The sequence below is a fragment of the Chelmon rostratus genome, chromosome 6, assembly GCF_017976325.1.
Source record: "Chelmon rostratus isolate fCheRos1 chromosome 6, fCheRos1.pri, whole genome shotgun sequence".
Classification (NCBI taxonomy): Eukaryota; Metazoa; Chordata; class Actinopteri; order Chaetodontiformes; family Chaetodontidae; genus Chelmon; species Chelmon rostratus.
This window is the reverse complement of record NC_055663.1, coordinates 17,391,282-17,492,417: the sequence shown is the minus strand read 5'-3', so window position 1 is coordinate 17,492,417 and position 101,136 is coordinate 17,391,282. Positions and strand designations below refer to the sequence as shown.

Sequence of the window (101,136 nt, the reverse complement as noted above, 5' to 3'; positions counted from 1 at the left end):
TTTTGCACAATTCATCTTCCCAGAGGTATTGGTTAAAAAAATATATAAAAAACTACATCCAGCTTTCTAATTAGCAGGCAAAAGGGGGGCACTTCATGTCACTTTGCTGGCACTTTGAAAGACCAAGCCTGTTGTAATATAACAGAAAATGTCAATATAGCAGCAGCGTATGTATATGCATATAGTGTGTGTGTGTGTGTGTGTGCGTGCGTGTGTGAACAAATGTTCGCCATAGACATCATACCTGGAGTCTAACCTAAGAGGATTATGTACTACAGGTGGTGCAGAATTATTAGGCAAGTTGTATTTTTGAAGATTGATTTTATTATTGAACAACAATTATGTTCTCAATCAACCCAAAAGACGCATAATATCAAAGCTGAATATTTCTGGAAGTTGGAGTGGGGCTTTTTTAGTTTGGGCTATCTTAGGAGGCTTAGTGTGTGTGCAGATAACTTTTACTGTGCAGAATTAATAGGCAACTTAATAAAAACCAAATATATACCCATCTCACTTATTTATTTTCACCAGGTAAACCAATATAACAACTGAGAATATACAAATAAACATTTCTGACATTCAAAAAACAAAACAAAATCAATTCAGTGACCAATATAGCCACCTTTCTTTACGAGGACACTGAAAAGCCTTCCATCCATAGATTCTGTCAATTTCTTGATCTGTTCATGATCAACATTGCACGCTGCTGCAACCACAGCCTCCCAGACACTGCTCAGAGAGGTGTACTGTTTTCCTTCCCTGTAAATCTCACGTTTTATGAGGGACCACAGGTTCTCTATGGGGTTCAGATCAGGTGAACAAGGGGGCCATATCATTAATTTTTCTTCTTTTAGACCTTTACTGGCCAGCCACACTGTGGTGTATTTGGATGCGTGTGATGGAGCATTGTCCTGCATGAAAATCATGGTCTTCTTGAAAGATGCCGACTTCTTCCTGTACCACTGCTTGAAGAAGGTGTCTTCCAGAAACTGGCAGTAGGACTGGGAGTTGAGTTTCACTCCATCGTCAACCCGAAAAGGTCCCACAAGCTCATCTTTAATGATACCAGCCCATACCAGTACCCCACCTCCACCTTGCTGGCGTCTGAGTCATAGTGGAGTTCTCTGCCCTTTACTGATCCAGCCACGGGCCCATTCATCTGGCCCATCAAGACTCACTCTCATTTCATCAGACCATAAAACCTTAGAAAAATCAGTCTTAAGATATTTCTTGGCCCAGTCTTGACGTTTTATCTTGTGTTTCTTGTTCAATGGTGGTCATTTTTCAGCAGTCCTTACCTTGGCCATGTCCCTGAGTATTGCACACCTTGTGCTTTTTGACACTCCAGTAACGTTGCAGCTCTGAAATATGGCAAAACTGGTGGCAAATGGCATCTTTGCAGCTTCACACTTGATTTTCCTCAATTCACGGGCAGTTATTTTGCGCCTTTTTCGTTCAACGCGCTTCTTGCGACCCTGTTGGCTATTTGCCATGAAACGCTTGATTGTTCTGTGATCGCGCCTCAAAAGCTTGCTAATTTCAAGACTGCTGCATCCCTCTGCAAGACATCTCACAATTTTAGACTTTTCAGAGTCCGTCAAATCTCTCTTCTGACCCATTTTGCCAAAGGAAAGGAAGTTTCCTAATAATTATACACACCTGATATAGGGTGTTGATGCCATTAGACCACACCCCTTCTCATCACACAGCTGCACATCACCTGATATACTTAGTTGGTAGTAGGCTTTCAACCCTATACAGCTTGGAGTAGGACAGCATGCATAAAAAGGATGGTGCTCAAAATACTCATCTGCCTAATAATTCTGCACACTGTGTATATGCAGTGTCTGTAATGTTCATTTTACAGCAACATGCTTACAACAGGCGACTCTTTCTTGATAGTTTCTCTGCAAAACGTCCACGACATTATTCAGATCCAGGGCTACATGTCACAAGCTAATTTTTTTCCACAAATTACTTTCACATGTTGAACTCTGTTTTCTTCTACTCCCGCCTAAGCACGGCAAAATATGCTCTGGAATAACTAAAGTCAGGATTAATACTTCCTAAATTAAAGCTTTAGCCTAAAATGTATGATGAACATAAAGCAATCAAATTAATGTTTAGATTGTTAGTTGTTAGATAGTTAATTTCCTGTTAATTTCTGTGCAATCCCCCCAGCAAGATCAGGTAGGAACTATGAATTCGTAAATACACTGTTGTCACCCGGACGGAAGTAATCGTGCACATTAGAACACAAACAGTGGATGGCGAGCGAAACGTTGAATGGCACGTATATATTTAGTGTTTAATTGATGAATTGCTCACTTTATATTTTAACCTTTTGGTAGCTACATTCTCACATTTGTTAAATAGTAACCAGAATGTTTCTTCTGTTGGGTCGTTTAACGTTACACTGCAGAATGCTAGCGTTAGTTAGCCGAACAACTAGCTAACACTCCTCTGCTGTGACATGTTCTGTCTTTCTTAGCTTTTAATAGTCATTGTTTGATCTACACTAAACGCACCGTGTTAATCTTAAAGGCAGTATCGCTGACATAAACAGTTATTGCATAATAAGCCATATGATTAATGAATGATCTTGTTAATGTGCCCTCCAGAGACAGGAAGAGACGCTAGTTAACGCTAAGTTAGCTAACTTCTTAGTTTTGCGCTGTTGTCTTCACACATACCCTCTTTTTTCTTTCTTTTTCCCTCAGTAGGAGCACATTGGAGGGTACTGTAAGTCCATTGTATTCCTCGGGAATCTACATTAGCAGTAAGCCATGCCTACCGTGGTCTTAATGGACGTGTCCCTGTCCATGACACGACCAGTGTCGCTGGATGGCAGCGAGGAGTTTCAGAGGAAGAATCTGGCCGTCCACGGACTAAATATGTTGTTTGAACACATGGCCTCAAACTACCGCCTGGAGTTCACTACACTAATGGCATTTTCTTCTCTCTGGGAGCTTTTGGTGCCTTTCACCAGGGATTACAATGCATTGCAGGTAAAGTGTGCATGATATGAGAAGCAAGTCTAAGCAATCAGAGCAAGTTTTCCTAACTACTTCAGTTTGACCTCAGAGAAAACGAGTATGACTTTAGAGAAGAGTTTGGGGTTGTCTAATTAATGTCTTTTTCTAAGCAGGAAGCTCTGAGCAACCTGGAAGACTATGACAAGACCTGTGTTGAATCAGCTCTTCAAGGAGTTAGTAATGTGGTACAGCAGGAGTGGGGCAGTGCCTGTCCCTGTCAGGTATGTTGAGTGCTTTATACAATATCATCACACCTCTGCATTTTTTATTAATCAGATAAAGCTGATGTGCAGTCAGATAATTTTTCTATTGTTATTTTAGCTATCTGTGCCCATTTGTGGTTGAGTAGGTTTATGTTTATGTACCTCCTTCCTTTGTCCTATAGGTGGTGCTGGTTACTGATGGATCTCTTGGTATTGGAAAGGGTTCCTTAAGGCACTCCTTGCAAACACTGAAGCAGCGTAGCGATGACAAGAAGTTCCCACTTCCTTTCCCTTTCCCAACCAAACTGTTCATCATGTGTGTAGCCAATGCAGAGGAGGTACTGAGTCACCCTTTTTTTGCTGACTGCTCAACAATTAATTTTCATTTACTTACTGCAAAATCATGGAGAGAACCTGATCAGATACCATGCGACCAGAAATAGCTGGGCATAAACAAGATCTAAGGTGCTGGCCTTTGCTGGGCCTGTATATCTTAGATATATGTTAAAGAAATCTTAAAATTATATTTTTTGAATTGCAATTTGATCGTTATTAGTACGTGCATTTCTCAGCCTAGAAATGCATAGGGATGAATATTCATAGCTTTGGCAATGAAATGTAAGTGACTGTGATAAAACACTGACTCCTAGAGACTTTTGTGTTTCCAGACCAACTGTTTTACTGTCGATTGTTTGTCAGCCAGGTCCTGCTGAGCAGTGGTGTGATGATGATGTAGGAAGAACTCCGCTGATACAAGCTTGAGTTAAAGAGAACTTTATTAACAACCAGTAACAGATCCGATGCTGGCCATCTGAGAAAGCTTCAGGGTCAGATCAGAAAACTGGCATGGTGTTTTGTCCTACTCCACCCATATCTTTCCTAACTCAAAAACCAGATCATGTTCTGGGAATTGTGCCACTGAGGAATGGTTTCCTTTGCAACAACCTATATCCACCTCCATAGGGGATTTACGTCCTAATAGCCCCTATATAAATAATATAAACATTACCACATCTCTCATCTCTTACTGATCCGATCCTGCGTGACCCTACATGACCGCACATACCACAACTAAGGATGGTCTACATTTTAGACGTCAGTTTATCTCTGATCATGCTTAATCTGTCATATATTTGATATTTGATTCATCTGAGCAAATACCTCACTGTTTTAACTTTACCTTGGGAGAAAATGTGCACGTTATTTTATCATCAGTTAGATCATGAACAGTTTTTTCTAGTGTGCCCAGGAAGTTATTTTGCATCTGTGTAAAACTTAAGCATATGGCAAGTTCGTGCTTGCAATAGATTTGGTAGCTGCAACAAATGCATCCTCCCTCCCTGTCATGTGTAACTGCAGTTGCAGATGACTGATGCCATGGACAACTTGGAGGAGCTGCTTCGTCTCAGTGGCGGTGATGGACAGATCTTCACTATGGAGGGGCCACTTTGCATGAAGAGTGTGCAGGCCATGTTTGGGTATGACTCTTGCTCCAGAGAGAAAAGTACTTTTCCATGTGTTATGTATTTACCAAGGAGCCATGGCTATTGTATGTCTTAAGGAAGCTGATTGATCACGCGTACTCGCCCTTCCATGCTGTCCTGCACTGTGGGAACCTGTCCTCAGACGTTCAGGTGTTCCCTCGACCTGAGCCTGTTGTGATGGATGAAGAAGTGGAGCCCATGCCCCGAGCAGTCAGTACAGGTACCCAGCTGGCTTCAAATTTCATGACTTAAGTAAAGTTTAAACTATTTTTTCCCTTAAGACATCTTCATTCTGTTATACATGTTTCAGATTTGGAAATTGTGGGCTTCATTGAAATTGCTGACATTTCCAGCCCTCCTGTTTTATCCAGACACTTAGTACTGCCTATTGCTGTAAATAAAGGTAAGTATTGAACATTTTCTTGTTGTGTTTTAAAGAAAAACTAAACATTCATAGACAAATAAGCTGCACAGCATGTTTAGGGCTCATAGAAAATATACAGATGTTCTTAAAAGGAGTGCATCGTTTTAAACTGATATTCACCTGCACTGTACTGCATGTCCCCAAACTTAAAAAGTTCACTTCAGTTTCAGGCACGTCATTTCGCAACAAGGACAGCTCAGATTGTGTTTCCAAGAATACAAATTAAAGAGAAAAATGAGAAGAAAATGCAAACAAACTGCAAATAATTGACCAATGCAATTAGAATAAATTGAAAACAATAAATAGGAAAAATAGAACGTTTTGACACCCAGCAACATCCCGAACACAGAAAAGTAAGAAAATATAGGCAGAGGGCAGGGTCACTGCAGATACACTGCCACCCACTTCTAGTAGGTGATAAGTGATGACTGAGGGTGATTATATTTGTATGAGTCTTGTGTTTTGTTTTATATTTATTTAGGAAAATCCCACTCAATCTGCCTTTAAAATACAAAAACCTAAATCAATGAGCACTCAGTATGCCACCTGTCAGATTATGGTATAATCCAATCTGTTTTATTTGTACTTGTTTTTAGAGGTGGATGAAGTTGGCACAGGAGCCACAGATGAGCTCGAGGAGGAGCCCTCTGCCAGTCAAATGGCAGGCAAAAGCCCCAATTTTTGTGTACTTTTACATGGCAGTCTTAAAGTTGAGGGCATGGTGGCACTGGTCCAGCTGGGGTGAGATTTATATTCAACATTTCTGAATTCTGTTATTAACAAAGTTGTGTGCATTTAGATATTAAGACACCTGCAGAGTACAATGAGTCAATGCACTTGCTGAAGAAATCACCTAAATCAAGCTTGCTTTTTCCCAGACCAGAGTGGTATGGCATGTTGTACTCCCAAGCAGACAGCAAGAAGAAATCAAACTTAATGATGTCTCTATTTGAGCCTGGTCCAGAGCCTCTGCCTTGGCTGGGCAAGATCTCACATTTGGGACCAATATCAGGTAGCCCCTCACCCCTTCACTGTGTCTGGTGTCTCTTGTCAAATAAGCACACAGCAAGTTTCCTCCATTTTTCCAACACACATCTATAGGATCTCTTTAGCACACTGTTCATTCAAGTCTTTGCTAGTTCCTTATTCCAGAGGGCATCATTTTATGAGTATGACATTTTTATGATGATATAAATCTGTTTTGCACTTTAATGTAACTTCTGACACACTAACCCATGTACAGGTAAACAAATCCCTGAAGAGCAAAGGCCTCTCTGTATGTGTACATAATCAAGCAGTTAATGATCAACAGTTTTTATTACAAAGTGAGACTGCTTTGACTTACTTGTGTTTCATGACCTTGCTGGTATTTCAGAGGCTGCTGAAAATCCCTATGGAGAGGATGACAGTAAGAGTCCTTTCCCTGTGCAGCCCCAGGTCAAACGAAGCTATGCCCAGAATGTCACTGTGTGGATTAAGGCCAGTGGACTGCAGGTACAGTAAAACGCCCTGCATAAAAGCACTGTTGTTTGTTGAAGAAATGGAGAAGTCATTTTTACAAGGTGCCTTCAGACTGTTTTCCCAAAGTGGGCATGCCATGATATGGCAAACTGAGGAGACTTTTTCCCCTTAATGCAATGCAGTATAGGGCCTTTCAAAATTAATAGGAATCAAAATTTCAATTCACATATTTCAAGTCACATATTTGCTCCCCCCTTCAAATCCAGTGAAGGGGGGACAAATAGTGGCTCTTTGCTGCAGGCTTTGTGAAGGTGAAGTGTGTGATTGGTCTCACTACTTGGTAAAACACAATCACACTCACTTAAGTGACTTCGCTCACCTTTACGAAGCCTGAAACCTGCTTGTTGCTCCTTGTGGCCTTATGATCTGCCTCTGCCAGTTGAGCGTGAAATGATTTGAACACAGAATTGCCACTTACTGTATTTATTATCATCATTATCAGTTACACTGACACTTTAAGAAATGAATACAAAAACATAGCTTTTTGTTGAACAAATTTGTTATTATAATTTCACAAAATGTTATTTCCTGACAGACATGAAGCTTGATATAAACTTAATTTTTGTCTTTTTAATAACACTAATATGGTTGAATTCAATACTGTAGATGAACAAATGTACATACTATAATAACCACCAATTGCACCCAACTCTACATCCTGATGATGTGAACCCTCACAAGTTTTAAACATGGAAATCTTTCTCATCTCATCCATCCATCCAATGTGACATGACTGCAGCATGAGCCTGACTGAGATATACAGTTAGAGCCTTTACCATGTGTTTATTTTAAAGAAGTTCTTCAATGATGATTATTCTTGAGTTTTAACACTGTGAGCTTCGACTCAAAATATTTGAGGGTTGTTTCTGGTCACCATTGACTTATTATTTATGTTGTTCTACAGACTGATGTGCAGAAGATCCTGAGGAATGCAAGGAAACTGCCAGATAAAACTCAAACTTTCTATAAGGTAAATTTATCTGAAAATGGCTCTGGGCTATAAATAATTATATTTTTTAAAATTCAAATTGCTATTTTGTATTTGAATCTGTCAGGAACTGAACCGTCTTAGGAAGGCTGCCTTGGCTTTCGGTTTCTGGGAGCTCCTGAAGGGAGTGGCCGATCTGCTGGAGAGAGAGTGCACCCTGCTGCCAGACTCGGCCCACCCGGATGCTGCTTTCCAGCTCTCCCACGCTGCAAAGCAACTTAAACTGGCGAGCACTGGTGACTCCCAGTATGCTGCTTTTGAGCACAACATCATTCCCATGCAGACTGACTTCTCAAGCTGAGCTATGTCTGAATGAGTAAAAATGGACTGAAATATAGCAGCCTCAGCCTGTGTGGACCAAGGTGGAGACAGGACCTGTGTGTTCCTAACGTTCTTTAAGGAACTTGTGAAAGGGGCTGCTTCAAGAACCAGTATGTGGAACCCAAATCAAGCAAATTGATAACTTACACTCCTTCTCTGACACTGCCTAAACATGGCAAAACGTACATGAGGTGTTTGTAAGGTGTTCATGTGTACATATTTTTTTACATGCTCCTTTGTAGAATCTTTTTCACAAATTGACCAGATTTAAGTTTTCTTTTTATTCATTGTCAAAAAACCCTTACATTTACAGGAGACCTAGGAAATTACTCTTATTGTTGGCATTTAAAATTCGGGTGACTGTCAAAATCATGAAATAGCATAACGAGGGATATAAATAAAAATTCTTCATAGCTGGTTACTGTGTTATTGAGCATAAGGGACACAAAATGCTCTGTGTTTTATCAGTTGCCAGCATAATTTTCCCTGAGGTTGGTGGGACAGTTTAGAAATCTGGAATGATAACAGATACAGTACTTGTTGAGAATGTTGCCGCTTTCTTCACTCATACACAAATTAGCAACCAAGATTTAAAGGAAAAAGAAACACATGATCAAACACATCAAGCTTTGTACAGAGTACAGCTTGTTCTACAATCTAATCTACAAAAAAAAAAAGACTGACGTCTGACGGGAAATTATTTTAGTGAGAGAAAAGGGCTGTGGGGGGAAAACCTTCATAACAAAAAGTAGAACTGATTACTGGCGTATTGTTTATAAGGATCATTTCAAAAGAAGAAATAAGGAGGCAGCAAAGGTGTTTGAGGAGTGCTGTTGGTGCAAGATCTCAATTTGCTTTCCTCTTCTTGGTACGGAAACGCCTCTTCCTCTGCTTGTAAAGATGACGGAAGTTGATAAAAAGTCCTGAAGGGGGGGCGGTGACCAAAGGTTAATGCTGGCATTAGGACATAACATTTGTTCAAAGATAAACTGTATTTGTTTAATATATTACCTGGACACTTACCCAGAAACATGAGAATGAGATAGACATGCAGGAAGTAAGAGAAGCTGATAGAGGTACCGACGGCTTTTGGCAAAGGAATGCTCAAGAGTTTGGTCTCGTCAAAGATGGGAATGGATTGAATCACAGCAACAGCTACATGGGGTTCGGGAGATGACATCCATTTTAATACTTGTGTATGAAGAATGGTTATTACTTGTGAGAGAAGTAAACAAGCTCACCCTCAGCAATAACACCTAATGGGTACAGTGGTATCCAGACGGTATATCGCAGCCATGTGAGAGCCTTCCACTCTGTGTTGAAACAGCCCAGCATGTAAAATGGATACCTGAAATTGGAGCATCACGTTAGTTTTAGGGAGGAAACAAAAGGCGTGTTGCTATTAATCAACTGACACAAGGTTTCATTGATAAAAGCCCATCCTCAGAACAATGAAGCCTAAATGACCTGCTGTTATGCTGCTTCTTGTAACACCGACTGCTGCACCAGTGTGCTAGTTGTGTCAACGCCTGATGCCACAGATGCCATACAGCCACAGTTATACCATCTGCTGATGATTCTCTGCATTGATTGTTTGGTCTATGAAGCATCATACAACAGTGTAAAGGAACTTGCCTTTACACTGTTGTATGATGCTTGATGTTATCAATTGGCTGACCGACTGTCTAAAAGCCAAATATTAATTCTATCATAACATATGGCCAAGAAGAGCAAGGAAAACTGGCTGAACTTGGGACCAATTAACTTTCAAAATACTAAATTTTCTGATCGAATTTCTAATTGTTGCTTTACTTAAAGACAAATGTGTTAATGAACAGAATCAATCAAAATCAAGAATCAGAACTGCATGTTTTTGGTGTGATTTGAAAAATACTGGCTGTATACACTGACTCTGACTTGAAAATTCCATTTACGTGACTGTTCTCCATTAACATGACAAAGCAGACGCATACTTACCTAAAAATCTCAATGGCACTCCACAGATAGAAAACAAAGAACACAACTGGCTTGTTGTGCATTTCCTCCAAACTACCAAAAATGATGAAGAGGATAAAATTCCTTCCAACCACCTTGCAGAAGAACAAAACCCACAAAAGCAATTTAATATTAAATTAGTCCGTAACATTTGAAATGTAAAGGCATCCCATCTGTTACACATAGTTTTTAAATTGTGGAAAGCAGGTGTTGGTGCACATCATGAAATTCAAACTCATATACTACCTGTATAAGAGTTGGAGCAACACCTGTCCGGACTACACCAAAAGCCGCGTTCAGGACCTCTACTGCTGCCAAGATCTGGCAGAAGAACATCACGTCCGAGATGGCGTGAAACGTGTCGTAAAGGGAATCTGAAGGGAGAGTCATGTTACAAGGTTTTACCAGGTTTTTGTGGAGAAACTGATCAATGAAGGAAAAATAAGAACTTTTCTCACCTTTGCCGAACATAAAGAGACGTACAGTCATGTTGAAAAAGATCCATGAAAAACCAAGAAACTGCACCAGGTTATATACAAACAAAAATCCAGTTTTCAGGCTGACAAACCCTGAAACATTTTATAGAAAAAGAAATCAATGAGGCAACTTATACAAACAACTTGCTTGAACAAAGAGACAAAACTCTACTGTGAAAAAAACCCTTTACAGTTTAAAGAAACAGGCATGCATCCAGATAGATTTGTACTCACCTTGCTCTTTATGCCTTGAAGCCTTTAGCCTGTTCCTTTTCTCCTCCTTTCCAAAGTAAAAAAAAAGCTATATAATATATGTTTGCTCGGTGCCTTTAGTATCCATAATACAATCTTAGTTCTGATGTTTGGATAATGGCATTATGCAGTATTAAGAGAGAGTATGCTGTTTAATACAGATGTTAAATACACAGGGCTGCACATGAAAACGCTCCACTGATAAAAAAACAAACAAAAAAAACCTTATCTCTCACCTTTTCCCGGATCTCCATCTCAGCGTCTGACTCGTCCAGCCAGCGGTCAAAGTCAGGTGCCAGGAAGACTGGTTTGCGCTCCTGCACCAGTCTTTCCCACCAGCCTCGCTGCTCCTTCCGCACTGTAATATTCACCTGCCGCTGTGTGGACTTGTGGCTCACCTGGACACACAGGTAAACTGAATGAGCACATCAGCAAAGCTAGTAGGTAAAAGTAGGAGAGAAAGAGTAGATATCTCGGACTGGATTTTAAACTAGATACACACCTCTGCCTTTACTGGCAAAATAAACTCCAAGCTGAACTCGTATTCATTTTGTCCTTTTGCACCATGGCCCTGGGCTACACACAAAATACCATCGATTATGTTACAAATCATGAACTTTTCCAAACTTTTTCATAGTCAAATGAACGTGAAATGGAGGTCACCTCTAAACCGAAGCACTTTTTCATGCACATGGACGTCAATATTCTGCAAAAAGAGAGAGAGAGGCATACATAGTGAGAATTCATGCATGATATTACTACCTGTGCACAACACCGCTGAACAAAGTGGCATCCGTGAGTGAGGCAACACGTGTATCTCAGCCCTCCTAACCTCACCTGTGGGGCTCCGCGCCAACGATTCAGGTAGGACCTGGGGTTGTAAACCCATGTGACTGACCGTACCACACACATCTTCTCAAAATTATGATACTTATCAGCGCATCATGAACGGGTTTGGTGGGATCAAACCTGAAATATAATGACGGACCTTAATAGAAGGGCTTTTTGATCACCAACTACCGCCTAAAATAATCTCTGTTTACCCCCAATATGCAAAGTGTACAGTTAGCTTTACCCAGCGGTGTGGCAGTTACAGGAACATCCACCCTTCATTTGCATTGTAGAAGATTTACCCTTAGATGCATAAAATAGTGCACCAGTCGGTCAAGTGCTACCATGAAGCAATTTCCTGATGTGAAGTGAGGCGTTTTGCGTTACCCCAGAGCGTCCCGTCCAGTTCTGTCCCATTGGCTCACCTGAGCGTCTGTCAGCTCCACTCGTAGGTAAATTTCTTCATGGCGTTGAGCCCAGTAAACCAGCGGCGTGAGTACCATCGTTCCGTTTCTTCTAGAGCTTTGTTTCAAGCAAATATCAGGAAGGGCGGACAATGAATGAAGCCACCTCGCTTCATGCTAGCTGTCCTGGAAGGCTAGAAAGAAATCCCCAGAATATTCTGCGAAAGCGCGCGCGCGCTCGCCATCTGTCAGCGTATCGACGTGCTCGTGCAGGAGACACAGCGTTGGTTGTGCTCTTCTCTGATTGGCTCGCGATGAATATTTACGGAAGTAGTTAGCTGAGTGGAAGCGGTGCGGTCACAGGACCGCCCCAGCTCCGTGCCGACCTCTTCTTGGTGATATACTAATATGCAGACAGATAGTGACGTTGCTTGTCTAAAGAATGATTTGTTGAAATCTTACGGGACATTTCGTGTTCTTGTTGGCGTGACGGGAAGTGTTGCAGCCTTGAAACTGCCTCTTTTGGTATCCGAGCTTCTTCAGCTCCCTGGGGTGAGCTGCTTCGTGACTATGAACTTTTATTTTATCTCAGCCTGCCTATAATCGCCCTTTCTTCTGCCCGCCTCTGTTAGTTACACGTTAAGTATATGACTATGCACCTCCACACACTGTTGCTTCTCTACCTGGCAGTGCGCACATGAACGCGTCGTAACCGCAAGGTGGAGATGTAGCTGTTAGCAGCTGTTAGGCAGCTGTATACAAAACAGCAACGCAACGGTATAATCTTGTTGTTATGGTCCTTTTATTCAGGTACGGTACTCTTATTTTACTTTCAGATACAGTCGTTTTCTTTTAAAGCCTCACAAAGTACAGGGGGATTAAACTAGCAAAACAGTGGTTCCAGTCTGCTCATCAGCAATGGCGAAAGCTGCATATTAATGAAAACCATAAACCGAATGTAAACGGGGAAGCTAAAAAGAGAAGTGAAACTTGTGTGAAATGTTCAGCGATGCATAAATTAAAGACGATGGCAAGACTGTATCTAACACGATTGAGAGAATTTTGCACTGTAACTGTCCTTAATATTAGGAAGGAACATTCAAAAGAGAGACAAGCTCAACCTGTGGTAATTACACAAAGCAACGAATGTATCTGACCATGATAAAGCAGTATCATGAAGTGAAGATTAAAATGTTAATAAACAAAAATACCAAACACTACTGGATACAGGAGATATGCTCCAGAGAAATGCAGAGGTCCTGACGAATCCAGTCAAACTTTCATGCCCAGTGTTGTCGTGCACATCTGAGGACACAGTTCTTTGAAAACTAAACTAACTAACTAACTAAAGCAGAGCTGCAATGATTAGTCCATTCATTGATTAAACGATCAAAAGAAAATTTTCATCTATTCTGATAATCAATTAATACTTTCAAGTTATTTTTTGAACAAAAATTTCAATCATTTGCTAGCTACACCTTCTCAGGTGTAAGGATTTGCTGCTTTTCTTTGTCATTTATGATAATGTAAAGTAGATTAAGAGGACTGTTGGTTGGCAATTTGACAATGTCACTTTGGGCTCTTGGAAATTGTGATGATCATTTTTTTACATTTTTTTTTTTTACATTTTACAAACTTAACAATCAGTTAATTGTGAAAATAATCATCAGATTAATTGATAATGAACATAATCGTTAGTTGCAGCCCTATACTAAAGTGTAAGACCTATAAAATGGTCTCTAGGATAAAGATAAATACTTGACGTTTGAGGTGTCTCTTCTTAGTCTTCCAGCTCTTCAGCACTATAGCAATACTAAAAAGTGATTTAAAAAATCCCTGTGGCTGTCACTGTCTTGTTTTCTCCTTTAGGTTGATGTAAGAGTGGTCACCACAGAGCATGGCAAGCATTTCTACAATCCTGCAGAGGTTTCAGTAAAAATCTACAGTGACAAGGATGAGTGGGAGGTAACAATGAACAAGTCAAATGTCCTAATATATTAACATTATTTACAGACGATCTGTAGCAGAGTTTCTCAAACTTGGTGCCCCTGATAAGATGACTGCATTGTGGAAGATTTCTAAAATTCATTTTTTGAATAATTGGTGTATTTGTGATAATAAGTGATGTGGGTATGCAATATATCATAGTTTTCCTACAGCTAATTTGAAGGTGCCTTTGTGCTCTTGAAATTAAGATAGAAAAGAATACAAAATCACATGAGCGAATTAATATGTGGCTTGAGTTGGCAAGTAGTTGCTTGGCAGCTTTCCAGTTGCTGAGGTTGTCAGAATTTTGAGACATAAAAACATGGTTATGAGCCAGAAAAGATTGAGAAACCCTGGTCAAAAGTATTACCCAGAAAGGAAGTGAGGACTTTATTACGTCTTACTAGTTTTGTGCATAACATCATGTCTCTGATCTAGCTGTGGACTCAGAGATCTGACCCTGTGCTACACATTGAGCTAAGGCGCTGGGCAGATCTCCTTGTTATTGCCCCTCTTGATGCCAACACTCTTGGAAAGATTGCTAATGGCATTTGTGACAATCTGCTGGTGAGAACATGACATTTTTATTGGTTTACTGCAAAATGTTAAGGCAAATAATGATTAATTACAAAATTTCTCTGACATAATTTCCAAGTTGATTAGTCTTTGTCATCGGCAGACATGTGTGGTAAGAGCATGGGACACCAGTCGCCCTCTCCTCTTCTGCCCTGCAATGAATACAGCTATGTGGCAGCATCCCATTACAGCCCAGCAGGTATCCAGGCTGACTGACTTCGGATATGTGGAAATTCCCTGCATTGCTAAGAAGCTCGTGTGTGGAGATGAAGGTGGGTTTTAATACCAGAACAAACAACAAGATATTAAGTATCTACCAATATTTATGTTATGTATATATGTATGTAATATTATGAAATCTCAGAATGCAGGGTGAAGTTGGTTTGACCAAAACAATGACAATTCAGTCGAAATATGTAAAGTAAAAATTGACCTGACCAATTGTAACATGAGGCACTACCATTCTATAGATTCTGACTGCATGATGGTCTTTTCAGCATTATTAAGTTTGCAGTTCAACTAATTATTTCCTTAAATACATATATATTGTCCTCAAGGATAGGAATTGTAAAAAAATGAGCTAAATACAAGACAGCAGATGCAGTAACATCCATAATACACTAGGTGAAATTCCTCCTCTTCCAGTCCTGCAGGGTGTCCTGCAGGGTGTGTCGTGTGTTGGGTGTGGTTACAGATATGATGGAATCCACACACGAGGCCACACACGTCTGACTACACCTGCAGTGATGCTGGGTGTTGTCAGCGGTAAACAGACTTCATACTTTCAACCAGAGAGGGTTAGTGAGAAATGGCTTTTCAGTCTGTTTTTAAGTTACTCCAATATAAAGAGAAATGCTAAAAGACAACTTGTGAATGCTCACCCTTCTTATTTAGAAACTTTTCAAGCCACCTTTCAAGGTGAGCCACCTACAGATGTGTGTATCACAAGATATATACTACCCTATTTCCATTACCCAGGATTAGTACAAGGCCTCTGCCTTCGCCTACCACTCAGCTGGCGGTGTACCAAATCCCCTCTTGTGGCTGGTGGGGCCACACAGTAGTGATCTCCACATTGTGATAGCCTTGGGCTGTCCCAGGTGCTACCTGCAAGCTCTCCTCCCAGGCCTGGCTACAGAAGCCAGATTTTTCTACCCTTGACAAAATCCTGATGTTGGGACAATATAAAGCGTCTTCCATTGCTCTCAGTATGGTCCCATGCTTGGAACCAATTCGCCTCAGGAGATACTGCCAGGCTCTATTGCCCTTCACAAAACAATGGTCACAGGGACACACAAGCCTAGCCAGATGGCTATTCAAGGAGGAAGAAGTAGAAAAGAACTTGGATTAGACCCTGTGGTCCTTTGCATTGAATGTTGCCAGTTGAGGTGGTTTTAGCCTACCAGACACATTCAACTATGAGGAGAACTTGGGTCAGACCCAGAACAGATTGGCAGGATTATATATCCCCTCTGATTTGGGTTAGGGTCAGGCTGAAGGATAACTGGGCTCCCTTTCTAGGCCTGCTGCCACCTAGGCATGGATGAGTAGCTGAAAATGGGTGTTATCATTTTTTAGAGACTAGACAGTGTAGAACAGCTGACCCCAGTGGGCTATACTTCAGAGAACTAAAGAAAAGGCTGAAACCTTATGGTAATCAGTTTGTGAGAAACCTGAGAGGAAACTTAAAGAATATAATTAGCAGAGCACCTTCCTTTATCCTGTTTTTGGTAAGGCTAAGGATGATTTGTATGTTTTCTCCTGGTATTAATTGTAAGGAGAGAGGTGGACAATTGAGATAGTGACTGTCGGATTCTTTGCAAGTTATAGTGTTGCTGAAGCAGCTAAACAACAAAATAGCTGGTGTCATTAAATGCCCCTGACTTTAATAGATTTGCCTTTGAGTTAGAACTTTGGTTGGAATGCAAAAAACAATTGGTTGTGAAGTTAAAGCTGTCTGCTTCTCAGCGTGCTGGCCAGTCTACGCTCTTATTGACCTTTGAGACTGGTTCCAGTATGGGTTCTGGGATGAAGAGATGTTGATAGAATGGCTCAATGTATTTCTGATCAGCCATTGGCTCCAAGATAGTCGGACTGGCAGATCATTTGTGCACTGTGGCCTCCTTACAAAGATGTGGCAAGTTGTCGTGGAAAGGTCTGTAATAAAGAGACTTTTAAAAATGCGGTTGTCTTTCTGATTTTCATTACAGCTGTTTGTATTCATGCAGGGCCAAAGCATTCAGAGCACTAAAGGGCAAATAATAAAGTTGCACTCTAACTTTTGTAGATAGAACCGACTTTCATCCCCTTCCAGGCAGGGACAAAACAAAGTGAAAGCAGTTATAACAGAGATCCTTTTAATTTTGTCTGCCTAACCATAACGAGCTCTCATAACAGGTCTTATCTGTCTAATTTACGTGTGTGAGAGCAAAGAGATAAGGCTTTCTCATAGAGAGGAGGATGCTTTTGAGTTTAAGGGTCTCTGCACACTGAAGGTCAAACTGACCTGCGAGCTGACTTGCACACAGAACAGGAGATGAGACACGGATCACACTTCAACATTGTATGTGTAGTTAATATATAAGAAGTAAACGTAATATATAAGCCCTAAATATGGACAGTCACCACACAAACACGTACCGTGTACGTGTGGTATGTGGTTGGTATTGTTCCTGAAGCATTGGGGGTGTTACCGTTTCATCCTCTTCACAACTTCCATTCATTCCACTAATTTACCCTGGTGAATGTTAAATTAAGAGCTGCATTATGTTCTGTGTTGCTATTTGGCATATGGCTTTGTCATACCTTTTAGCTTATTTGAATCCGTAGATGCCCTGATAGCAATGATATATCTGCCCAACCTTCTTAGCGAGCAAACTACTTAAATTTTAGTTTCTCAGTTATGGTGTGCATTTGATTAGAACATGCTGAAAACTCGAGACTAACTTTTGATTGTGTGTTTATACATACAATCCAGTAGTATCAGTAGGGGAGTATCAGCACTAAGAATTAGTTTTAACAGTTATCCCAGCTACTACTGCCATTTACTTAGATTTGTGTCTAACAAATTTAAATGAAGTTAGCCCAACGGGTAGTTTGGGGAATTTTTTTTCCTGACGACATCCATAAGAAGCAAAGGATTATTTTCATCAAAAACCCAGTGATTTACTGTAAATGCACACTTAAAATGATGCTGTAAAATACTGTAAATGTAACTTTTTCTCCACTTTTCTCTGTTAATCTGTCACAAACCTGAAACACTGTACCTAAGTACAAATTCAGGGTGCTTTATAATGCAACTCCACAATATCAGAGGCAAATATGGCACTTTTTACTCCACTACATTTGTCTGACAGCTTACATTTTCACATTCCAGTTTTTCATACTGGTGATTCTGGTATCTCTTTTACAGATACATGGTTTTCACATGACAGCGATGCCACAAACATATGATGACCTAGAATATGATGCATTGCTGTAGACTGAGCTACCCAATAGTATTTATCAGTTTTAAGGGCACCACTTTGTTATACTTCTCCACTGGAAGGGCACACTAGAGGGAACTTCACCTCTTTTTATTGCACATTTGGCCACCACAGAGGTGCACTTTATCATTACGTCTTATCTAACATGATGGATTGATAATGACAGGATTTTTTGAACATGGAGGCCATCAGTGGATGTAGATATGCAAACCTTGGAAGCGTACAAGAGAATATGTTTTTTAAAATGTGTTTGGAGTGTGTGCAAATGGGCAGAAGTGCGTATGTGTAACTCTGCGGTTCTTTACTTTGTTGCAGGTAAAGGGGCCATGGCAGAGGTATCGACTATTGTCAGTGTTGTTAAACAGTATCTTCAGGAACCAGATGAGTGCACATCACATCATATCGTAGACACCTCTGACACCAGAGACAAATAGAAAATAAACAGATGACTTGTCTTGAGTCCAAACCCTCAAGGCCCTTCACAGTCAAGATAAACACAGCTGCTTTCACCTGTTTTGTTTTAGAAGTCTTCTTGTTGGGATTGCATGGGTGTGAACACACCGTGAGTGAATGGCATCTCCCCGACTCCTCTGTTAGTTTTGTTGCACCTGTTAGGGCAGGGCAACCTGCACCTTTACCCTTCTTTTAGTACATGGACTTTGGTGGCCTCATGCATTTCCAAAGATAGCTCCACATGATAAAGTATGCAAGGTATTAATGTGTTTCATCGAAGTGCTTTATAAAGTAAGTTAACATAGCAAATGAATTGAAATATTCTATCTGCTTAAACAAAGGTGGAGGTTATTCCTGGGCTGTTAGCACTGACACACTTGCAAATTGCTGTTTTGTGGTTTACTACAGAATTGGACAAATACTGTTTACATCAAAGGTAAATGTGACTGGATTATAAACAGTTTGTAAATTAAAGTTTAGACCATGTTTGTGAATGTTTAATTGTCTTGATTTTCATTTTTCTTAATAGCAAAATGCCATGCAAATTATGAGACTAGGTTTTATCAGCAATAGTTGCACAGTTTTGGGAATTTCAAACACTCTGTTGTTTGTAGAGAAAACAAATACTCACTGTGCTTAAAGCAACAAAGGTGTTCTTCAGCAAACCGGTCATTACGCTATAAAAAGTCATCAACAACGTTCTTCCTGTTTGAGTCTGAAGAAGCTGTCATGGTTCCTGGAGGGGTTAATTATGTGATACAAAGCAGTGGAAACTCTTTTCCAAGAAGGTACTGTGACAGACTGGCCTTACTGCAGGACACATAACATAAACCTGTCAGCTGAAGTATGGATGCCCCAGACTCAGTAGTGTCTTATTTTAGTACATATGTACATATCACTGCAAAAATTGAGCCATCAAAAACAAGAAAAAACAGGGGAAATGATGCTTTAAAAAAGCTACATTATCTGCTAACAGAGCAGAAACTTGAAGATTTTTAAAACAAGTAAAAATATCTAGTCCCTTTAAAAGTAGTGCAGCCAGACTAAAAACAAGTCCGTTTGTCTGGATAAAAACAAATTCTGACTTCAATAAAGTGGTTTTGTGCTTGTCAGTGTCGATCAAAGTATAATTTTGGAACTTCTAGTTTCAAGCATTAAGTTACTTAAAACCAGTAATAAATCAAATTAAGAAGTTATAAGTTCTTATTAAGATACTTAAGGACATAAAAGCATGAAATGCTCTACCATAAAGACTGTCTGGAAAGAAGATCTATCTCATCAGACAAAGCATATTATTACCATAACTAAAGATATTTTATCTTACTTAGTTTAATATTTAGGAAAAATGTACTTCTAATATTATAGCTTAAATGGGTTAAAAAATATACTGAGGAGATGTGGATGTATTTTACAAAGAGCTTTTTGCTGTGACTCTTCTGTGAAGGTCAAAAGTGATGAAACCCATGGTCCACGTGGTGTTCGACATGTTTATCTTTGTGAAAACCCTCTGTCTCCTAACAAAGTGAAATGTACCAGCCTGGGTTGTGTCGAGAGGAGACTGGTGAGAGAATGTAAAACCAGACAATGGTTTGTTTATATTAGTGAGTGGAAACAGACTGTAACAACTGTATGACTTACTTAATTAAACTGAGAGGAACTGAACCATGTAGGTAGCAATCATGCAGGTATGTCCCCTCTGCAGTATTATCGTGTTGGACGAGAAGTACTACGCAGCTATTCGGGCAACCTGCTTGATAAGAAGCCAGGATATAAATACTCATACATGTCATCCAGAGACAAGAAACACTTGAAACACTTTAGGTGCAAAACAGGTTCACATTTACAAACACAATGTAAAGCAGCACAGTTTGTATAAAGTTGATTATTAAAATTCTACCTTCTTACAGTTAAACACCTTTTATTGTTTTAGAACACTCTTGAAAAAACAGAAGCCTTCCTGATGGCACGCATCACTGGTGAATCATTAATTGTATTTCTTGCCATCAAACTGTAAACATGCACTTATTTCCAAAGCAATGAAATTTCTCTTCCCTGAGGGAGCTAGCTCTTCTTTTACAACCAACATGTAGACATTTATGCTGCTTATGTTTGCTTTTTTTTCTACGCTCTCCAGATAATTATGTTTTATCTCAGTTTATCTCTGTTCCCAACACATCCAAGGGAGTCGGGAATATTTGGTTTGCAAATTAGTCAGGGGCATTAATACTGTTGAGCTGTCGAGGTTGCAGCACATGGAGCCATGTGAATGGCTCTCCAAATAAAATGCATCCTTCCCTGAGCCATAACCTGTCCTGCTGCTATTGGCTGCTGTGTGATTCTGTTAATGATGCCAGAGGAACATTACATCAGCCACTGGCGAGGGGAGTGTCACTGAGGCCTTGGCAGCTCTGTGGAGGAGTGTGCAGCAGGTGTGCCTAAAGGAAGTTACACCATGTTCTAACTATGGATCATCAAAACTTGAGATTGGCAGTAGTCAGATGCGAAGTGAAACAATCAGCGTTAAGCTTTCAAGACGAAACATGCTTGTCTGTACTGCCACTGTTATCCAAAGATGTTTACTTTCAGAAGTTACTCCACAGTCTCCCGAAAATATTATTGCACTCTCACCGCTATCAAACCTCTGTGTTTTGTGATGTGCAAAAACATGCAGGCCAAAAATGTGAAACCCACAAATTCTCATAGAGATACTGTTGAAAATGAAGGCTATTGTAAGTTAACATAAAAAAATTATAAAGCACCAACAAAAACAGACCAATCCAACACCAAACCACACTCAGTCACCATACTGCTGACTGACACTCATGACAAAAATGTAAAGTAATTAAAATAATTACCATAATTACTTATCTGGAACTAATTATTATTATCACGATTGAAATCTCAAATCCCAGGAATTGTTCAACTTTTTTAACTACTCACAAGTGAAACAAGCCCACAACCACTATATAAGAACAACACATCTTAGTGACAAAATAGTTAATAAAATGTATAACATGCAGCAAAGAACAGTAGCTAATTAAGGGAGGGGGATACAAAAAAGACTTCAGACTGTCCGCTATCCACATTGCATAATACATACTTTTCATAGGGTGTATAACCTTCAGGGCATTCAATCCTTCGCAACTGGACTTTGTCAGTTTGTCTTGGAAGATGTTTAGCCTCTCATCCGAGCAGGCTTCATCAGTTCATGCACACCAGACTAGATAGGACAGCTCTAGTCTAATGAAATGGTGTTAGGTTCAAGTATTTATCCTCTGAGTGAGGCCAACCCCCAAAACCAAGGATGGTATCACTCTATTGTGAGGCAAACATTCCCCCATTAAGGCGGGGGTAGGGTGCAACCCTTGGGTGTCAACGACAGTCGTCTGCCTCGTTAGTGTCCCATTCTTGTTATTGGGAGGCTCCTTGAGCCATGTGTGAGTGGCTTTGTTGTTTTATTTTCAGAGGCTAAATCTTTGAATCTCTTTGGTAGAGATGAAAGGACAGCATTGTATGTGGAAGATAGGTGGTGTCTCAGACCCCCCCTCTGTTCAGAGATGGTTTTTCAACCTTGACATAGATGGCTTCTCTTACTCTTCTTTCAAACCATCTGTCTTCTCTGTCCAGAATATGCACATTTTTATCCTCAAAGGAGTGTGCTTCCTCCTTGAGGTGCAGGAAAATAGCTGAATCTAGACCTGAAGAGTTAGCCCTTCTGTGTTGTGCCATGTGTCTGCTCAGTGGCTGTTTGGTTTCCCCAATAAACAAGTCTGTGCATTCCTCACTGCACTGGACTGCATACACCAGATTGTTCTGAGTGTGAGGTGTCTGGTCTTTGGGGTGCACCAGCCTTTGTCTGAGAGTGTTCCCCGGTTTGAAATGTACCAGGATGTTGTGTTTATTAAAGATTCGCCTGAGTTTCTCCGATACACCAGACACATTTGGAATGACGCCGTCTGTCTCTCTTTTCGTCCTCTGTCACCCTGTTCTTTCTGGAAGCAGCTGAACCTTTTACAAAAGACCAGCTGGGATAACCACAGGTTTTGAGGGCATCTGATAACACCTACTTTGTGTTCCAGTGGGAGATGTGAGTCAAAAAGGAGGTACTGGTCTGTGTGAGTAGGTTTTCTGTAAACCCCAATATGGAGGCGCCTGTTCTCTCCAATGTGGACATCACAGTTAAAAAAAGGCAAACTTATGTCCTTGACATCCTCTCGAGTGAATTTGATGTTCTTGTCCACTGAGTTAATGTGCTCGGTGAAGGCTTGCAATTCTTGGCTTTGGATTTTTACCCATATATCATCCACATATCTGTACCAATGACTTGGTGTTGTTCCTTTGAAAGAGTTCAGAGCCGTTCTTTCCATGTTCTCCATGTACAGATTAGCCACAATGGGGGATACTGGTGAGCCCATGCACACCCATGCGACCAGTACCTCCTTTTTGACTCACATCACCCACTGGAACACAAACTAGGTGTTATCAGAACTCTCCAACACAGAGCTGATAATGTTCCAACCAGCCAACAGGCCAGAGACAAGGAACACAAACACCTGAGGGATGCCCTCAAAACCTGTGGTTACCCCAGCTGGTCTTTTGTGAAAAGTTCAGCCGCTTCCAGAAAGAACAGGGTGACAGAGGACGAAAAGAGAGACATCACAAGAAAAGAGAGATTTCACAAATGAAATCTCAAATCCAAGGAATTGTTCAACGTTTTTAACTACTCACTGAGAACAAGTCAAACAAGCCCACAACCACTATATAAGAACAACACATCTTAGTGACAAAAAGTTAATCAAATATACAATATGCAGCAAAAAACAGTAGCTAATTAAGGGAGGGGGTTACAAAAAAGACTTAAGACTGTCCGCCTTCCACATCGTACAATATATACTTTTCATAGGGTGCAATCTGTACTGTATAGACATGGGGCAACAAATGTACAATATGTGTCCAATACACCAGTATGATATGTTGCCCTCTGTGTCAATATGTGCACATGGGTCTTGTGTGTCTGTTGCAACTGCAGTCTCTAGGCTCAGCATGTAGCTTCTGTCCTCTGGGACTGTTCAACAGGGTTTCATCAGAAACTACATCCTGAGAGATGACTCACTCTGGCCCCTGTGTCACCACAGCTCACCTTACTGACGTTTAAAAGTCGTAAACACCTTGTGGATTCACTCAGGAGCGTGTGGCATATTGTACTTCATGTATTTAGTTCATTATGTACATACTTCACTGTGTCTTACAATCAAAAGCAAGTTTTTGCCATTAAAAACGATTGATGGTAAACTACCTCATGAAAGTCCTGTGAAAGGATGATATTTCAGTGTAACTGCTGCCAGGTTCAGTCTAAGATCCACGTGGAACAAAAACAATGAGCTGGCAAATAATTTTACTTTTAATTTGTGCAGGTGCTCCTTCCTCAATTATCATACACCAAGGCTATGAGGCGTATGATCAGGTCAATCAAATATATGTCAGATTGGGCATGATCAGGGGTAAAATGATGTTTGGAATGTAGACCACTCTTAGTTGTGGTATGTGAGGCCATGCAGGGCCACGCAGGGTCAGATCAGGACATGATAAAGCAGAAGGGGTACTGTCTGAAGGGCTATCAGGACGTGAATCTCCTGTAGAGGTAGATACAGATTGTCGCAAAGGAGAACATTCCTCAGTGGGACAATGCCCAGAGCATGATCTGGTCTTTGAGATAAGAAAGAGTTAGACAAAACGGCATGCTCTATATTGTGTTGTCAGTATGTTAAGGGCAGAGTTTTCTGATCTGACCCTGTAGCTCTCTCGGATGGCCGGCATCTGATCTGATACTGCTTGTTAATAAAGGTCTCTTTAACTCAAGCTTGTATCAGCAGAGCTCTTCCTTCACCATCATCACACCACTGCTCAGCAGGACCTGGCTGATAAACATCAGCTATTAATCTGTTTGCATGTGTTACCATAAGATTGTAACTCTCTTCTATTCTACATATGAACCCTGTGACCAGTAAAATGGAAGGGATGTTGATAACCCTGAGGAAAGACAAGCTCATCTGCTAAATGTTTGCTGTGGATTATTACATGACTATGGTGTCGCACAGGAAAAAAATACAGTACTGCAAAGTATCCTGCCAGTAACCATTTGGCAAAGCGTCAGAAAACACCAGGCAGTAGGTCTCTGTTTACAAAAAAGAAAATCAGATAGTCTCTTCATTCTGTATAATCATTTACTGACTTTGCTTTCAGCAACAGGTCCACTGGGAGGACTGGAAGGTTTTTGAGACTTTCTGATCCTTTTCCAACAACCCTTTGTCCCTGGCTACAGCTCTCTATCTTACCCGCAAAGCCTATATAAGTCTATTCGCCTTGCCAATGTAAAAGCAGGTTACAATATGCATGCATATGTATGTACGGTATATGTGTATGTGCTTAATGCATCATTTTCCCCCTGTAAATTTGTTGCTGTGCCCATATGGCGCACTGTAAGCCCCTTGATGCTTTATGTTGGTTAGCCTTAAGCTGTAATGCCATGGTAACTGGAAGTGGGGGAGATGTGAAAGCGCCCTGTGGGGAAAAGTCCCCGCCTTCTCTCCTCAGTCAAACCCCCTGACGGGTGTCTCTTTACCTGCGAGGCCACACAGGGACTGATGGAAGCCACCAACTTGTCTAGACCAAACTGTGAAAGTCCCATGGGACACACAAATTAGACTCTGGCTTGCATGATGCAAGTGCAGCAAGAAATGAACTCATCCAGAGGGCAAAACGAGCAAGTGGAAGAATTTATGTTTACAATGATGTCGGATTGCCTGTATCTCACCATAATCATCTTTTTTAAAGCACCAGGCATGATGGTAAAATCACACATTACTATTACTTTACAACTACTATTAGAAAAGAGGGAAAACACAGTGTGGCTGAGGTAATGACTGACCTGATTTTAACTTTGGTCGACTAAAGTCAACCATTAACTACATTAAGATCAGGTCAAAACGGGGTGATTCTAGAGCCTTCCGTACAACTGTGCTTTGTCTTTACAAGCTATAAGTTATATTGTGCTTCTATTCATTTTTATTAAATGAAGCACCTCGTCCTTAGCTCTTTTGCTCTGTGGTTTATTAGAGGTTTTACTTCTCTGAGGAGGCTGCATGCACCCACGACAGTCTGGATATGACCCGCAAGGGACTTTTGGCAGCCCTCACCATGGTTTTTTTCAGAGGAAACATTTGAATATTATGCTACCGCTACCTTATACTGTTGGTATAAGACGACTCTGTGGTGTATAAATTGTCTGATTCACTCGGTTGTACAAGTGCAGAGGGATAACTTATTTAGGTCAGGGCTCCCTAGACTGTTTTTTTAAAAATAGATAATAATAAGAAACAAATTAAAACAAAAACCTGATATATTAAACTCCATGGAGCGAAATAATAACTATGACAGGTTCTTTTGTTTTTGGTGACCCCCTGCAGTATTCTGAAGGGGAGTGACAAGTTAGGGCAAAGAAATGGATGTTTATCAGCCAGGTCCTGCTGAGCAGTGATGTGATGATGGACTCCGCTGATACAAGCTTGTGTTGACCAGAACTTTATTAACAAGCAGCATCAGATCAGATGCAGGCCATCCGAGAGAGCTTCAGGGTCAGACACAATATACAGCACGTTTTGTCTTACTCCATTATATCTTTCCTAACTCACAAACAAGATGATATTCTGCGAATTGTCTTACTGAGGAATGCTTTCCTCTGCTGTTACCAATTATACCTGTCAACATATATCCACCTCTATAGGCGATTTACATCCGAATAAGCCCCTATGTGCACATGACCACATCTGGTTTCCCTCTTGCTGATCTGCCCTGCGTGACCTCACATACCACAGCTGAGAGTGGCCTACATTTTAAAACATCAGGTTACCCCTTGTCATGCTTAATCTGACACACGTTTGACATTTGATTCACCTGATCATACACCTCAAAATCAAGCAACACACACACACACACGCACGCAGACACTCACACACACTTGTGTCATCCGTCAACGCATGAATAAAAACACGACTAAGTTCACTGTAGGTGGCACCAGTTGCCAGCTGGCAGCCGCTCATTAGGACACAGCCAATAAAAGTGACACAGCGGTCAGCGGGAAAACGCACATGCGGAGAGAACAAGCGGCGGATAGACGGAGGGTGTGACTCCGCCTATTGATCAAAGACCATCCTCCTCCCTTTTGTCTTTTCTGCAGTTAGTTAACTTCTCCAACAGCCGCGTGGAAGTCAGCCGAGCCGCTCCAGCCCTTCATTTCATGCGGTGGGATTTTGGCGCATCCGGGCCAACAAGCAGAGAAGACACGCTTCTGCCCCGTTTCTCTTTCTTAGAAACTGCGTTTCATGGAGTCTTCGTGGAAATTATTTACTGTCACCGCAGCGGCGAGGTAAGGAAACATTTTTACTGCTCAGCCCTCCAAATGTCCAGATTAACGGCAGATTCGGATACAGATTGCGAGGCAAACACACGGGTGGATCCTTACGAAAGCGTGACAGATTACGAAACTCTTTCACGTAACCAAATCAACTCACCTAAAGTGTACTGTGAGTTTTTTTTTTTTTTTTTCATTTCAGCCCACAGTGTGGTTTTACTTTTACCGTGGTTTATGTCGCTTTCGCAGCCTGTATGGAAATGTCTTGCACTCTGATCGAGCTCTGGCGCGTCCACGATTTACATCATATTTGCGTCCTATTATTTTCAGCAGGCTGTTGATGCGAGCAGGACAAAAAAGCTCATGTGTGCGCATGTAAGCCCTGATAAGCAAATTGAAGCTCCCCTGGCTACAGCTTAGCCTGCCTGTCAAAACAAACCCCAGAGACACCTTTCTCGCAGATTTGAAGTTCCGTTTTCGTGTGTGTGTGTGTGTGTGTGTGTGTGTGTGTACCTGAGTTGTTTTTATTGGTTCCTTTGAGCGATCTTCCGGAAACATAACTGCTCTTTTGCTTTGCGCCCCCCCTCCATGTCAAGTGAACTTCTCTTGACCCGACAGACTCATTAGATGTCAGATAGCATAAAAGATTCACAACCTTTAGACGGACTGGGCAGAGGCGAGTTTCTTGCCCACGTGGTTCGAGGCTCAGCCTGTCAGTTTGGACGGTTTTCTTTCGGAAGTCGCTCTCCATCACCCGTGCCCCACAGACCCGCGAGTGCGTCTTTCAGTCCGCTGAAAGCAGCTCTGCAGTTTCCTCTGTGCGCACAAACCACACGGGTCCTCGCCGCACGCAGACGCCTTCTTCGCTGTGACTCTACTGAAAGGTGTCAACAGGATGCGCAGATAACATCTGCTCGGGTCTGCGCGCCGTATGCGCCCGGATCCGATCCGAACGTGGCCCGCGTGTGGTTACAGTGAAGCCTCCACTTTCACCTCCGCCTGCAGATGCATCACAAATGATGTCGTTTCATTTCATTCACTTCCAGATGTGTAAGATGCGCGCGCTCGTTTGATCTGATACTCATGTTCCAACATTTATTGGCCGATGTTAAGCTCTAAATTTGGCTGCCAGGGATGTTTGTGCGCTGCGATCTGTTATTTTTGGAGAGAGAAGTGAAAGAAGTGGGGAAAGGTTTCAGTTCAAAGTGGAAAAAAAAACAAAACAAAAAACAAATAAAGAAACCACCTGATAGCGGCCTTGTCGGCTCGCGCAGATGCGTGTGTGGCAGGGTCATGACTTCATCACGTGACGAGGTCATCAGTCTTTCTCCTCCTGTGCCAGCCTGACAGCGGCAGGCGGGTCGCGCTGTGCACAATCGCTGCTGCCTTCAAGTTCCCGTTGGAAAAGCCAGGAGCAGGAGTGGAGCTGGCATGGGTATTACGATCAGGGCTAAACGCGTTTGAGAGATCCTGAGTCTCACTGATGAGCTGCCAGAAGAGTTGCATGGACATTGTAAATGTTTGTGAATGTATAAAATTACATCTGAAATAATCTGTTGATCAATAGAAAATGAATCTGCAACTGTTTTGTTAAATGATGGATAATTTAGATAATTTTTTGAGCTGCAATACCAAACATTCATTGGTTCCAGCTCTCAATCAAAATTTTGACGGGCGTTGTTCACTGTTCTCTGACATTTATAAAAACAGCCATGTTTGACGCAATGTTAATGTCAAGTACATATTATTTATCGTGCATATTCCCGTAGTTCTTGATACACTTGACATATTGTGTCCATGTTATGAGAAAAAGAGCAGTGGATGGTGTATTTGTAGATTGAAGGCACTGAGTTTGACATGTGCTCCCTCTTCTACAAGTGCTTTAATAGACTATCATGATGCCAGTAAACGCTGTCACAAGTAACAAACCTGTTTATTGACCATAAGCTCTCAGAGCCGGGGAGGAAACTTCAGGCATTTCAGTAACATTTGAGCATTCGCTGGTTCCAGATGCTCAAAGGCGAGGATTTACAGATGCCTTTGTCATATTTTGGCCTTTGACAAAGTAATGAATTGCCAATAGTAAGCAGATTAATTGAAAAGGAAAAAATAAGTCACTCGCAGCCCAACATTAGAGAAGTGAATGAAAAAGGAACTGTGGTGTGACTGAGGGTTTGTGGCAATAAAATGCAGAATAGGAACATATGGTGTCGGCTCTCAGGCCATGAACACAGGATGAAAAGGGCATGGCAGATCAGATGACACATTCTGCTTTGATAAAAGTCAGGCTGAGGCTCTTTGATGGAACCCTGGTGACACCTTCTGACACCTGAAATGAGCCGTCGTAAGACCAATACACATTGAATATGACTCAAATGCAGCTTTCCAGTAGCTCAGGTCCGGTGTGATTCTCATATTTGCAGACATGCCCTTGAAGTCAAACTGCTTTCAATCACACATTTGTATTCTATCACCACCATAACCGATAGTGCTGAAGGCTGCACCATGAGAGCTGCTTTGTTTGCTGCAACATGAGACAGCTATCACATTGTCCGTCTGGAGGAAATTCTTCTTCTTTCTCATTCCCAGTCTTTGTCATTCACTAATATCCCTTGCGTAAGTGTTAAGGGATGACTCATCCTCACAAAGATTGTAAAGTCTTTGGCACTTGCTGCATTTCGCTTCTACCGATGTGCATCTGCTGCTGAGCCTGTATGTGACATGTGATGAACCACAAGATCGTCAGGTTGAGGAGATGCCTCAAGCCAGCTGTTCTCTAACATTGACCCCATTATAGTCAAAATGTTTTATTTTTCTGTATCCTGCTGTCCAATTTGATCTGAGGTGGGAGTTTAAGATAATTAAAAACATGGATCCCTTGAACTAAACTTGTATAGGTACTAAATAATGAATGCCAGTGTCTAATTGTTTTTATTTTCTCAGGGCTGGAGCCAAACCATTGCGGCATCACAACAAAGTTACTACATGATGAGCAGCCAGTCGATGCAGACCCTCATTGGCCCTGTGTTTCGACGCAAGATGCCATTACTGGACGGGACCATAGCATCCACAGGAATGTCAAAATCACAAAACATGTCTGACTTCCTGGGTAAGCAGATGCTGCAGTACAGCGGGGCCTACTTTACTTATGACCCCAGAGGAAAAGACGGAGCACGCTTCACTCCTCCTTGGAGCAACTCAAAGGCCTCTCTGCTGGATGGCAGAAGTCCTGTGAGTCACCTCTCTGGCATGGAGGGACAAAACCACGTTATTTACAGGCAAGAGAGCAGTTCTTTAGAGGAAGGCCATTCTCATTCTTCCTCTCTGCCTCACACCCCAGTAAAACAGGGCTTCACATTATACACTAAAAGTCCTGGGGTCAGCAGTCCTGCAGCTGCTACATCCGTGACTGTCAGAAAACAAAAAACCAGAGGCGACAATTCATCTTCCCCATCTGAACACTCAGTTTACTTAGCCATTCCTAAGCCAGTTTACGGACATAACCCCTGTTGTAATGAACTGGGCTGTGTGATAGGACAACGATACGGTGTGGAACACGGCTCTCCGAGGATACCAAACCCTGTGTACAAGCATGATTGGATGCAAACTGACTCTGACTACACTGAAAGACTGCCCCTCCAGAGGAAAGCACAAGACGCACTGCTGCAACAGAGAGGTTTACAGTTTGAGCCCAGTGCAGAACCACTGAAGAGGATACCTGTGGAGACATACAGCCCAGGTAGAGCAAGGGCTTTGCCTGCTATGATTGAGCCAAACTACAGCAGTTACCCCTGCACCCTGACTCACACAATGTTTGGTTCTTTAAGTGAGCAGAGCCAGCGTTTACAGACTTCCCCCAGAGGCTACCCAGGCTTATACCCCTCCCACCCTTCATATGAGCACGTGACCTCAGAGGTTTATCAGGAACATTCTCCCATGTCCAAATATGGCCAGCTAGCACAGCACCCGATGTTTTACTACCCCCAGGAAAATGTGGAGGTACAAAACAGGACACAGTGTAATGATATTGGTAGTAAACAGAGAGAAGACGTTATTCTCAAACACACGGTCTCAAACCCTCGGCAGCATTACATCGTGCCTCAGTCACTTCATGGTGAAATTCCTTTGCCGAGCACTGAAACGTTGCCAAATCATTCCTTAGTGCGGGGATTTGACTACCCATGTTATGCAGTTCCTAGGTTCAATTTAAATGCAAGCCAAATCAGAGCCCCCCTAAAAAGGCAACATGCATCACCTAACTTGCACTCTAATCGCATTAACATTTCCCCGTCCAGCCAATACATGGATCACCCCATGGCCTCTGCAGCCAACCTACACCAATCCAATGCCAGACTGCATGTCGACCAATCACACACCAATTCACCATTTCTTCATTTGGACCAAACCAGTCCTACCAGGCGTACAAGCCAACCTGGCATCTCTCCATCTAGCACACAGATGAACAGATTTTTTCCCCCACTCACCAGCTTGCACATAGACCGACCTGTTCTTCCACCAACTGGCTTGAACATGGATAGACTCTTGGACTACTCCTCCAATGAAACCCAAGTTCGGTGCCCGAAACAGCCGAAAGGCCTTCCTGTCTCCCCAGCAGCATGGCGGCCCCGGTCACCCGACCGAGTTCACACAGCTGTACCTAACACTGCAAATGTCCGAAAAATTATTTGTTCCCCTGCTGTTGCACCAGGAAATAAACACAATAGCCCTGTGTCCAATTCAGGCAACAGTGTTCTTAAAGGGAGCCTGAAGAGAAGTATTTCTCACTCATCCTCACCCATCAAAATAAAAGAAGAAGACAGGGATTTATGTGAAATGGAACTCATTAAGAAACGACAAAAGGTGCAAATGGAGAATGTACAAGTAGGAAATAAAACTGACTCTCCTCCCATGCCAGTTATTGACAACGTCTTCAGTCTGGCACCTTACCAAGCATACCTGCAGGCCTCTGGAGTGTTATTTCCAGGCAGAGTACCTCAGAGACCCATCCAGTCATCTGAGCACCATGAAGTCAAAGCCAAGCCAGACATCAAAGAGAAAAGGCAAGATCAAGATAGACAACTGCCCATTGTCTGCCTAGTTTCCAAGGAAAGCTCTGCAAATACTCCAACAGAGAAGCCTGTTGTAGAAATCTTTGAACCCAAAAATATTAAAGTGGAAAAAGAAGACCCACCAGACATCGATAACTCTGTAGAGACCCCTGTTAGCCACCAGGACTGCAGCAAAGTAGCAATCAAAAAAGAGCCTGAAGAGAGTGCCTCATCCAACAGTGGGTACATGTTGGTGATAAAGAAATTTGAACCTGATGAACTTGAAAGTAAACCGTCATTAGCAGGTGAAAATGAGCCTTCAGATGAGACCAAACCTGGTGAAGCGACTGCACAGATGAGCTCATCTCCTCAGGGTGATGCATGCACACTGCACGAACAGGCAGTCGACGTTCAACCCAGATCCACTAGTCCAGCTCAGCCGCCCGAGCACAAACTAAATTTCAAAAACATTCCTCCCCAGTGTCTGAAACTTTCCACCTACAAAATCATTCTCCATGACACAAAGCTTTCTAGTCCTGTTCCACCCCAAGAGAAGCCACCAGTACCACTGATGACTGAAGTCCTACCAAAGGTAGAGCTCCAAATGCCAGTTCGCAAGCACTTCTTTGAGTTGCACCAGTCCCTCCACAAGTTAGTATCCAAGTCTGTGTTGGCCTCTTCAGAGCAGGAGCTCAGAGCCTGGCTGACTCAGTTGGACCTTACTGAACCGGCCTCTCCTTCAACCAAAGTCCAGAAGGTGTCCTGTCTGCTGGGGGTAAAAGCCAGAGAGTTGTGTCTCAATGATGAGGTAAAGTCAGCACTCCATAAGCTGCTCGAGAGGCTGAGAGAGTACACTGCCCAGGAGCGTTGTCCTTTTCCACACGTCATGCGGACAGGGGCAGCGTTCCTGCCCATGCTGGTGGTGAAGGAGCTGCTGTTTCCGACGGTCCAGGGCGGCTTCATCGACCAGGTCCTGCAGGAGCACAAGGTGGAGCTGCGGCCCACCACGCTGTCCGAAGAAAAAATCCTCATCCAGCTACATAAACGAGCGTGTTCCTCCAGGCTCCGGAGGCTGATGTCCCTCAAACACCTGCCCGACATCTACGCTGACGTGGTCAACCTTCTGTATTACACCTGTGTCTGCAAACACCTAGGTAAATGCACGTTCACCTCAGAGCTACTGAGGAAATTTGATATATACAAATCAAGTACAGTAAATGTTTTTTAGTAAAGAAAGGAAGGAAATGTGTATTGCAGTAATGTTGGTTACTAACATCTTATTTTAGTCCTTTAAAGCATTTCCGTCTGCTTTTTAAATGAGTGATGCTCTGGGATGGTATTATGGTATTTTGTCCCTTTTGGTATCACCAAACCAGACAAATTAGAGGTGCTGCAGAGAGCAGGGGGGAAACGCTGGACACAGCTGCTGATTTGACCAAATGCTGACGTGAACAAAAGTTCATGAAGGAGACAGAAAGTGAATGAATAATGGACATTTATATTAGGGTTCTGCATACATAACTGGATGCCTTTTTAAAAATATTTCACTGGGGATTGTTTCCAATAACAGCGGCAGTTCTTCAGCACAAAGACTGCAATTGCTGTTGTCAGTGAGCAGAGTTTATTGGTCAGACAACTATAAAGAATTCAACTTTTCACCTCAGTCATGAGTGAAAAGTATGAGCCAGCTTGTAAAAAGCAATGTTGTGTCATTTGTTCTTACTGTAATCAATGATAGATCAGGCAACTCACTGAAACATTTTTCAACTGTCAAACAAATCCATTTATTTTTTACAGAATCAACCTCACCTGATGTCCAAAAGAGAGTCCAGGTATATTTATTTTTCATGTTGTACCTCAATCTCACTACTCTTTGCTTTTTCTGGTTAAAATCAGGAAACTTCTACTAACTTTCAGTGACTAATCACAAGAAGTTGCATGATTGCACTATACTTATGCACTTATTATGGGTGGGTGCTGAGCTGGGCTATTTGTGGAAAAATGAAACTCTCCTTCATGATTCTGTTTGATAGCATTAGAGGACCTTAAGGGTTGTGAGGCAGGCCGATGTATCACATTGCCAGAGGAAGGAAGTGACGACCTGCTGCACACGGGGGGATTAACTGTGGCACAGTTTGAGCCCTTCGAGTTGGAGAGGAGTTCATGCTTTCAGAAGAAGGTCTAAATGTTTGGTGTTGTTAACACTTTGTTGTTTATGTGGGTTTAAAGAATGAGGCTGGCGATATCTCACATTTTTGTTGTCAACAAATCGAATGAAAATACCAAAACCAACAATGTGTCTCTCAATACTTTCCAACGTCCCCAGGCTGCTCCTGTGCGGTGTACGTGGGGTGCCCATGTTTGCCAGAATGAAGCTGCATGTCACCCAGCGCACTGGTGTTGCTCGTTTGTGTGTTTTAAATAGTTTCAATGATGGAGGTCTGTGGCAGAGAGCACGGCTGGCGATACTCGTCATAAGGATCACTTCGCTGTTGGTTTTGGTCTGTTTCATGAGATTTCTTGACAATAACAAAAATGTAAAATATCACCAGACTTGTCCTTTAAATCAGCATCTTACTTTGTGTCCTTCCTCAATTATTTTATTTGGCACATGAATTTACTAACTGAATTGGGCTTAATTGAATTTCTGTTCACTGCGGACATCATTAACAGTTCACATGGTTTGAGAGCACTTGACTTCCGTATCTGAACATTTCCCTTGTCTCACTCACTCTTGCCCAACTGCTGTTTCATCCCTGACTGATAGCCTGATCCCCTGCGGCAGCTGACTTTTTTCCCAGCCTCCGTGTTTACTCCCACAGCCTTCTATTCTTTCTCTGCTGAATGGGTGTTTCATGGTGAAGGATCATGCTGTCCGATCACCATGTCTGCTGATATTAATAGAATAGTTTCTCATCGTTCCTTTTTTCCCTAATAAGCACAGAGGGAGCACTGATTTGTCAGCGTGTTTGGAGCAACTTTGTGGTTGCTAGTTTGCATTTAATAATAATGTATTTTATTTATGTGCATGAGTCAGAAATCCCAATCGTCCACTTGTATCTAATGTCATCACTAAATAAATTCTATAAACTCTTGCCTTCCAATTTTGTCAGCAACGTCATTTTTTTGTATTCATGTCGACCTCTCCTCATTGCTATATTCCCTGTGTTGCAGGATTAGATATGGATGATCCTGCTACCAGAGAAAAAGGTGAAGCTTGTGAGGGGACTCTCAGCTGCAGGACTCCTGTGTTTTACGACATCACTTTGTCACCAGCCTCACCTGCAGAAGCACAACCACCGAGACATCCGACGGGCCAGGAAACAAAATCGAGTTTGAGCAGGAGCAGGACAAAAAGCAGGGTGAAGAGCAGTTCAAGGCGTATGTTTCTAGACAACAGTTTGTCAGACGAGGAAAAGATAAATGACACAGCAAATGGAGGAGCGCTGAATGCATTTAGCAGTAAAAAGTGGAGTGAACGTCACTCTGAAGGGACTGAGAATGGAGGAAATGACCGTATGGATGCAGAGCAGGATTCTTCACTCATTCCACTGAGCAGGACTTCTGAGAATTCGTGGATGCGTCCTTTAACCTCGCACGACCTTCCTCCGTCTCCCACTGACCCAGAAATGGAGGAATCCTCCAGTCAGCGTCCTGTTAGTCGTTCCTCTGGACCAGCCAAATCTCCAGTTGGAGCTAACAATTGTTCAGGTGTGATTCTCAAACTGAGGAGGATGTTTAGTGAAGGCCTGAACAGAAAAAAGGCGCGCTACCAAGCAATCTCGCACTCAGGGACGTTTGCCGATCCTTCCCTTTCACAAACTGACAATGGGGAGGGAGCGGTGAGCAGCAAGATGGACCTCCACAGGAGGACGCCCAAAGTAACCTGCAGGCAGAGAGCAGGAAGCTTCTCTCATGCCTTAAGACCCCTCAGCAGCTCTTCTAAAAGAAAACACAGATCACTCTTGAAGATCAAATACTGTCCCTACTTGTCCGCCTGCCACAGCGCTGAGCACAGGAGACGCTGGGTCCTGCGTTCGGCCGTCCGGAGGGCTCAGAGAGCCATGAGGTTTTACTACCCAGACCTGGTGGGAAAGAGGATTCGCCATCTGTATGAAGAAGATGACAAATCAGAAGTGTGGTACAGAGGAGAGGTGCTGTGTATCCACGAGGCCCACGCCAACCCTCTAAAGACTATATTTGAGGTGAGGTATGACAGCGAGCCAGAGTGGAAGTACTACCTGGAGCTGCTGATTGACTATAAAAAAGGCTGGCTCAAGATCGAAGACTAGTTTCCCCACACAAATGTCTGTGTGCCAGTTGTCTTTTTGGTCACATCACTGAGTGCAATGACCATTTTTAATCACTGTCTTTCAATCACTTTTTGTTTATGTGCTGAGGTCAGGTAAACATTCTGTCACTTGAGAGCTACAGGGTGCATCTTTTTTAGAGACTATAGTTGATGTGCAGCAACCTGTAGAACATCTTTTAATATCTTTTTAAGCTCTTATCTTTCACACATCTATAAATGGCTTTTCTGGTTTATTTCCCAATGAGATTGTGGTTATTTAAAAGAAATGCCACAACCTTGCTTAAGTTAAGAAAACAAACCATATAAAGACCTCCTTAACGGTAATCTTAAGCAACTATGAAGTTCAGCATGTGATTTTTACATTATTATAGTAATAAAAATGCTATTTTGAGTAAAGTAAGTGACAGGTAGATACTCGTATTTTTTTTTCTAGCAAGAAATAAGAAAACCGACAAATGATACGAAGACGATTTAAAAAAGGGTTTTGGTGCCAGTGCTACAGGGTTTTAGTACTGTGCCATCCACATGTATATAAGTTTACAGTAACAGTGCCAGTCATGTATGTCATTGTAGTGTGATTTTTTTTTCTCTCACCCTGATGATTGTGGTTGGTGTTTCATTGTGTATGACTGAAGGACAGGCATTAATGTAGTTCTGTACAGACTTCACCTCAAATCGTATTTTATTTGAATTTTGTACAACTTCCTTAACTTCTACTGATGGAATTGTTAAAACATTATTTCCACTGTTGTCTTTAATAAATGCTTATAATGATTCCAAGTTTTTCTCCCAAAAATACATGATTTTTTACTTTGGAACTACATTATGTAGGTTTTTATTTTTTTAATCCTATCCAGATTTCATGAGATTTCTTGAATTATCAAAGCTAAATTTTACATATTGCTGATCGATGATCAGCCACACCTTCGCAATTCACCATGGAGAGGACTAAATTAAATTTTAAAACAAGTTAACCATGCAGTCTCTACAGTCTAAACTTTGGAAGATAACAGCGCTTAAAATATGAAACTTCAAATTGGAGAAACACTTTGTCCCCATCCTGTGGCAGAATGTGTAGTTGCAAGTTCCCCTATAAAGTGTTAAGTTGGAAACGGTTTCTCAAGTGATGGGTTTAGCTTGTACAAGTTTTAGAGCACGGTTTAAAAACACATCAGCTATTAATTGTGGGGAAAAGTTTCCTGAATGAAAAAGGCTGCTGCCACAACACCATCCATCCATTATCAAACAACCACCCATGCCAAAACGATGTTTGCAACATTTTGCACTTTAATATTTTCTCCAAAACAGACAACTAATTTTTCCCACATTTTTACACTAATAGGAAATAAAACACCTTTGATAGCATAAAGAAAAGATATGTAGAAAAGTATTAAAAGTTTTTGGATGTCTCAATTTAATGTAAGTAGCTGCTTCAGTTACTTCAAACGTTATGTTGAAATGTTCATGAACTACTAGCAGACACAATGAGAACAGAGTGAGCCCTGGAGAGCATATTAGCCTAATGATCACAGCTACAGCTGGTGTGTTACCTGCAAGACAACTTAGAGAAAATAGCCCATCTTTTGTAATTCATTCAACCTGTGTCATTGGTTTATGACTTGAGACAAAATTAATTCAAAAGTGACATCATACAAACAACCACCTGATCTTTATCATACAATCTGCAAGTAAAGTGGTGCATAAAAGCTAACATTTTGCCTAAAGTCAAAATAATTCAATGAAAGTTACCAAATTATTTCCACGCAATTCTGGAAGACACAACTCTGCAAAGGTCTGTAGTACACTACTTCGCAAAATACATAGCGCAGAAATGCATCATGGATGTTTGGGTAATTCATATGATTGAGACCAAACCTACTCTAATGACTCACACAGTACTCCCAAAAATGAGATTTCTCATGACATTTATTCAAATAAACAATACAGTTTATAATTTGCTAGGATAAAATAATAAGTTTGAACACATAAGAAGCATGTGGGAGAGTTCCCCAAAGATCTGAAACTGGATTAAAGGATGTGTTTTAACGAAAGCTGACACTTTGGTGTCATCTTCTGACTTGCATCAGTGCCTGTATATTCATGTCCCCCTCCAGTCAATCTTGTGAAGACTGCCATACTGCAGAGACATGAACGAGCATTTACAAGCAGAGAGCTTGACAACCAGAGCAACCACCACATTGAACAATGCAAAACCTGGAGGGGCACTGACATTTCAATGTCGAATCCTCAACCCATGTGCGAAAAATACAGTCTTTAATGCAAAAGCATAACAGCGTTATAAAACAGCCCTACAACCTTTAGAAGTTTGCCCTATGTTCATCATCTGCCTAAGGATCACGCCATCTGTGTAGCTTGGTTCAAAGCAATGTTCAGTTTCACTGCAAGGTAAGAGATCTCTTCAAAGAGGCACAGCCACTATCAGCTCCATGCCATCCAAGTATTCCCTCCTAGAGTGATGCAAATGCCTGACCCTGTTTGACTGTGATCCAGCCCAATTAGCAGCACTACAAAGCTGTGCTGTCAGTACATTCTATTACCCTCATTCAATCCCCAAGGTGCAAGCTTTAAGAGGGCTACCTCAAGCCACGTCGGGAAAGAGAGAGAAAAAGAAAAAAAAAAAACAAGAGTGAATGTCACTCAGTTTGGCTCTTGCAAATAATTAGTAAATGTTTTTAAATGTTTAACACCTCTAAAATTAAAAAAAAAAACTAAGAGGGTACGGCATAAGGTTAGAATAGAGGGACACGGGGCCGGAGCATTCTACCTTACCTTTAAACTGTAAAACTTTTTCTGTTCTTGGTTTTCTAACTCGGCTGTGCACTTTCACTGAGTCCTTTATCTGATCAGTTGGTAACTAGGAGAAATTCTTTCTATCAAACCCCATTTAGAGTTACTGATAAAGTGTAACTTGTGCACTGCTCTGAAGAGACTGGGGATGATAGGGCGAATGCTTTATTGCCAAAGACCTCCAAGCTCCCACACACTTCAGAGGGAGTGAACAGACTCAAACTACTTTGCAAAAGTACACCCTTTTTCAATATTGGTAAAGAATAAATATTTCAAAAAATTCAAAATTATGCAAACACGTGCCACTCTTGCTCTTTAACTTCCATGCATATGGACTATTTACAAATTGAAAAATACAGACTTGCTAATTTGTTCTTTTGAAGTTTTTTTTCTTCTTTTCCCCCCTGAAATGTCTTTGCCCCGTTGCAATCAGCCTATGAACATTCAGCCACCCAGACAAGGATCTCACCACATATTGCAGACATGGTCAGGACAATTAAAGCTGTGTTGAAAACATTTTCACACTAATGGGAAAACAAAAGTCAAAATCAAAACAGAAAAGATTCACAAGCAAAAAACATAGGAAAATAAGATAGTTCAGGGGAGGTGTTACAATACGAGCCAAAAGGATGTATTTGTTTAAGATGGAATTTCTGCGTTCTCAAGACTCCACTCTGTTGCTAACAATACTGTAGTACACTTTCTTTTTATTACTCTACCTTTTATTTAAATATAATTTACTTTGAAGATTTTGTTAAACAAATCCAGGAAAAATGATGCAAAAGTGGTTGGTTTGCCAAAGGAAAGGCGGCAGAAGGCCCGTGCTGCCCTGTTAAATTGCATCAGCGCTCTAGTTTGTCAAGATACTCAAGAGTCCGTTGCATTGGGACGTGTCCTCAATCCTCAATGTACTCCCACAGGTCCTTCTCATAGCCTTCATGCACGTGCTGTAGCAGCACTCTTCGCCTGCTCTCACAGTATCTGTATAGACACAAAACATTTTTTAGAGTCCAAGAAAACACAAACGCAAAAGTGGCAGGCAGTGATAATGATTCAGCCTTCACTGACCTGTACTTATCTTGTACTTTCTGCTTGATGTCCTGCAAGGAATCCTGGGAGATATCCCGCTCTAGGTAGCCAGAGAGCACCTCAGTGGCATTTTCCAGGTCTGCCTGGTTGTTCTGATAAATCAAAGCCAAATGATATTTATGCCACAGAAGTAACAGATTAATAGACAGAAATGTCAGTAAGCCAGCTCAGGCAACAGGAAGTTTGGGCTGATTTCCTCCCATTTGCCCCTCCCAACAATGCGAAAAAACCGAACTGTGCAGACAAGGAGAAGCATTGGGCGTAAGTCATGTCAGTCAAGAGAGTGTGTGTGAATGAGAGAAAGCTAAAGGTGGTGCATAGCTCCCTCTGGCAAAAGCATCTAATATTATGTACTAAGATAATTTCTATTACTAATCTCATGTTTGAAAAAAATGTCTTTTAGTGTAATCAGATGTGGTTTCACGATTGGTAAGAACTTTTAAAAACGCCTCTAATCTCAGTCTTGCTTAAGGATTTACTACTAACACAATTCCAGTACAATGGTAAATTCCTAATTTAATGTTTCTGTTTTACGTAAGGTATTTATAAAAATTACATCAATACTAAAATAGCTCTAGTTATTTAAGTCAAAAAACAGCTTCTCACACTTTGACATTTGAGCCAACACCTTCCCTTTTACCATACCTCAAAAATAATGGACTGGTTGTTCTTCTTGAGGTAGAAGGCAAAGACGTATGTGAACATAAGTGTGGAGCGGCACTGGCACAGCACATCCACGGCCTTCTTCAGAAACTGCACCTCAATCCAGGACATGTTGTGCTGCTGCATCTCCTCCATCTTCTGCTTGACCTGAGCATAGAGCTTGTGCTCAAAGCGCAGGCTCTGCATGTGGTTCATGTAGCGGTTGCAGTAGAACAGGTACCTCTGCAAGGCGGCCCTGGAACGCTGCACACACACAACATGGAACAGGCTTGAGCTCAAGCAAGCGCAAGTTGACTTCAAAATACCCTGTGTACCGGATCATCAGCAAAACAATGAAATGTTGAAATATATCCTACAGGCATTTCAGGAAAGACAACATTCTTCAGTATGCAACCATCAATCATGTTTGTCAGAGGTGTGGTGGATATATACTATCAGGCCAATGCAGCAGCCATTCCATGTACTGCTTCCACCCCACTGAATCCACTGTTTTGGATAAACTTCTTAACAGTGTACAGGTGGGTAACATGAGGAACTGTCACTTGTTTGATTAGTTGGAGTGGATCATATTCTCGTGAAATTCTGTTGATAATGTTGTTGCAGGCTTTAAAATTGTTGCTGTATGTATCAAATTATATACATTTTTTCAAGATTTCTTATCTAAATGTTGTGTGTCATCCAGTGCCGTGGGTTGGAAGCAATACTTGGCATGCTTCTGCCCCAGATGGTATTACACTTGTTGCACCTGTGGCAAATACAGCTGAATGTTGCACACTGAAGAAGGGCATCTTATATGCAAAACATTCAAATATAGCAGCATGCAAAGGTTTTGAAATGGATTAGTGGGATATAATTCATTACCTCTTGGGCATCTCTGGCTGCCTTGGCATCATCTTCATTGTAGCGATTGCAGTTGTACCTAAAAGGTCACAGACTGGTCAGAACCATCAACAATGTCTCCTAAATACCATAACACACATTACACGTTTACATTGCAGATGATGGATGTGTATTTAGACATAAAGTGGCATGAGAATTGCACGTCATATTTGAATTGATAAATTTAGATTTTCACATTTTAAACGAAGTTTTTACTTGAAATGAAAACAAAACTGTCAAAAACCTATATGGCACTAGAAGTGACACCATCATAAATTACTTTATAATCCATTAGTTCTTACCAGGCTGAGCCATGGGGTTCCCATGGGCCCAGGCAGACCCAGCAGAACTCAGCTTTGCAATTCTGATTCCGACAAACCATGTGGTTGCAGCCACCATCTTTCTCAATGGTCACATGGCATTTTGGACACTCCTGTAAGAAGAGTAATGATTTCTGTAAGTCTTCAAGTTTGTAGATGTTTAGATTTAAGAAGCAATTTTTAAAAGTGACAGCAAATCTAGACTTTCATAATTCTGGAGTTCTGGAGTGTGAAACAGAAAAGAAGGACTGGTGACTGATCAGTTGTCACAACTGTAAGATGTGCACACTTACCACAACTTGTCAGCATACAAACATGTTAACAAAATTAGGTAAACTGTTTTTTTTAATGAAACATCTAACTGTGTGTGTATATATATATATATATATATATATATATATGTCTGTGTGTGTATATAACTGTACAGTATGATCAGTATTTCTACAGCTGAAATGTCTGAGGTCATGAACCAGACAAGAGGGTAAAACTAAGACCACTTTGATTCCATACCTTGGTATTTGCTGCAATCCAGTTTGAAGTTTCACTGTCATCATCACATTTCTTAATCCATTTTCTCAGCCACTACAAAAAAAATCAATATGAGTACAAAAAAATCATGTTGAAAATGAATGCCAACATCAACAGAATTTCACTCAAGATATTGGGGAACAGTTTAATATTTCTGCATGGTAATAAAATATTCCTGATTGGCTTACCTTACACTTGACGGGGTCATGCCAATTCTCTCCACAGTTGAAGCTGCACCAACAGGATGCATTACAGGTCAAAATTACATGAATGATTACTATTAAACTATTAAACTGAGAGTAAACTTTAAAGTAATGTCACAGTCAAATCAAAATGGTCTAACACACGTTAGAGCATTGTCATCAAGCTCTTACCAGAACTGACGGCCACACTTGCACCTCACCGGCTTGGCATCTGGATACTGGACTTTGACGACATGATGGCAGTCTGGTGCAGGGCACCACTTTAACAGTCGATTGCACTTAAAGGAGTAGTGAGAGTTAGAGTTTCAACTCATAGTTTTATGGATGCTTCAGTACAAAGAAGGTCCCTGCTTTTCTAAGTAGTGCGTACAGGATCACCTAACCACTCAACATCAAAAACCAAGGCTTTATATTCCATTTCAACAAACTGTTAAGAAGAAGAAAATCTCAGCTTACCTCTACAAAACTATTTGTAATTAAATGCTGGTACTTCAACTTCACTTTTGAATCTGTTATGAGGCGCCTATAGGAGAAGTCAGATCATTTATTAGCTTTCATGACATAAAAATGGGTGACTTTGGTATAAACTTCCATCCTTCGTATTCAGTGCATACCTTCCAATCAAGAATGCAGAAAACAAATGTTTTTGTTTGAATGTTTTCACACAATTTCACACATTTTCCTGACCAACTGGAAGTTGACATGACAGTGAGAATATGAATTTGTCTGCTGACATGAACTATTTACCAAAAACAAATAATAACAAAACAAAGAGTTTAAGTCTCATGAAATTAAATACAGACATGGGGAGCATGTTTCTGCTGTGTGTTGCACCCTAAACTGTTCAGGGCTAGGTCCCTTGCTAGCCAGTCAGATCAGAATGTAGGTTAAGACAATTACTGTCAGCTTAACACCTGGTAAAACAGATTAGTGTTCATGCTTACAAATGGAGGTATATTTCATTACACAACAGTCTGAACATCAACATTGTAAAGTAGAAAAGTAGTGTAAATAGATGGACATGGACTAAGAGCTTTGTTTGAGAAGACAAAGTTTCTATTCCTGTTAAATGTGATAAAAAGCTATGATATAAATTAAGCAAGCATGTCTTATTTTAGAGTAAAGATATTCGTTATATTAAAATACTTAGTTCTGTGTTCCTTATTATTTGATTGAACTGTATGAGCAAATTGCGTAGTGTATGGGTTTTATTATGTTTTTAATTTTTCAAGGCGTGTTGGAAAGAATTGCCATATGGAGCAGATTTCAGCACTGCAGATCTAACTAAGTTGAGAGAGAAATGTACTTCTCAAGTAGTTTGTTAGTGAAGCTTGTACACTCTTCATGTCTTAAAAAAGACAAATAATTTTTGTTTCCTGCTTTTTTCATTACCAGGATGGGTCATTCTATGTATTCTGATCACTGCTGGGAAACGTGTAACGACACATCGAAAGAAATAGAAGCACAAACAGATACTCACATGACTGTGTTGTCATCAACCAAAATGTCACAACTATGAGCAGGACAAGAAATGGTCTGGGGAGACAACACAGGAGGCAAATCATTAGTTACATGGCTATTAATAGGAAACAGTGTACAGCGACTTGTATCCTAAAGCAAATCTTAGTGGATACCTGTCCCATTCCTTCCTCTATGATTTTGGTGGTCAGGTAATCTCCCCAGCATTGCATGCAGAACTTGTGTCCACACTCCAGGCCTGTAAAATACTGTAAGACAGGGAAGCATCTAGTAAATTTGACGTTTATGATCACAAGATTCTAAGCATGCATGTGCTTGGGAAAATAGGGTCCATAAACAGGTCAAATTTGAATGGAAAGGCTGCAGTAGCCAGAGGAAGATACCAGTTTCAATAATCACTGGATGATTCTTCCACTACCATAGGAAGCATTGCCTTGTTAAAATAACCAATGTCCGTCATTACATGATAGCCATGAATAGATCACCTGGTCTACTACAATGTTAGGGTAAGTTCTGGTATCACGGCATCAGCCTGTAGGTTTTAATGGCAATGGGGATGTCTGGCAGAATGGCTCACAGTTACACTTCCTCCACCACTTCATACATACATGCAACACTGTATGTAACCGTGCATGATTAGGTCGCATCCACACTAAACAGAGTCAATGAGAGTGAAATATATAGCAATATCTACCAAGTGGCACTTGCTAGACTTGCTGGGTCAAGAAGGGATACAAATTCTACCATCTTTAGGGCACGCATTCTGTATTTTCTATCAAAATGGTACAGCATTGCTAGGAGAGTAAATAAGAAGAGTATAGAAGCATTCAGCTTTCTATTTGAGTTATATAACACTTTCAAGACAGTTTTCCCCTCCGTCCTTTGCATTAATAAACATTACTTAATAGGAACAATTTACTAAGTAAAGTATTTTTATTCCCTGCATGCCCTGACATTCTCTTACCCGACCCCAAATTGCAAAGCCAGCAACTAATAGAAAGCTTTCTGATTCCTAGGGTCAGGGGATATGACAGTGTTCACCATGCGCCAGTAGAAATGTGTCCACCAGTGCAGATTTAGCAATACCGTTTTCACCATGGGAGCAGCCCCTTAGTGTAGCAAATCAGGGCTGGATTCTCGCATGATCTTGCAAATCCAGCTGGCTCGCAAGGTAACGTGATTTGGGCAGCAGGACTGCTTCCCACATTCTCGTGTGATGTGAGAGGCAACCTGACCAACCCAAGGTTGAGTCAGGTTGAGGGTTGTTTCTGAAAGTGGTGCAGCTTCTATCACATAACATGGACATGGTTTGGAGTCAGAAAAGGGCATGGTTATTTTAAACCTGTAACTGAATTTACAGAACAATAATGTATTGTAATATATACCGTTACCATGAGATAAGATAGAACACTTGGGCCTTGTTGCCTGCCCCTATTACAGTGTGCAAAGTCTCAGCTAATAACTGGCGTTAATATCATGACTGGTGGGTAACTCACACAACTTTTAGCCTGCAAAGCAAAACTTTTCTCTTAATCTTTAAAAGTTACATTCACAGAATTATATTGATTGCTAGAGATGGTATGAGAGAATATTTATCTTAATACCAGATAAGGAAATTAAAAACAGATAATGCGATCATATTTTATGATGTCAAGTCAGACAGAGTGGAATATTTGTAAAAGGACTGGCTGTACCGCTGCCTCAGTTAAGGGTCCCCATATGCAAGTTAAAATGAGTCTTAAATCTCCATTGTGGTATTAAGGCAAGGCACAGCTTTAGTGTCCAACCACAACTTAGATCTGAACACACAATCAGCTAGTGTAACACAATGCCAGTGTCATTATGGGACTCACAGAATTGGGGAAGTTCAGATAGCAGATCTGACAAGGCATGTCCTGTGCCGATGATCTAGTGTTGATTGGAGGACGGATCCGAGGCTTCTTGCTGGGATTAATGACATGACACTCGGAGAAAAGCTTGTCAAGGTTACCATCAAAATACCTGCAGAAATAAAGACCAAAAAAATGTTAAAAAATACATAAACACATGAGATCTCCCAGTCAAGTTTCAGCTAACACAAATATAAAGTGGCAAATAAAGAATATACTTCAGAGATTCTTACCTTTCCATAAGCTTTTCTTTATCCCAGTTGAAGTGGCTGAGAAGGATGCGTGTTATTGTTGCAGGATTCTAGAGGAACGAGAAATTGTTGGTCAGAAATAAACTTTAAGTTTAAATTTAACTACTACCAGCTTACAACAACTCACAACAACTCACAATTAGGGAAGATCTGACATGGAAAACCCATTTATTGGTATTTCCACAATTCTACTCCTATTATTATACAGCTCAATAAAATACAACCACAAACTACAGCCATAGAAGTCAACTCCTCTCTGCCATGATCTAAAGAAATTTGTTGAAAAAAGATTCACAAAGAGAAAATTCACAGCAGGGCTTTTCCACTGGATTGCATTTATTGACAAGGGGTTTCAATTTTTCCTATCCACAGTAGTTTAGACTTCAGTTTAGACTTTAGATTAAGCAACTAAGGCCGGCAGTATACTTCAAATGAAATACTAGAACCGTTGTATTCGGTTGTGTCTGTAGACATTTGATAGGCAAAATGGCTGCTGTTTATCACACAATAAACCAGAACTCTAAATACATGTTAAAAAAAAAAAAAAAAAAAAAAAAACAACACACACACATACACACACACCAGTGTTCCATTGCCTGTGACTGCAAGTATAACTGGTCAGCCCGCACATACTGCAGCTATTTAAACCAAATGTGACGCTTCACTTTCATGACAAAAACCTGCCATTTAGCTGATACAAAACACATTAAATTCCATTTTGTTTGGCATGTACTGTCAGCCTAACTGATTAAGGTCTGATGATCCTGACATGTGACATCCTGCAACAAAACCAAATAGAAACCTCTCCACAAAAAAATTTAATGGAAAAGTTCCACCAAATACATTCACTTCATTCCCTTACTCCAATTGGCATTTTTATTTGAAACATGTAAGCAACAATGTTAATATAACAGGACAGCTCCATAGAAGTGCACCATCCTGTGCGGCACTGCAATACCAGTGAGGATATGTCAAACACAAAGGTGTAACAAACACAACTGTTTCTTCTGCGTGTCATTTCTACACGTTATTATGCACACTCTTCTTGATATCCTTTCTGACTTTCTTGAGCAGAAACGACCAAATAACATTCTGTAAAATATTTTTTAGCATTTTATCATTGCCTAGTCAACATTGGGTACATTTATCCATTCAGAGCAAAGTGCACCCAATGAAGGTGGAATGCAGTTGAATTTGAGATGCACTAAAACCGATACTAGTATCAGATATCATTCCATTACTGACTGATAGCTGGATCGGGTATCAGGGACCATGGGCCAATCTGGGATCGGATAGAATTTTGTTAAAAAATAACAATCCAGTACACTTATATCTATGTATTTATTTGTTAGATTTTGTTTAATAAAGTTAGGAAAGCAGTGTTTAAGTCTTTTAAGTTCAAGCCTGATGAACCAAGCCTCTTCCACACTGTAAGGCAAACAACTTATTAATTAAATGCTGGTATTGGAGCTGCACCCAGTATGGGCCAATACTCAAAGCCTAGGTATTGGAACTGAAAAAGTTGGATTGGTGCATCCCTAATTTGAAACAATGAAGTTATTACCTGCAGCTGAAGTTGGCTTAAGTCACTTACTAATATCATCAAGCCAGTGCCACATTTGAAAGTGAACTTTGTTGATAAGTAAAGTGCTGGGCCACCAAGAGTCACCAGAATAGTTTCAATGCACCGTGGCATAAATTCTAGTCGATAAGTCCATATAGTAATGTAGAGAGATATCAGTCAAATTTGTTTTATAATCCTCATTTTGTATTGAAACGTGGACCGCAGAAGAGAGTCAGGAAAGGCAGGGGAGACAAGGTCCAAGCTTGAGTTCACGATTTGCCATATTTGATGACGCTCTACAGTAAAGTTATAAGATAGGCAACAAATTTTAGAGGTGGCATTAAAAGTCAATGGAAAGACGGAAAGAAATGCGTATTAGTCAAAGGTGGTGTCCGCACAAGTTGAAAATGTTTCATCACAAGCAAAACTACTGCAGTTAACCCAACCTGAAATATAAGACAGTCTGACTCTACTTTGTCATATACACAACATATGTACAAGCCCCTCACACATGTCTGTCTATAATTACAGAACCACTCATATCATATCAGGGGAAACATCCATTGGTCGTTTCTAGCCAACAGGCTCACTGCATTCGAGCAGTGAAATTTCCGGCATGGGACAAAAAAATTGTTTTGCATTGTATTTGAACGTTTTTTGCTTGTGAGAGCAGTATGGTGGAATAAGAACAATGACGCTCGAACTCTTGAAAAGCTGTTCCAGCAGAAATAACATAAATCTACTCCCCTATCCACTCTACATTGTTAACGGACTAATCCTTGTAATAGAACACCGTAAGTTGATGATGGGATATCATATGTATAACAAACTAATTTTCACCTTTTACTGTACAAACAGAAAATTGTGATAAAAATAAATTAAGTCTAGCAACTGAGGTCACAACATTGATGTGAACCGTGTCACTATGGTTACAGGCATTCGGGGGTCTCCCTGGAATACCTAGGTATGATGATGCAGTATAGTAAAAACATATTTTGTATACTGCATGCAAGAACTCCTTCGCATCCAACGCCAACATTATCGTACAGTGATACAGTATGGTACAGTGTGGTTCCACTGTTTAAGCAAATCACTGGAGATTGCTCTCAGCAATTACAAGATTGGATAAGCAAATTGTGTCGCTGTACTTCTTTGTACACACATTTACTTCACTCCATCTTGGTGTGATGAGGGGTGGGAATCACAGGGAAATTGACACAATATGGTGTTGAATGATACGTATGAAGTGTGTGTGACCTAGGAGCAGGTAGAGAAACAGTTTTTTTTCTCTGCGTACTTTACTTAACCTGGAAACTGGACTAAAATGGTGAAACTGAAGGAATATCTGTACAGTACCGGACTAGACAAACAATGGAAATAACTGTCAAAAGAAGCATTAATTACAAAACACTAGAGGGTGGCGATATGCCTTTGTAGCAGGCAGAAGAGTCTGCCTAATCCAACTTCAGGGCATTTCACTCCTTTTATCTGTCGGTCTCCAAGCAACACAGTGTTTTCCGCCAGAAACACTGTCCGCATGGGGCTCCATGTCATCCATCTCTGCGGTGGTGAGGAGATGATGAGCTGCTGGACTATATGGTCAACTGACTTACAAACAGGCACGTACAAGTTAGCTGCATTGGCTAGCTAACAAGTCGCATGTAAAAGAGTTTTTTCTGCATGCTTCTATGACGTGGTATGTTAGACAACCAATCACCAGCAATATTTAGCTTTGGTAAAAGCATGCTATAAAACTGACTCTGATGAGAGTTACTCCTTAGGTATCTAAATTTGGTACCGAATGACAGGGCATTTTTCCATACTAGATAGTATCATGGTGATTCGATCAAAGTTCAGTACCCAGTCCTAGTCATCACTTATATACCACTTATTCAACGCATTATGTATGGCTTTCATTTATGCAATCATTTGTGAGAGATTCCTACAGCCACATGTACGTACATGCTGTCATCCAAATGTCAAACAGACAAACTGGCCAAAAAGGATGAACTGCCAGAAAGCATAATGGTTCCTGGATAACAACCATCTGCAATTAAAGCTGGATGTACATCAAGAGAACAAATCATGACATTGATACCAATGTTTCAATAGTGCATGACAAGTTAAATGGCAGCATACTCAGCTGCACGTTTCTTAGGTCCACCCAGCTAAAACTAATGCAGCCTAATATAACAGCAGTGCAATAACTCCTACCACAATATGAAAGCTAAAATGCTAAGTCTTTGTTGATGTTGATAGAGAAGTGTAGATGTGATTTTTTTTAAACCAATTTAAGAGGCTGTAGTTTGTGATGCTCTTCAACTGACTTGAGCTACTGAGAGGTGTTCCTGGGAAAGGCAAATTATTAAAAAATATTTCTTAGTATAGCCATGGACAATGTTCATGCTAGTTTTGTCAGTTACAGTACATCCTTCTGCAATTATTTACTTGCAAAATGTGAAAATTAAACATAGTAGAGCTGAATACTATTTTTAGAAGAATCACCATGTCAGTTGTGTATGCTGAGGAAACAACTGCTATGCCGCTGTACTGTATCCACAGTACTGATATCTTACCAATTTTAGTTTTAGGGCTCGTTAATAGTGAAACGATAACACTCAGAAACACTTTCTTGTTTAAAATGCAACGCTATTTCTTAGAAGCTTAAATGGTGACATCGACACCAAGACCACTTTCTACTTTATGCTGTACCTAACTGTAGTTAAGTGAAAGGAAATGGAGGCCCAAGTTGACGATAAGCCGAAGGGCTCCACCGAGTTTCCCTTGATTTAATCTAAACCATAGCTCTTGCCAAATTATAACGTTCGTTCGTATGATCCATGTGGACAGTTTTTGAAAGTCATGATAATTTAGCTTGTTAAACGTAGCGTAAGTGACCTAGCATGTAATTTGCTAACGTTAACCAACTCGATGACCAAGCCTTTCATCCAACATTAAAATAACGCCAACGCTAATGTTATTTTACACATTTTGTAACATTAAGATTCGATTGCTTGGTTAATGCACTCGGACTATAGACAAGTAGGAATTAGCAGTTCTCTAATTCTATAACTAAAGACGTTAGGCTTTTCCGGTGAGGTGTTAGGTTAACGGTTACAGTTGGCTAGTTAGCAAGCTAGCTAACTTGCAAGCTAACATCATCTTAGCAAACGTTGCTGCCAACTTCTCAATAGGGATTAGACTACTTCCTGGACAAAATTCGTATGGAAATTGAAACTTAACTGTACACATTTTACGCGTACTGTATCTGAATTTTAAATGCTACACGTACAAAAGAAAGCGTAATTGAGGGGGGAAAGGAGTGTACATTTATCACTGTTGTGAAAGTGCCAACTTCCAGCAAGTAAACTACTCCTACAAGGCTAACGGCTAAGCTAACGTCCAAGGCCTGTTTACGCTTCACCCAAGCCTGGACCCCGGTCTTTCCTGACGCTGACATACCAAAATACCTACCTGGATGACCTCGTTGACCTCCCTGATACACTCCACCATATGCTGGAGGATCTGCTCGGCAGTCAAAACCTCGAAGCGGTAGTCCTCCTCCTCTTCCTCACCGGGACCGTGGCCACCTCCACCAGTGTCGCCGCACTCATCTCGCTCTCCGGCGGCCACCACGGGATCGACCAACTCCACCTCTCCGAGCTCCAGGGTGTCGTCCTCGGGCTCCTCTTCGGCGCTGTCCTCGCTACATTCCTCCTCTTCGTCGTCGTATTCATAGTTATAACCCTCGTCTGAGTCCATTCCTAGGGTGGTTATCAACTTGTGACAAGCACACCTAAACGTCTACGGTATGCGAAATGTTGATTGCGGAACAATACGAAAACCAAAATTATCCGAGCCTGTTTTTCAGCTGCAGCGAAAATAACAACAAAACGTCGCCGCTGCTAAGCCAACAAAGAGACACAGCGTCACCAACTGACGCCGGCCTTACGTCAGATGGGCTGTACAAGAAAATCTAAAAAAAAAAAACTGTATTTATTTTAAACTTATTTAGAATATCTATGTGTCTCTCATCGCATTAATTTAATTTGTTTTCATCCCTTATTTTTTAACATTTATAAATGATTTTTTTGTTGGCACCTCTTCTGCATTGTGCTGTGCACTTGTTCGCGCCTGACCAAATATATATTGAAACAAATTGAATAATAGCCTAACAGTAATTGTACTTTTAATGCACGTTGTTTTGACATTAATGTTTCAAAGCGATTGAAAAAAATACACATAACTAATTCTTGAACGTCCAAATTAAACACTTGCAGCTAAAGTTACGATTGTGACATTGCATCCAGGTGTTTGACTACGTAAAACAGCTATCAGCCAATACATGCATACGAGCCTAGTACCGTACTTCATGGTAACCTATTTTTTTTGTCCCCCACAGTTTCGATTTAAATTGCCTCAGTTGCTACAACACTCATATTTCAATTGTGAGTTATTTAGCAGAAAAGCTATGAACGATACAAAAATATATCATAAACCCACATGATACGTCTCCTAAATGTGTACATGCAAAATGTACAAACGGTTTGAAGCAATAACGCCTTTCGATTTGAAAAAAAAAGTAAGAAATTAAAAAAACCGACCCACCTTCGTGGCCCCAGTCATGTGACTGAATGCTTTGAGGCACCTGACACAGTTTGACAGTACAGTGGCATCGGGCAGAGGAAAATGGACTTCATGTATATGGTCAGTTCTGGACGAAACAGTCGTCCAAATGTGCATTTGCTGTTATTAATTATCCTTCACTCTGGCCTACAAACAGTGGCGGGAGTGTGGCCATTGCCGCAGGTTTTCACCTCCTCGGCGGAGCGATACCCTTTGAACTCGCAGGCTTTTTACTTTGGTTACGGAAGACAATCAGCCGCACAGCAGGGCTGTTCTGTTCTGGACGCTGCATTCAAGAGATATTTTTCTCTTATTTTTCCAGACTATACATCTGGTAGGTGATACAGTGAGGTTGAATCAAGACTATGGTGAAACGAAAGTAAGATTTTAAGCCTTAAAAGGTCCAGTAACAAAAATGGTAACTCACAAAGGCGCTTCATGTTTCTGTGATAATTTTCATTTTATTACACAGGACCAGAATTAGCTATTTGTATGCCACCACTATAAAATGTATAAACTATATATAACATATATGTGAAATCACTGTGAGCATTGAGGGTAGACGATCTGGTGATCTGTACGTGTAAGACTGCATTATTATGGACAAAATATAGAGCAAAGGGCTCACTGTTTTGAATGTGCTGTTTGTTATGTTGGCTTTTAAAGTAGATCAATGGGCTTTGTAGAGACAGCAGTTCATCAGTCAGGTTGGCCTACCTACTCTAAACACCCACAGTGACAATAGAGCGGAGTACAGCCTCATGTTTGTGTTTCAGAAAATAACACAGGATGTAGAATAACGGCGGTGTGACTGTGACATTGTCAACATGTCAGTGTATGCACTTCAACAAAGCTTTCACCCAGCAACCAGTGACTGTGATAATTTCACTTTTATGACCTGCAGCAAATGGTGTTCTGCAATTCAGTGAGAATAAGCCATTTACTGCTGAGCTCAGTGTTGACCGCGATGATTGTGAGGGTTACCCAAACGAGGACTCTTCCGAGAGATGTAAGTATCAACACATTTACCTGAGCCCCAGACCACCACACATAACGCTCACGGCTGCAACAGCTGTCCCAACTGATGGGATTCGATGCGTTACATAACTTGCTCCTATCTGTGTTCCAGACAACCTGAGTGTCTCTGTGGGGCGAGCATCTCTGAATGCAGAAACCGTGTGGGGTGCTCTTAGAGGTGATTGTAGCCTCTACATTTTAGAAGAACACGCATAAAGAAAATGGGTACATGTGTGAACAATACAGTAGAATGCAGCAATACAGTTAGCAAAGGAAAGGCCAGGCTCCATGAAAGCCTCTTTAGCACGCTGCACAGGATTTCTAAGGCTGCCCAACATTTAATAACTGACTCATTTTAATCTATGTAGATTAAAATGATTGCTGATCATTTATTATATATCCTCTGATTAAGCACAGCTCTGGAGACCTTCAGTCAGCTGGTGTATCAAGATGATTTTGGCTCAGTAAGTCAGAGTTTTTCAAACTCCAAGGTCATAAGGCCTCTGAAGCCATTTGCCTCTTGCATGCACAATCTCAACTGGTTATTGAGCTTATTTGATGTTTGGGATTCATCAATTTAATCAAATGTTTTATGGTTTTCTTCATTTAGTATTTTGTGAACAAGACTGAGATAGAAGACTTCCCCCGGTTTCAGTTCAGGGGGATTTTGTTGGACACTTCACGTCACTATTTACCCGTGCAGACCATTTTAAAAACTCTGGTAATAATCAGATAACATAATATAAACTTCAGCCCTCTGTGGCATTGATCACATTTGTTATCAGTGGTATTAACTTACATCTTTCTTGGTAGGATGCAATGGCCTACAGTAAGTTCAATGTGTTTCACTGGCACATTGTTGATGACCCCTCCTTCCCGTACCAGAGCAGCACTTTTCCAGACCTTTCCAGTAAGGTATGTAAGTTAACTAATGAGAAAGAATAAATCACCTGAAGTCATGTGCACCATGTGAATCTTCTCATTCATTATAATATGCCCTGTCGACATTTTTTATCTGCTTTTCAAGAGATGAAGCTTGGTTATTTTATGCTATCGTAGATTCTTAACTAGGCCTGCAAGAAGATTCATGAGGTAGGAAAATAGTGAAAAGTTGCATCCACCCTGAACAAAGGCTTCTGGCTCTGATTCAGGGGGCTTTCCATCCGATGACTCACATCTACACACAGTCAGATGTGAGAAGGGTGATCTCACACGCCAGGCTTTGGGGAATAAGGGTCCTTCCTGAGTTTGATTCACCCGGCCACACCAGATCTTGGGGAAAAGGTAAAGTCCCAAAACCGAATGAGCCACATGTACTCAAAAACAACTGTTTTATCAAAATGATCTCAGCCCCTTGATCGTCAACACATAAAGCACTTGGCATTATGCCTGCTTTTGTCCAACAGGAATCCTGTCTGCTAAACCTGTAAGCCAAGACTATAAATGGCAATGAGCTGAATCTTGAGCTTGACTCACTTCTTATCTGGAGGAGTCTTATGGTTTCATCAGAGGCAACAAAAGCCTGCACTCAGCAGACAATGCAAGAACTGCGTTTAAGCAAAAATGCTGAGCTAAATCTGATTATCATTTATTCCCCAGGACAGTCTGACCTGTTGACTCCCTGCTACAGAGGGGGGACCCCTTCAGGTGTGTTTGGTCCTGTTAATCCAGCGTTACCCTCCACCTACCAGTTCATGGCGAGACTGTTTAAGGAAGTGTCATCAGTGTTTCCCGATTCCTATATCCACTTAGGAGGGGATGAGGTTGACTTTTCCTGCTGGTAAAATGAAATGTGACAGATTGTTTAAAACCTACTGACTGTAAATGATTTCAACCTGGGCCCCGTTCTTCATACGTGGATAACTCATTTGCTGAGATTAGAGTGCAGACGATTTGACATCATTCTAGATCTTTTGGTTCTTCAATGCTGGTTTGAAATTAATCTGGACTAATCTGTTTTCACAGCAACAAGTCCTTAAGCCCAAACCTGCAGAAGTGCAGTCTCATTGACAGTTAGCTGGAGCATTATCAAGAGTAAATCCCATACATGTACTGATTTTCATATACAAAAGACTCTCTTTCTTAGATTTATAACGGAAGCAGGTTTATATAAATATGATTTCAGATGAAAACATGCAGGTTATTGAGAAATCAATATAATCTTTTGATCTAACCACTATAATTTACAATTTACGTCATTTCATAATGGGGAGTCACCCACATGCAGGTATGATAAACATGCAACAAAATAAAAGTTTGTACACACATTTGTTGAACACACATAAAATGTCCATTATTGCCCCAGTGCAATAGTGGTGCTGGGAGGCTTCCCAACACACCTTCCTCATATAACTGCAATTTCATGATCAATACCTAACCAGTCATATGAGTGCTGTTCATGGCTTCCAACTCGAGTCATTTTGCCTGTATTTCAAAATAAGAGCACACTGTTACTCAAGATAACTTCATCCAGGATTAATTCAGCCTGATAACAGCATGTCAGCCTGAATTAGTTAAGCCACATTTAAAGAACAGGGCGCAGGGTTTCCTGGTTTTGAGCCATTAGTGCCAGATACTACAGTGTGACGTACACACACGTCTGTGCATTTGTATTAAACTGTTCAGAAAAAAAACTTTTCAAAGAAAAATAAAAAAGTACATATGTTATCCCAAGTAGCTTTTGTAGATACATTACACTGCTTATTTCCATAGGAGATCCAACCCTGATGTCAGAGCATTCATGAGCAAGATGGGATTTGGAGCAGACTTTACCAAACTGGAAGCATACTACATAGAGAAGTAGGTTGTAAAGAGGAACATACAATGTCTAAAGCTCATGGAAACACTACAACCAATGCATTAATGTTACAAATGTAATATCTGTATTTCCAGCATTGTGAATATCACTTCAGCTCTCAACAAGACCTCTATCGTGTGGCAGGATGTGTTTGACTACCATGAACATGTAAGTACACCCCAACAAATAACATCTCTATGATATAAATAGATAGATAGATAGATAGATAGATAGATAGATAGATAGATAGATATACTTTATTTATCCCAAGCTGGGAAATTGCATTGATATAAAACAAAACTATGTTTTGTATGTTCACAAAGCCTCACATACTTTTTTGACATTGTTTAAAGGACCAGTGTGTAGGAAGTTGCAGATTGCACGCAATTGAATACCCCTCACATGTAGGAGCACCTACGGTGACCTTTGAACTCACGAAAAACGTGGATGGTGCAGTCTAGAGCCTGTGTTTGGTTTGTCTTTTCTGGGCTACTGTAGCAACATGGCGGATTCCCTGGAGGAGGACCTGTGCCCTTTGTAGATATAAAGAGCTCATTCTAAGGTTAAAAAAAGAACGATTCTTAGTTTCAGGTGATTATACAGTGACAAAAACATACTTTTGAATATTATATTCCATTTCTGCCAATAGATCTCCCTAAATCGTACACATGGGTCCTTCAATATATGATTCTAAACATTATTTCTGCAAGTGCAAGGATGCATTATAAAGATTTAAGGAGAGTAATTTCACTATTATTTGCATATTGACAGACATTAATATTTTGAATTTTTGATGCAGATATGTAGATACATTTTTAAAAAGTACTGATGTATTAGTTCCTGTTCTGATTTATTTTTTGAACATTGTGTCAGCTATTTTATCCTATGTCCAAGTATCTGCATTTACTGAGGGAGATGTTTAAATTTTGAAATATTAAACATGTAGCCTTTATTTTGTCAGAATATTTGTCATAATTATGTTGTTCTTGATTTTTCCTGCAGCAGGTGGATCACTGAAGTTTTCTTATAAGATGCTGACTGTCATGCTGTTGGCTCAAATTACAATAAGTTTTGTAATGTTTAAAAGGGAAATCTGCTCTTTTCAGCTCAGTAATTCACCATAACATAATTAATTAAACAGTTGGGTTCTTTGTTACATAACAATATAAAAAAAATGTTGACTAAAAATATTATTTCTACTTTTCATTTCAAATAAAAGTATATTTTCTGAGAAAGATGAGCTAACGTATCACACCGCCAGTTCATTTAAGTCTGATAGTCTATAGCACTGTGTTGCAGCGCACCTCTCCATCAGTGGTGGAGGTATGGAGAGAGGGCTGTTACCTGTGTGAAGTGCGCAGGGTGGCTAAAGCAGGGCTCAGAGTGATTCTGGCCTCTCCGTGGTATCTGGACCAGCCAGGACCCACACACAACTGGGCCCGCTACTACACTGTGTGGCCCCTCGCTTTCAAGGGTCAGGAAAGAACCTGTGTGCTGTGGCTGGTTTAATGTGTACTATCTGCTGTGGTTTTTGTCTCTCATAATAACGTACAGGTAAAACTTGGTTTCCTGTAGAATATAGGATACACATGGCCAAACATTTTTGACTGTTAAGGCAAGAGTGTTTTATTTGTATTCATACCACTAGGTGGCAGTGATGCCGTTGCCCATGCATCAGATTTGCAAAGACATACTCTGTGTCCCAATTCCATATGATATACTAATTGTATACTGAATATACTGTACACAAATTCTCATAGCATGTATATCAGTTTACTCTTTAAATCACTTGATGTTCAGTGTGAACAAACAGTACTTAACTTAGAATTAGCATTTAGTGTGGAACTGGGACACAGCTGCAGAGAGGTGTGTTTGCTATGGACCTCACAGTTCTGTTCAATGTGCAGCCCAATGGCTAACACGCACAGTCTTCCCCTAAACACACAAGTATAAACACATTGGCATTGGCAGTTGTTCTACAAAGCTCCTTGCATCAATGAAAGATAAGGCCCAGCAAAAGAGGGAAATATACGTTTATCAAAAACAGACTGTGTTTGTTTTACAATCTGTGTCACTGTGACAAATTACTAAATAGTCCAGCTCAAAGTACGCAATACTCCACCAAACAAGAAAATCGCTTTTGAAGACATTTTGCTGCCTTTTCACACATGCATGCTCCTGGCCTGACCTGCAGACGGTCTATTACAGATTTTCTCTGCTGCTGCCATCAGACAAGCCAGATAGCAGAAAAATCAATGTGTCTTGCAATCTTGCTTCTGTGACAGGCTGTTCAAGACTGCTTCTCCTACAATGACACTCAAAATTAGGTTTTGGTGGAAATGTAGCACATTTTTGGGAATATTATGCTATTATTTACAAAACTTCACAGTCACATAAGAGCATGCTTCATTTCACTATCCAGGTGTTTGATGAGGACATGTTTGGGTGCATTCATTTTTCAGATAAGGGGAAGCAATTTGCAAATTATTGCATTTAAGATTACTCAAATATTGATATACTATGTAATCTAGCCTTTGGATAGTGTCACATGCCGGTGATTTCAGTGAGAAAAAATTGTGGCGATGTAGAAACTGACATTAATGCTCTCTCCAGTATGGAAATTAAAAAGGCTGTAAAAGAAAAAAAAATGTTTTCAGAGTTTGTCATGGGAGATGACTTGTTAGCAAGCATAGATTTATACAGTTCAGTTCCCCTTGTAATCACCTTGGTTAGTTCCATCATGTACTGTGCACAGCATGCTCTAAGATGGCAGAGAAAGGATATTCTGACCAGGCTTTTAATTGATCAACAGCTTAGTTTAAGGGAAGGTTTTGCTTTTGCAGCATAAAAACAGTTTCAGGGTTCCAGAGTTCAGATGCTTTGCCTCATTGGAGGCGTACAAATTCTGGAAACCATGTCTCTGTAAAAGCTTGCCTTTGTTGATAAAAGCTCATTCAGGATTTTTAAAGTGGGTCTATTTTCACAAATAGAAAACACTAAATGTAAACAGATGAATGAGTGCAGAGATACACCAGGCAGACAGTTCAGTAGCAATATAGCACAGAAAAACAAGACAGCATGTTGTTTGTCACCTTGCTCAGATTCCTAAGGACACAGTGCTGCACATCTGGAAGGGCGTCCCAGCTAAATATAAGGAAGAGCTCAGCAGCATCACCAAAGCTGGCATGAGGGTCCTGCTGGCTGCCCCGTGGTACATCAATCATATTTCCTATGGCCAAGACTGGCGCAACTACTACACTGTGCAGCCACAGAACTTCTCTGGTGTGTCTATGGCCAAGTAATATCACATACTATTATAATCTGGGTCAGTGTTGTGCTGGTGGTGGTACTTGTCTGGTGATAGGGGCTGACATCGGGAACTGCAATTTATAGAGGCTGATTTAAAGATGAATTTGCTGAGTTTTGAATTGATGTGGTGTGAAAAATATGGAGTTAAGATTCTGTTTGGTAGTAAACTCATTATCAGCCTATCCTCAATTAAAACCAGTGGTGTTATTAAAGCAAATGTTTTCACCGTCCCTTCACAGGTACTGAAGAACAGAAGAAGCTGGTGATAGGGGGTGAGGTCTGCATGTGGGGGGAATATGTTGATGCCACCAATCTCACTCCACGCCTTTGGTATGACACTAAAAAAACCCTTGAAATCACCAAACTAATCAATCTAATGTCGTAAGTGCAGCAACAATTGCATGAATAATCACTGGTTGCACCCAAAATCACAGGCCAAGGGCAAGTGCTGCAGCAGAGAGGCTGTGGAGTGATGAGAAGCAGACCTCCAGTGTGGACAAGGCGTTTCCTCGTTTGCAGGACTTTCGCTGCAAGCTCCTGAGGTACTTAATCTTCTCTATCCAGGACCTTTAAAGAACTCACTGTTCAACAAGATACTGGGCTCTTCCTCATAATGTCTGCTTTATTACATACTGATCTGATCATGTGCTTCCCTTTCCCCTCAAGGCGTGGCATCCAAGCAGAGCCTCTGTATGTTGGATACTGCAAACATGAGTATCAAGGTATCTGAAGATGCTGGATGGATTAATATTGCAAGATTTTTCTGGAGAATGTTGGAACTAATGAAGTTCATAGTTCATAGTTAGTTGATTCTGGAAAAAATCTTGAGTGGGTCATTTAAAGCAGTGGGAAAAAAAAATTATAAAAATAAATAGCTTGTTTTTCCAATCTTAAGTATAGTATGTACACACTAAAATTGTTTCTCAGGGAGTTTTAATTACCAATTACCAATATCTCATTCTAATTTTTTGTACTAAGTATTTGAGTAATGTGCTTTTTATTCTGAATTTACATATTTACAGTCACAATAAAGTAATGTGAATACCTTCCTTGGAGGAAAAGTACTGCACTGTTATGCCATGCTGAATTGTATCTGATGTAAGATGACTGCAAAATATAAACAATTCCAAGAGATGTTTAGTTTCACGAACACGACCAGTATGCTGGAGCTTGTAGTCATGCAATGAAACGTAATAAAATGATGTTGGTGTGCAGACATTGTTTTTTTTCTTCTAAACAGTTGCTCCTGTGACACTTTAAACTGGAAAATATTCACCTACAAGAAATTAACATACTGTGATAAGAACTGTTGTCAGTCCTATCACAACATAAACAAAACTAGATAAACAAACACTGTGACAGTCTGCCTTTTTTACATATACAGGCAGTTTAGCTTTTCCAGGTTGTCCAACTTTCTTTATGGAGGAAACAAGCACTCAGAAGAAACGTATGCAGACATGGAAAGGACATATACACTGAACAAATAAACTCAAATTCATTTTATTTATACAGCACAAAATGACAGTTTGTTTCAGAAGGCTCTTTAAGTTTCTAGGCATGAAACTCAGCCTCTGAAACTTAATTGAAATCGGGAAACTCCACAGAAAAACCCTTTAACGGGGAAAAACTGGGAGAAACCTCCAGACAAGAGAAGAGGGACCCCCTCTGCACGAGGTGCCATATGTCTAAATAAAAAAATTCATTAGAAGCATTGAAATGGATAACAACAATAATAATAAAGACAGTATTGTAAGTAGGTTCAAAAAGTTAGAGAATGTCAGGAAAATAAAAAAAATGGGTTGTTACACAACACACAACACGCAACACAAGGGTTGTTAGGACCTCAACCACAAAACCTCCTTTGTATCCCATTGACCTGAAAAGAAGATCTACAGTCTAAACATTCACACACAAGGCAAAGACAAGTCAGTTTTTTTTTCTTTTACATAAAGCCAGTTATCTCACAGTAAGCATGTGGCGACACTGGCGAGGAAAAACTCGTTTTAACAAGCAGAAAACCTCAAGCAGAACCATGATCTGGGTGGTCGGCCATCTGTCTCAACCAGTTGGGTAGTGACAAAGATAAAAAGAGCAGGAGGAAACAGGACATATAGTAACAAAATGCAAGTTCGACATAGGAATGTAGTGGATATCATTAACAATAACATTTAAAATAAAAGATTTTTCTGAAAACAATGTGCAGGGAAAAGGTGCTTAAACAATGGAAGAAAACAACAATAATAAATAGCTTATAATAATAATAAAAAAAAGCTTCCAAAAACTGTATCAGTGAGGAAAAGTGAGGAAGCTGCTTTGGGAAGATGAGCACAAGAGAGACCTTCTTCCAAGGCCTGCAGGTGTCTTGACGGAGGATGAAAAAAAATGATGATTCAAAAAACAAGGCTGACAGCAGTGAAGTCCAAAAAATAATTGTAGGTGGATAAAATTGCAGTATTCTTTGGGAAAATATACACAATCCTGTCCATATTACAAAGCTTGGAGGTATCTTAATATTGACAATAAAAAACACAATGATTATTCACAAAACAAAGACAACAGAAAAAGTCTGTACAAAATAAAACATAAAAAAATAAATGACACAAATCATAAAGGGAAATAAAACCACAAAATAAAAACCAGAAGAAAATAAAACAGAAAAGTCTGACACCTCTCTCAAGTGAGCAAAAAAAGCTTCCAACAACTGTATCAGTGAGAAAAAGTGACCTTCTTCCAAGGCTTGCAGGTGTGTTGACAATCACAGGATGAAAAATAAAGATAATTCGAAAAACAAGTTGACAGCAGTGAAGTCCAAAAAACAATTGCAAGTGGATAAATTTGCAGCATGCCTTGGGAAAATATACACAATCCTGTCCATATTCCAAAGCTTGGAGGTATCTTAATATTCACAATAAGAAACACAATGATTATTCAGACAGAATTCTATTCGCACCGTTAGCTGTTCGCTCCGTTAGTGTTAGCTCTGTTAGCTCCGTTCGCATTAGCTCCATTCATGTTTATTGATTCAGTTCATTAATTCATGTTAACAGAGACATGAAGCAGAGGAGAGAAGCAGACACAGACAGCTGAGGTGATCAACAGAGACAGACAAGGAGAAAGCCACAGAAACACAGCTGAGAGCAATTCATTAATCAGGGACTGACTGCCTCTGATATCTGCTGTTTTCTCACATTGCAGCCTTTTTCAATTGTCCGCCGCTTCGCCATAGTTTCTCCTAGAGACTTCATTCAAACTTTAAAACGTAGATCATTTTGTCGGCTCGAACACACCCCGTGTCCCTTTCAAAATTTCCCAGGGGGAATTTTCTAGTTATTATTTTTCATCCTCCTCCAAATTTTCGTCCCTTAACTCGTCCCGCAGCTTTGAGAAAACCCTCGCAAATTATATATCAAAACGTGCGGTTTGATCGGGATCTGTGTGCTATTACTTTTCTCAAATTTATCGCAGCGATAAATTTCCCATAAGAAATGAATGGGACGGGCGAAAAAATAAACCTTGAAATTGGAGTTTTTCAAACGTCTGTAGCTCAGGCATACATTCACCGAGAGACTTCATTTAAACTTTAAAACGTAGATAATTTTGTCGGCTCAAAATGAACCTCAGCACATTTTTTGATATCTCTTACGGTTTTCGAGCTACGACCATCTGAAGACCATAAAGTTTCTCAAAAAATGCTCAGAATCTCTCCCCCTAGAGTGGGTGATGTCATCACTTAGAGTGAGACAGCCGGCAAGAAATCGCCTGAAATTGTTTTCTAAAATTGCCGTAAAATCCAAACGGTGAATAGGAGACACATAATTTTTGGATATTTTTGTAGACAAACTTGTGATGTCTTTGAAAAAGCTGAGAGACTTACTGAATTTAAATAGTGAGGCTTTTTGTGCAGCCAGCTCCCTCCAGCTCTCCATTGACTCCAATGTAAAAATTCAGAGCTGTTTTGTGAGAAAAGCAGAAATGCCTCCTGTCTTTAGATCGCCATAAAAAGAAAAGTTGTTGTCTCAGGAATAAAACGAGATGATATTCGGACTCAGGAAGGTCTCGGGAGTCCGATGATCTATAGTACACTCTGATAGGAGGTACGGTTCTCTCTCCTGGGGGGGATTTGGTTAGGAGGTGCGCAGAACCCAAATCTCACTGCATACTGCCTGCTCTCTGCATACTGCCTGCTTCTAATCACTCAAGTTGTCATGGCAACCTCTGAGCTGAACCCACAGGCACAGCTGAGAGCAATTCATTAATCAGGGACTGACTACCTCTGATATCTGCTGTTTACTCAAACTGCAGCCTTTTTCAATTGTCCGCTGCTTCGCCATAGTTTCTCCTAGAGACTTCATTCAAACTTTAAAACGTAGATAATTTTGTCGGCTTAAACACACACCGTGTCCCTTTCAAAATTTCCCAGAGGGAATTTTCTAGTTCTGTTTCTTATTGTGAATGTTAAGATACCTCCAAGCTTTGGAATACGGTCACGATGGAATGCTGCAATTTGACACCCCACACAGGATGGACCTCCCCAATCACCCACAATCCAATTAAGATTCCAGTCAGGATACATTGTATGTTATATTTTCCACAGGAATGCTGCAATTTGACACCCCACATAGGATGGACCTCCCCAATCACCCACAATCTGAATGAGATCCCAGTCACAGTGCATCATTTGTGCTAGGAACCTCTCCACAGTGATCCCCAGTGATCCGCAAACACAGTGGTGTGTAAAGAACCTGGGTTGAGGAGAAGCTCCAGAAGACTGCATCCACAAAACATACCCATCATATTTTATATCATGTGCTCATGTACTATTGTCCCTAAGAATGCTACAATTTGACACCCTGGATAAGATGGACCTCCCCATTCACCCACAATTGAAATGGGATCCCCGGGATCGTATGGTATATTTTCCCAAGAAATGCTGCAATTTGAGACCAACAAAAGAAAAGAAAAGTTTAAAAAAAACTAGAAAATTCCCTCTGGGAAATTTTGAAAGGGACATGGGGGGCTACTGCCGGGGGAACCATCTCTGTCAACATAGACATGATCATCTTTCACTGAGCAATGATTGAGGAGCTGTAATCACATTAAGTATGTCTGTAATCAAGTTACCTGTATGTGCGTGCATGTGTGTATGTGTATATGTGTGTGTGTGTGTGTGTGTGTGTGTTTAAGCCGTCAAAATTATCTACATTTTAAAGTTTGAATGAAGTCTCTAGGAGAAAGTATGGCGAAGCAGCGGACAATTGAAAAAGGCTGCAATTTGATGAAACAGCAGATAATTACCTCTCTACCTCTCCCACTTTTTTCCCCCATTTTCAACCCTCTCAGTGCCAGTGTTTCTGTGGCTTTCTCCTTGTCTGTCTCTGTTGATCACCTCAGCTGTCTGTGTCTGCTTCTCTCCTCTGCTTCATGTCTCTGTTAACATGAATTAATGAACTGAATCAATAAACATGAATGGAGCTAATGCTAACGGAGCTAACAGAGCGAACAGCTAACGGTGCTAATAGAGCTAACGGCGCAAACGCTAACAGAGCTAACGGTGCTAACAGAGCTAACGGTGCTAACAAGGGGGCGGGGGGGATGGGGTTTTCATTATGCATTTGTCTGTGTGTGTGTGTGTTTATGTATCTGTCGTTGTGTGTGACTGCGTATGTGTGTGTCTTCGTCTGTTTGTGTGTGTGTGTCTGCTTGAACTACACAAGCAGCCCAACCAGCTCCTACATGGAGATGTGTCTGGTATATGTGTGTCTGAATGTGTATGTGTGTGTGCGTGTGTAACTTCTGCCCCACCTGCTGATAATTACCTCTGCACCTCTCCCACTTTTTACCTGTTCCTGTTCAGTTTTGACGTGCTTGTTTTTAATCACTTTTTAGCTGTTGGTTAGCCCTGTTTGTGTGTGCGTTTGTGTGACTACTGTCTCAACCTTTTTGTGAAAGTGCTTTCTGAAGCTGAGTTTAACTGCTTGTTGGACGGAGATTGTTTTCAAACAATGCCCTTGTTTTGACTGAGCTCGTTAAGATAATCATTCTCAGGCTGGTTGTCCTGAAGATGTGTGTGCGTGGGTTATTGACCGGTGTGTGTGTAAATGACAGTTGCACCTGTTCAGCTCTTCCCTTGAAAAGCGGCTTTTTCGCTGTCGGTTTCTTCCGAACAACTTGTGATTGTGACAAAACCGTAGCTGCTATCAAAAAACCGATTACACTGTGAGATGCGGACAAGTCTGGGCCAGATGTACGTGTGTTTTATGTCCAGATATTCTTTAGAAAAATGACAAAATGGTCGATTTAAAAGACACTGTCCGGCAGGCTGCAACTCAGAGAACAGGAGTTTGTATTGTATGCAGTGAGATTTGGGTTCGGCGAACCTCCTGAACTAAATCCTCTGGTGAGAGAACCGTACCTCCTATCAGAGTGTACTATAGATCATCAGACTCCCGAGACCTTCCTGAGTCCGAATATCATCTTGTTTTATTCCTGAGACAACAACTTTTCTTTTTATGGCGATCTAAAGACAGGAGGCATTTCTGCTTTTCTCAAAAAACAGCTCTGAATTTTTACACTGGAGTCAATGGAGAGCTGGAGGGAGCTGGCTGCACAAAAAGCCTCACTATTTAAATTCAGTAAGTCTCTCAGCTTTTTCAAAGACATCACAAAAAAGAGGACAAGTTTGTCTACAAAAATATCCAAAAATTATGTGTCTCCTATTCACCGTTTGGATTTTAGGGCAATTTTAGAAAACAATTTCAGGTGATTTCTCACCGGCTGTCTCACTCTAAGTGATGACATCACCCACTGTAGGGGGAGAGATTTTGAGCATTTTTTGAGAAACTTTATGGTCTTCAGATGGTCATAGCTCGAAAACCGTAAGAGATGTCAAAAAATGTGCTGAGGTTCATTTCGAGCCGACAAAATTATCTACGTTTTTAAAGTTTGAATGAAGTCTCTAGGAGAAAGTATGGCGAAGCAGCGGACAATCGAAAAAGGCTGAAATTTGAGGAAATTCCCCATTAATTTCTTATGGGAAATTTATCGCAGTTTTTCACGTCTTACTATGTGAAAAACTGCGATAAATTTGAGAAAAGTAATAGCACACCGATCCCGATCAAACCACATGTTTTGATATATAATTTGCGAGGGTTTTCTCAAAGCTGCGGGACGAGTTAAGGGACGAAAATTTGGAGGAGGATGAAAAACTAGAAAATTCCCTCTGGGAAATTTTGAAAGGGACACGGTGTGTGTTTGAGCCGACAAAATTATCTATGTTTTAAAGTTTGAATGAAGTCTCTCGGAGAAAGTATGGCGAAGCAGCGGACAATTGAAAAAGGCTGAAATTTGAGGAAACAGCAGATAATTACGTCTCTACCTCTCCCACTTTTTTGCCCCATTTTCAACCCTCTCAGTGCCATTGTTTCTGTGGCTTTCTCCTTGTCTGTCTCTGTTGATCACCTCAGCTGTCTGTGTCTGCTTCTCTCCTCTGCTTCATGTCTCTGTTAACATGAATTAATGAACTGAATCAATAAACATGAATGGAGCTAATGCTAATGGAGCTAACAGAGCTAACAGCGCTAATAGAGCTAACGGCGCTAACGCTAACAGAGCTAACAGTGCTAAAGGTGCTGATCATAGATCATCAGACTCCCGAGACCTTCCTGAGTCCGAATATTATCTCGTTTTATTCCTGAGACAACAACTTTTCTTTTTATGGCGATCTAAAGACAGGAGGCATTTCTGCTTTTCTCACAAAACAGCTCTGAATTTTTACATTGGAGTCAATGGGAGAGCAGGAGGGAGCTGGCTGCACAAAAAGTCTCACTATTTAAATTCAGCAAGTCTCTCAGCTTTTTCAAAGACATCACATGAAAGAGGACAAGTTTGTCTACAAAATGATCCCAAAATTATGCGTGTAGAGTGTAATTTGTGGCCGTAGCGATGAGAAAAAGAGATTTTCAGATCATTTTTAGACTCTGTGCCACTCTGTCTCCCACTCTAGCACGAACATTCCGCGCAATACACACCCATTATAATCTCAGAATTTCCCTCAAAACTCTCACTGTCATTGAACAGTGACTGATCAAAAACTATAATACCAATCAAAATGTGGATGAACACACCAATAGACCAGACAGACTTGGGTCTACATTTTAAAGTTTAAATTAAGTCTCTCGGTGAATGTATGCCTGAGCTACAGACGTTTGAAAAACTCCAATTTCAATCTTTATTTTTTCGCCCGTCCCATTCATTTCTTATGGGAAATTTATCGCAGTTCTTCGCGTCTTACGATGCAGCTATTTCATAGCTGTAGGAGCCAGTGACTCGGGACGTTGCCCCGTGTCCCTAATAATAATAATAATAAGAAGAAACGCGCGGGATAGTAATAAGTGACTCGGGGCTACGAGTCACTGGCTGCTGCAGCAGAGCTGCAGGAGCCAGTGACTTGGAGCGTGCCCCGTGTCCCTAATAATAATAATAATAAGAAGAAACGCGCGGGATAGTAATAAGTGACTCGGAGCATGCCCCGTGTCCCTAATAAGAAGAAGAAACGTGCGGGATAGTAATAAGTGACTCGGGGCGTAGCGTATCCCGCGCCGTTAGCCGTTAGCTCTATTAGCTCTGTTAGCACGTTAGCTCTGTTAGCACCGTTAGCACTGTTAGCTCTGTTAGCATTAGCGCCGTTAGCTCTATTAGCGCCGTTAGCTGTTAGCTCCGTTAGTGTTAGCTCTGTTAGCTCCGTTAGCATTAGCTCCATTCATGTTTATTGATTAAGTTCATTAATTTATGTTAACAGAGACATGAAGCAGAGGAGAGAAGCAGACACAGACAGCTGAGGTGATCAACAGAGACAGACAAGGAGAAAGCCACAGAAACAATGGCACTGAGAGGGTTGAAAATGGGGCAAAAAAGTGGGAGAGGTAGAGACGTAATTATCTGCTGTTTCCTCAAATTTCAGCCTTTTTCAATTGTCCGCTGCTTCACCATACATTCTCCGAGAGACTTCATTCAAACTTTAAAATGTAGATAATTTTGTCGGCTTAAACACACACACACACACATGTACGCACATACAGGTAACTTGATTACAGACATACACACACACAGAAGACTTAATGTGATTACAGCTCCTCAATCATTGCTCAGTGAAAGATGATCATTTGTACATTGACAGAGATGGTTCCCCCGGCAGTAGCCCCCCGTGTCCCTTTCAAACTTTCCCAGAGGGAATTTTCTAGTTTCTCCTAGAGACTTACTTCATTCAAACTTTAAAACGTAGATAATTTTGTCGGCTCAAACACACACCGTGTCCCTGGCTGCTGCACACCGTGTCCCTGGCTGCTGCAGCAGAGCTGCAGGAGCCAGTGACTCGGAGCGTGCCCCATGTCCCTAATAATAATAATAACAAGAAGAAATGCGCGGGATAGTAATAAGTGACTCGGGGCTACGCATAGGCATACTGCCTGCCTTATAATCTCAAAATTTCCCTCAAAACGATCACTGTCATTGAACAGTGACTGATCAAAAACTATACTACCAATCAAAATGTGGATGAACACACCAATAGAACAGACAGATACATTTGAGAAAAGTAATAGCACACCGATCCCGATCAAACCGCACGTTTTGATATATAATTTGCGAGGGTTTTCTCAAAGCTGCGGGCCGAGTTAAGGGACGAAAATTTGGAGGAGGATGAAAAATAACTAGAAAATTCCCCCTGGGAAATTTTGAAAGGGACACGGGGTGTGTTCGAGCCGACAAAATTATCTACGTTTTAAAGTTTGAATGAAGTCTCTAGGACAAAGTATGGCCGAGCAGCGGACAATTGAAAAAGGCTGAAATTTGAGGAAATTTCCCCATTCATTTCTTATGGGAAATTTATCGCAGTTGTTTGCGTCTTACGTCGGCCTTCGATGGTCATAGCTCGAAAACCGTAAGAGATATCAAAATGTGCCGAGGGTCATTTTGAGCCGACAAAATTATCTACGTTTTAAAGTTTGAATGAAGTCTCTAGGAGAAACTATGGCGAAGCAGCGGACAATTGAAAAAGGCTGCAATTTGAGAAAACGGCAGATATCAGAGGTAGTCAGTCCCTGATTAATGAATTGCTCTCAGCTGTGTTTCTGTGGCTTTCTCCTTGTCTGTCTCTGTTGATCACCTCAGCTGTCTGTGTCTGCTTCTCTCCTCTGCTTCATGTCTCTGTTAACATGAATTAATGAACTGAATCAATAAACATGAATGGAGCTAATGCTAACAGAGCTAACACTAACTGAGCTAACAGCTAAAGGTGCGAATATAGCTAACGGCGCTAGCGCTAACAGAGCTAACTGTGCTAACAGAGCTAACAGAGCTAACGGCGTTAACAAGGGGGCGGGGGGATGGGGTTTTCATTATGCATTTGTCTGTGTGTGTGTGTTTATGTATCTGTCGTTGTGTGTGACTGCGTATGTGTGTGTCTTCGTCTGTTTGTGTGTGTGTGTCTGCTTGAACTACACAAGCAGCCCAACCAGCTCCTACATGGAGATGTGTCTGGTATATGTGTGTCTGAATGTGTGTGTGTGTGTGTGTTTGTTTGTGTGCGTGTGTAACTTCTGCCCCACCTGCTGATAATTACCTCTCTACCTCTCCCACTTTTTACCTGTTCCTGTTCAGTTTTGACGTGCTTGTTTTTAATCACTTTTTAGCTGTTGGTTAGCCCTGCTTGTGTGTGTGTTTGTGTGACTACTGTCTCAACCTTTTTGGCAAAGCGCTTGGTGAAGCTGAGTTTAACTGTTTGTTGGATGGAGATTGTTTTCAAACAATGCCCTTGTTTTGACTGAGCTCGTTAAGATAATCATTCTCAGGCTTGTTGTCCTGCAGATGTGTGTGCGTGGGTTATTGACCGGTGTGTGTGTAAATGACAGTTGCATCTGTTAAACTCTTCCCTTGAAAAGCGGCTTTTTCGCTGTCGGTTTCTTCCGAACAACTTGCGATTGTGTCAAAACCGTAGCTGCTATCAAAAAACCGATTACACTGTGAGATGCGGACAAGTCTGGGCCAGATGTACGTGTGTTTTATGTCCAGATATTCTTTAGAAAAATGACAAAATGGTCGACTTAAAAAGACTCTGCGACTCAGAGAACAGGAGTTTGTATTGTATGCAGTGAGATTTGGGTTCGGCGAACCTCCTGAACTAAGTCCTCTGGTGAGAGAACCGTACCTCGTATCAGAGTGTACTATAGATCATCGGACTCCCGAGAACTTCCTGAGTCCGACCATCTCCTCGTTTTATTCCTGACACAACAACTTTTCGTTTTATGGCGATCTAAAGACAGGAGGCATTTCTGCTTTGCTCACAAAACAGCTCTGAATTTTAACATGGGACTTAATGGGAGAACAGGAGGGCGCTGGCTGCACAAAACGTCTCACTATTTAAATTCAGTAAGTCTCTCGGCTTTTTCGAGGACATCACACGAAAGAGGACAAGTTTGTCTACAAACTGATCCCAAAATTATGCGTGTAGAGTGTAATTTGTGGCCGTAGCGACGAGAAAAAGAGAAGATTTTCAGATCGTTTTTAGACTCTGTGCCACTCTAGCACGCACTCTAGCACGAACATTCCGCGCAATACACACCCATTATAATCTCAAAATTTCCCGCCAAACGATCACTGTCATTGAACAGTGACTGATCAAAAACTATAGGACCAATCAAAATGTGGATGAACACACCAATAGACCAGACTTGGGTCTACATTTTAAAGTTGAAATGAAGTCTCTCGGTGAATGTATGCCTGAGCTACAGATGTTTGAAAAACTCCAATTTCAATCTTGTTTTTTTCGCCCGTCCCATTCATTTCTTATGGGAAATTTATCGCAGTTTTTCGCGTCTTACGACGCGAAAAACTGCGATAAATTTGAGAAAAGTAATAGCACACCGATCCCGAACAATACGCACGTTTTGATATATAATTTGCGAGGGTTTTCTCAAAGCTGCGGGGCGAGTTAAGGGACGAAAACTTGGAGGAAGATGAAAAATAACTAGAAAATTCCCCCTGGGAAATTTTGAAAGGGACACGGGGTGCGTTCGAGCCGACAAAATTATCTACGTTTTAAAGTTTGAATGAAGTCTCTAGGAGAAACTATGGCGAAGCAGCGGACAATTGAAAAAGGCTGCAATTTGAGGAAATTTCCCCATTCATTTCTTATGGGAAATTTATCGCAGTTGTTTGCGTCTTACGTCGGCCTTCGATGGTCATAGCTCGAAAACCGTAAGAGATATCAAAATGTGCCGAGGGTCATTTTGAGCCGACAAAATTATCTACGTTTTAAAGTTTGAATGAAGTCTCTAGGAGAAACTATGGCGAAGCAGCGGACAATTGAAAAAGGCTGCAATGTGAGAAAACTGCAGATATCAGAGGTAGTCAGTCCCTGATTAATGAATTGCTCTCAGCTGTGTTTCTGTGGCTTTCTCCTTGTCTGTCTCTGTTGATCACCTCAGCTGTCTGTGTCTGCTTCTCTCCTCTGCTTCATGTCTCTGTTAACATGAATTAATGAACTGAATCAATAAACATGAATGGAGCTAATGCTAACGGAGCTAACAGAGCTAACACTAACGGAGCGAACAGCTAACGGTGCGAATAGAGCTAACGGCGCTAACGCTAACAGAGCTAACTGTGCTAACAGAGCTAACAGAGCTAACGGCGATAACAAGGGGGCGGGGGGATGGGGTTTTCATTATGCATTTGTCTGTGTTTATGTGTTTATGTATCTGTCATTGTGTGTGACTGCGTATGTGTGTGTCTTCGTCTGTTTGTGTGTGTGTGTCTGCTTGAACTACACAAGCAGCCCAACCAGCTCCTACATGGAGATGTGTCTGGTATATGTGTGTCTGAATGTGTGTGTGTGTGTGTGTGTGTGTTTGTGTGCGTGTGTAACTTCTGCCCCACCTGCTGATAATTACCTCTGCAACTCTCCCACTGTTTACCTGTTCCTGTTCAGTTTTGACGTGCTGTTTTTAATCACTTTTTAGCTTTTGGTTAGCCCTTTTGGTGTGTGCATTTGTGTGACTCCTGTCTCAACCTCTTTGGCAAAGAGCTTTCTGAAGCTGAGTTTAACTGCTTGTTGGACAGAGATTGTTTTCAAACAATGCCCTTGTTTTGACTGAGCTCGTTAAGATAATCATTCTCAGGCTTGTTGTCCTGCAGATGTGTGTGCGTGGGTTATTGACCGGTGTGTGTGTAAATGACAGTTGCACCTGTTAAACTCTTCCCTTGAAAAGCGGCTTTTTCGCTGTCGGTTTCTTCCGAACAACTTGCGATTGTGTCAAAACCGTAGCTGCTATCAAAAAACCGATTACACTGTGAGATGCGGACAAGTCTGGGCCAGATGTACGTGTGTTTTATGTCCAGATATTCTTTAGAAAAATGACAAAATGGTCGACTTAAAAAGACTCTGCGACTCAGAGAACAGGAGTTTGTATTGTATGCAGTGAGATTTGGGTTCGGCGAACCTCCTGAACTAAATCCTCTGGTGAGAGAACCGTACCTCGTATCAGAGTGTACTATAGATCATCGGACTCCCGAGAACTTCCTGAGTCCGACCATCTCCTCGTTTTATTCCTGACACAACAACTTTTCGTTTTATGGCGATCTAAAGACAGGAGGCATTTCTGCTTTGCTCACAAAACAGCTCTGAATTTTAACATGGGACTTAATGGGAGAACAGGAGGGCGCTGGCTGCACAAAACGTCTCACTATTTAAATTCAGTAAGTCTCTCGGCTTTTTCGAGGACATCACACGAAAGAGGACAAGTTTGTCTACAAACTGATCCCAAAATTATGCGTGTAGAGTGTAATTTGTGGCCGTAGCGACGAGAAAAAGAGAAGATTTTCAGATCGTTTTTAGACTCTGTGCCACTCTAGCACGCACTCTAGCGCGAACATTCCGCGCAATACACACCCATTATAATCTCAAAATTTCCCGCCAAACGATCACTGTCATTGAACAGTGACTGATCAAAAACTATAGGACCAATCAAAATGTGGATGAACACACCAATAGACCAGACTTGGGTCTACATTTTAAAGTTGAAATGAAGTCTCTCGGTGAATGTATGCCTGAGCTACAGATGTTTGAAAAACTCCAATTTCAATCTTGTTTTTTTCGCCGGTCCCATTCATTTCTTATGGGAAATTTATCGCAGTTTTTCGCGTCTTACGACGCGAAAAACTGCGATAAATTTGAGAAAAGTAATAGCACACCGATCCCGAACAATACGCACGTTTTGATATATAATTTGCGAGGGTTTTCTCAAAGCTGCGGGGCGAGTTTAGGGACGAAAATTTGGAGGATGATGAAAAATAATAACTAGAAAATTCCCCCTGGGAAATTTTGAAAGGGACACGGGGTGTGTTCGAGCCGACAAAATTATCTACGTTTTAAAGTTTGAATGAAGTCTCTAGGAGAAACTATGGCGAAGCAGCGGACAATTGAAAAAGGCTGCAAATTGAGAAAACGGCAGATATCAGAGGTAGTCAGTCCCTGATTAATGAATTGCTCTCAGCTGTGTTTCTGTGGCTTTCTCCTTGTCTGTCTCTGTTGATCACCTCAGCTGTCTGTGTCTGCTTCTCTCCTCTGCTTCATGTCTCTGTTAACATGAATTAATGAACTGAATCAATAAACATGAATGGAGCTAATGCTAACGGAGCTAACAGAGCTAACACTAACTGAGCTAACAGCTAAAGGTGCGAATATAGCTAACGGCGCTAGCGCTAACAGAGCTAACTGTGCTAACAGAGCTAACAGAGCTAACGGCGTTAACAAGGGGGCGGGGGGATGGGGTTTTCATTATGCATTTGTCTGTGTGTGTGTGTTTATGTATCTGTCGTTGTGTGTGACTGCGTATGTGTGTGTCTTCGTCTGTTTGTGTGTGTGTGTCTGCTTGAACTACACAAGCAGCCCAACCAGCTCCTACATGGAGATGTGTCTGGTATATGTGTGTCTGAATGTGTGTGTGTGTGTGTGTTTGTTTGTGTGCGTGTGTAACTTCTGCCCCACCTGCTGATAATTACCTCTCTACCTCTCCCACTTTTTACCTGTTCCTGTTCAGTTTTGACGTGCTTGTTTTTAATCACTTTTTAGCTGTTGGTTAGCCCTGCTTGTGTGTGTGTTTGTGTGACTACTGTCTCAACCTTTTTGGCAAAGCGCTTTCTGAAGCTGAGTTTAACTGTTTGTTGGATGGAGATTGTTTTCAAACAATGCCCTTGTTTTGACTGAGCTCGTTAAGATAATCATTCTCAGGCTTGTTGTCCTGCAGATGTGTGTGCGTGGGTTATTGACCGGTGTGTGTGTAAATGACAGTTGCACCTGTTAAACTCTTCCCTTGAAAAGCGGCTTTTTCGCTGTCGGTTTCTTCCGAACAACTTGCGATTGTGTCAAAACCGTAGCTGCTACCAAAAAACCGATTACACTGTGAGATGCGGACAAGTCTGGGCCAGATGTACGTGTGTTTTATGTCCAGATATTCTTTAGAAAAATGACAAAATGGTCGACTTAAAAAGACTCTGCGACTCAGAGAACAGGAGTTTGTATTGTATGCAGTGAGATTTGGGTTCGGCGAACCTCCTGAACTAAATCCTCTGGTGAGAGAACCGTACCTCGTATCAGAGTGTACTATAGATCATCGGACTCCCGAGAACTTCCTGAGTCCGGCCATCTCCTCGTTTTATTCCTGACACAACAACTTTTCGTTTTATGGCGATCTAAAGACAGGAGGCATTTCTGCTTTGCTCACAAAACAGCTCTGAATTTTAACATGGGACTTAATGGGAGAACAGGAGGGCGCTGGCTGCACAAAACGTCTCACTATTTAAATTCAGTAAGTCTCTCGGCTTTTTCGAGGACATCACACGAAAGAGGACAAGTTTGTCTACAAAATGAGCCCAAAATTATGCGTGTAGAGTGTAATTTGTGGCCGTAGCGACGAGAAAAAGAGAAGATTTTCAGATCGTTTTTAGACTCTGTGCCACTCTAGCACGCACTCTAGCACGAACATTCCGCGCAATACACACCCATTATAATCTCAAAATTTCCCGCCAAACGATCACTGTCATTGAACAGTGACTGATCAAAAACTATAGGACCAATCAAAATGTGGATGAACACACCAATAGACCAGACTTGGGTCTACATTTTAAAGTTGAAATGAAGTCTCTCGGTGAATGTATGCCTGAGCTACAGATGTTTGAAAAACTCCAATTTCAATCTTGTTTTTTTCACCGGTCCCATTCATTTCTTATGGGAAATTTATCGCAGTTTTTCGCGTCTTACGACGCGAAAAACTGCGATAAATTTGAGAAAAGTAATAGCACACCGATCCCGAACAATACGCACGTTTTGATATATAATTTGCGAGGGTTTTCTCAAAGCTGCGGGGCGAGTTTGAGGACGAAAACTTGGAGGAAGATGAAAAATAATAATAAGAAGAAGAAGAAGAAACGCGCGGGATAGTAATAAGTGACTCGGGGCTACGCCCCGAGTCACTGGCTCCTGCAGCTATGAAATAGCTGTAGGAGCCAGTGACTCGGGACGTTGCCCCGTGTCCCTAACTAGAAAATTCCCCCTGGGAAATTTTGAAAGGGACACGGGGTGCGTTCGAGCCGACAAAATTATCTACGTTTTAAAGTTTGAATGAAGTCTCTAGGAGAAACTATGGTGATGCAGCGGACAATTGAAAAAGGCTGCAATGTGAGAAAACGGCAGATATCAGAGGCAGTCAGTCCCTGATTAATGAATTGCTCCCAGCTGTGTTTCTGTGGCTTTCTCCTTGTCTGTCTCTGTTGATCACCTCAGCTGTCTGTGTCTGCTTCTCTCCTCTGCTTCATGTCTCTGTTAACATGAATTAATGAACTGAATCAATAAACATGAATGGAGCTAATGCTAACAGAGCTAGCAGAGCTAACACTAACTGAGCTAACAGCTAACGGTGCGAATATCGCTAACGGCGGTAGCGCTAACAGAGCTAACTGTGCTAACAGAGCTAATAACGGCGTTAACAAGGGGGCGGGGGGATGGGGTTTTCATTATGCATTTGTCTGTGTGTGTGTGTTTATGTATCTGTCATTGTGTGTGACTGCGTATGTGTGTGTCTTCGTCTGTTTCTGTGGCTTTCTACTTGTCTGTCTCTGTTGATCACCTCAGCTGTCTGTGTCTGCTTCTCTCCTCTGCTTCATGTCTCTGTTAACATGAATTAATGAACTGAATCAATAAACATGAATGGAGCTAATGCTGACGGAGCTAACAGAGCTAACACTAACGGAGCTAACAGCTAGCGGTGCGAATAGAGCTAACGGCGCTAACGCTAACAGAGCTAACTGTGCTAACAGAGCTAATAACGGCGTTAACAAGGGGGCGGGGGGATGGGGTTTTCATTATGCATTTGTCTGTGTGTGTGTGTTTATGTATCTGTCATTGTGTGTGACTGCGTATGTGTGTGTCTTCGTCTGTTTGTGTGTGTGTGTCTGCTTGAACTACACAAGCAGCCCAACCTGCTCCTACATGGAGATGTGTCTGGTATATGTGTGTCTGAATGTGTGTGTGTGTGTGTGTTTGTTTGTGTGCGTGTGTAACTTCTGCCCCACCTGCTGATAATTACCTCTCTACCTCTCCCACTTTTTACCTGTTCCTGTTCAGTTTTGACGTGCTTGTTTTTAATCACTTTTTAGCTGTTGGTTAGCCCTGCTTGTGTGTGTGTTTGTGTGACTACTTTCTCAACCTTTTTGGCAAAGCGCTTGGTGAAGCTGAGTTTAACTGTTTGTTGGATGGAGATTGTTTTCAAACAATGCCCTTGTTTTGACTGAGCTCGTTAAGATAATCATTCTCAGGCTTGTTGTCCTGCAGATGTGTGTGCGTGGGTTATTGACCGGTGTGTGTGTAAATGACAGTTGCACCTGTTAAACTCCTCCCTTGAAAAGCGGCTTTTTCGCTGTCGGTTTTCTTCCGAACAACTTGCGATTGTGTCAAAACCGTAGCTGCTATCAAAAAACCGATTACACTGTGAGATGCGGACAAGTCTGGGCCAGATGTACGTGTGTTTTATGTCCAGATATTCTTTAGAAAAATGACAAAATGGTCGACTTAAAAAGACTCTGCGACTCAGAGAACAGGAGTTTGTATTGTATGCAGTGAGATTTGGGTTCGGCGAACCTCCTGAACTAAATCCTCTGGTGAGAGAACCGTACCTCGTATCAGAGTGTACTATAGATCATCGGACTCCCGAGAACTTCCTGAGTCCGTCCATCTCCTCGTTTTATTCCTGACACAACAACTTTTCGTTTTATGGCGATCTAAAGACAGGAGGCATTTCTGCTTTGCTCACAAAACAGCTCTGAATTTTAACATGGGACTTAATGGGAGAACAGGAGGGCGCTGGCTGCACAAAACGTCTCACTATTTAAATTCAGTAAGTCTCTCGGCTTTTTCGAGGACATCACACGAAAGAGGACAAGTTTGTCTACAAAATGAGCCCAAAATTATGCGTGTAGAGTGTAATTTGTGGCCGTAGCGACGAGAAAAAGAGAAGATTTTCAGATCGTTTTTAGACTCTGTGCCACTCTAGCACGCACTCTAGCACGAACATTCCGCGCAATACACACCCATTATAATCTCAAAATTTCCCGCCAAACGATCACTGTCATTGAACAGTGACTGATCAAAAACTATAGGACCAATCAAAATGTGGATGAACACACCAATAGACCAGACTTGGGTCTACATTTTAAAGTTGAAATGAAGTCTCTCGGTGAATGTATGCCTGAGCTACAGATGTTTGAAAAACTCCAATTTCAATCTTGTTTTTTTCGCCCGTCCCATTCATTTCTTATGGGAAATTTATCGCAGTTTTTCGCGTCTTACGACGCGAAAAACTGCGATAAATTTGAGAAAAGTAATAGCACACCGATCCCGAACAATACGCACGTTTTGATATATAATTTGCGAGGGTTTTCTCAAAGCTGTGGGACGAGTTTGAGGACAAAAACTTGGAGGAAGATGAAAAATAATAATAATAAGAAGAAGAAGAAGAAGAAACGCGCGGGATAGTAATAAGTGACTCGGGGCTACGCCCCGAGTCACTGGCTCCTGCAGCTATTTCATAGCTGTAGGAGCCAGTGACTCGGGACGTTGCCCCGTGTCCCTAATAAGAAGAAACGCGCGGGATAGTAATAAGTGACTCGGGGCTATGCCCCGAGTCACTGGCTCCTGCAGCAGAGCTGCAGGAGCCAGTGCCTCGGAGCGTGCCCCGTGTCCCTAATAAGAAGAAGAAGAAGAAGAAGAAGAAGAAACGCGCGGGATAGTAATAAGTGACTCGGGACGTTGCCCCGTGTCCCTAATAATGTCCCTAATAATAAGAAACGCGCGGGATAGTAATAAGTGACTCGGAGCGTGCCCCGTGTCCCTAATAAGAAGAAGAAGAAGAAGAAACACGCGGGATAACAATAAGCCAGTGACTCGGGACGTTGCCCCGTGTCCCTAATGATACAATTGACATAAATGATAAAAGGATGACAGAAAACAAAACCACAGAAGCAAAAACCAGAAGAAAACAAAACGGAAAGTCTGACACCTCTCTCAAGTGAGCTAAGAAAAGCTTCCAACAACTGTATCAGTGAGGAAAAGTGAGAAAGCTGCTTTGGGAAGATGAGCACAAGAGAGACCTTCTTCCATGGCCTGCAGATGTGTTGACAATCACAGGTTGAAAAATAAAGATAATTCAAAAAACAAGTTGACAGCAGTGAAGTGAAAAATAATTGTAGTTGGATCAAATTGCAGCATTCCTGATGAAAATATAACATATGATCCATTGTGACTGGGATCTTACTTGGACTGTGGGTGATTGAGGAGGTCCATCCTGTGTGGGGTGTCCAATTGCAGCATTCCTGAGGAAAATATACATAATTGTGACCGTATTCCAAACCTGGCAGGTATCATCACATTCACAATCAGAAACACAATGATTATTCATAAAAAAAAGCAAAGAAAAGCTTCCAACAACTGTATCAGTGAGGAAAAGTGAGAAAGCTGCTTTGTGAAGATGAGCACAAGAGAGACCTTCTTCCAAGGCCTGCAGGTGTCTTGACAATCACAGGATGAAAAATAACGATGATTGGAAAAACAAGGTTGACAGCAGTGAAGTCCAAAAAATAATTGTAGGTGGATAAAATTGCAGCATTCCTTGGGAAAATATACACAATCCTGTCCATATTCCAAACCTTGAAGGTATTGTCACATTCACAATCAGAAACACAATCATTATTCACAAAAAAAAAAGAAAATATAGAAAAAAGTCTGTACAAAATAAAAGAAAACATAAAAAAGAAATGACACAAATCATAAAAGGATAACAAAATAAAACCACAGAAGCAAAAACCAAAAGAAAATAAAACAGATTACAGCCGCTAGCAGCGACAAAGGGCCCTCGCACCTACGGCTGCATACTGCCCCCCCGAGCCCATCATCTTTTCCTAAATGGCCAGATCATCGTATTGACCTTCTTTGTTACTGGGCAAACAGATCAGAAGGGATATGAGCTACAAAAGTCTTTGCACAGTACAGAGACACGAGTGAAGTAAGCGATAGAATAAGATTGTTAAAATCAAATTGCAAACTCTCCAACACTTCAATTGGCTGTGGAGGCACACAGAAAGAGAGAGAGAGAGAGAGAGAGATGAAGAAGTAGAGCAGGCAAATAGCAGCAGATAATAGGCGAGTGGAAGAGCAGGAAAAAGGCGTTGGCCTCCTGCTGTGAAAGCAGGTGAGGTATATGATCAGATGAACCAAATATCACACATATGTTAGATTAAGCATGATAACAGGCAAACTGATGTTTAGACTGCAAGACACTCTCAGTGATATGTGAGACTACACAGGACAGGCCATAAAGAGGGAGTCCTAGTGTGGGAATGTATGCAAAGGGGACTGTTTAGATGTGAATCCCCAACAGAGGTGGACATTTACGCGTGAGAGTGGAGGAATGCACTCCTCAGTCAGACAATGTGCAGAACATGGCCTTATTTGGGAGTTAGGTAAGATATTGGTGGAGTAGGACAGACCACTACGCTATATATTGTATTGTCTTTAGGATAATGGCAGAGTCTTCTGATCTGACCCTGAAGCTCACTCAGATGGCCGGCATCTGATCATCCTTATTACATCATCATCACACCACTGCTCAGCCAGGTCTGCTGAGCAGTGGTAAAGTGCTGCGTGGGTACAGGCAGTTCTCGTTTACGGCAGTTCTCGTTTACGGCAGCAGAGCGTTGGAGTTTGAGAAGACACATAAACAAATAAAATAAAACTTCCTAAACTTCCAAAAAAGAGGGATGGCACCACTCACATCTCCATCTGCTTCTTGTGAGGGCTGCCTTCAGCTCAACAAGAAAGTCGCTGAACTGGAGGGAAGAGTCTCTCTCCTTCAACAAATCGGAGAGGACGAGCGGCTAATCCACACAATGCTAGCGCAGTGTCTGAGCACTGTAGCAACAACCGGCGACGGCGCTAGTGGAGACCTGGACGCTACAGTGCCATGGATCGATCCTGCTCAGTCCCTGAATGGAGATCAATGGGCCAGAACGGGAGCCAGACCCAAGACTCTCCTGTGTTCCACCCCGGGACAGCCGGCACCATGGACGGTGGTTCAGCACGGCGGAAAATATGCCGGTAAACTGCGGAAAACACCTTCCCCACCTCCAGCCCAGGATCTCTGTCTCTCCAACAAATTCACCGTACTGGACGAGCAGGAGTTCCCTCCACTTTCAGGAACACTATCAGGATCCACACAGCGGAACCCCGCACACCGGCGGTCTGCACCCTCCACCATCAGCGCCAGACACCGGCGGTCTGCACCCTCCACCATCAGCGCCGACACAGTGGGCCCCATACCGGCTGCTGCCCCCTCTGCTCTCCGTAAGGCTGTGGCTCTCTCATTCACACCACGGACAAATCCTCCATCAGCCGGCCCACCCAGCTCCCGGGCGTCTCCTCCAACCAGCGGGCCATCTGCTCGGTCGGGTCCCTCAGCCTCCACCACCAACGGAAGACACCCATCCGGCGAGCCCTCCATCCGGTCTGGTTTTGCGGCTGCCGCCACCGGGGACCTGCGGCCCGACCGGGCCTCCCGGCTGCCTCTGCCCGACCACGGTCCTGGTCCTGGTAGCCGGCCTCATCCCACTACCATCATCATCGGGGATTCTATCATCCGGCATGTGAAAACACAGTCCTCCACCACTCTGTGTTTCCCCGGCGCCACTGTCAACGATGTGGCTACTGAAATCCGCGGTGTACTGGAGGCACACCCCTCAGTGCATACGGTGGTGGTTCACGTGGGAACTAACAACATTAAAAGGCAACAGTCAAAGATCTTAAAAGAAGACTTTACTTGACTTTTTAACATCCTGAATCATTTTTCTGTAGACTGTCTTTACTTGTATGTGGCCCCCTGGCAAACCCTTTTCTGTTGAACTGTATTGTTCTGTTCAGCATTCAATAAAGTTTTATTGAAAAAAAAGTAGCACCAGGTGAGACAAGACTCACCATTGGGTCCTCCTGGCAGATACAGAAAATCTACCATGCCAAAAAAAGCTTCACAGGGCACCCCCACTGTTAGGCCAGTTTCCACTGAAGAGAAACAGGGTGTCTAAAACTAGAAGGGTGTGACCACTGATGTGAGGTGACAATGGCCAGAAAGTTCTTGTTTTCATTTATCTTTATTGTGAGCCTCCTGGAAACCACAGCTAACTGAGAGGAACCTGTTTCTGTTCTGTTGCCTCTGTCAATGAGCAAAAGCATTTCAACAGAGAAATATTTAATGGCTGAGTTTTGGTTTGGTGGAGGCACATACATGACCTCTGTAGAGAGTAGACTCCTGAATATGATGCATTAGATAGATAGATAGATAGATAGATAGATAGATAGATAGATCGATCCTCTTGTCCACTCCTGATACAGCCCACTATGGCTGTGTCGTCCGCGAACTTCTGTACATGACAGAGCTCTGAGTTGTACTGAAAGTCGGACGTGTACAGGGTGAACAGGACCGGAGAGAGCACAGTTCCCTGCGGTGCTCCTGTGCTTCTGGCCACAGTGTTGGACCTGCAGTCCCCCAGCTTCACATACTGAGGTCTGCCAGTCAGAAATCCGCGGTGTACTGGAGGCACACCCCTCAGTGCATACGGTGGTGGTTCACGTGGGAACTAACAACATTAAAAGGCAACAGTCAAAGATCTTAAAAGAAGACTTTACTTGACTTTTTAACATCCTGAAGCAATCCGGAGTGAGAGCTTTTATCTCCGGACCAGTACCGACCCTCGCCCGCGGAATAGAGCGTTTCTCCCGGCTACTGAGCCTCCACACCTGGCTTTCCATGTCATGCCGGGAACACGGTGCTGCTTTTATCGACAATTTTAATCTTTTATGGGAACGCAGGGACTTTTTTAAATCAGATGGCCTTCTTCTGAATTTTCGGGGATCGCGGCTGCTCTCCTCCAACATAAACTTCACCATCCTACACCACATGGACAATCACCACGCAACTGACCAGCTTGGATCATCTTCATCATCGTTGTCATCACCATCCACCTCATCACGTGATTGACTACCAATCGCACATGACTCAGGTACACCCTCCACTAGCCTTCATAGCACCACCACCTCTCAGGACAGTACATTTCATAAAGCAAGAATTACAGTCTTCTGACTGTAATTCTTGCTTTTAATACTAACAAACAGAATTCACAGACCAGTTTCATTATGGACCAGCAATAAGCGAAATAACCTAGTTTCTGTCACTTCTGCTTCAACCTCCTCACACTGCAACGAAGAGCGCACGTTCAGCACGAACATCCAGCTGGCCTTGCTGAACGTACGCTCCCTTTTAAATAAAAGTTTTATCATAAACGACCTGATTTTAGATAACAAGTTAGACAGCATTCTTTTAACAGAGACATGGCTTGGCACTGACGCACCAGTTGTTCTCACCGAGGCTTGCCCACCAAATTTTAATTTTTTATTTTCGACCAGGAGTGGTAAAAGAGGGGGTGGAACTGCCTCTATCACTAAAAACATTTTGGACTCAATTGAAGTCTCTTTTAACAGTTACACATCGTTTGAGCATCATGCCTTTGTTTTTAGCAGTCCTCCTATTCTTTGTATCACAGTTTACAGACCACCCCACCACCATCATCCTACCTCTTTTATCAGTGAATTTTCTGAACTATTATCAATCATACACACCAACTATAACTGTAGTAGCCGTTTGTCCAAGCAACAAAAAATTTCAAACTAAACTTCAAAAATCCTAAAAAATCAAAGGGCCACTGCTGCACCATGGGTTTGTGGTGTACGCGGGTGGGAAAAACGTAATGTCCAAACAAATGTTCAATTTCAACAAAAAACGTGGTTTATTTAACCAAACAGCGAGCAAACAAAGAACAAAGACATTCCACAGTGCTTCTCCCGCTCCGGTAAAAAACCATTTGCCCACCCAGGTGCATGCTGGTCCCTTACTGTAGCCCTACTTATATCATCGGGTGCACCCCTAACGTGCCCAAATGAAAGAAAACCACAAATGACACAAGAAAACACCTATACTAAACAAATAAACAGAATACTAACAAAAATCTAATCATAATGAAATCAAATAAATTGATTCAGAATAATCAAATCTAAATACTAACAAAACTAAATACTAAACTAAACAACACTAAATATCAACTAGAAAATTCCCCCTGGGAAATTTTGAAAGGGACACGGGGTGCGTTCGAGCCGACAAAATTATCTACGTTTTAAAGTTTGAATGAAGTCTCTAGGACAAAGTATGGCCGAGCAGCGGACAATTGAAAAAGGCTGAAATTTGAGGAAATTTCCCCATTCATTTCTTATGGGAAATTTATCGCAGTTGTTTGCGTCTTACGTCGGCCTTCGATGGTCATAGCTCGAAAACCGTAAGAGATATCAAAATGTGCCGAGGGTCATTTTGAGCCGACAAAATTATCTACGTTTTAAAGTTTGAATGAAGTCTCTAGGAGAAACTATGGCGAAGCAGCGGGCAATTGAAAAAGGCTGCAAATTGAGAAAACGGCAGATATCAGAGGTAGTCAGTCCCTGATTAATGAATTGCTCTCAGCTGTGTTTCTGTGGCTTTCTCCTTGTCTGTCTCTGTTGATCACCTCAGCTGTCTGTGTCTGCTTCTCTCCTCTGCTTCATGTCTCTGTTAACATGAATTAATGAACTGAATCAATAAACATGAATGGAGCTAATGCTAACGGAGCTAACAGAGCTAACACTAACGGAGCTAACAGCTAACGGTGCGAATAGAGCTAACGGCGCTAACGCTAACAGAGCTAACTGTGCTAACAGAGCTAATAGAGCTAACGGCGTTAACAAGGGGGCGGGGGGATGGGGTTTTCATTATGCATTTGTCTGTGTGTGTGTGTTTATGTATCTGTCATTGTGTGTGACTGCGTATGTGTGTGTCTTCGTCTGTTTGTGTGTGTGTGTGTCTGCTTGAACTACACAAGCAGCCCAATCTGCTCCTACATGGAGATGTGTATGGTATATGTGTGTCTGAATGTGTGTGTGTGTGTGTGTGTGCGTGCGTGTGTGCCTGTGTAACTTCTGCCCCACCTGCTGATAATTACCTCTGCACCTCTCCCACTGTTTACCTGTTCCTGTTCAGTTTTGACGTGCTGTTTTTAATCACTTTTTAGCTGTTGGTTAGCCCTTTTTGTGTGTGTGTTTGTGTGACTACTGTCTCAACCTTTTTGCGAAACTGCTTTCTGAAGCTGAGTTTAACTGTTTGTTGGACGGAGATTGTTTTCAAACAATGCCCTTGTTTTGACTGAGCTCGTTAAGATAATCACTCTCAGGCTGGTTGTCCTGCAGATGTGTGTGCGTGGGTTATTGACCGGTGTGTGTGTAAATGACAGTTGCACCTGTTAAACTCTTCCCTTGAAAAGCGGCTTTTTCGCTGTCGGTTTCTTCCGAACAACTTGCGATTGTGTCAAAACCGTAGCTGCTATCAAAAAACCGATTACACTGTGAGATGCGGACAAGTCTGGGCCAGATGTACGTGTGTTTTATGTCCAGATATTCTTTAGAAAAATGACAAAATGGTCGACTTAAAAAGACTCTGCCACTCAGAGAACAGGAGTTTGTATTGTATGCAGTGAGATTTGGGTTCGGCGAACCTCCCGAACTAAATCCTCTGGTGAGAGAACCGTACCTCGTATCAGAGTGTACTATAGATCATCGGACTCCCGAGAACTTCCTGAGTCCGACCATCATCTCGTTTTATTCCTGACACAACAACTTTTCGTTTTATGGCGATCTAAAGACAGGAGGCATTTCTGCTTTGCTCACAAAACAGCTCTGAATTTTAACATGGGACTTAATGGGAGAACAGGAGGGCGCTGGCTGCACAAAACGTCTCACTATTTAAATTCAGTAAGTCTCTCGGCTTTTTCGAGGACATCACACAAAAGAGGACAAGTTTGTCTACAAAATGAGCCCAAAATTATGCGTGTAGAGTGTAATTTGTGGCCGTAGCGACGAGAAAAAGAGAAGATTTTCAGATCGTTTTTAGACTCTGTGCCACTCTAGCACGCACTCTAGCACGAACATTCCGCGCAATACACACCCATTATAATCTCAAAATTTCCCGCCAAACGATCACTGTCATTGAACAGTGACTGATCAAAAACTATAGGACCAATCAAAATGTGGATGAACACACCAATAGACCAGACTTGGGTCTACATTTTAAAGTTGAAATGAAGTCTCTCGGTGAATGTATGCCTGAGCTACAGATGTTTGAAAAACTCCAATTTCAATCTTGTTTTTTTCGCCCGTCCCATTCATTTCTTATGGGAAATTTATCGCAGTTTTTCGCGTCTTACGACGCGAAAAACTGCGATAAATTTCAGAAAAGTAATAGCACACCGATCCCGAACAATACGCACGTTTTGATATATAATTTGCGAGGGTTTTCTCAAAGCTGTGGGACGAGTTTGAGGACGAAAACTTGGAGGAAGATGAAAAATAATAACTAGAAAATTCCCCCTGGGAAATTTTGAAAGGGACACGGGGTGTGTTTGAGCCGACAAAATTATCTACGTTTTAAAGTTTGAATGAAGTCTCTAGGACAAAGTATGGCCGAGCAGCGGACAATTGAAAAAGGCTGAAATTTGAGGAAATTTCCCCATTCATTTCTTATGGGAAATTTATCGCAGTTGTTTGCGTCTTACGTCGGCCTTCGATGGTCATAGCTCGAAAACCGTAAGAGATATCAAAATGTGCCGAGGGTCATTTTGAGCCGACAAAATTATCTACGTTTTAAAGTTTGAATGAAGTCTCTAGGAGAAACTATGGCGAAGCAGCGGACAATTGAAAAAGGCTGCAAATTGAGAAAACGGCAGATATCAGAGGTAGTCAGTCCCTGATTAATGAATTGCTCTCAGCTGTGTTTCTGTGGCTTTCTCCTTGTCTGTCTCTGTTGATCACCTCAGCTGTCTGTGTCTGCTTCTCTCCTCTGCTTCATGTCTCTGTTAACATGAATTAATGAACTGAATCAATAAACATGAATGGAGCTAATGCTAACGGAGCTAACAGAGCTAACACTAACTGAGCTAACAGCTAAAGGTGCGAATATAGCTAACGGCGCTAGCGCTAACAGAGCTAACTGTGCTAACAGAGCTAACAGAGCTAACGGCGTTAACAAGGGGGCGGGGGGATGGGGTTTTCATTATGCATTTGTCTGTGTGTGTGTGTTTATGTATCTGTCGTTGTGTGTGACTGCGTATGTGTGTGTCTTCGTCTGTTTGTGTGTGTGTGTGTGTCTGCTTGAACTACACAAGCAGCCCAACCAGCTCCTACATGGAGATGTGTCTGGTATATGTGTGTCTGAATGTGTGTGTGTGTGTGTGTTTGTTTGTGTGCGTGTGTAACTTCTGCCCCACCTGCTGATAATTACCTCTCTACCTCTCCCACTTTTTACCTGTTCCTGTTCAGTTTTGACGTGCTTGTTTTTAATCACTTTTTAGCTGTTGGTTAGCCCTGCTTGTGTGTGTGTTTGTGTGACTACTGTCTCAACCTTTTTGGCAAAGCGCTTGGTGAAGCTGAGTTTAACTGTTTGTTGGATGGAGATTGTTTTCAAACAATGCCCTTGTTTTGACTGAGCTCGTTAAGATAATCATTCTCAGGCTTGTTGTCCTGCAGATGTGTGTGCGTGGGTTATTGACCGGTGTGTGTGTAAATGACAGTTGCACCTGTTAAACTCTTCCCTTGAAAAGCGGCTTTTTCGCTGTCGGTTTCTTCCGAACAACTTGCGATTGTGTCAAAACCGTAGCTGCTATCAAAAAACCGATTACACTGTGAGATGCGGACAAGTCTGGGCCAGATGTACGTGTGTTTTATGTCCAGATATTCTTTAGAAAAATGACAAAATGGTCGACTTAAAAAGACTCTGCGACTCAGAGAACAGGAGTTTGTATTGTATGCAGTGAGATTTGGGTTCGGCGAACCTCCCGAACTAAATCCTCTGGTGAGAGAACCGTACCTCGTATCAGAGTGTACTATAGATCATCGGACTCCCGAGAACTTCCTGAGTCCGGCCATCTCCTCGTTTTATTCCTGACACAACAACTTTTCGTTTTATGGCGATCTAAAGACAGGAGGCATTTCTGCTTTGCTCACAAAACAGCTCTGAATTTTAACATGGGACTTAATGGGAGAACAGGAGGGCGCTGGCTGCACAAAACGTCTCACTATTTAAATTCAGTAAGTCTCTCGGCTTTTTCGAGGACATCACACGAAAGAGGACAAGTTTGTCTACAAAAGATCCCAAAATTATGTGTCTCCTATTCACCGTTTGGATTTTACGGCAATTTTAGAAACACATTTCAGGCGATTTCTCACCGGCTGTCTCACTCTAACTTTTGAATTTATCCACTCTAGGGGGAGAAATTCTGAGCATTTTTGTGAGAAACTTGATGGTCTTCAGATGGTCGTAGCTCGAAAACCGTAAGAGATATCAAAAAATGTGCCGGTATTAATTTTGAGCTGACAAATTTATCTACGTTTTAAACTTTGAATGAAGTCTCTAGGACAAAGTATGGCCGAGCTGCGGACAATTGAAAAAGGCTGAAATTTGAGGAAATTTCCCCATTCATTTCTTATGGGAAATTTATCGCAGTTGTTCGCGTCTTACGTCGGCCTTCGATGGTCATAGCTCGAAAACCGTAAGATTTATCAAAATGTGCCAAGGGTCATTTGGAGCCGACAAAATTATCTACGTTTTAAAGTTTGAATGACGTCTCTAGGAGAAAGTATGGCAGAGCAGCGGACAATTGAAAAAGGCTGAAATTTGAGGACGTCCCCATTCATTTCTTATGGGAAATTTATCGCAGTTTTTCGCGTCTTACGACGCGAAAAACTGCGATAAATTTGAGAAAAGTAATAGCACACCGATCCCGAACAATACGCACGTTTTGATATATAATTTGCGAGGGTTTTCTCAAAGCTGTGGGACGAGTTTGAGGACGAAAACTTGGAGGAAGATGAAAAATAATAACTAGAAAATTCCCCCTGGGAAATTTTGAAAGGGACACGGGGTGTGTTCGAGCCGACAAAATTATCTACGTTTTAAAGTTTGAATGAAGTCTCTAGGACAAAGTATGGCCGAGCAGCGGACAATTGAAAAAGGCTGAAATTTGAGGAAATTTCCCCATTCATTTCTTGTGGGAAATTTATCGCAGTTGTTTGCGTCTTACGTCGGCCTTCGGTGGTCATAGCTCGAAAACCGTAAGAGATATCAAAATGTGCCGAGGGTCATTTTGAGCCGACAAAATTATCTACGTTTTAAAGTTTGAATGAAGTCTCTAGGAGAAACTATGGCGAAGCAGCGGACAATTGAAAAAGGCTGCAAATTGAGAAAACGGCAGATATCAGAGGTAGTCAGTCCCTGATTAATGAATTGCTCTCAGCTGTGTTTCTGTGGCTTTCTCCTTGTCTGTCTCTGTTGATCACCTCAGCTGTCTGTGTCTGCTTCTCTCCTCTGCTTCATGTCTCTGTTAACATGAATTAATGAACTGAATCAATAAACATGAATGGAGCTAATGCTAACGGAGCTAACAGAGCTAACACTAACGGAGCTAACAGCGCGAATACAGCTAACAGCTCTAACGCTAACAGAGCTAACTGTGCTAACAGAGCTAATAGAGCTAACGGCGTTAACAAGGGGGCGGGGGGATGGGGTTTTCATTATGCATTTGTCTGTGTGTGTGTGTTTATGTATCTGTCATTGTGTGTGACTGCGTATGTGTGTGTCTTCGTCTGTTTGTGTGTGTGTGTCTGCTTGAACTACACAAGCAGCCCAACCAGCTCCTACATGGAGATGTGTCTGGTATATGTTTTAGCTGTTGGTTAGCCCTGCTTGTGTGTGTGTTTGTGTGACTACTGTCTCAACCTTTTTGGCAAAGCGCTTGGTGAAGCTGAGTTTAACTGTTTGTTGGATGGAGATTGTTTTCAAACAATGCCCTTGTTTTGACTGAGCTCGTTAAGATAATCATTCTCAGGCTTGTTGTCCTGCAGATGTGTGTGCGTGGGTTATTGACCGGTGTGTGTGTAAATGACAGTTGCACCTGTTAAACTCTTCCCTTGAAAAGCGGCTTTTTCGCTGTCGGTTTCTTCCGAACAACTTGCGATTGTGACAAAACCGTAGCTGCTATCAAAAAACCGATTACACTGTGAGATGCGGACAAGTCTGGGCCAGATGTACGTGTGTTTTATGTCCAGATATTCTTTAGAAAAATGACAAAATGGTCGACTTAAAAAGACTCTGCGACTCAGAGAACAGGAGTTTGTATTGTATGCAGTGAGATTTAGGTTCGGCGAACCTCCTGAACTAAATCCTCTGGTGAGAGAACCGTACCTCGTATCAGAGTGTACTATAGATCATCGGACTCCCGAGAACTTCCTGAGTCCGACCATCTCCTCGTTTTATTCCTGACACAACAACTTTTTGTTTTATGGCGATCTAAAGACAGGAGGCATTTCTGCTTTGCTCACAAAACAGCTCTGAATTTTAACATGGGACTTAATGGGAGAACAGGAGGGCGCTGGCTGCACAAAACGTCTCACTATTTAAATTCAGTAAGTCTCTCGGCTTTTTCGAGGACATCACACGAAAGAGGACAAGTTTGTCTACAAACTGATCCCAAAATTATGCGTGTAGAGTGTAATTTGTGGCCGTAGCGACGAGAAAAAGAGAAGATTTTCAGATCGTTTTTAGACTCTGTGCCACTCTAGCACGCACTCTAGCACGAACATTCCGCGCAATACACACCCATTATAATCTCAAAATTTCCCGCCAAACGATCACTGTCATTGAACAGTGACTGATCAAAAACTATAGGACCAATCAAAATGTGGATGAACACACCAATAGACCAGACTTGGGTCTACATTTTAAAGTTGAAATGAAGTCTCTCGGTGAATGTATGCCTGAGCTACAGATGTTTGAAAAACTCCAATTTCAATCTTGTTTTTTTCGCCCGTCCCATTCATTTCTTATGGGAAATTTATCGCAGTTTTTCGCGTCTTACGACGCGAAAAACTGCGATAAATTTGAGAAAAGTAATAGCACACCGATCCCGAACAATACGCACGTTTTGATATATAATTTGCGAGGGTTTTCTCAAAGCTGCGGGGAGAGTTTGAGGACGAAAACTTGGAGGAAGATGAAAAATAATAATAATAACTAGAAAATTCCCCCTGGGAAATTTTGAAAGGGACACGGGGTGTGTTCGAGCCGACAAAATTATCTACGTTTTAAAGTTTGAATGAAGTCTCTAGGACAAAGTATGGCCGAGCAGCGGACAATTGAAAAAGGCTGAAATTTGAGGAAATTTCCCCATTCATTTCTTATGGGAAATTTATCGCAGTTGTTTGCGTCTTACGTCGGCCTTCGATGGTCATAGCTCGAAAACCGTAAGAGATATCAAAATGTGCCGAGGGTCATTTTGAGCCGACAAAATTATCTACGTTTTAAAGTTTGAATGAAGTCTCTAGGAGAAACTATGGCGAAGCAGCGGACAATTGAAAAAGGCTGCAATGTGAGAAAACGGCAGATATCAGAGGTAGTCAGTCCCTGATTAATGAATTGCTCTCAGCTGTGTTTCTGTGGCTTTCTCCTTGTCTGTCTCTGTTGATCACCTCAGCTGTCTGTGTCTGCTTCTCTCCTCTGCTTCATGTCTCTGTTAACATGAATTAATGAACTGAATCAATAAACATGAATGGAGCTAATGCTAACGGAGCTAACAGAGCTAACACTAACGGAGCGAACAGCTAACGGTGCGAATAGAGCTAACAGCTCTAACGCTAACAGAGCTAACTGTGCTAACAGAGCTAATAGAGCTAACGGCGTTAACAAGGGGGCGGGGGGATGGGGTTTTCATTATGCATTTGTCTGTGTGTGTGTGTTTATGTATCTGTCGTTGTGTGTGACTGCGTATGTGTGTGTCTTCGTCTGTTTCTGTGGCTTTCTCCTTGTCTGTCTCTGTTGATCACCTCAGCTGTCTGTGTCTGCTTCTCTCCTCTGCTTCATGTCTCTGTTAACATGAATTAATGAACTGAATCAATAAGCATGAATGGAGTTAATGCTAACAGAGCTAACAGAGCTAACACTAACAGAGCTAACACTAACGGAGCTAACAGCTAACGGTGCGAATAGAGCTAACGGCGCTAACGCTAACAGAGCTAACTGTGCTAACAGAGCTAACAGAGCTAACGGCGTTAACAAGGGGGCGGGGGGATGGGGTTTTCATTATGCATTTGTCTGTGTGTGTGTGTTTATGTATCTGTCATTGTGTGTGACTGCGTATGTGTGTGTCTTCGTCTGTTTGTGTGTGTGTGTCTGCTTGAACTACACAAGCAGCCCAACCAGCTCCAACATGGAGATGTGTATAGTATATATGTGTCTGAATGTGTGTGTGTGTGCCTGTGTAACTTCTGCCCCACCTGCTGATAATTACCTCTGCACCTCTCCCACTGTTTACCTGTTCCTGTTCAGTTTTGACGTGCTGTTTTTAATCACTTTTTAGCTGTTGGTTAGCCCTTTTTGTGTGTGCATTTGTGTGACTACTGTCTCAACCTCTTTGGCAAAGAGCTTTCTGAAGCTGAGTTTAACTGCTTGTTGGACAGAGATTGTTTTCAAACAATGCCCTTGTTTTGACTGAGCTCGTTAAGATAATCATTCTCAGGCTGGTTGTCCTGCAGATGTGTGTGCGTGGGTTATTGACCGGTGTGTGTGTAAATGACAGTTGCACCTGTTAAACTCCTCCCTTGAAAAGCGGCTTTTTCGCTGTCGGTTTCTTCCGAACAACTTGCGATTGTGTCAAAACCGTAGCTGCTATCAAAAAACCGACTACACTGTGAGATGCGGACAAGTCTGGGTTAGTCTGTGTGTTTATGTATCTGTCATTGTGTGTGACTGCGTATGTGTGTGTCTTCGTCTGTTTGTGTGTGTGTGTCTGCTTGAACTACACAAGCAGCCCAACCAGCTCCTACATGGAGATGTGTCTGGTATATGTGTGTCTGAATGTGTGTGTGTGCGTGTGTGCCTGTGTAACTTCTGCCCCACCTGCTGATAATTACCTCTGCACCTCTCCCACTGTTTACCTGTTCCTGTTCAGTTTTGACGTGCTGTTTTTAATCACTTTTTAGCTGTTGGTTAGCCCTTTTTGTGTGTGCATTTGTGTGACTACTGTCTCAACCTCTTTGGCAAAGAGCTTTCTGAAGCTGAGTTTAACTGCTTGTTGGACAGAGATTGTTTTCAAACAATGCCCTTGTTTTGACTGAGCTCGTTAAGATAATCATTCTCAGGCTGGTTGTCCTGCAGATGTGTGTGCGTGGGTTATTGACCGGTGTGTGTGTAAATGACAGTTGCACCTGTTAAACTCCTCCCTTGAAAAGCGGCTTTTTCGCTGTCGGTTTCTTCCGAACAACTTGCGATTGTGTCAAAACCGTAGCTGCTATCAAAAAACCGACTACACTGTGAGATGCGGACAAGTCTGGGCCAGATGTACGTGTGTTTTATGTCCAGATATTCTTTAGAAAAATGACAAAATGGTCGACTTAAAAAGACTCTGCGACTCAGAGAACAGGAGTTTGTATTGTATGCAGTGAGATTTGGGTTCGGCGAACCTCCTGAACTAAATCCTCTGGTGAGAGAACCGTACCTCGTATCAGAGTGTACTATAGATCATCGGACTCCCGAGAACTTCCTGAGTCCGGCCATCTCCTCGTTTTATTCCTGACACAACAACTTTTCGTTTTATGGCGATCTAAAGACAGGAGGCATTTCTGCTTTGCTCACAAAACAGCTCTGAATTTTAACATGGGACTTAATGGGAGAACAGGAGGGCGCTGGCTGCACAAAACGTCTCACTATTTAAATTCAGTAAGTCTCTCGGCTTTTTCGAGGACATCACACGAAAGAGGACAAGTTTGTCTACAAAATGAGCCCAAAATTATGCGTGTAGAGTGTAATTTGTGGCCGTAGCGACGAGAAAAAGAGAAGATTTTCAGATCGTTTTTAGACTCTGTGCCACTCTAGCACGCACTCTAGCACGAACATTCCGCGCAATACACACCCATTATAATCTCAAAATTTCCCGCCAAACGATCACTGTCATTGAACAGTGACTGATCAAAAACTATAGGACCAATCAAAATGTGGATGAACACACCAATAGACCAGACTTGGGTCTACATTTTAAAGTTGAAATGAAGTCTCTCGGTGAATGTATGCCTGAGCTACAGATGTTTGAAAAACTCCAATTTCAATCTTGTTTTTTTCGCCCGTCCCATTCATTTCTTATGGGAAATTTATCGCAGTTTTTCGCGTCTTACGACGCGAAAAACTGCGATAAATTTGAGAAAAGTAATAGCACACCGATCCCGAACAATACGCACATTTTGATATATAATTTGCAAGGGTTTTCTCAAAGCTGCGGGGCGAGTTAAGGGACGAAAACTTGGAGGAAGATGAAAAATAACTAGAAAATTCCCCCTGGGAAATTTTGAAAGGGACACGGGGTGTGTTCGAGCCGACAAAATTATCTACGTTTTAAAGTTTGAATGAAGTCTCTAGGAGAAACTATGGCGAAGCAGCGGACAATTGAAAAAGGCTGCAATTTGAGAAAACTGCAGATATCAGAGGTAGTCAGTCCCTGATTAATGAATTGCTCTCAGCTGTGTTTCTGTGGCTTTCTCCTTGTCTGTCTCTGTTGATCACCTCAGCTGTCTGTGTCTGCTTCTCTCCTCTGCTTCATGTCTCTGTTAACATGAATTAATGAACTGAATCAATAAACATGAATGGAGCTAATGCTGACGGAGCTAACAGAGCTAACACTAACGGAGCTAACAGCTAGCGGTGCGAATAGAGCTAACGGCGCTAACGCTAACAGAGCTAACTGTGCTAACAGAGCTAATAACGGCGTTAACAAGGGGGCGGGGGGATGGGGTTTTCATTATGCATTTGTCTGTGTGTGTGTGTTTATGTATCTGTCGTTGTGTGTGACTGCGTATGTGTGTGTCTTCGTCTGTTTGTGTGTGTGTGTCTGCTTGAACTACACAAGCAGCCCAACCTGCTCCTACATGGAGATGTGTCTGGTATATGTGTGTCTGAATGTGTGTGTGTGTGTGTGTGTGTGTGCGTGCGTGTGTGCCTGTGTAACTTCTGCCCCACCTGCTGATAATTACCTCTGCACCTCTCCCACTGTTTACCTGTTCCTGTTCAGTTTTGACGTGCTGTTTTTAATCACTTTTTAGCTGTTGGTTAGCCCTTTTTGTGTGTGTGTTTGTGTGACTACTGTCTCAACCTTTTTGCGAAACTGCTTTCTGAAGCTGAGTTTAACTGTTTGTTGGACGGAGATTGTTTTCAAACAATGCCCTTGTTTTGACTGAGCTCGTTAAGATAATCATTCTCAGGCTTGTTGTCCTGCAGATGTGTGTGCGTGGGTTATTGACCGGTGTGTGTGTAAATGACAGTTACACCTGTTAACTGAAAAGCGGCTTTTTCGCTGTCGGTTTCTTCCGAACAACTTGCGATTGTGTCAAAACCGTAGCTGCTATCAAAAAACCGATTACACTGTGAGATGCGGACAAGTCTGGGCCAGATGTACGTGTGTTTTATGTCCAGATATTCTTTAGAAAAATGACAAAATGGTCGACTTAAAAAGACTCTGCGACTCAGAGAACAGGAGTTTGTATTGTATGCAGTGAGATTTGGGTTCGGCGAACCTCCTGAACTAAATCCTCTGGTGAGAGAACCGTACCTCGTATCAGAGTGTACTATAGATCATCGGACTCCCGAGAACTTCCTGAGTCCGGCCATCTCCTCGTTTTATTCCTGACACAACAACTTTTCGTTTTATGGCGATCTAAAGACAGGAGGCATTTCTGCTTTGCTCACAAAACAGCTCTGAATTTTAACATGGGACTTAATGGGAGAACAGGAGGGCGCTGGCTGCACAAAACGTCTCACTATTTAAATTCAGTAAGTCTCTCGGCTTTTTCGAGGACATCACACGAAAGAGGACAAGTTTGTCTACAAAATGAGCCCAAAATTATGCGTGTAGAGTGTAATTTGTGGCCGTAGCGACGAGAAAAAGAGAAGATTTTCAGATCGTTTTTAGACTCTGTGCCACTCTAGCACGCACTCTAGCACGAACATTCCGCGCAATACACACCCATTATAATCTCAAAATTTCCCGCCAAACGATCACTGTCATTGAACAGTGACTGATCAAAAACTATAGGACCAATCAAAATGTGGATGAACACACCAATAGACCAGACTTGGGTCTACATTTTAAAGTTGAAATGAAGTCTCTCGGTGAATGTATGCCTGAGCTACAGATGTTTGAAAAACTCCAATTTCAATCTTGTTTTTTTCGCCCGTCCCATTCATTTCTTATGGGAAATTTATCGCAGTTTTTCGCGTCTTACGACGCGAAAAACTGCGATAAATTTGAGAAAAGTAATAGCACACCGATCCCGAACAATACGCACGTTTTGATATATAATTTGCGAGGGTTTTCTCAAAGCTGTGAGGCGAGTTTGAGGACGAAAACTTGGAGGAAGATGAAAAATAATAATAATAAGAAGAAGAAGAAACGCGCGGGATAGTAATAAGTGACTCGGGGCTACGCCCCGAGTCACTGGCTCCTGCAGCTATTTCATAGCTGTAGGAGCCAGTGACTCGGAGCGTGCCCCGTGTCCCTAATAAGAAGAAGAAGAAGAAGAAGAAGAAGAAACGCGCAGGATAGTAATAAGTGACTCGGGACGTTGCCCCGTGTCCCTAATAAGAAGAAGAAGAAGAAGAAACGCGCGGGATAGTAATAAGTGACTCGGGGCTACGCCCCGAGTCCCTAATAATAAGAAAAGAAGAAGAAGAAACGCGCGGGATAGTAATAAGTGACTCGGGGCTACGCCCCGAGTCACTGGCTCCTGCAGCTATTTCATAGCTGTAGGAGCCAGTGACTCGGGACGTTGCCCCGTGTCCCTAATAAATAAATAGCTCCAACAATAACAAAATTCTAATAACTGGTGATTTTAACCTACATGTCGATAATAGCTCTGACGCAATGTCCAATGACTTTTTAAATCTTTTAAGTTGCATGAATTTTAAACAGCACGTCACACAGCCGACTCACAACAGAGGACACACCCTGGACCTGGTCATAACCTATGGCCTGTCCACTGGTGTGTCCTCTGTCGTTGACCTGGCTGTGTCTGACCACTACTGTGTGTATTTTAACATCACCAGTTTTAACCACCAGGAGGCCCCGGTGAGAACGGTGAGGAAATGCTACATTACTTCTGAAGTGGCTGCAAATTTTATGGAGATTTTAAAGAGCACTCCTGAAGAAATTTTACCTGCTTCTTGTGATTTTATTGTTGACAATTTTAAAAGCAAACTGAAAATAACACTGGACTCTGTCGCTCCACTTTTAACCAAAACCATAAAAACAAAACCTACACCACCTTGGAGAAATAACGACGAAATCAGAAAACTCAAAAGAAATTGCAGGAGTGCAGAGGCTCCCCTGCGAAACATCTGCCAAAACCTGTAGAAACAAAAGTTAATGATCTCCGGGGCTCAGCAGTACTCCCTAAAATTGACTCCCTCAACCTGCGAGCCGACAACAGAGACCTGGCGCTTTTCCATCCTCACCATCACCGGGGCTCACGTCTTCTCTGGGTCAGTGTAAAGTGATGTACTCACGGCAGGCACTAAGTTAAAAGGTGGCCACCAGACCTCAAATCCAGTGAAACCTAATAAAGTAAACCGTTGTAGTGAAACACACCTGTAAACACCACCCAGAGAGTGCAGCAAAACCTCACGGTCACAAGTGAACACGGAAAAGCCTCCGACTGAATCCGCTAAAACATCTCAGACTCATAAGTTTCGGACCAGCACCAGTCCTTTGATACGTCACTCGTGGAGCAGAAAGGGGCTTTGATCGTGACGTCACTGTCACGGTTGTCACTTGAGTAATTTAGTCCATTTCCATAGCAACCATCAAAAACAATAATAAAGTCCGTAACCGCAACCAAGTAAAATCAAACAAATCTGTCAAAGTCTAATATTGTCTGAGGGGTTTCAGCACATTAAAGATGGCTTCACATCTTTTCACGTCTATCTTAAAAAATGGTCACAATGTCCACTTGGCATGACAAAAGCATTAGTGGTCACTGCAATCAGTCCAGTTTGTACTGGTCAACCCAGAAAAACCACTTATGTTACAACAAAAAGATTGAGTAGTAGTAGTAGCTGAATGCATGAACTGATCGCAAGCAATAACACATTATGTGATTATGTTATTATGATAGACCTGAAATGCTTCTTCACAAGGTATCTGTGGGTTAATCAAAGTCCGCGTTACCGTGTTGCGTCATTTTGTGCTGGATTTATATTGTATTGATTTCTCTTTTTTGTGTTAACCGCATGATGCTAGCGTACACGCAGGTGTTTTCAGTTAATGTTAGCTAGCATCTCCCCTTTAGCTTCTGCGTCGGCATAAAGTTGATATCTTAGTGTAGCAGTATGAGCATTCTTTATAGTTTTCCCTTTCGTTTTGTTTGTTGGTTACCATGGTTACCATGGTTACCCTGGTTTCCGGCTCCTCATGTCCGCCCGCATAAAAGCCGTAGCCTGCCTACCGTTTCGTCCTCTCTGTGCTCCCATCGTCTCTCGTGTTGCGTCAGGGTTCGGTTGCGGACAGGTATGGCTGCGTCTTGCTCTGCCTTGTTGGTCACTTTCTCGCCACATTAGGTAGAGTCCAACAGTATAAAGTGATGTCACACATGACATCACGAAGCCTCCGAAGGAGATCAAAGCAAACCTGGCTTATACGAATGAGCACGCACACACACGCACGCACGCACGCAGGCATACACACAAACACAAAGACCTGTTCAAGTTATGACGACAGTGATGACCCCCAGTGTGTTGAATATGCAACCAACCAGCTTACAGTATTATACTGTAAAGCTAAAAATCATACTGCAGCACAGTATCAAATATTTGTTTACTGTAATAAACCGTTTTTATAGATTACAGCAGGTACACTGTAGAACAACATTTTTATCCTGACAACTGTAGCTGCCAGTAGTTTACTGTAATTTAACCGGGACATTTCTTACAGTTAGAGCAGAGGTAAGAGGGTAGTTTAGTAAATAACATTCTCTGTTGGCTAAAGGCAACCGTTTCACTTTTTTGTAGGAGAGGGGTGGGGAACCTTTTTTCTATAGAGGGGCATTTTGATTTTTAGAAGATTGCTGTACTGTAACATGTAAATCTATAAATATTCCAGTCTCACACACACATCATCTCTGACTCATCAGCTGTGGCCTTCCTCAACTCTTGTCAGCTGAATCCTGTGATCACACTTTTATGACACAGTCAAGCGGCGTCTGTCTCCCTCTAGGGGCTAATCTGGGATCGCCAGTGTTGATCAGGCTGTGACGCTGCAAAAGACGATTTCAGTATTACCTGTGCAGTAGCGCCAGGTGTTTGCCCTGTTTCAAATAATTTCTGGAAAGATGTTTGTCATTTTATTTCTACATTTATTGAGAATATTATTTTTACTCTTTGTTTTGAAAGTGCACTGTTTGGTTTCACTTCTTGTATTCCTTCCAAAAGCAAACAGTATTATATAATCAACCATATCATTTTATTATCTAAATATCATATTCACAAATGCAGATATATAAATAAAAATCCCTGTTTGATTTTTTTTAAGAATGAAACCAAACAGTATATTCAGACCCTTAAGTACTCAACCAACACCAAGGCTGTTAAGACTGTGCATTTGTGTAATCTTCTTAATATTTTTCTGTAGACTGTCTTTACTTGTATGTGGCCCCCTGGCAAACCCTTTTCTGTTGAACTGTATTGTTCTGTTCAGCATTCAATAAAGTTTTATTGAAAAAAAAGTAGCACCAGGTGAGACAAGACTCACCATTGGGTCCTCCTGGCAGATACAGAAAATCTACCATGCCAAAAAAAGCTTCACAGGGCACCCCCACTGTTAGGCCAGTTTCCACTGAAGAGAAACAGGGTGTCTAAAACTAGAAGGGTGTGACCACTGATGTGAGGTGACAATGGCCAGAAAGTTCTTGTTTTCATTTATCTTTATTGTGAGCCTCCTAGGAAACCACAGCTAACTGAGAGGAACCTGTTTCTGTTCTGTTGCCTCTGTCAATGAGCAAAAGCATTTCAACAGAGAAATATTTAATGGCTGAGTTTTGGTTTGGTGGAGGCACATACATGACCTCTGTAGAGAGTAGACTCCTGAATATGATGCATTAGATAGATAGATAGATAGATAGATAGATAGATAGATAGATAGATAGATAGATAGATAGATAGATAGATAGATAGATAGATAGATAGATAGATAGATAGATAGATCGATCGATCGATCGATCGATCGATCGATCCTCTTGTCCACTCCTGATACAGCCCACTATGGCTGTGTCGTCCGCGAACTTCTGTACATGACAGAGCTCTGAGTTGTACTGAAAGTCGGACGTGTACAGGGTGAACAGGACCGGAGAGAGCACAGTTCCCTGCGGTGCTCCTGTGCTTCTGGCCACAGTGTTGGACCTGCAGTCCCCCAGCTTCACATACTGAGGTCTGCCAGTCAGGTAGTCAGTAATCTTAAAGTGTTGCTGCACTAGAGCTTCAGAGCATGTTGGGACATCTTTAATACTTCCTCAGATTATCATAAAAGGACAGAATAACAGAATACAGTTAGCTGTACGAAAGGCACATAAATCCAAGTTTGAAGCAATTTAATCATGCTAGTGTTAACATTCAGGTTTCCAGTAACTTATTTTGAATTTTATCTATCCAATGAAGAAGACCAAATAAGCCTCTCAGTTCCTTTGTCAGCGTCTACATGGACTT

The 101,136-nt window shown here is 41.7% G+C and overlaps 6 protein-coding genes across 7 annotated transcripts; 4 read left to right on the top strand and 2 right to left on the bottom strand.

Annotated features, from left to right (window-relative positions):
* The first annotated feature begins 2,232 nt into the window (after window positions 1–2,232).
* ints14 (integrator complex subunit 14) lies at window positions 2,233–8,394 on the top strand. 2 transcript variants are annotated; one of them, XM_041938203.1, is made up of 12 exons: window positions 2,233–2,289; window positions 2,721–3,008; window positions 3,149–3,256; window positions 3,421–3,576; window positions 4,598–4,716; window positions 4,800–4,942; window positions 5,033–5,125; window positions 5,743–5,887; window positions 6,025–6,158; window positions 6,522–6,640; window positions 7,572–7,637; window positions 7,723–8,394. In XM_041938203.1, the coding sequence occupies exons 2-12, from the start codon at window positions 2,787–2,789 to the stop codon at window positions 7,954–7,956; spliced, it is 1,539 nt and encodes a 512-aa protein (XP_041794137.1). In that variant the 5' UTR covers window positions 2,233–2,289; window positions 2,721–2,786; the 3' UTR covers window positions 7,957–8,394. The 2 variants fall into 2 exon arrangements, with proteins under 2 accessions (XP_041794137.1, XP_041794138.1); XM_041938204.1 differs by having other exon boundaries at window positions 2,234–2,289; window positions 2,724–3,008.
* hacd3 (3-hydroxyacyl-CoA dehydratase 3) lies at window positions 7,075–13,270 on the bottom strand. Its single transcript, XM_041938207.1, has 11 exons — window positions 11,956–13,270; window positions 11,363–11,405; window positions 11,202–11,275; window positions 10,936–11,097; window positions 10,682–10,727; window positions 10,430–10,540; window positions 10,218–10,345; window positions 9,954–10,066; window positions 9,218–9,324; window positions 9,000–9,131; window positions 7,075–8,899 (listed from the first exon to the last, which is right to left on the bottom strand). Exons 1-11 carry the CDS (start codon window positions 12,031–12,033, stop codon window positions 8,823–8,825), a joined length of 1,071 nt encoding a protein of 356 aa, XP_041794141.1. The 5' UTR covers window positions 12,034–13,270; the 3' UTR covers window positions 7,075–8,822.
* ppcdc (phosphopantothenoylcysteine decarboxylase) lies at window positions 12,279–18,924 on the top strand. The gene is made up of 5 exons (XM_041938208.1): window positions 12,279–12,486; window positions 13,804–13,899; window positions 14,359–14,487; window positions 14,600–14,768; window positions 18,297–18,924. Exons 1-5 carry the CDS (start codon window positions 12,343–12,345, stop codon window positions 18,413–18,415), a joined length of 657 nt encoding a protein of 218 aa, XP_041794142.1. The 5' UTR covers window positions 12,279–12,342; the 3' UTR covers window positions 18,416–18,924.
* A 1,189-nt stretch (window positions 18,925–20,113) lies between these two features.
* c6h15orf39 (chromosome 6 C15orf39 homolog) lies at window positions 20,114–36,961 on the top strand. Its single transcript, XM_041938660.1, has 4 exons — window positions 20,114–20,119; window positions 26,671–26,859; window positions 29,788–33,046; window positions 35,067–36,961. The coding sequence occupies exons 1-4, from the start codon at window positions 20,114–20,116 to the stop codon at window positions 36,182–36,184; spliced, it is 4,572 nt and encodes a 1,523-aa protein (XP_041794594.1). The 3' UTR covers window positions 36,185–36,961.
* Window positions 36,962–38,112: 1,151 nt separating this feature from the next.
* Window positions 38,113–51,783, bottom strand: arih1 (ariadne ubiquitin-conjugating enzyme E2 binding protein homolog 1 (Drosophila)). Its single transcript, XM_041939404.1, has 14 exons — window positions 51,352–51,783; window positions 46,296–46,363; window positions 46,027–46,174; window positions 44,329–44,421; window positions 44,175–44,230; window positions 43,151–43,217; window positions 42,866–42,972; window positions 42,680–42,722; window positions 42,474–42,545; window positions 41,946–42,076; window positions 41,626–41,683; window positions 40,747–41,007; window positions 40,081–40,193; window positions 38,113–39,993 (listed from the first exon to the last, which is right to left on the bottom strand). The coding sequence occupies exons 1-14, from the start codon at window positions 51,637–51,639 to the stop codon at window positions 39,909–39,911; spliced, it is 1,590 nt and encodes a 529-aa protein (XP_041795338.1). The 5' UTR covers window positions 51,640–51,783; the 3' UTR covers window positions 38,113–39,908.
* A 783-nt stretch (window positions 51,784–52,566) lies between these two features.
* hexa (hexosaminidase A (alpha polypeptide)) lies at window positions 52,567–60,728 on the top strand. The gene is made up of 14 exons (XM_041939191.1): window positions 52,567–52,837; window positions 53,408–53,512; window positions 53,633–53,698; window positions 53,938–53,984; window positions 54,131–54,241; window positions 54,334–54,435; window positions 54,672–54,804; window positions 55,120–55,300; window positions 56,233–56,319; window positions 56,413–56,485; window positions 59,419–59,599; window positions 59,866–59,956; window positions 60,061–60,168; window positions 60,293–60,728. Exons 1-14 carry the CDS (start codon window positions 52,567–52,569, stop codon window positions 60,354–60,356), a joined length of 1,620 nt encoding a protein of 539 aa, XP_041795125.1. The 3' UTR covers window positions 60,357–60,728.
* The last annotated feature ends 40,408 nt before the right edge of the window (window positions 60,729–101,136 follow it).

Bases quoted from the DNA above. Each gene is read 5' to 3' on its own strand.
- ints14 (XM_041938203.1), top strand. From the start codon at position 2,787: ATGCCTACCGTGGTCTTAATGGACGTGTCCCTGTCCATGACACGACCA. The intron at 3,009-3,148 runs GTAAAGTGTGCA...TTTTCTAAGCAG, and splicing joins GGGATTACAATGCATTGCAG to GAAGCTCTGAGCAACCTGGA. The intron at 3,257-3,420 runs GTATGTTGAGTG...TTTGTCCTATAG, and splicing joins GCAGTGCCTGTCCCTGTCAG to GTGGTGCTGGTTACTGATGG.
- ppcdc (XM_041938208.1), top strand. From the start codon at position 12,343: ATGCAGACAGATAGTGACGTTGCTTGTCTAAAGAATGATTTGTTGAAA. The intron at 12,487-13,803 runs GTGAGCTGCTTC...TTTCTCCTTTAG, and splicing joins AGCTTCTTCAGCTCCCTGGG to GTTGATGTAAGAGTGGTCAC. The intron at 14,488-14,599 runs GTGAGAACATGA...TGTCATCGGCAG, and splicing joins GCATTTGTGACAATCTGCTG to ACATGTGTGGTAAGAGCATG.
- hacd3 (XM_041938207.1), bottom strand. From the start codon at position 12,033: ATGGTACTCACGCCGCTGGTTTACTGGGCTCAACGCCATGAAGAAATT. The intron at 9,325-9,953 runs GTAAGTATGCGT...CTCCAATTTCAG, and splicing joins AGTGCCATTGAGATTTTTAG to GTATCCATTTTACATGCTGG. The intron at 8,900-8,999 runs GTAAGTGTCCAG...CCCCCCCTTCAG, and splicing joins TCTCATTCTCATGTTTCTGG to GACTTTTTATCAACTTCCGT.
- c6h15orf39 (XM_041938660.1), top strand. The intron at 26,860-29,787 runs GTAAGGAAACAT...TTATTTTCTCAG, and splicing joins ACTGTCACCGCAGCGGCGAG to GGCTGGAGCCAAACCATTGC. The intron at 33,047-35,066 runs GTAAATGCACGT...CCTGTGTTGCAG, and splicing joins CTGTGTCTGCAAACACCTAG to GATTAGATATGGATGATCCT.
- hexa (XM_041939191.1), top strand. From the start codon at position 52,567: ATGGACTTCATGTATATGGTCAGTTCTGGACGAAACAGTCGTCCAAAT. The intron at 54,805-55,119 runs GTAAAGTCCCAA...TTTATTCCCCAG, and splicing joins CACCAGATCTTGGGGAAAAG to GACAGTCTGACCTGTTGACT. The intron at 55,301-56,232 runs GTAAAATGAAAT...TTATTTCCATAG, and splicing joins GAGGTTGACTTTTCCTGCTG to GAGATCCAACCCTGATGTCA.
- arih1 (XM_041939404.1), bottom strand. From the start codon at position 51,639: ATGGACTCAGACGAGGGTTATAACTATGAATACGACGACGAAGAGGAG. The intron at 42,723-42,865 runs GTAAGAGCTTGA...CTGTTGGTGCAG, and splicing joins AAGTGTGGCCGTCAGTTCTG to CTTCAACTGTGGAGAGAATT. The intron at 41,684-41,945 runs GTAAGAACTAAT...GTGACCTTTTAG, and splicing joins GAACCCCATGGCTCAGCCTG to GTACAACTGCAATCGCTACA.